Source organism: Vipera ursinii, assembly GCF_947247035.1.
Source record: "Vipera ursinii genome assembly, chromosome: W".
NCBI classification, from domain to species: Eukaryota; Metazoa; Chordata; class Lepidosauria; order Squamata; family Viperidae; genus Vipera; species Vipera ursinii.
Window position 1 is genome coordinate 4,721,562 of NC_139522.1, and position 144,179 is coordinate 4,865,740.

Below are 144,179 nucleotides of genomic sequence, written 5' to 3' on the forward strand. Positions count from 1 at the left end.
CCAGACTAGACCAAGCTGATCGCTTTCCACGCCCGACAATCCAGAGTTCAGTCTCTAAGGCTCCAAAGCTCAGACTTTGACTTGTTGTAGCTTTTCTCCAGCTAGAATACAGTCATATAGTCTTCGGCTTTCTTTCCCTTGCTGTTTTTGCCAAACGCCTCCCTCAAGACTTCTATCGCCGCTTATTCCCTCTCCGTGAGGCTCCCACTTCGAACCAGTACCTCTTTCACAAGCGCTTCCTATTTAATATTCGGATACACTCTCCGTCAGCTCCGCTCTACCGTTGTCCCGCTGCTTACGTGCTAGCTCCGTCCCTCTGTCAGATCTTCATGTCGGCCATTACTGGCCTCCTTCTCCCCGGTTCGCTCGCATCAGACTTTCTCCGGATCTTCAACACGAACTGCCGCTCATGAAGGTTCTCCGGGCTGCCTGCAACTTCGGATGTCCCTACAGGACCTCCTGAAGCTCCGAAAAGCCCCCGCGAACACTGGGTGAGTGGTTGTGCGAGGAGAGAGCTCCGTTCACACAGCCGCCCGCTCTGACAGTTGGCTCCGCCCCCCCAGCACCAGTTCTTTTTAGGGAGAAGAAAGACGGGGGGCTGCGTCTTTGTGTGGACTACCGGGGGGTCAACGCAGTGTGTGTTGAACATTTGTATCCACTGCCCTTGATGAAAGACATGTTGTCCCACCTGGCTAAGGGGAGGGTGTTTACCCGCTTGGACTTACGTGAAGCCTATTATCGGGTGCGTATCAAGAGAGGAGACGAGTGGAAAACGGCGTTTAACTGCCCATTGGGCAGCTACCAATTCCGTGTAATGCCATTCGGACTCCAGGGGGCCCCCGCAGTGTTCATGCAACTAATAAATCAAGTTTTGCATGAACATTTATATAGGGGGGTGCTCGTGTATCTTGACGACATCCTTATATATACGGAGGCAATGGACCAGCATGTTGCCCTTGTACGCCAAGTTCTGCGGAAACTCCTAGAGGCACGGTTGTATGTGAAATTATCAAAATGTGAATTTCACGCGTCTCGACTGGACTACTTGGGCTATCGGGTCTCGGTGGCCGGGATTGCAATGGATCCAAAGAAAGTGGAGGCTATATTGCAGTGGCAAGCTCTGGGGACCAGACGACAGCTACAGAGCTTCCTGGGGTTTGCCAATTTTTACCGCCAATTCATACCATCTTTTGCTGCAGTAGCTCTTCCATTAACAGACTTGCTAAAAACCAAGAAGTTAGCGGTGAAACCACGGCCAGGGTTGCGTGTAACGTGGACCATAGAATGCCAACGGGCCTTCGAGACCTTGAAAGGTTTGTTCACCCAAGAGCCCATACTTTTGCATCCCGACCCAGCAGCGCCATACGTTGTGCAAGCAGATGCTAGCGACGTGGCAGTCGGAGTTGTTCTATTGCAACACAACAGTAAAGGCGCATTGCAACCTTGTGCTTATACGTCCAAAAAGCTATCGACCACCGAACGCGCCTGGGCTATCTGGGAAAAGGAGGCCTACGCCATTCGGTGGGCATTGGAGACGTGGCGGCATCTCCTAGAGGGGGCAGAAAAGCCCTTCGAAGTATGGACGGACCACAGGAACTTAGAAGCCCTACAAACCCCACGTAAGTTGGCCCCTAAGCATGTGCGGTGGGCCCTGTATTTCAGGCGGTTCAGGTTTACCCTGAAATACATTCCAAGGGGGAAGAATTTCCTGGCGGACGCCCTCTCGCAGCTTCCGCAGTATGACAACCAGCGGGAGGAGGTGGTGCAAGCTCTTATCCCTCCTCTCGGCCCAGAGATGGTGCGGGCTGTACAGAACAAGGGTGTGGATGACCTTGTACAGCGGCTGAAAAAAGCTCTGGTAGGAGATGGCTGGCTACAGCAGCACCCGCGGCTCCTAACCCAACAGGATGACCTGGCCTGGTATGGGAGTAAGATGTATGTGCTGCAAACCCTGCGAGAGACTGTGCTTTATAGGTGTCATGATGCCAAGCAGGCCGGGCACCTCGGGTTCCTGAAAACCCTGCACCTAGCTAGACGTCAGTTCTGGTGGCCCGGGATGAGGCGGCAGATCAAAGAATATGTTCAGCGTTGCCGCACGTGTGCTATGGCCAAACCCCAGCCCGGGAAGCCAGCGGGGCTTTTACAGACAGTGGCGGACCCTAACCGGCCATGGCAGGACATCGGGATGGATTTCATCGTGGACCTACCAGAGAGCCGGGGGTACACTGTTATCTGGACCGTGGTTGACCTATTTTCTAAACAGGCCCATTTTGTCCCATTGAGGGGCTTGCCCTCGGCCCGGCGTCTGGCCTGGCTATTCATTACCCACGTGTACCGCTTACACGGGGCGCCTAGACGCATTATCTCGGACCGAGGAGTGCAGTTTACCGCCAGGTTTTGGCGTGAATTCCTCCAGTTCATCGGGTCATCCCAGGGGTTAAGTTCGGGGTACCATCCCTGCACGAACGGTGCTGCTGAATGGGCCAACGCGGCAGTGGAGCAATACCTACACAGTTATGTCTCGTACCAGCAGGCAGATTGGGCTGACCTACTGGCGTTTGCAGAAATCGCCCACAACAACGCGGTGCACAGTAGCACTGGTCTCCCACCGTACACAGTGGTGTCTGGCTACGACTTCCCTCCTATTCCCAAGTGTGACCAGGGATCGGCTTCCCCTTGTCAACCCCAGGAGTGGATGCTACAAATCAGAAAGGCATGGGCAGCAACCAAGGAGGCCCTGAACAAGCAAGCCAGTATCGTAAAGGCCCAAGCAGACAAGAAGCGCCAACCGTTCTACACCCCAGGGGTTGGGGACTGGGTGTACTTATCTACAAAATACTTGAGGTTACAAATACCTAGCAAGAAGCTGGGCCCTAAGTATATAGGCCCCTTCCAGGTCACCCACATCATCAACCCGGTCACAGTGCGCCTTCGGCTGCCCAAATTCCTGGGCAAAGTGCATCCCGTGTTCCACAGCAGCTTGCTAAAACCAGCCCCCGTTCCTGTCCGGGGGGAGCCAGTAGGGCCGGGGCCCGTGGGTGATGGACAATATGAGGTACAAGAGGTTCTAGATTCCAGGATGCGGAGAGGGCGACTGCAATACCTGGTGCTTTGGAAAGGATACCCGATTACTGAGGCATCCTGGGTGGCGGAATCAAACGTTCAGGCCCCTAGATTGGTTAAGGCGTTCCACCAAAAGCACCCTGGTAAACCCTCGGGAGGGGGTCGAGGGGAAACTGCTGCTCTTCTTAGTGCTTGTATGACTTCTATGTCTTGCCTTCCAGGAGGAGCCTTGGTAGGAGGGGCCGACTGTCGAGCTCTTCGGGCTCGACATACTTACCGGGAGAGGGATTCAGCCGCAGCCCGCAGCCCTCAGCAACAGCCGCAGCCGCGCCCGACAGCTGATCAGCGGGCCCGTATCTCTTCGATCAGCTGCTCGGCGGCCGTCAAAGACTTCGGGCATCCCGCAGACCCCAGCTGACCGGCGGGCGAGCGGCCACGCAACGCCGAGAGCCCAGCCGCGCCCACACTCACCAGCTGTCCGGCGGGCGAGCGCCGGACCCGCGGCTGTGCTGCGAGCTAAGAGGCGGCTGAGGGCGGTCGTGAGCGGCTGCAGGGAGGCTACGCCAGGGCAGCCAGCCGGGAGGCGGTCCGCGCCGGCACAGTCAGCTGACAGGCGGGCGGAAACTGTTACCGGGGCCCGTATCATTCAAGCAGCTGAGAGTCAGCCAGGGATGCCCGCTGATGGTCGCGCAGCTCGGTCAGCTGAGCGACGGCCCAGAACAGCTACGGACGCCCGCGGAAGCCGCACAACACTTTCTGGAGCTGATGACGGCCTGGCGGTTGTGGCTATGGGCGATGGTCTTACGGACCCGGTGGCTGTTACTGCGGGCACGCCGGCAGCGACGTGGAGTGCTGAACAGCTGTGCCCGGACCTTGGGGGCTGCCAGGGGGTCATGGGTGTGGCGCGGGGAGATGCAGTGGTGGCGGGGAGCACGCTCAGGATGTTAGGAGGGGGGTGGGCTTGTACTTACCTTCACGCTGGGAAGCACGGTGGCGGTGGAGGGAGCTGGGCGTGGGTTGAAGGAGTAGGGGGGTGGAGTATTTACGCAGGCCAGGCGGATGCTGGTCTGCACGGGGGAGGGGTGGGGCCTAGGGGTGGGGCTGCTACCTAGTTACAGGTATGGCATAAAAGGTGCGTTGGGGGCGTGTGGCTCTCAACGCTGACTTTGTTATTGCTTGGAGATCCTGCTATTAAAGGTACTCTCGCAGTCATCCGTACTTCGTCGTGGTTTTTCCTGTGTGCTTGTTTTTCCCGGCGAAGACGAGGATTTGACAATTATATAATTGGTATATAAAGGTAGAACATATGTTAAATATACATCAAATGATAATATGCTTCCCTACAAAGTCAATTCTTGCTCAATGACAGACCAAGGAGTTAACTCGGAAAGGCAAGAGGAAAATCTAGAAGAGGTGTGTGCAGCTCTTCAACATCTTCATCAACGATTTAGATGAGGGGATAGATGGGGAACTCATCAAATTTGCAGACGACACCAAGCTGGCAGGAATAGCCAATACTCCAGAAGATAGGCTTAAGATACAGGAGGATCTGGACAGACCCAAACACTGGGCACTATCTAACAAAATGAAATTCAATTGTGAAAAAAGTAAGGTTCTACACTTAGGCAGGAAAAATCAAATCCACAGGTATAGTATAGGTGGTACCTTGCTCAATAGTAGTAACTGTGAGAGAGATCTCAGAGTCCTAGTGGACAATCACTTAAATATGAGCCAGCAGTGTGCTGCAGCTGCCAAAAAAGCCAACACAGTGCTAGGCTGCATTAACAGAGGGATAGAATCAAGATCACGTGAAGTACTAATACCACCTTACAATGCCTTGGTAAGGCCACACCTGGAATATTGCATCCAGTTTTGGTCACCACGATGTAAAAAAGATGTCGAGACTCTAGAAAGAGTACAGAGAAGAGCAACAAAGATGATCAGGGGACTGGAGGATAAAACATATAGGGAACGGTTCCTGGAATTGGGTATGTGTAGTTTAATGAAGAGAATGAAGTGACATGATAGCAGTGTTCCAATATCTCAGGGGCTGCCACAAAGAAGAAGGAGTCAAGCTATTCTCCAAAACACCTGAAAGCAGGACAAGAAGCAACGGATGGAAACTAGTCAAGGAGAGAAGCAACCTAGAACTAAGGAGAAATTTCCTGACAGTTAGAACAACTAACCAGTGGAACAACCTGCCTCCAGAAGTGGTGAATGCTCCAACACTGGAAGTTTTTAAGAAGAGACTGGCCAGCCATTTATCTGAAATGGTATAGGTTTCCTGCCTGAGCAGGGGGTTGGACTAGATGACCTCCAAGGTCCCTTCCAACTACTACTTCTTCTTCTTCTTCTTCTTCTTCTTCTTCTTCTTCTTCTTCTTCTTCTTCTTCTTCTTCTTCTTATTATTATTATTATTATTATTATTATTATTATTATTATTATTATTATTATTATCTACAGTGTTGGAGCTTGTGGTCATGGTAAGCCATGGAGGCACTAGGCAACATGACTTTCAGGGCAGTGGTGGTGATTTTATTACTTTTAAAAAAAAAGTCTGTGCTCTGTCCAAGGGTGCTTGGTAGGCTGCATGTACAGGCCTGGTCTAGAATTTATTTTGGAGCATTCAACTATCTAGAGCAGGCATGTCAAACTCATTTTGTTTGAGGCAACTTTTTATAAAAGAATTGCCATTAATTTGTTTTAATAAAATAATTTAAATCAATTTTTCACTTGATTTCAAATTAAATGAATGAGATTTTATTTTTAGTACAATTGCCAAATGCAATAAACTGGTTTTAGGTATATGTTACTGGAAGGAAAAAGCAATCCCTGTTGCATTACTGATCCCAGAGAAACATTTGCATGTATGCAGGTATCCTTAGGGTGCCATAGTTATGGATGAGAATTATTGGTTGCAAAGTTGGCATTTCTGGATGTAATACAGATATTTTGGACTTATTTTTGTTTCTTTGCATGTTTGATATTTTTAAAAAGGCATATGCTACTGACTACGCTTATGCACATATGTAACATGATCACTGCTTGTCCAAAATTTTACTATACAGATAATACCTCCAGAAATTATTTTAGCCTTTTTAATAAATGTTGTTATTGATGTTAAGCTCACCAGGGAAAACATCATATATTGTTATGTATATACTAGGTTAATTATTTAAAGACTGAAGTGCAACATAACTAGATTCTAAATAATCTATTTTTCAAAACACACAACAGTCCAAACAGTAAAAGTAAAGTCCAAATTAAGAATATTTCATTCTTAAGAATTGTTTAGATTCAAAATAGTTTTCAAGAGTGTACAAAAGGTACTATTTTTTTCTAGAATCAGCTAAATTAGACATATTACATTGAGAAAAATGTTTCTCATTTCTTTCCTGTTACCTTTGATTTCATTGCAGAGATGTTAACATAAGAAATAGATTATTTTGTTATCTAATTTTACCTTCCAAAAGACAGAAGCAGATGAAAAATGTGAGGTTCTTTCCTGTTGGCTTTTCTGAATTAGCTGTTTTAGATTCTACAAGTTTAGTTCCTAAAGAAGTAATCCTGTAAATAATTTTAATGTCCTCCTCTAGTGCAGGCTCTTCTATGACTCAAGGACTTCAACTCCCAGAATTCCTGATCCAGCATGGCTCAGCTTGGAAACCTCTCTCTTTCCCCTCAGTGTGGCTGGCTCAGGATTTCTGGGAGTTGAAGTCCACGAGTCATAAAAAAGAGCCAAGATTGCTAGCCCTGCAATAGGCTTAGGAAAACCAATAAGGGAGCTGAGTTGGTTGTTTTTTTTGTGTGTGCAAAAAAAAGGTTCTGGAATGCCATTCTGAGCGTTCTATGAGAAAAAAAAGCCATGTTAATAGCAATATATGCACCAAACAGTAAACAAGAAGTCTTTTATGAACAATTACACAAGAAAATTTTAGAAATGGAATATGATAATATTTGTATTGTGGGAGAATTCAATGCAATTGTTGATGAAAAATTGGACTATAAATGTAGTAAAATAAATCAAAAAGTTAGGAGAACTTTACCAAAGACCTTTTTTAAAATGGTGGAACAAATAGGAATACAAGATGTACGGAGAGAATTAAAACCGGAGAAAAAACAGTATACCTTCTACTCTAATAGGCACAAATCATGGTCAAGAATCGACATGATATGCATATCATTGGAGCTACAAGAAAATATACAGGAAATAGAACTGGAGCCAAATACCTGGGCAGACCATAACCCAATAAAAGTTAAATGGAAAGGACAAATAAGAAAACTAAGATGGACATTAAAGCAGTCAATATTAAAAGACAAGGAGTTTATACAAAGAATGGAGAAAGAAATGGATTTCTTTTTTAAAAGACAATAAGAATGGGACAAATGTATGGGACACTGCCAAAGCGTATTTTATTTAGAGGATTAGCCATCTCTTATATAGGAAGGAAAAACAAGGAGTAAAATAAAAAACAAAAGGGGTTGGGAGAAGAAAATAAAAGTTTAGAACTAGAACTACAGAGAGAACTACAAAAACCAAATCTTAAAAATCAAATGGAATTAGTAAAACATAAATTAAATATATTAGACAAAGAGGAATTGGCACAAAATATCAAAGCAGCAAAACAGAATTTTTTTGAAAACGCAAATAAGCCAGGAAGATGGCTGGCATACAGACTTTAAAAAGAGAAAGAAAAGAAGTTGATACAAAGATTGAGAGATGAGACTGGTACTATTCAATACCAAAATGAAGCTAAGAAAAAAATAATAAAGGAATTCTATGAAAAATTATATAGCCAAGAGAAAATATCAGAAGATAAAATAAAACAATTCCTGGAAAAAGCTAAATTGCCAAAAGTGTCTGATAGAAGTAAATGAAAGGTCTTCAAATTTTAATATTGAAAGAGAAATTTAAAACTGAATATGCTGCAGTGGAAATTTACTAGGTGAATGGAGAAAATGAGAACCATGAAAGGAGAGCACAAAGAAAGGATGTAAGTGAAACACGTAGGCAAAAATTAGCTGGGTCTTAGAGGGGGAAAGGAAGAAGACAAGCTATAAAAACATCTGTAAGAGAAGATAATTAGCAAAACAGGAAAGAACCTATTTTTTTCTAAGAGGTCACAAATAGGGGGCTAGAACTGAGACAACTGAGCATGTGCAATTAGTTGATTAATATTAACTGACACACCTTGCATAAATTATCTCTTAATTTTAATGTACATGGGATGTATAATTTAGTATGTAGCAGGAAATATGTAGGAGGCAGTCGGAAAGAGTGTAACCTCATAGTACCTCAGCCAATGGGGAAAGAGGAGGGATGTGCGGCCGGGGCCAGGGATGTGTAAAAATGGGACGATTTTGGGATGAAACTTTGGAGAGAACCATGTTTTGATAGCTTCTCTCCCCGCTTATTGCAATAAACGAAACAAAAGGCCTTCACTGTGTCTTGGGTGGCTATTGGTCAGGCGAGCTTGTCTCTGGTCACGAAGGAAAGTAGCCAGGAGCTCATAACATGTCTGAAGAAGTGAAGACCATGCTGAATGAAAGAATAACAATGATGGAGCTAACCGGGGCTTTTTTTCTCATAGAACGCTCAGAACGGAGTTCCGGCACCTTTTTTGGATGGAACCTTGTAGGGTAGGCAAGGCGGGTTGTATGACATGTGTGAGTTCCGGCACCTTTTTCTTTTACAAAAAAAGCACTGGAGCTAACAGAAGCAATGTTCTGTCCCCTCCCAATGAGTAGCCGTAAAGAGGCTCAAAAGCCCAGCAGAAGCCAAACGCAGGCTGAACACACAGAAGCTGGTCCCCTCACAGCCAACTCTTTCCCAGTGTTTATCACACAGCACCTCTGTAATTACCGGGCAATGCTCCAGGGTCTTGGCAGTCGGCCAGCAGCTCCAAAGCCCAGATGCAGGCAGACACGTTACAAATCCCAAAACACCAACGAATTGTTCACCACGCCTTTCCTGCGTAGCCACACCCCTTTTATACTCTGTAGGGTGTGGCCCTACGTCTCCTGGCCACGCCTCTTGGGGCGTTGCAATAGTTGCTGCTGCTGTTGACAACGTATCCTACATCTTTCTCTTGAATCCAATAGGGGCTCCTCCTCGCTGCTGCTGGCCTCTGCTTGCTGTTCTGTTTCCTCCTCTGTTTGGCTGGGGTCCATAGGCACGTCAGCCACAGTCAGTTCTTGCTGACTCACCAGGGGAGTCGGCCCCTCCGGCACATTGCTCGTGTCAGCTTCCTCCTCCTCCATATCATCCTCCGAATCAGCATGTGAAGATAAAGCACCCTCCGGGGCCGGGGTCACAACACTATCCCCCACCGCAGGGCCCTTCCCCCAGGTCTGACGGATGTGGTCGGGATGGAAACTGGTCATGGAAGGCCCGTATGAAGTCCGGGGCATGTACGGAAGAGGCTGTCAAAAAATGTTGGAAATGTGATTCTGCCAGGGGCACTTTCTACCATCAATGGTGGACTTGTCCAAAGGTTAGGCATTACTGGACCAATATAAAAAATTGGTTATTTCAAATAACAGGATATGATCTTCAATTGGACCCAGCTATTTTCCTCTTGCGGATGAAGCCACAAGAAGTACCAAAAATGTTTGGTATCTAGTAATACATATTACAACAGCGGCGCGTATGATTTATGCGCAATATTGGAAGACGATGGAAATCCCAACGGACTATCAAGTAATAGAGAAAGTATTACTATGCGCAGAGTCAGATCGAATGACATATATTCTCAAAGGGAAAAGTGAATCACTTTTCAATAAAAGTTGGGACTCCTGGTATTCATGGTTACAAAATAGAATATTTAACCTCAACGGGGGAAAATACCAGATGATTGTGTATTATTATTTGAGGTATAGAACCTGGAGATATATACAATTATAGATTTCTAATATTTGGTAATTAAAGGTTACCAAAAAATGTTTGGTATCTAGTAATACATATTACAACAGCGGCGCGTATGATTTATGCGCAATATTGGAAGACGATGGAAATCCCAACGGACTATCAAGTAATAGAGAAAGTATTACTATGCGCAGAGTCAGATCGAATGACATATATTCTCAAAGGGAAAAGTGAATCACTTTTCAATAAAAGTTGGGACTCCTGGTATTCATGGTTACAAAATAGAATATTTAATCTCAACGGGGGAAAATATCAGATGATTGTGTATTATTATTTGAGGTATAGAATCTGGAGATATATACAATTATAGATTTCTAATATTTGGTAATTAAAGGTTACTTAGCCTGGGATGCACGAGAAAAAGAAATTAGGGGTAGTATTACACTCCCCGGTCCTGTCTAATGTTGTTGTTTTTGTTTTTTTGGTGTCTAGGATGTTTTGGTGTTTTTCTATTTGATGCACTTTTCAGTACTTTGTAATAATGTTCTTGTTTTTTTATTTAAAATTTGTTTGGGCTAATGCCTCCTTAAGTAACACCAGCTGCCTGCAATTAGTGCAGGTTCGAGTCCCACCAGGCTCAAGGTTGACTCAGCCTTCCATCCTTCCGAGGTAGGTAAAATGAGGACCCAGATTGTTGGGGGCAATTAAGCTGACTTTGTAATAATGCCGCTTGGGGTGTGTGTGAAAGCCCTAATAAGCAGGCATATACATAGAATGAAGGCTACTGCTAAGCTTGTAAGCCGCCCTGAGTCTTCGGAGAAGGGCGGGATATAAATGGAATTAAAATAAAATAAATAAAAAATAAATTTATAAAAAATAATTTTAAAAAAAGGAAGAGGCTGTCAAAGGAGTAAATAAAAAAACTCCTTATCAGAGGTCGATGAACCATGGTTCATTTGACGCATGGTGCATTCCAGGTAAAAGAAAGAAAACCCAAAACATATTCTACTGTAAAAACTTTAATCAGAAAAAGCAAAGAAAGACTCTTAACTGACTAAATGCTCTGTCTCACCAGACAGCACAGAGAGAAAGAAAGAAGAAGAAAAAAAAGTTTGTTTGGACATGTGCACACAATAGTAGAACCAGACATGAAACCAAAACATGGTTGAACATGTGACACTCACCATGGTTACAATGATAAGATAATAGCACAGCTGCAGAGCAGACTGCAACATGCTTGCTGACAAACACAACAACAACAACAACTTTATTGATTAGCCCTTGGGCCATATCAAAGTGCAAAGTTCCAGCAACAAACCATCACCAAAACTTGATAAAAGGAATCCAAAATGGAATTTGATAAAATACAATTTAAAATGGAATTTGATAAAATACAATTTAAAATGGAATTAAAATAAAATACAATTTAAGATGAAATAGTAATAAAATACAATCTAAAATGAAATTGTAATAATGTACAATAATTTAAGATATAGATAAAATATGATAACATTATATTTCGGAGTCGCCCTTGCAATCTACCCCAATCAGTCCCACATATGCAGATCTTAACCGGATCATTTTGTTTAAATACTGTGCTACGTTAAATGTTATTTTCAAGTTCTGACCGGACATAAGGTAAGTTATTTTGATATGGGGATCCCAATGGGTCATTCGTTTGGTATATAGACCAAGATACCTGTCTCTCACCCGCTTATACAGACAACAGTCAAAAAGGATGTGAGCCAGGTCCTCTACCTCTGCTGCTCCACAAATGCAGTAGAGTATAGCATGAAATCTCCCATATCTGACCATTGTGTCAAGCTGTTCGAATCTCACTCTCGTAAATATCTCCCTAAGATGTTTTGAGAGTTATAACTTCAAATAACTGTCCACTTGAAACATACATTTGTATTTACTCAGCCATTTCAAGTTACCCACCTTACTAAGGATAGCTATATCACTTTGTGCTTCTATATCCTTAATTCTTTGGGCAACTCTTTTTTTAGATTGTTCTCCTGTTACGCAAGAGACAGGAAGGCCACGGCTTCTTACAAAATTTGTTAGTTTGGTGATCCAGGAGATTTGTGATTGTAGTTTTATTTGCTCTAGTAGGCATAATTTGGGGAGTCTATCAGTCTCCATTTCATTAACTTTGCACCAGTAGTTATAAGCTCTAATTTTATATAATGCCTGAATTGTATAAATTCCCAATTCAGCTCTAACTGCTGCAGCAGATGTTCTTGGATCTACACCCAAAATACATCTCAAATGCTGGGACTGTGTTTGTTCTAAAACTGTGGTTGAGTAAAGACCCCAAATTTCTGCTCCATACAAGAGCATTGTGGTAACCTTAGCCTTATAAACCTTGAGTAATGGAGCTAGGGACCCTGGGTAACTATGATTCTTTAGTTTGAGCAATAAATTCAAACGGGCTTTTGCTCTAAATGTACTCCGTTGATGGTGGCAGGCCCAAGATCCAGTCTTGGAAAAAGTTACTCCCAAATATACAAAGGTATTAACCTGCTCAATTGGTTCACCATCTAATTGCCACTTATGTCTCTGATGGTTTCTTCCAAACACCATTATTTTTTATTTAGATTTGCTAATGATTAGGGAGTTATCCTGGCAATAAGAGCTGAATCTTCTTAATAACCTATGTAATCCTACTTGTGAGTATGATAGTAAAATCATATCATCAGCATAAAGCAAGCTGTTACAGTAAGTATTTAGGTTCATCGGCATGTGTACCATGGTATCTTTCATTAACCCTGGCAAGTCATTGATGTATAAATTAAATAATAATGGGGCCAGGATACACCCTTGCCTTATCCCTTTATTTGTGTGAATCCTGTTAGTCAAGGCCCCATTAACCCCATACCGCACCCTCAAACAGGTACTTGTGTAAAGGGCTTTAATCAAAGCCAGGAGTCTGGGTTCTATTTTAAGAGATGTCAATTTACTCCATAGTACGTCTCTATTTACCATATCAAATGCTGCTGTAAGGTCTATGAAAGCAGCAAACAGGGGTCTCCTCTTATAGGCATATTTGGCAATTAGATGGTTCAAGACAAAGCAGTTATCAATAGTAGATCTGTTCTGTCTAAAACCTGCTTGTTTTTCTGTGAGGATGTTGTTTTCCTCTACCCAGATTTCAATTCTGTTCAAAAGGTACCTAGCATATATTTTTGCTACAATGTCAATCAGGCTGATGGGCCTATAATTACTAAGATCCTTTTTATTCCCTTTTTTATATATGGGGACAACTATTGCCATCTTCCACCCATCTGGTATATGGCAGGTGTTATTTATGTGTGTAAAAAGACCTGCTAATACAGGGCCCCACCAGTTGGGAAATTTCTTAAATAATTCTGTTGGTAAAAAATCCTCACCTGGGGCTTTATTGCTCTTTAAGCTTTTAATGATGGACTGTATCTCCTTTTCTGAGACTGGTGGCCAAGGGGGGAGAGTTCTAGGATTTACCAAATCACTGTTTAAAAATAATTTCTTTACCGGTTCGGTGGGTGCAAACAAGCACTGATAATAATTCTCCCAGTCCGCAGCAGAGATTGGTATGTCAAATGCAAATCTCCGTTCCTTCAGGATACCTGCTACAGAGTGCCAAAATAATACTGAATTATGACTTCTGGCAGCCAACTCAAGTTCTGACCAGATTGAAATGGCAAAACGTTTTTTCTTTAATGTTATAGTTTTTTTATATTCCCTTCTTGTGTGCAGCATCTTAGCTTGTATATGGGCAGTAGGATTCCTCTGGGCAAGCCTCATGGCTGCCTTCAATTTCTTTTTCTGTCGCTGGCAATCAGGATCAAACCAGCGAGGTCTACCCACTTGGGCTATTTTTCTAGTAGGTTTAGCTGTTAGGTGTTTCTTCAGTATGTTACAAAGATTGGAGAATGCATTGAAGGCTGACATCCAGTCAGTAGTAGATGACTGTATTGTTCTAGCCCACTTAGTAGCATTCTCTGTTTTAAGGCATTCTAATATTGCCTTAGTATCAACTTTGGCCCAAATTAACCTTTTATTTTGGGTCACCTCTACCTTTTTGGTGAGCCATCTGTCAGCCATGTTATATGGTCTTAAATCTGAGCGGCCTCGCAATGTCACACTTGCAGGCTGATGGTCGCTATTGTCGCTAAGGTGTACTGTGACCTCTGAGAAGAGGTCAGCCTTATCTCTAGACACACAAAAGAGATCCAGTACACTACTTGAATTGGCTGAGTGGTATGTATAAGGGTATGTATAATTCTTGTCCTTACCTCCCAAAATTTGGAGATTACCCTTAAAAATTAAGGAGACTAGGAGCAGGACAGTGGCATTACTTTTACAGTCTCTCGAGAGCCACTGAGGATGGTTATCAAAGAACTCCCCTGGGATTCCCTTCTTCTGGGCAAGCTCATACAGAGAGGGACCCAGTCTAGCGTTCAGATCTCCTAATAATACCACTATGGACTGAGGGTACAGTATAGATATATCTTCTAAGATAACTTCCAAGCCCATCCAATATTCAGAATTATAGTGCTGGGATGTGCTTGGAGGAATGTACACATTTACCAATATTAACTCAAACTGGCCATATTCAAATTTGACAGCTAGAAAGTACAGATACTTATCTTTGTTATATAATTTCTCTCCCTGCCATTGCAACTCTTGCTTTATTTATTTATTTATTTATTTATTTAATTTATATACCGCCCTATTCCCGAAGGACTCAGGGCGGTTCACAGGGCAAGTTAAAAACAATACAAAAAGAGAGAATTAAATTAAATTAAATTAATACAAGCCCACAAAATTAAGATAACATTGAAATTGAAATTTAATTTAATAATTTAATTTAATTTAATTTAATTTAATTTAATTTAATTTAATTTAATTTAATTTAATTTAATTTAATTTAATTTAATTTAATTTAATTTAATTTAATTTAATTTAATTTAATTAATTTAATTTCCCTCAGTCCAGGCCAGACAATTCAAACAACCAGGTTTTTAAGACCTTCGAAACAAGCGAAGGTCAGGGGCAGTCCAAAGTTCCATCGGCAGTTCGTTCCAAAGGGCGGGCGTACCCACAGAGAACGCCCTCCCCCTGGGAATCACCTGCCGGCATCTCTAACCCGCTGGAACCCTAAGGAGGCCCTCCCTGTGGGTGCGCACAGGATGATGGGAAGCTGATGCTGGCAGCAGGTGCTCCCTAAGGTAATCTGGACCCATGCCATAAGAATGCATATATAAAAATGCATAGCCCACCAGAGGGTCTCCCTTTGTTCTTTGTTTTTAGGGCTGGGGAGGCCCATCCCTGAAAGCCTGGCAATTGTACTGGTTCGTCCACTTCGGTTAGCCAGGTTTCTTGAAAGGCTATTACGTCAAATCTAGAGAGAAAGCTCATTAGTCCACTATCAACCATCCTTTTCCAGCCAGCTATGTTCCAGGTCATCAACTGTATGGAGTTCTCAGAGGCAAGGTGGTCTGGCTTGGTTGATTGGCTAAATGGTAAAAATGCCAGATGTTAACTTGACATTGGAGCTGGGTCAATATCATCTAAGCTTCCCATATAAACACAGTTGTTGTGAGGTTCGATATTTGTCCTCATGGGTTGCAGAACTTGTTGTTGCTCCTCTATATCTCGGTTGCCAGTGTGCCTCTGCTCTTGCTCCAAGAATGATTTTTTTTCCAATGGGCAGGTACTCTGGCTTAAGTCTATAAATGTAGATTTATGTCCATTTTTGGAGGGGCATAGCTGAGGGTTCATCTTGTGGAAAGATGTTGTGGGAACTTCTAAATCAAATGAGGATGGAAGCTGGATTATATCCTTAGTGTTTGTCAGCTTAGGGGGCACTGTGTGATGAAGCCCTTTGTCTTTCAGTTGTTTCTCAGAGGCTGGGTCAGTCAGTGCAGTTACCCCACTCTCAGCCTGTGTGACAGCACCTTTTTTTACTGTTGAGGTAAAGGCAGATTGTTGATTAAATATCTTGTCACAAGGTTGCGTGGTTAGTGGAGCCAAATTAAATAGAGGCTTTGCTGTAGATTGAGTTGTTGTCAGTGCCTCTTTTAGGTCATCCAATCTTTGAATGATGTTAACTTGCTCAGGTTCTGGCAATGCACTGAATAGGTCAATCAACATTTTCTCTGGGACATCCTCAGCAGTTCCTGCAGCTGTGGGTAACACAGTTCGTATATTGCTTCTTTGCTTTCTCAGGGTCAGTTCAGTTGCAGCAGCCTCAGGCTTAGTAGTGTGAGGGCTGTTGCAGCCTAGATTTAAAGCGACAGTTCTCTCTTGGTGACGCTGTTTCAGGAGTGGGCACACTTTTTCTGAGCAAAAGACCCTTATTGGAAATATTGAGCAGATGCTCAGAAAGGGCTTCATTCTGAAGAGCATGGAGGGAATTGTGGGCTGCTTGAACGATAGGAGAATTCTCATACATTGTGTTCTTGCTGGCAGCCACTCTGCATGTAGTAGATCTATCAGAGTGAATTCACAGCGGAGCAGCTGACTCAGGGACAGCCTAATAGCTTCTCTATTGCTCCAACGCCCTCTATTTACTCTCTTGTCATATATTTGCAAAAGTAACCTGGTTAGTTTGCAGAATGTAGTTATATTGGTCATCTCTTAGGCCTTTGCCTGATTGAGTGTTTTCTCTGTGGGTGTTCAAATTTTGGGAGGAAAACAAGGTCCTTCTTTAGTTTCATTTTCTGAGTTAGCCATCCCATGTCTGTCCATGGTTATCCTCCCAAGTCCTTCTACAGTATTTGGGTGGCTCCTAACAAACTTTGCAAAAGATTCTTTCAGGCAGTCGACCTTATTTATGACAATTGACAAAAGATCATATATTGAATTTACAGTTTGAGCTGTAAGCAAACATTGTCTAGAGAGGAAGTCTGTCACATTTCCCCCCTTCAAATTTGCTACATCTCCCTCCTGTGCAAAAAAAGCTGTTGCCGGGTTCCAAGGAGGGGAGCCATTCTCCGAGAGGGAGGAGGACAGCTCCACATGCTGTCTGCTCTCCAGTTTGGTTTGTATGTCCCATTCCAATGAGTCACATAAATTAAATCTATCTGATAAGGTGCCTGCGAATGAGTTACTTACTGGAGCAGACTGTCTGTTTGCAATATAATCCTCCATTTTCTGCTGCTTCGAAGGCTTGGATATACTTTCTGCTGCAGAATGCTGTCTCTTCCTTCTTTTCCCCATTCAAGTTTGTTAAAACAGGTTTAAAAATAAATTTAAAACTATGGTTTAAAAGGTTAAAATGGGTTAAAAATGGGTTTAAAAAGTTAAAAAGGGGTAGGTTAAAATACAATATTAAAAGAGGTTAAAAAGTTAAAATAAAAATAAAGTAAAATAAAATAAAACTTTTACTTTTGGAGGAGCTCTTTACAGCCTTTGCTGCCTCTCCACCATCTTGGCTACGCCCCTTCGTAATGACAAACACATAAAAACGCAGTGACAACCCCTTCTTTGTCAGTAAAGCATAACTCAGATAAGACACATTTTCTTACGCAGATACTCGTGCTGGGCTGCAGGAAGTGGCTTGTTAAGCATATCAGCAATCTGATCATGTGTAGGCACATACTGCAATTTCACAAAACCCTGTTTAACTACTTGTCTTATATTTTGATAACGGATGTCAATGTGTCTAGACCTTAAACCTGTAAATCGTGTTTCAGATATACAAACCACAGATTCGTTATCTTCCATCACAGTCATCGGTCGAATCGGATGTGTCCAGATATCTGCGACTAAAGCATCAAACCACGTTATAGAATTACATGCATCTGAAACACAAGCATATTCAACTTCAGTAGATGAACAAGAAACAAAATTCTGTTCCAAGTCCATTTCAAACTAGTTGGTATAGCAATATTTCTTCAAATAATCCTTGAATTTTTTCCAATCTTCTTCCACCGACTCTTCTCCCTGGTCACAGATTTTCCCTGTCAGTTCAGCGAGTTCCATATGGTCCATCATTTTCATCTGCCATTCTTCCACCGTTGGTATTTCTTGTGTCTTCCAATTATTAGATATCAAAATTCTCACCGCTGTTGTGGCATACAGAAAGAAAGTAACATCTTTTTTGGGAATTTCTTTTCCGACTATACCCAATAAGAAGGCTTCTGGTTTCTTAATAAATGTATTTTTCAAAACTTTCTTTAATTCATTATAAATCTTTTCCCAGAAGTCTTTTACTATGGGGCAAGTCCACCACATGTGGTAAAAGGTTCCTTCTACAGCTTTACATTTCCAGCATTTATTATCATATGTATGATAAATTTTAGCAAGTTTAACCGGTGTTAAATACCACCTATACATCATCTTCATCATATTTTCTTTCAAAACATTACATGCTGTAAACTTAATACCCTTTTTCCACATCCTCTCCCAGTCCTCCATCATAATGTTATGCCCCACATCATTAGCCCAATCAATCATCACTGATTTCACTTGTTCATCTTCTGTATGCCACTCCAGCAATAAATTATACATCTTGGAAAGATTCTTTAATTTTGTATCTATCAGTAACATTTCCAATTTGGATTTCTCTATTTGAAAACCTCTTTTTTATCCATTTTATACACTTCATTCATTTGGTAATATTGAAACCAATCATCAACATTATCTTTCAACTGCTCATATGTTTTTATCTTAAATTGGTCTCCTTCTTGTACCAATATATCCTTATATTTCAGCCACTTGGTTTCCATATTTGACCTTTGCTGAGTCTTAGCCTCTAGTGGCAAAATCCACCTGGGTGTTTTACTTTCTAACAGGTCTTTATATCTCATCCACACATTAATCAATGACTTTCTAATTATATGATTTTTAAAGCCTTTGTGGACCTTTATCTTATCGTACCATAAATATGCATGCCATCCAAATACATTGTCAAGACCTGCCAGATAAATTTCGATAGTACCTTTTGCCATTCTTTAAAACAATTCAACTTTTCAATAATTGGAAGTACTTGAAATAGAAACAACATTTTTGGCAATACATTCATCTTAACAACTGAGATTCGGCCCATCAAAGACAATTTCAAATTTGTCCAGATATCTAGATCTCTCTTAATTTCATTCCACATTTTGTCATAATTATCTTTATACAAATTCAAATTTTTTGCCGTCATATTTACACCCAGATACTTCACCTTTTTTACAAACATCAAACCAGTGGCTTCCTGTAACTTTTTTTTCCCTAATGACAGGTTTTTCCCTAAAACTTTGGTTTTACTCTTATTCAATTTAAAACCTGCAACATGTCCGAACTCTTGTATTATTTCCAGTGCTTTAATTGCACTGGTCTCTGGATCTTGTAATGTTAACACCAAATCATCAGCAAAGGCTTTTAGCTTATATTGTTTCGAACCCACTACAATCCCTTTCACACCTTCCTCTTTCCTTATCATATTCAGCAAGACTTCCAGAACCGTAATAAACAACAGAGGGGAGAGTGGGCACCCTTGCCTGGTACCCTTTTCAATTCTAATTTCCTCTGACACCACATTATTAACTATAATTTTTGCTTTTTGCTCAGAATAGATTGCATTTAAACCATTCATAAAACTCTGCCCAACCTCCATATTTTGAAAATTCTTCTTCATAAAACTCCAAGAAATGTTGTCAAAGGCCTTCTCCGCATCAATAAACATTAATATAGCCTTACAGTTCTTTTTGGCCTCTAACCTTTCCAAAATATCTACTATATTCCTAATGTTATCCTTCATATGTCTACCAGGTAAAAAACCTGCTTGATCATGATGAATAAGATCTTGAAGGACCTTCTTCAATCTTGTAGCCAAGATATTTGCAAAAATTTTGTAATCCACATTTAACAAGGAGATTGGGCGGTAATTCTTTACTTGAGCTCTGTCTGTATCTGGTTTGGGTATCAGCGTAATAAATGCTTCTCTCCAGGTCTCAGGTACCTTAGCCCTCTCTAGTAATTCATTGCATACTTCCATCAGTGGCTGAATCAGCCAGTCTTTCAATGTCTTATAATATTTTGCTGTCAATCCGTCAGGTCCTGGTGCCTTGCCAATTTGCATTTGATTAATTGCTGATTCCAATTCTTGTCTTGTAATCCGGTAATTGAGTAGGGTCCTTTTCTCTTCAGGAATTTTCTGCCATCCATATTTGTCCAATAACTGTTCTGTTTTAATAATAATAATAATAATTTTATTTGTATACTGCCCTTCTCCCAAAGGACTCAGGACGGTGAACAGGGCAATAAATACTAATACAAGAATACAAAAATTAAGAAAAAATTAAACAAAGTGCCCAATACCTTAAAACAATAAGTTAAAATACATTAAAAACAGTAATAAAACCCCAAAACCCATCAGGCCAGGCCGGCTTGTTCAAACAAGTAAGTCTTAAGATCCCGTCGGAAGGAGCGAAGGTCGGGCACTGTCCGGAGCTCAACCGGTAAACGGTTCCACAAATCCGGTGCACCCACAGAGAAGGACCTCGCCCTGGGGGCCACCAGATGGCATTCTCTGACCGGTGGCACCCTGAGGAGGCCCTCTCTGTGGGAGCGCACTGGGCGGAGGGAAGTTGATGCCGGCCGCAGGTGCTCCCTAAGGTACTCCAGACCCATGCCATGTAGGGCTTTAAAGGTCATTACCAGCACCTTGAATCTCACCCAGAAGACAACTGGAAGCCAATGCAGCTCACGGAGCAAAGGTGTAACATGGGAGTATCGGGAGACTCCCAACACGACTCTCGCGGCTGCATTCTGCACCAGTTGGAGCCTCCGAGTGGTCCTCAAGGGCAGCCCCATGTAGAGAGCGTTGCAGTAGTCCAATCGAGAGGTCACGAGTGCATGAGTGACCGTACGCAAGGCATCCCGGTCTAGATAGGGCCGCAACTGGCGCACCAGGCGAACCTGGGCGAAGACCCCCCCCTAGTCACAGTTAATATATGATCTTCTAAAGAAAGCTGTGAATCTAGGAGGACTCCCAAGTTGCGAGCTCTATCTACGGGGGGTAATAACTCACCCCCCATAGAAAGAGATGGAATATTCTGAATTTCCCAGGATGCCGGAACGCACAGCCACTCAGTCTTGTCAGGGTTGAGTCGAAGCCTGTTCCTCCCCATCTAGACCCGAACCGCTTCCAGGCCACGGGACATCACATCGAGGGCATCACTGGGGTGGTTTGGGGTCGAAATAAAAAGCTGGGTATCATCAGCATATTGATGATACCTAACTCCAAAACCACGAATGATCTCACCCAGCGGCCTCATATAGATGTTGAACAGGAGAGGCGAGAGGATCGACCCCTGAGGAACTCCACAAACGAGAGACCTCGAGGTCGACCTCTGCCCCCCTGCCAACACCGACTGTGAGCATCCCAGGAGATAGGAGGAGAACCACTGAAGAACCGTGCCTCCCACTCCCAGTCCCCTGAGACGCCGCAGCAGGATACCATGGTTGATGGTATCGAAAGCCGCTGAGCGGTCTAATAGGACTAGGACAGAGGAATATCCCCTGTCCCGAGCCCTCCAGAGATCATTCACCAGAGCGACCAATGCCGTCTCAGTGCTGTACCCGGGCCTGAAACCCGATTGGTACGGGTCTAGATAATCCGCTTCATCCAGAACCAGAGGGAGCTGATGCGCCACCACGCTCTCAACAACCTTCGTAAGAAAGCGAAGGTTGGAGACAGGACAAAAGTTGTTTAACACAGCTGGGTCCAAGGCAGGCTTCTTGAGGAGAGGTCTCACCAACGCCTCCTTCAGGACGGCGGGGAAACTACCCTCACTCAAAGATGCAGATATAACCGCCTGGAACCAGCCTCGTGTCCTCTCCCGAGCTGCATAGACCAGCCAGGAAGGGCACGGGTCCAATAAACACGTGGTGGAGCTCAGCCTCCCCATAATCCTGTCCACTTCCTCAGGGGTCACAGAATCAAACTCCTCCCAGATAACATCGACAAGACCACCCGTGTCCTGATCGTCAGACTCTGCCCAGTCGGAGTCCAAACCGGTCTGAATCCGAGCGATTTTGTCCGACAGATGTTGGCTAAACTCCTCGGCACGACCCTGCAAGGGTTCCTCCCTCACCTCCTGATTAAGGAGGGAGCGGGTCACCCTAAACAGGGTGGCCGGGCGGTTATCTGCAGACGCGATTAATTTTTCAACTGCCAAGCTAGTAACTTGCCACATTTATTTGCCGATTCAAAAGACCTTTGCTTCATCATTTTTATTTTCCATTCAATTTCTTGATTAATTATCTGAGAGAATTGTGATTGAAGGGCTTTTATTTCTTTTTGAACCTGTTGATTCTTTGGATTACTCCTCAATTTTTTATAGGTTGTAGTGTTTATAGGTTGTAGTTTTGGAATTTAATGTTTAGTATTAAGGATAATATGAAATAATGATTGTTAAATGATAAGAAATTAAATATAGGTAGATATTAAATATGATTTAAAATTATGAAATAGAAATTGCTAATGAGGATTAACGAAGAAACGCAGATAGAGGGGATTCGAGGAAGTCACCTGAAAATGATTAGAAAGATTAGGAATAATGGAAGTTAAGTATTCTTTTTGTATTTTTGTTGTTGATTGTATTGTTTATGTCATGTCTTGTTTTTTATATGTATTTTTTTGTTTAAATATATGTTTATATAAAAGCAATAAAAAATAAAAAAGAAAGAAACAAAATTCTGTTTACGCACATGCCAGTACATAGGACATCCATTTAAAAATATCATATAACCTGAAGTACTTTTACGTGATTTCTTATCGCTCGCCCAATCAGAATCTGCATAACAACATAACTCTGCATAGTCAGTATGTGTCGGTTCTAATAATAACTTCAGGTTTTTAGTGTGCTTTAAGTATCTCAATAATTTCTTAACACATGTCCAATAAAACCGTTTTGCCTTGCCTACATGTCGTGATAGGAGATTAACACTAAGTGCAATGTCGGGTCTAGTCCAACTACTAATATACAGCAGTGACCCAATGACTGAGCGATAATGTGTTTGATCTTCGAACTCAGGACTTGGTTCATGTGCCAAGTTGTGAAAATTGGTTTGCATGGGTATACTCACTGGTTTAGCATCCTTCATGTTGCAGTGATGCAATAGTTGTTCAATCTTATCTTCTTGTGTGAGGCTAAACCCCTTCTGGTTTTAACAACTTGAACACCCAAATAAGTGTTAATATATCCTAAAGACTTCAATGTGAAAAACGTTTGTAAAGCTTTAGCAAAAAACTCACTCATCTGCTTATTTGGACCAATATAAACAATATCATCAACATAAACGAGAATTATCTCATACCTATTATCAGATCTTTTAGTAAACACGCATTCATCTGTTTTGGACTTAATAAAGCCCATTGAATTTAGTTTGTCAGAAAGACATAAGTACCACATTAAACCAGACTGTTTCAGACCATAAAGACTTTTGTGTAGAAACCAAGTATCCCCTTCCTGTTGTCGGAAACCTGGAGGACCTCTGACATAAATTTCTTCATCTAGATCAGCGTGTAGATAAGCCGTTTCAACATCAAACTGGAAAACCTCTAAACCAAGGATAGTTGCAGTGGCTAAGGCGATTTTCACACTCTCAGTCTGCACTGTGGGTGAATAAGTATTTGTATAGTCCTCAGTATAACGTTGAGAGAAACCCTGGGCTACAAATCTGGCCTTATACTGTACAACGACTCACCATTTGGCTTCTTCTTAATTGCTCGAGCTCCGTGAGGGGCTCCGGCTTTTTGGCGACCCTGGAAGTTACAGAGAGAGACCTTTGCCTTCTTTTGTGGGGGAGATGGAATGAGAGAACTGCAGAGGACAGGAGAGAACTGAAATGAACTGGAGAATGATTCTCCATACCTAAAATTGCCTCCGTGAGATCGTCGTTCGCCTCGGAGGACCCGGAAGAGCCGCGGTTTGGGTTGGCTCCCATCAGCTGGTTTTCGGCGGATAATAACCTGACCAGCTGATTTTTGGAGCCGATGGAGCCGCTGCTTAGAACAACGAGGAGGAGAGTTTCACCGAAACAGCGTGCGAAGGGAGCGTTTTGGAATGTTGAACTGAGGAGCAGCGGAGCAGCGGAGGTTCCTGAGGACCCGGAGGTTCGTCCCTGCAAGTTGCGGTGACCCTCGGAGGGGCCTTGGCTGGGCCCGGAAGATCCCGGAAGAGCCATGGCTTTAGCGGTTCCAACCCGCTGGTTTTGGGCCCGTAATGGCTCCGACCGGTGGTTTTTCAGAGCCGTTGGAGCTGTGGCTCGGAGTGACACGCGGAAGAAGGGTGTGTGTGATTTGGTTCAGCAGAGTGACAACGGGACCTGCAGCTGTTTCCCTGAGCTCCGACGACCTTCAGAGGACCCTGGTTGGGCCCGGAAGATCCCGGAAGAGCTGTGACTTGTAACGGCTCCGACCAGCTGGTTTTGTCAAGTTAGGACTGTTGCTAGCTGTTTCTCGGAGCCGGTAGAGCTGCGGCTTGGTACGGTCAACGCGACTTGCGGAATGGTGGCATGGTGAGGAACAGCAATATTATCTATCATGACTGGCAGAGGGGGCTTTATAGCTCCTCCACTCCATCAACCAGTGCTGTACCCACCTTTGCCCAATTTCTTTAGGTATGGATTAAAATCCTTATATCGGGGACGCCTGCTTATTCTACCATCTAGCAGGCTTTTATATCTACCCCAGTGACTGTCTCTTTGGTTCTCCCTCCCTTTTGAAGACTCAGAAGGCTCCAGGTGTTGTGCCACTGTGAGAGAGTGGCCCGGAACTACCATCTACTACCCCCCTTGAGGTGTGAGCTCTATGGGGGGTAGGCCTTATCCTGGATGTTTTTTCTATTCCGCTTCCTGGTCCTGGCCAGCGAACCGTCGTGAGAGGATGGGGCCTGGCCTGCTCAGCGGTTATCCAACTCTAGTGGCAGTAGAGTTGGTGTGGCGGTCTGGACATTTATTTTCCTCTGTTCCAAGACTTCTTATTAACTATGGGTCTGCCCTGCTGGACTCTCATAGACAATTATGGCTCGACTACGCTACTCCAGCAAGGATTTGTTTGCTCTCAGGGGTGCCCCCCCTTCCTGGGAGCGACCCGCCTGTCTTCTGATTTCTCCTCTTGATGACGGGCCCAATTGTTGGGACCCCGAGAGATGGCTGGGCAGGAGCCTCTCTTCCAAATTTAACAAGCGGCCCCTGGTGTATTTTTTAGCCAAATGTTTTGAGGGGTTAGGGAGGGGGGTGGGTTTACTGGTTCGGTTGGAAACTAGGGGGGTTCCACCAACCGTTTCTCAGACCAGGTCAGGGACTGATCGCGCCGTGGTGGGGGCTGGGCTGGGGGCCTACGGGGCCCCGGGGCGGGGTGTGGGATTATCTATTCCCACGGCGGTTGGGAATGGCCGCAGGTGTAGGAACAGAGGGCCACATCAATAACCGGGGGTGCGTCCCCGCTGTCTTCAAGCGGTGATGTGCTCCGACCCTCTGATTTCAGCATGTGGTACCGGGAGCGAGGATGAGCAGCCACCTGAGCTCAGGTTCGTGTATTTTAATGCCAGGTCCATAATGAATAAAGCACCTCTCATTCGTGATCTGATTGAGGAGGAGCATGCGGACCTGGCTTGCATTACAGAGACCTGGTTGGGCCCAGAGGCCGGGGTCCCCCTGGTTGATCTTTGCCCATCAGGCTTCCGGGTGCTGCACCAGCCTCGGGCTCAGGGTAGGGGCGGTGGAGTGGCAGTAGTTGTGAGGGAGACCTTATGTCCGCGGGAGGCCACCATAGTCCAGATAGTCGGGTGTGAGTCCCTCCTCCTGAGATGTGGTCCCAGAGCTCAGTTGGGCTTGCTGCTGGTGTACGTTTCACCTAGTCGCGTAGCAGCAGCCCTGCCTGAGCTTCTCGATATCCTCTCAGAGTTGGTGGTTGAGTTCCCCAAACTTATAGTTTTGGGTGACTTCAACCTACCATCCCTGGGGGGATCATCTGAGTTAGCTCGGGAGTTCATGGCTTCCATGACGGCCATGGACCTGAAGCAGGTTATTCTGGGCCCAACTCACGGGGGGGGGTCACATGCTCGATCTGGTTTTTCTATCCGGACGGTGGTTAGATGATCTTGGGGGGGGTTCCCCAATTAATTCACCCCTGTCATGGACCGATCATCATCTCCTGCAGATGGTCTTCCGTTTTGCCACTCCCTGTCATGGGGTTGCTGAGCCAACAAGATGGTTCCGCCCTAGACGCCTTATGGACCCTGAGCGGTTCCAAACGGCACTTGGGCCCCCACCTGCCTCCTTTGCTCACAGCTCGGTCGATGCCCTAGTGGAAGCCTGGGAAAGGGCAGCCACAGAGGCACTCGACCAAGTTGTACCCATGCGGCCCTTGACCCGACGCAGATCCCAACGGGCCCCATGGTTCTCCATGGAGCTCCGGGAGATGAAGCGTCGGAGACGGGGCCTAGAGAGCTGTTGGAGGTCCAGCCGATCCGAATCCGACCGGTTATGACTAAGGTCGTTCACGAGAACTTATCTCGCAGCGTTGAGGGTGGCTAAGTCTAACCACTTTGCCACCCTCATCGCGTCCGCAGATAATCGCCCGGCCGTCCTGTTTAGGGTAACTCGCTTTCTTCTTAATCAGGAGGTGAGGGAGGAACCCTTGCAGGGTCGAGCTGAGGAGTTTAGTCGATTTCTGTCGGACAAAATCGCTCGGATCCGGACCGGTTTGGACTCCGACTGGGCAGAGTCTGACGAAGAGGATACGGGCGGCCTTGTCGATTTAATCTGGGAAGAGTTCGATCCTATGACTCCTGAAGAAGTGGACAAGATCATGGGGAAGCTGAGCTCCACCACGTGTTTGTTGGACCCGTGCCCCTCCTGGCTGACTTATGCAGCCCGGGATGGGACACGAGGCTGGCTCCAGTCAGTGATTACTGCCTCTTTGAGTCAGGGTAGTTTTCCCGCCGCCTTGAAGGAGGCGGTGGTGAGACCCCTCCTCAAGAAGCCTGCCTTGGACCCAGCAATTTTAAACAACTATCGTCCGGTCTCCAACCTTCGCTTTTTGGCGAAGGTTGTTGAGAGCGTGGTGGCGCAGCAGCTCCCTTTGTTCTTGGATGAAGCTGACTACCTAGACCCATACCAATCGGGTTTCAGGCCCGGGTACAGCACGGAGACAGCATTGGTCACGCTGGTGAATGATCTCTGGCGGGCTCGGGACAGAGGTTGCTCCTCTGTCCTAGTCCTTTTAGACCTCTCAGCGGCTTTTGATACCATCGACCAAAGTATCCTGCTGTGACTCTCAGAGGGTTAGGAGTGGGAGGCACAGTTCTCCAGTGGTTCTCCTCTTACCTTCTGGGACGTTTGCAGTCGGTGTTGGCAGTACGGATGAAGGTTATTCAACACAGCTAGGTCCAAGGCAGGCTTCTTGAGGAGAGGTCTCACCACCGCCTCCTTCAAGACGGCGGGGAAGTTACCCTCACTCAAAGAAGCAGATATAACTGCCTGGAACCAGCCTCGTGTCCTCTCCCGAGCTGCATAGACCAGCCAAGAAGGGCACGGGTCCAATAAACATGTGGTGGAGCTCAACCTCCCCATAATCCTGTCCACTTCCTCAGGGGTCACAGAATCAAACTCCTCCCAGATAACATCGACAAGACCACCCGTGTCCTGATCGTCGGACTCTGCCCAGTTGGAGTCCAGACCGGTCCGAATCCGAGCGATTTTATCCAACAGATGTTGACCAAACTCCTCGGCACGGCCCTGCAAGGGTTCCTCCCTCACCTCCTGATTAAGGAGGGAGCGGGTCACCCTAAACAGGGCGGCCGGTCGATTATCTGCGGAATCAATGAGGGCAGAGAAGTAATTACACCTCGCCGCCCTCATCGCTGCGAGATAAGACCTAATAAAGGTTCTTAGTCGCAACCGGTCGGATTCGGATCGGCTGGACCTCCAACAGCTCTCTAGGCCCCGTTTCCGACGCTTCATCTCCCGGAGCTCCGTAGAGAACCATGGAGCTCGTTGGGATCTGCACCGGGTCAGGGGCCGCAAGGGTATAACTCGGTCAAGTGCCTCAGTGGCCGCCCTTTCCCAGGCTTCCACTAGGGCATCCGCCGAGTTGTGAGCGAAGGAGGCAGGTGGGGACCCCAGCGCTGCCTGGAACCTGTCAGGATCCATTAAGCGCCTGGGGCGGTACCATCTGGTTGGTTCCGTACCCCCACAGCGGGGGGTGGCAAAACGGAAGACCAGCCGCAGGAGGTAATGATCGGTCCATGACAGGGGCATAATAAATGGAGAGCCCCCACCAAGATCATCAAACCAGATAAGAAAACCAGGTCAAGGGTGTGGCCTCCCTCATGAGTTGGTTCAGAAATTACTTCCATCAGTTCCATGGCCGTTATGGAAGCCATGAACTCCCGAGCTAACTCAGATCAACCTCCTAGGGATGGTAGATTGAAGTCACCCAAAACTATGAGTTTGGGGAACTCAATCACCAACCCAGAGAGGACATCGAGTAGCTCAGGCAGGGCTGCCGCTGCGCGACTAGGCGAAAAGTACACCAGCAGCAAGCCCAACTGCGCCCCCGGACCAAATCTCAAAAAGAGAGACTCACACCCGACTATCTGAGGTGCGGTGGTCTCCCGCGGACATAAGGTCTCCCTGATAGCTACCGCCACTCCCCCGCCCCTACCTTGAGCCCGGGGCCGGTGTAGCACCCGGAAACCTGGTGGGCAGAGATCAACCAAAGGGACCCCACCCTCTGTGCCCAACCAAGTCTCCGTGATGCAAGCCAGGTCCGCATGCTCACCCTCATCTAAATCCCGAACAAGGGGAGCTTTATTAACCACAGACCTGGCATTCAGGTACACCAGCCGGAGCTCAGGAGGCTGCGCATCGTCGCTCCCGGGACCTCAGGGAAAAAACAGAGGGTCGGAGCGCCTCACCGCTTGTAAGTAGCAAGGACGACCCCCCCTGTAACGATACGGCCCTCTGTTTATGCACCTGCTGCCATTCCCCAACGTCGTGGGAATCGGTAGTCCCACGACCCGCTCCCGAGCCCCGGAGGCAACCACACCCCGCTCTCCCCCCGCGCGATCAGACCCAGGCCTGGCCTGAGCCACGGTTGATTGACCACCCCCCATAGCCAAACAACCACCACCCACTCCCGCCCCTCTCCCTAACCCCATAAAAATTTTTAGTAAAAAGTTTACCAGGGGCCTCCTATTAAATTTATATTGAAGGCCCCTGCCCCTTCCCGGCCATCTCTCAGGGTCCCATTAATCGGGCCCTTCATCGAGATTGGAGGTGTTAAAAAAGGCGGGTCGCACCCAGGAGAGGGGGGCACCCCTGAGGGCGAACAATTCCGTGCTAGTGTATTGATACATATAAGTCCAGGAGAGTCCAGGAAAGGCGGTCCCATAGTTGGTAAGTTCGATAGGAGGATCGAGACAGAGGAAGTGAGTATCTGTACCCTCACCCAACTTCACTGCCACTCAGTTGGGTGCCCCCAGAAACAGGCCACCCCCCGTCCTCTCATGACGGGTTGCAACTCTGTTCCCGGGGGTGGTCCAGGATATGCACCCTGGGTAGGGCATACCCCATAGAGCTCCCACCTCTATGGGGCTGCAGATGTAAACCCAAGCCACTTTCCCACCGTGGCTTGTACCCAGGTCCGTCCAAGTCCAAAGGGGAAAGGGAGGCAGGCAGAAAGTTGGTAAGCGGGTAGATATATAACCAGGGCAGGGGGCTGGCCAGGCCAAGGTGGTAAAGCGGCCCGAAGACGTCGTCGCCGCCGCCGAAAGCGGCCCGAAAACGGTGCAGGAAACACACGCCGCCGTCGCTGCCGCCGAGATGACCCGCGGTCGTCCTCTCCGCCGCCGAAACGGCCCGAAGACGACGACGACGCCGAAAGCGGCCCAAGGCGGCCGGAAGCAACATGAAAACGCCGCCGGCGGCGAAACGGGCCAAAAGGCCCGGAAAACGCCACCGCCGACCGCCGACCACCGCAAACGGCCCAAGCAAGGCCCGAGGACGCCGACGCCGCTGAAAGCAGCCCGAAAACAGGTTAGATGCCGCCGCTGGCGAAACGGGCCAAAAGGCCCAGAGAACACCACCGCCGACAGCTGAAAACGGCCCAAACACGGCCCGAGGACGACGACGCTGCCGCCGCCGCCACTGAATGCGGCCCGAAAGACCGCCGTCACCGATGCTGAAGCCGCTGCCGCCGCTGCCACCACCGCCACCAAGATGAACCCGCGGGCGTCCCCTCCGCCGACCGAAAACGGCTTGAGGCCGCCGCCGCCGAAAGCGGCCCGAAATCGGCACGAAACGGCCCAGAACAGCAAAAAACGCCGGCGCCGGCTGCAAACGGCCCGGGAAAGGCAAGAAGCGAGCGGACAGAAGACAGCAGAGCCAGCAGACGGGCAGACCAGTAGGTAAGAGCCTCACTGCTTACCTCGTCGCCTGCCTCGTTGCCTGTCAACACTATCCCCAACACAGAGGGCCCAAAGGCCCCCTGAGGGGCTCCTGAAGGACGCCTAACAGCTGGAGCTCGCGGAGCTCAGCCGAGCACGTCCGCCATCTTGGGCATGCGTAGGTATCGTAGGTATTGTGTGGTTCTTTTTGATGCATGATAAACAAAGAAAACTGGAAGCATATATTCTACTATTTAACCTTTTAATTACAAAGAAACTTGTAAAAACACAGAAAGACTCATGGTTACATGTCTATTTCCCCAAAGAGCACAAAGAAGAGGAAAAAGAAAGTAAGCTTTGTTTTAGGCATGCGCACACAGTAGTAAACTGGCTGAACATGTGACACTCACCATGGTTACAATGATAAGATAACAAGACAGCTTGCAAAGTACAAACTATAAGGAGCTTACTGACAAACCTAAAAAATGCAGTGACACCACCTCACCGAACCGATCTCGGAGGATGTCCATAGTCTGCCTTCCGGGTGCTGTGGAATAGCTCCACTCCTCCTCCTCCTTCTTCGTGAGATGCCTCTCCCTCCACTCCATCAGAGGTCCCCCGGCACCCAGTGTATGTGCCCGGCCAGGGTCCGGGCGGGTGAGTGCAGGGCTAAACCACCATTCACCCGAACGCGCTGGGTTCCCTGCCTCCTGGAATTCACTCACCGTGGCTGCAAGCCATGGGTTCCGCACCTTGGGTCTCACCGGTGGCTGGGGATCCCCTGGCTCTGCAGCAGGTGTTGGTACTGCAGCTCCGGCTGGCTCTCCTTTCTCAGCCACTGGGGCAGCCCCTTGTGTTCCCTCTGCCATTCCCTAAACAGCACAATGAAACTGGAAAAGGTGAACAAGAAAGGTGAGCGCTGATTTACTGTCACAACATCCTCGGGTTGAAAGCAATGACTAGCAGACAGGTACGAGTAACAGATGGTTTATTCCTTGCAAGAAAAAAATCAGCGCTGGGAGTGAACTGCTCCCAGCTCTCTACATAGCCATCCTGATTCATGGCCCCACCTCCAGTCTGAAAGCCAGCATCCGGCGAGAAGGCCACATAAGCGGCAGTTGAGGTCCTTGCCTCTTTCCCTCGCAACAGGCACGCAGGACTGGGAGCAAGGTCCTGTGCGGCGTCGGGCTGCCTCTCAGTGATCTGTGCCATGGACTGCAGGGATTCCCCACCCCACAGCCCTGGCAGGGATTCCCCTCTCCGCGGTTGCTATGCCAGGTCGTCCCTCGCCACCTCCACAGTTTCTGTGCTGGGTTGTCCCTTGCCACATGCCCTCCTTCCTCCGCTGGCCTCCCAGCCACGCCAACGTTGGACCTGTGCTGAACCACCCGTCATTGTGCCAGCGACCCTGAGGTCCGGCGCCCATCAGCTGGCAGTCTTCCGTAGCTGGCCCCAACCTCCGCTGATGGAGCTTCAATCTGCAGAGAGCTCCTGTCGAGCTGCCTGGCTTCCTGGCAGTGGCCCTGGCTGGCGAGGAGGTCAGGAGGGAGGCGGCGGTCTGGCATTGGGATGGAGAACTCCCGTTGTACCACCTGGTTTCCTGGCGGTGGCCCCGGCCAGTGAGGAGGTCGGGAGGGTGGTGGCGGTCCGGCGGTGGGGCGGTGGGGCAGAGAACTCCCATCAAACTGCCTGGCTTCCTGGCGGTGGCCCTGGCTGGCGAGGAGGTCAGGAGGGAGGCGGCGGTCTGGCATTGGGATGGAGAACTCCCGTTGTACTACCTGGTTTCCTGGCGGTGGCCCCGGCCAGTGAGGAGGTCGGGAGGGTGGTGGCGGTCCGGCGGTGGGGCGGTGGGGCAGAGAACTCCCATCAAACTGCCTGGCTTCCTGGCGGTGGCCCTGGCCGGTGAGGAGGTCGGGAGGGTGGCGGCGGTCCGGCACTGGGTTCCTGAAGGGAAAAGAAATTCAGACGAAGGGAAAGGAATTCAGTTAAATTAAACCAATCACTAACTCCAATCTCTTAACCCTCTCTTTCTTCCACTTATATGCCGAATACTTAATTGCTATCCCTCGAATCACTGCTTTCGCAGTGTCCCATATAATTTGAATTGGTGTATCTTCCCTTCTGTTCTCCTCAAAAAAGTATCCCATTTCCTGGTTCAACAAGTTTTTGAATTGTTCTTCTTTTAAAAGAGCTGCTCTCATTGTCCATCTATACCTCTTCTTTTCTACTTTCCAAACCAAAACTAACGGGCTGTGATCTGCCCAGTCATTAGTCGTAATCTCTATTTCCCTAACCATCTCTTTCAATTCATGGGATGCCCATATCATATCAATTCGGGTCCATGTATCATGCCTGGGAGAGAAATAAGTATATTGCCTCTCTTCCCTGTGAAAATCTCGCCATATATCACATATACCTAATTCCTCCCTCACTTGATCCCACACCTTAGGCAATGTTCTTTTTACCCCTTTAAGTAAACGTTGCCCCGGGGTATAGTCTTTATCAACGTCTACTATTGCATTGAAGTCTCCTACGATGCATATATGCTCGTATTCTAACCCTGCTATTACTTTATATAAACCTTGAAAAAAGGCACACTGATTACAATTTGGTGCATACACATTTACCAATAAGATCTTCTTCTGAGCCAATCGAAGTTCTACCATCACTACTCTACCTTCTGTATCTGAATACACCCAGTGGGCCTCAATATTTCGCCGGACGTAAATCACTACTCCCCTTTTCTTTTGTTCTGCCAGGGACACAAAAACTTCCCCCAATTTTGGACACGCTAGTACATTCTGTTGACTTTTAATGATATGGACTTCCAGGATACAAATTATATCATATTTTAATTTACAAAGTTTGGACCAAGTTTTTTTCCTCTTAGTAGGAGCATTAAGACCGTTAATATTGACAGAAAAAAGGCGAACCTCTTCCTGAATGTCACTGCTTCGCTGTATTCTTTATTTTTTTTGCTAACCGTGTCTCCATTTGAGGGCCCGAGCCTCCCAATTCACCAGCATCTTCCTTATCTATACTCTTCTTTTCTTTTAATCCTCCACTTCTCCCCTTGGAATCCAATTGAACTTCTTCCTGGCTTTTGCCTCCTCACTCTCCTGATTGAACTGAGATTCAAAAAATACATGGGCATCCTGTAAGTTATCAATACGATATCTCTTGTCCTGCCACATAAAAGCCAATCCTTCTGGAATCAGCCATCGGTAGCGAATGTCAAATTTCCTAAACTGACTTGTTAGGAAATCATATTTTTTCCTCTGATCTCTCACTCTTCTTGGTAGCTGCTTAAGAATAATTACTGATCTTCCTTTAAAGGATATAGTCTTCTCTCTTGCTTTCCTTAGGACCTGCTCCCGCACGGATGTTTTATTCAGTCGGACATGTATCTCTCTCGGGAGTTTGTTTCAACGTGCATAACTAGTGTAAACCCGAAATACGTCATTTATATCCCTCAACATCTCTTGTGGGTTCACCTCAAGCACTCCAGCCAAAATCTCTGTCACAATGGTTTCCAACTGCTCCTCTTGGTCCTCTTCAATGTTTTGTAAACGTAGGAAGAAGGCAGATTTATCTAATTCAAGGGCAATTATTTCATCCTCCAGGCGTTTATTAGCTATCACCAGCCGGTGTTCCATACTTTCCACTTTTACATCTGTCTTATCCATTCTCGTTTCTACCACCTGGATCCGTTCCTCTTGACTCACTACCATTGTCTGCATTTCCTGGAGCTTCGTATGTATACTCCTTATTTCTCCCTTTAAACCTTCCATCTGGTTACCCATCTCAGCCTTCATTTCCCTCTTTAACTCCTCAAATCCTATAGCTGTAGTCTCCTGATTTTTCAACATTAAGTCTTGAAGTGACTTAAACATATCCTGAACTCCCTGTATAGATAAAGTGTCTTTATTCCCTGTCACTGTCTCATCCGGAAATTTGCGAGCTGTCAGGGGTGTAGTTGACGGGGATTGTGTGGGCACAGGCACTATGGTCTTCTTCTTGGCAAAAGTTGTTATGGTCACCATTTCTATTATTCTTTGGCGCTCTTCCAAAATAGCCTACACTTACTCAATCTCCAAGACTCCTCCCCAAGCACCTCGTACTCTCAATATTATCCTAATCACCCAATTTCTTCTCTGAGTTTATTAAAGTAGGGGTTAAATATGTTGTTATTATATAAGGCATAAAAAGGAAAATATAGAGAGAATATAGTAAATAGGTCCTATCAATGGCAAAAAAGAAAGGAAATAAGTAATAATATGAATAAGCCAATATTCAAAAAAGGGGGATGTAACCCAGTTCAGTATATTTAAATTCCTTATTCTTCAAGGGAGCGTGGCAGTCCAATTCAGTTCAGTTCAGTTCCTCTTCTCTTCTCTGCTGACAAATGTTATGATGTTAAACCTCCAAGAAAGAAGCAAAAAGAAAAAACCCCGATGCCAGATCAAATAGAAAAGGGGGTCTCTAGGCTGTTATGCATGAACGAATTAACAAGTCACCATCCAGATCCCAGATATTTCAAAAGGAGAAAAAAAAACACTTATCAAAATTTAAAGAAAGAGTCTGTCCATCGAAGAAGAACACCAAAGAAGTAACTGGAATCCTCAAATCAGCCTATGAGTCTCTCTAAGGCGGCTATTGTTAAAAGCCTGTATTGTTGTCTGCCGCTTTAATCAATTAAGGCTGGATAATACTTCACGCTGCTCACCTCTCAAACGATCAACAAATGAAGGGGGGGATTCTCATTCTCTTTTGATATTCACTCTTAACTCTGCCTGGAACATCAGTAGCTTCCTTCTAAATTGCTGAGTCACAGCTCCAGGGCAGCCATTCTTCAGGTGCCTTCTCTCAATACCGGCACCACGGGAGGATTTCTCACTGCTAAGCAGGGATTTTGCAAGTTCCCTGCAATTGCCGAGCATCCTCTCTTCTTCGCCTGCTGATCCCCAGCTGGCGATGGCTATGTAGAGCCGCACAGTATCGGGAAAACAAGCTGCGATCTGAAGAGATATTCCAGGACCCGCTTGTCTGCTGTGACCTCAGCCCCGGAAGTCACCATTTTTCACACTTACAACTGTTGCAGCATCCCTAGGGTCATGTGATTTACATTCGGATGCTTGGCAACTGATTCATACTTATAACATTCAGTGTCCCAGGGTCATGAGATAAATGGCCAGCTCATCACTCAGGTTGCGGGGTGCCTGTGGGGGGGATCTGGGGGTCTCTGGTGGAGGGGAGTGGGACTGTGATGGGTGCCTTCCCTCTCTCCCATTGTCCCTTCCTTCCTTCTTTCTTTCCTTTCCTTCTCTCCCTCTTTGTCCCTTCCTTCCTTCCCTCCCTCCATCCCTCCCATTGTCCTGTGCTATGCTGCCCAGATCCCAGCCTGGTTTTGGCAGGCAGTGGTGCATTCTCATCCACATGGAGTGGCCGGGAGAAGTAAAACCACCAACATCACGGCCCTGCCTGTGCACGCACAGAGGCAGAGGAGAGTGCATGCGCCTCAGCCTCTGCGCACACACAGGCAGGGTGGGGATGTCGCCGGTTCACCTCCTGTTTTCAGGCATGTACATTACTAACCGGCTACTTCTCCCAGTCATTTTTCCCCTACCAGAGCCCAGCGTTTGAGCCAGGTTCCTCAATCCTCTCCATGTATATTGTTCTTCCCATAGCTCTCACCAGCACTGTCAAGAAGTACCCATTTCTGGCCGCATTGCTAACGTTCTTAAGTTACATTTGCACCCACCTGATAGAAGTAAATGAAAGGTCTCCAAATTTTAATATTGAAAGAGAAATTTAAAACTGAATATGCTGCAGTGGAAATGTACTAGTTGGATGGAGAAGATGAGAACCAGGAAAGGAGAGCACAAAGAAAGGATGTTAAGTGAAACACGTAGGCAAAAATTAGCTGGGTCTTAAGAGTGTGAAAGGAAGAAGACAAGCTATAAAAACATCTGTAAGAGAAGATAACTAGCAAAACAGAAAAAACCTATCTTTTTCTAAGAGGTCACAAAAAGTGGGCTAGAACTCAAGCAACTGCATGTGCAATTAGATGATTAATATTAACTGACACACCTTGCATAAATTATCTTTTAATTTTAATGTACATGGGATGTATGATTTAGTATGTAGCAGGAAATATGTCCCCTTCATGGATTACTGCCTTGTCGTGGCGAAGGGGCTTGTGTAATTCAATGAAGCTATGAGCTATGGCGTGCAGGGCCACCCAGGACAGACAGGTCATAGGAGAGAGTTCTGACAAAATGTGATCCACTGGAGAAGGAAATGGCAACCCACTCCAGTATCTTTGCCATGAAAACCCCATGGACAGTACCAAAAGGAAAAAAGATATGACGCTAGAAGATGAGCCCCCCAGGTCAGAAGGTGTCCAATATGCTACTGGGGAAGAGCAGAGGGCTAGTACTAGTAGCGCCAGAAAGAATGAAGCGACTGGGCCAAAGCCGAAAGGACGCTCAGCTGTGGATGTGTCTGGTGGTGAAAGGAAAGTCTGATACTGTAAAGATTTTTTCTCCATAGGAACCTGGAATGTAAGATCCATGAATCAAGGAAAGCTGGACGTGGTCAAACAAGAGATGACAAGACTGAACATCCACATCTTAGGAATCAGCGAACTAAAATGGACAGGAATGGGTGAATTTAATTCAGATGACCATCAGGTACTGTATACTACTGCGGGCAAGAATCCCTCAGAAGAAATGGAGTAGCCTTCATAGTCAATAAAAGAGTAGAAAAAGCAATACTGGGATATAATCCCCAAAATGACAGAATGATCTCAGTTCGAATCCAAAGCAAACCATTCAATATCACAGTAGTCCAAGTCTATACCCCAACCACTGGTGCTGAAGAGGATGAAATTGACCGGTTCTATGAAGCCCTACAGCACCTCATAGAATTAACACCAAAAAATGATGTCCTTATCATCAAGGGGGATTGGAATGCTAAAGTAGGAAGCCAAAAGATAACTGGAATAACAGGCAAGTTTGGCCTTGGAGTACAAAATGAAGCAGGGCACAGGCTGATAGAATTTTGTTAAGAGAATACGATGGTCATAGCAAACACTCTTTTCCAACAACCCAAGAGACGGCTCTACACATGGACATCACCAGACAGTCAACACAGAAATCAGATTGACTATGTGCTCTGCAGCCAAAGATGGAGAAGCTCTATACAGTCAGTAAAAACAACTCCAGGAGCTTACTGTGGCTCAGACCATGAGCTTCTCGTTGCAAAATTTAGGCTTAAACTGAAGAAAGTAGGGAAAAGCACTAGGCCACTCAGGTATGAATTAAATCATATCCCTGACGAATATACAGTAGAGGTGACAAATAGATTTAAGGAATTAGATCTGATAGACAGAGTGCCTGAAGAACTATAGACGGAGATTCACAACATTGTACAAGAAGAAGCAACTAAAACCATCCCAAAGAAAAAGAAATGCAGGAAAGCAAAATGGCTGTCTGAAGAAGCTTTGGAAATAGCTGAGGACAGGAGGGAAGCGAAAGTCAAGGGAGAAAAAGAAAGATACACCCAATTGAATGCAAAATTCCAGAGAATAGCTAGAAGAGATAAGAATGCCTTCTTAAATGAACAGTGCAAAGAAATAGAAGAAAACAATAGAATAGGGAGTACTAGAGATCTCTTCAAGAAAATTGGAGAGATGAAGGGAATGATTCATGCAAAAATGGGCATGATTAAGGACCAAAATAACAGGGACCTAACAGAGGCAGAAGAGATTAAGAAGAGGTGGCAAAACTACACAGAAGAACTATACAAGAACAAGCTTAACGTCCCTGATAACCACGATGAGGTGGTCACTGACCTCGAGCCAGACATCCTAGAATGTGAAGTGAAGTGGGCCTTAGGAAAGCTGAGCAACAACAAAGCTAGTGGAGGTGACAGTATTCCAGCTGAGCTATTCAAAATCTTAAAAGACGATGCAGTAAAAGTGCTACACTCAATTTGCCAGCAAATTTGGAAAACTCAACAGTGGCCACAGGATTGGAAAAGATCAGTTTACATTCCAATTCCAAAGAAAGGCACTGCCAAAGAATGTTCAAACTATCACACCATTGCACTCATTTCACATGCTAGTAAAGTTATGCTTAAAATCCTACAAGCTAGACTCCAGCAGTATGTGGATCGAGAACTACCAGATGTACAGGCAGGATTTCGAAGAGGCAGAGGAACTAGAGATCAAATTGCCAACATATGCTGGATCATGGAGAAAGCTAGGGAGTTCCAGAAAAACATCAATTTCTGCTTCATTGACTATGCTAAAGCATTTGATTGTGTGGATCACAACAAACTGTGGCAAGTTCTTAAAGAGATGGGAGTACCAGGCCATCTTATTTGTCTCTTGAGAAACCTATATGCGGGTCAAGAAGCAACAGTGAGAACTGTACACGGAACCACTGATTGGTTCAAAATTGGGAAAGGAGTTCAGCAAGCCTGTATACTGTCGCCCTGCCTGTTTAACTTATATGCAGAACACATCATGAGAAAGGCAGGGCTAGATGAATCAAAAGTTGGAATTAAGATTGCCGGAAGAAATATCAACAACCTAAGATATGCAGATGATACAATATAAGATTTATTACCGGTAAGACAGGCTCAGAAAGTATATGCAAAGAGAGAAGAGGAGAGAGATAAGCATAAGATAAGATAAAAATGATGGCTCAATTGGTGCAAACAGGCCAGCAAAGAGGATGGGGAGGAATAATCAGGAAATTAGTAAGGGGTCTCGGGAGAGCTCCAGGCTGGGGGTGAGGACAGCCATTTGGCACCAGGGAATATAAACCCCTAGGGGGGAAAAATTCCCCAGTCCATAAAAATAAATAAATAAATGTGCCTTTTGAAGGAAGAAGGACACTGGGAAAATGAGTGCCTTAAGAGGAAGGAGGCGGAAGAACTAACAAATTTGGTGAATTTTGAGGATTAGGGGTGACAGATCCAGCTGTTATCTGGTCCAGCGTTTTAAGAACTTCTGATAAACCTTAAAGGTTGGACCCCTGGAGGAGGAAAGGGTACTCGGTGGATTCCAGAGCCACCAGATTTACCCTGAACTATATACCTCCAGGAATGCAAATTGGGAAAGGAACGATTAAGGATCAGGGAATTAGGGACATGTAGTAGAAGCTACAATATTTAAATCTGTGATGGTCCAGACAGTAGCAAAAGGACCTGAACTATGGTGCAACTTTGTATTGGTAAGAAAAGAGCTGCAATTTGGCCAGGAGGTACTTAATTGGTAAATTGGGGGTTGTTATTATGGGGAATGAAAGAGAAATAATTGTAAATATTATGGCCTTGAGAAAGGAAGCTCAAGAGGGCAATAGAAGAGTGGTACACATGGATCCTTTAAAGGTGACTTTAAAGAACCCTGGTGAAGTAATTCACCAGAATCAGTATATAACATTACATTGGAAGGAAGAATGGGCTTAAAGCCTATGGTGGAAGGGCTATAGAAGGGCGGGTGAAATTTTTGAGCAATCCTTTTAAACAAGTTTAGTTTGTTACTTATTTTAAACCAAGAATATCTGCCTTGGAAAAGTAAGAGATGCAGAAAAATGAAAGAAAATAAAAGCGGGGGAGGCAGTTTCTGTCTGCATGTTTGGTTTTTTTGTTTGTTTTAAAGAACAGAAATTGGGTAAAATTTCCTGACTGTAAGAATAATTAATCAGTGGGATAATTGTCTGCAGAAACTCTGGATGCTTCATTATTGGAGGTTTTGGGGAGGAGGTTTGAAATTGATAGGGTCTGGATAGAGTTTCTTGTTTCAGTAAGGGGTTGGACTTGAGGACCTCTAATGTCCCATTCAACTCTGATATTCTGTTTTTGTATTTGTGGCATGCTTCAGTGATTTTCCTTTGCATTTTAGTTTGGATTTATCCTAAATAATGCATTTGAGGGTATTCTTGTCAAAAAGGAACAATCATATGATGTTTTATTTAACATCTGATAAATATGTGTCTTTGGGACTCCTTGCTACTGCAAAAGAGATGATTAATGGCTGCATATTGTGTGTGTTCAATTTGTTTTCCTTTTCCTTGGAGCCAAGGAGGGGAAGGGAAATCTTTATAGAAAACCAGTTTGGTTTCAGGGTTATAGCCACAGGCTGCAAGGCTGGATTTGAGTTCAAATCCTGATTTGGCCATGAAGGATGGCTGAGTGTTTTGGGGCTGGTTTATTTTTGTTCAGTCCTGGGAGGGAGGTTTTTGCAAGCCACTTCTGTAAATGTGGCAATTTTCCTCCTGAGGGCTGTTTCAGGTTCTCTGAAAGCAAAATTTTTGTGTAAATTTTTACTCTGTCTGGTTTAGTGAATGGGGGAAGGGGGAGACAATCTTTTGTCTTCTTAGATATCCTGTTGTTCTTTGATGTGCTGCCACAAGAGTGATTTGAATATTATCTGCCTGAGACAAAAGGCATTCCAGAAATGTTGGCCCAATACTGATTGGTGCTTTACCTTTTAAAATCCTGAATGTGTTATTTACAATAAGTTTATTGCGTTATATTTTTTGTAACATGGTATCTAATGAGGGTGAAAGGGGGAGGAGAAAGAAAAATGTGACAATTTTTGATAGAGCTTCCATGGAGAAGTATAGTCTATCTGACACAGGACAAATGGTTTTTCCTTTTTTTTCTTTCCTCCACTTTTAAACTGTGGAAGCAAATACATTCTTATGTAGCTTCCCAGTCTTGTAAGATCTTATTCTGGGAATTATCAAGAAATGGGAAAACAACTTTTTGGCAGAAAAAAGGATTGAGGGTGTTTAGCAAATAAAGCCCAAATGGTATGAAAGGAGGTAAAATATCTAGGATATATTATAGTTGAAGGGGAAAGGAAAATAGATAGTAAAAGGATTGAGGCTATAGTAGATTTATAATTATCAAACAATAAAAATGGTCTTAAGGGAATTCTGTGATTATCACAGTACTGCAAGTATGGTGATCCAAAAACTATATGAGGGGAGTCATTGGGGAATTAAAGCATACGTAGAAATGTATTTGAAATTCTATGCTACCCTTGGAATTTATGGGATAGCCCAAAGGGCTACAGAAGGATTTTTGATATGTAAAAGAGTTAAGGCTCCCAAAGGAGGGAGACCAATAGCTATATGTAGAACAAGTACTGGGGTCTCTGTTTTCTCTTTGACAGGAAGGCTTGGTGGCACAAAGAGCTCCTTTGGAATTTCCAGTCCATACGATCCAGCTGGGACAGTAAATGGAAGGAGGAACTTCTACAACCAAAGAGGGGAAGTTCCTTATATTGAATCTGCTGTCCGGAGGGCTGAGAAGGGTTGGACTCACTACACAAGAGCAAAGGTGGTGACTGGACCTGAAAGAAGTTGGACAGTCATTCCAGGACAAGGACTGAAAGCCACACTTAAAAGGACTTGAATGGGTAGTGGACCAGAACCCCTACCTATTTTAAATTTCTCTATTAAAATATCAGGTGACCCCAGACGAAGAACAAAGAAGTTGGTGGTGACTCATGAGAGAAGTAAAAGTGTTTTGTTACAAATAAAACCAATAACTGAGACAGAAGTCACACCATTAGAAACTGAAAATGTAGAATTGTAAATTGTAAGAATTAGGTGGTAAATGTATATTTTTTGTTATTGTCAGTGTAACTGATGTTGCTGTTATTGCTGTTGTGATTGTGGATCAATTTGTGGGTTTGAAATACTGTGAAATAATCATGAGAGGGTGGATTCTAATTCTAATATTACTGAAGACAACACACCAGAGCAGCCTGGGAAATAAAGGTAAAACTTTGTTTGTGGGATTTAAAGGTAGATGACAATCATGAAGCAGTAATGGATATTGCAAAAGGAATTAGGAAAGTGGCTAAAGCTCCTGAACAAAAGTATGAAAATATGTGGTGATTGGAGTTGGTTAACTAATTGGCTTCTCAATTTTGGATGGCTAAAACAAATATGTGTAGGACTTATGTGTTGTGCATGTCTGCAATGTATTCCTTTATGTGCATCTACTTTAACCACGTGGTGGCTCAGTGGGTTAGGACGCTGAGCTTGTTGATTAGAAGACTGGCAGTTTGGCGGGTCGAATCCCAAGTGCTGCGTAGCAGAGTGAGCACCTGTTACTCATCCCAGCTTCTGCCAACCTAGCAGTTAGAAAGCATGTAAAAAATGCAAGTAGAAAAATAGGGACCACTACTGTGGGAAGGTAACAGCGTTCTGTGCGCCTTTGGTGTCTAGTCATGCCAGTCACATGACCACAGAGACATCCTCGGACAAGTGCTGGGTCTTTGGCTTTGAAACGGAGATGAGCACTGGCCCCTAGAGTTGGAAACAACTAGCACACATGTGCAGGGGAACCTTTACCTTTACCTTTAATTTAACCAAAGCTCTAGCAAAAGCTTTAGGAAAGCCTTAGGAAGAGAAGAAATTATACAGTTAATGGTTTTAAGATTTTCTAAACATGATAATGAAGACCTTTCAGTGTAATAAAAATTAAAAGGGGGGATTTGCTAGAAGTAAATGAAAGGTCTCCAAATTTTAATATTGAAAGAGAAATGTAAAACTGAATATGCTGCAGTGGAAATTTACTAGGTGGATGGAGAAGATGAGAACCAGGAGAGCACAAAGAAAGGATGTAAGTGAAACACGTAGGCAAAAATTAGCTGGGTCTTAAGAGTGGGAAAGGAAGAAGACAATGGGCTCCAGTCCACAGAGATCTCCCAGTGGGTTGATGGCTTCCTGGCAGCAGCCCCAGCTGGTGAGGAGGCTGGGAGGGAAGTGGCAGCCTGGCGCTGGGGCTGCCAGGGCTCAACCACCAGAATCTTCGCCGCTTTGCAGCTGATTGGCACTTCTTCGGGGCTGCCAGGGCTGGAGCTCGGCACTGATCCTGGTGCTTCTGCTGAGCCCCGAATAAGCCCCAATCACCTGGAAAGCAGCACTGATCCTGGTGCGTCTGCTGAGCCCCAAAGAATCATTTATCACCTGGAAAGCAGCATTGATCCCTGCTCACACACACACACACAAACACGTGCGAGAAGTTACAGCTGAAGGCATTTCAGCCTTCAACTTTGGCTCCCAGTGCTTGCCCTCGGCCGCTCCCCTCCTCTGCACCTCCAAACCGATCCCCAGGGCAGCATGTCTGACTGAGGAATTCTGGGAGTTGAAGTCTAGAAGCTGCTTGTAATTGGGTGATGGTGTTGAACTCTTGTGCTGAGCGAGAGTGCGTGCTGCCGTGGCTTTTGCTCTCTGATAGGCTGCAGGGGCCACCGTGGAGGGGTGGTTATGGCGGGAGAGACGAAAACGCTTCCAAGTGGCCTCATCATGGCTGCCGCCTCCCGTTACGGGTTGTGGTTGTTTTGATCCTGGCATGCAGCTCCAGTAAGTGGGCAGTTGAGCACGAGATAGTTTGGGGCATCCCCAGCTGCCCCTTTTCCTCTTGAGCCTCTTTCCGGTAACAGAGGCCTTCTTCGCAAGCAAGTGAGCTGGGCAGGAGCCCAGGTGACACCGGCACTTGCAGCAGCGCAGACCCGAGGGCTGCTTCATTCCCGCTTGGCCCCTCGGAAAAGAGGAAGGGAAGGAAGGAAGAAAAGAAGAAAAGAAGAAAGGTAGGAACAATGGGAAGGAAGGAAGGGACTAAGAGGGAAGGAAGGAAGGAAGGAAGGAAGGAAGGAAGGAAGGAAGGAAGGAAGGAAGGAAGGAAGGAAGGAAGGAAGGAAGGAAGGAAAGGGAAGGAAAGCTCGGCAGATTGTGGGCACTGGCAGTGGCCCTGACGCAGAGGGCGAACGCACACGCAAGCGGGACAGATGCGCACAGCAGAGGCACTGCTCGGGGGCAGAGGGTGATCACACGCTCTAGCGCCCCTCCACACCAGCACTGCCACCAGTGCCTGCAATCTGCCTGGCCTCCTCTCCGGCCTGGGCAGCACCTCTGCCGTGTGTGGCTGTCCTGCTTGCGTGTGCAATCGCCCTCCTACCACGGGCAGCGCCTCTGCCGTGCATATTCCCAGCAGCCAGTCAGGAGGATTCCTGGCCAGAGAGAGTGGGCAGAGGAGACAGCCACCACTGTGCCCAGTAAGAGGACCTTGAGTTGGCTTGGCCGCCTCTCCAGCATCTCCCAAAGTCATCTCCAGCATCTTTCCTTCCAAAGTTGAAGAGCAGCTGCACTCTATCCCAACTTGAAAGGCAGGCGGGGAACGCAGCAGCCAGAGCAGCCCCTTAGCTCTAAGGACGCATTTGACTCGGGAACTGGGCAGGTGGGCAGGCTGGCTCGAAAACCTGGAGCCTCGAAAACCATTTGGTCTGCGCAGGGAAAGTGGGACCAATTGGAGGAGAAGCTGCAGCCAGAGGCAGAGTCCGTGATTTTTTACAGGCTGAGGTCTGGGCGTCTTTCTTTCTAAAGTTGAAGAGCAGCTGCAGTCTATCCCAACTTGAAAGGCAGGCGGGGAACGCAGCAGCCAGAGCAGCCCCTTAGCTTAGCCCTAAGGACGCATCTGATTCAGGAACTGGGCGGGCTGGCTGGAAAACCTGGAGTGGATCTCCCATTTGGTCTGCGCAGGGAAAGCGGGACCAATTGGAGGAGAAGCTGCAGCCGGAGGCAGAGTATTCTGGATCGAAAGCACATTGTGATCGTGATTTAATTCCTTGTTAAGACACTTGCTCTGGTCTGTTTAAGTGAATTTAGTCACATTTAACGGCCCTTTCCAGATAGTGAACTCATAAAGTACCTGGTTCATCTGAAATACCTTTATTTTGCATGTAGAAGAATATTACAGCAGAGAAGGTGTGGTCAGGTGAAGTCTGGACGGTACTTTAAGGTCAAAAGACAGTAACAGGATTACTGTCCGCATGGCTTGTGTTCAGATGTTACAATGGAGGATGGAACACAAGGGAACAAGGAGAAGGAGGAAGTCCAACCCAGAAGGGGTGGATCCTAGTACAGCATCATGAGCAGGATAGGAAATACATCACAAAGGGGGAAGGTACTGGTAGACCCAATTAGCATATTATAATTTCCCAAAACAGCCACGTGGTGGCAGCACACTCCCTGTCTGGTATTTCATAATACCACCATATAAAATCCCATAACGGTAGTTATGCAAATGCAAATACACGTTTGTGGTTTGTTGTTGTCATAAAACACCTAAGAAATATGAGTAATAAACCTGAGGAATAGACATAAAACTCAGAGAGATATAAAAATTAAACATGCATGCATATAAACGTAAACCTGAGAGATACAAGAAGTAAACATGCATCCATATAGGACATAAAACCTGAGATATATAAAATAAACATGCATACATAGTGCAATAATAAGAACTGCCATTTCAGGCTGAGGTTTTGCTTGTCGCTTTCAAGACCTGAAAGATATAAAAAACATGCATATATATTGCAACAATAACAATTGCCTTTTCAGGCTTCAATAGTCTGGATCAGGTTGAAGGCACTTTTCTTCTTGAAGGCAGGATTCAACAAGGAAAACAAGTTCAGTCTTCAAGAGGTAGAAGCAGAACGAGTTCTGTAATGGGTCTAATGAAGGTTTTTGGTGCCCTTTGATTCTTGAGGTCGTTGGTCCTTAAACAGAACAAGGTCTCTAACTTGAGGATAGGGTACGTTTTATTTACGTTTTATTTAATTTATATACCGCCCTTCTCCCTAGGGACTCAGGGCGGTTCACAGGGCATATAAATAACAATACAATACAATACAAAAGTTAAAAAAAAGATTAAATCAGTGCCCAGTTAAAAACAATGATACTATTCTAAAACAACAATTTAAAACCCAACTCCCCCGTCAGGCCAGACCAGCTAATTCAAATAAATGGGTCTTCAGGCCACGACGGAAAGTTCGGAGGTCTGATGCCATCCGGAGCTCCACCGGCAGTTGGTTCCACAAAGCCGGGGCACCCACAGAGAAGGCTCTCCCCCTGGGGGGTAAAGATGAGACGTTTGTGAGTGGAGCAGGACTTTGTTGCTCCCCGCCATGCTGCTCCCCGCCATAATTAGAAGCAGGGTTGGATACAGGTGGTTGCTGTGTATTGCCTGGAAGTGGATCAGGATGCGTAGCTGTATTGTGTTTGTCACTATCGGATTCTGTGCAATTGACAAAGGCTTCACAACTTTTAGCAAAATGGCCATATGAAGCACAGCACCTGTAGCATATTCATCCCCACCACCTGAATCACTCCATTTAGGAGGAGATGGTACAGGATGTGAGTTGCCACCACCTGAATCACTCCATAGAGGAGGAGATGGTACAGGAGGTGAGATGTCCGTCTTTCTTGTAGACACAGTTCCACGTGAGTTTCTGTGTTGAGCTGCTGTGTTACCATACCTTGGTGATGGTGATGGAGCAGGCACACTGGGTTCATCGAAGTCGAAGCTGGGGTCATTGTTTGTCCAGGTGTGATGACTTATAAACCTGCAAAAATAGGTTTAGGGGAAAGGAAAAGAGTAGGTCGAGTTCCTCTCTGGTGGTAAAGTTGAGATCACCAACATCAGCTTTGAAGGTTGCTCTCCAGGATCTGTAGTTCTCTGGATGGTCATTAAACTTTGAGAGGCTATTGACAGTGAGCTCTCAACGATTGGCGTGTTTGGCGTACTCAGGAAGGTCTGGTCTCTCACTCTTTGATGCCAAAGAAACTTGTGGGACCCCTTGGGTGTGAGAGTTCTCTGGTGAAAAAGGATGAGGTCCATCAGGATAGAATGATGTTGCAGAAGCATTTAGCTGTGGTGTAGTCTCTAAAGTTTGTGTTGGTTGTCGATTCAACCGTTGATCATTGCTGGAAGTTACGTTGTCGCTGACAAGAGGTGATGCAATTTGAGGTGTTGGTGCACCTGTTTCTGGGCATTGAAGAAGTGCAGGCCTCTGCAGGCTTGGGGTTTCTGTGCTGTCTGTAGGAAGCACAGTTGATGCACCTGTGCTGTGTTGAAGAAGAGGTGTAGGCCCTGGCAGGCGTGGGACTTCTGTGCTGTTTGTGGGAAGCACGGTTGATGCACCTGTGTTGCTTTGAAGAAGAGGTGTAGGCCCTGGCAGGCGCAGGACTTCTGTGCTCTTTGTGGGAAGCAAAGCTGACGCGCCTGTGTTTTGGCGTTGAAGAGGTGTAGGTCCTTGCAGTTCTGGGGTGACTGTGATGTTTGTAGGCAGTGTGGAAGATGGCTCTGCATCGTTGAAAACATTATGCTTTAACATGTATTGACTTGTGCGTTACATCGGATCCTTCACTTCTGTTGGGATGGAGCACTCCACATCGGTGTTTTTCTTTGCTGTTGGTTTGTAGACCTTCAGCTTTGCTAAAGCAGCCGCTCGTTCCTTTTCTATTTGCAGAATTTTCATTTGGGCCTCTTCCTCTGCTTGGCGGATTTTTCTCTGGGCTTCCATCTCTGCTTCCTGTTTGGCAAAGGAAGCTTGTACTTTCTTTGCTTCTAGGTGTGCACGTGCCTCTAGTAGCTTGTGATATATCGTTGAAGCCCTGGAGTGAGAGGATCTAACGGAGTGTGCTGTGCGCCTACTTGATGTAGACTTATGAGATCTGGTGTCTTGTAGGTCAGCAATACGGATTTTTGCCTTATTCTTTGCCTCTTGCACTAGGAGATCTATTTGCTGGTTCAGATCCTCAATTTTGATTAATTCTGCTGAGGAATCATTTACATTAGTGTCCTTCAGAAAGCCTGTGTATTTTTAGACAGTCGCTGGTAATTTCCATAAGCTGCAGATAGGCGATCTATAGAGTCTCTTAATACAGCAGGATTACTATCAAGACTGAGCAAAATTGTCATGACGTGTGCGGCTCTGTCCCATAGCTCTGACAGATTTACTGGAAAATTCACCCTTAATTGTCTCATAATTTTCTCTGAGTATCTGGGTTAGTTTTATTATACGCTTGGGTCTTACAACTTCTTGGTGCAAATCAGGATTGTCAGGTTGAACCAGGTCTTCTGGATCAATGGGACACTCTGCCATGGCTAGGATAGATGCAGAAAACTTCCTAGATATTTTTGACTAAATTCGTTGAACTTCGCTCTTTGACCACCAGGGGGCGCCTTCTGTGTGGTCAGAGACTTTGGGGAAGTTTGCCTGTTGGCCACTAGGGGCACCATCTGTGTGGTTAGGAACTTCAGGAAAGTTCACCCTTTGACCACTAGGGGGCACTCTACATGCGCCTGAGGACAAACCTTTTACTTGCTGAGCAGCCACTGGGATGCTACTTGACCACTAGAGGTCGCTGTTTGGATGCAAGTCTGTTATTGTCTCTAGCTTGAATTTGGACGCAAAGTGAGGCAAATGTTCCTTCTTATGACCACTAGTCGTGAGCCAGTCTGGAACTCTCGAGGGACTTCCTGTCCGTATTAAGAGGACCAACCGTAGGCTATAAACTGTGTCTGACAAAGGTTAATTTGCTCTTTGTTCCTAGTTTATAGCTAGAGCACGATAAATCACTTGCTTATCCATATAAAATGCTTGCATAGCTTCACATGCGTTTCAAATTTGCAGACATTTTAAGCTTTTCAGTTTGGCCACCAGGGGTCGCTGCCTGCCTTAGTGTAAAACCAAGCTGAATCCTTTGTCTGGCACATTCCAAGGATTGGGGCCCTTTTGACTGAGCAGCAACCAAGAGTTTGGTTACTAGGCAACTAATTGTTTTATTGCTTCTTTTATTGTTGTTTCTCAGCAATCTTTATTGCAAAAAAATTGCTAACTGGCAAACTTTTTTGTTTGAGCAAAACTCTAAAAACAATGACTAATAGCAGCGGATGAAATCTCTGTAAAAATGCTTGTATGGCTACTCATAGATTTCATTTGTAACTGGCAAAATTTTTGTTTGAGCAAAATTCAACTCCAAAAAAAAAAACAAAAAAAAACCAATGGCTATCATTCAATGCCTCTCTCTCTGTATAATAACACCCAAGCTTACAAGGTGTTGCATAGCTTGCATTCCAAAGGTGGGTTCTCTTTCACTGAAGAGCCAGTTACCAGGGCAACAAATTACTTTATTGTTCCTTCATTGCCACTTAATAGCTTAGCCAGAGAGGAAGAGTTTGTTTTCAAAGGTAAATCTCTAAGCCTTCTAGTGAAATTCGAGAGAAAGACAATTTTGGAAGACAGGCAGCAAAATTCTAAACTTTCTTTTGGTTTCACAAGACTTGAAGATTACAAACAAACAGTCTATTTGCAATTAAAACATGGAACATTGAAGGTACATTACAGCCATTCTAAATTGCAGGCAAGAGCTAGCAGAGAGGCAATAAAATGTATATTAGCCTTTTGAAACAAAGGTTCACAGAATGTTATTGGAGGCATGCATCTTCCGAAGCCTTTTTTACCTCTGCCTTGTTCGTAAACAACATGCACATGTAGGATGCAGAGAGAAGGAATTCAGATTGCATTTCCTGACTGTTTTAAACTGGATTGTAGAAACATTACAGACTTTAAATTGCAGATTTTAGGAATTAAAACACATTTTCTAACTGAACTTTAAACTTGATTGCAGTAAACACACGCAGCCAGTAAGAATTAATTGCTATCTTTGACTTCTTACTTGCAGACAACACACACAATGCAGCCAGTAAAATTAATGCTGTTATTTAACTTATGCTTGTTGCAGATAACATGAATACACAATGGACTGCAGGCAGTAAAAATTAATTATTGTCTTTTGACTATTCTGGATCGAAAGCACGTTGTGATCGTGATTTAATTCCTTGTTAAAACACTTGCGCTGGTCTGTTTAAGCGAATTTAGTCACATTTAACGGCCCTTTCCAGATAGTGAACTCGTAAAGTACCTGGTTCATCTGAAATACCTTTATTTTGCATGTAGAAGAATATTACAGCAGAGAAGGTGTGGTCAGGTGAAGTCTGGATGGTACTTTAAGGTCAAAAGACAGTAACAGGATTACTGTCCGCATGGCTTGTGTTCAGATGTTACAATGGAGGATGGAACACAAGGGAACAAGGAGAAGGGGGAAGTCCAACCCAGAAGGGGTGGATCCTAGTACAGCATCATGAGCAGGATAGGAAATACATCACAAAGGGGGAAGGTACTGGTAGACCCAATTAGCATATTATAATTTCCCAAAACAGCCACGTGGTGGTAGCACACAGAATCCGTGATTTTTTACAGGCTGGGGTCTGGGCGGCGTAGCGCTGGACAATGGAAGGGAGGGAGGGAAGAGACAAAGAAGAAAGAAAGAAAGAAAGAAAGAAAGAAAGAAAGAAAGAAAGAAAGAAAGAAAGAAAGAAAGAAAGAAAGAGAAAGAAAAGAAATCATCACAATTATGACAAATCACGGCTTGAACTATCTTGCTTTGCATGTAATGAGTCTATCTCATATATTAGTTTCCCCTTTTAAGTTGCATTACTGAAATAAATGAACTTTTGCACGATATTCTAATTTTTCCAGTTTCACCTGTATAACCTTTTGCTTTGTATAACCTTTTGCTTTATTACCTCTGTATCTGCTGACCTACAATGAGAGTTAGAGACTGATGTTATTTCCCTTTTCCCAGGATGAACTTAACAAGACAAAAGGGTAGCCAGGGGGAGTCTTGAAATGAATTTAAATTAGGGGGAGTGGTGATGTATTCTGGTTAGGCATCTCAGACAAGATTGTGCCCTCTGAGGTCCTTTCAAATGGGACCAAAGGGGAGGTGAGGGGGGCGTCTCAATAGGAGTGTATATAATGCTATGAATTTGAACATTTGGGTGTAATCTCTGTTTTAGAACTTCCTGTTGAAGCTTCAGAGATTCACCGCACTTTTGCAAACTGCTTTTTCTATTTTCTGCAGAATAAACTCTTTTCTTACCAATCCAATTTTGTTAGTGTTTTAATCACATTTCTAACATCCAGGACCCTCTGAAGCTGCCAAGCAACCACCTTTTCTACCACCTTCGCTAAAAAGGGAAGGTGGGAAACTGGGCAGGAGGGACACAGATCTAATTGGCAGGTTTCACTGACAGCATTGAGGACCCTGTTCACTTCATCAGGTCTAACAAGGTCAAACTGTTCCCAGTTAACCGGGAAAGACCTTTCCCCAGGCATCTCACATGGACCTGCACCATGCATCGGTTCCAACTGGGAACAAATCCAAGTGACTTTGTGCGACAGCTGTTGAACAAAATGATGTTGTTTCACCATGAGGTAGGCCTTAATAGCAGCTGTAAGTCATTTCCAGTTGGAGTCATCCTTCATTTTCCTCCAGTGGCACTCTAAACAACTCTTAACCCTTAAACCCACAAGTTCTCTGTGAACCACGCAGAGTGTTGGGAGCAATGGGTCAAGAGAGAACGCACAGGTGCAATCTTGTCCAAAGCCCCAACTGCCATATACAATGTGGAGGTACCACATTTTTTAATCTGTCAAGATGTGTTTTGAAACACAGGAAAAAACTACCTCTTTATATTAATCAACTGATTAAAAGTTTTTGTTGTATTTTAAATCAGGCAGTTAATTAAATCAATGCAATTGCAGTGGCTTGTTAAGCCAACCTCAATATATAGATCTAAATGCCTTCTGTAGTTCAAAGAGGAAGGTGGAAGCTCATTGTAAGAGGTAATTTGATGGTCAGTCTCAGGCCCAAGATTTGAATACTATTATGTGTGGCCAAGCACAAGTCTGTTCTGGTCCACAAAGAGGACAATCCGTTGGAAAATGTTTCTGCACTCAACTGTTTGCATTTTTCAGTAGATGTGCAAGAGCACCATAATTTATCACTACATGCTTGTAATCTGACAAGCCAAGAAAGAAAAAAGGGAAGAAGGGTTTCAAATGCATGGTTCCAGCTACCATCTTGACTTTTTTGACAGCCTTCATGTGTGTAGTTAGCTACCCAGCATAGCATCTGCAAGATGGGTGGCCATAAATACATAAATATTCCTGCTGGCAACATTTACATTCTAGGGGAAGGGTGGAAAAACCTTCTCAGTCAAGAAAGTTCAGTTACCTGAGCCAAATCCAATTAGGACACCTACGTTAGACACCTAACTCCTAAGTAAGAACTAAATTATTATGTGACCTAAGTAAACCAGGACTCCCTTGAATAAAAGTTTGTGTAGTACCTCATTAATTAGTTGCATAAACACAGCAGGAGCCCCTTGTAACCTGAATGAAAGTACTCTGAATTGGAAGCAACCTAACGGGCAATTGAAAACAGTCTTCCACTCGTCACCCTCTTTGATCTGCACCCAGTAATATGCTTCCCTTAGGTCCAGTTTGGTGAAGATTTTACCCTTGGCTAGATGAGCTAGCATGTCCTTCATCAAAGGTAGGGGTACACATTCTCCACACATATGCCATTCAACCCTCAGTAATCCACACACAATCTTAGAGAGCCATCCTTCTCTCGAAATAGCATGGGCGGCACCATACTGTATGTGATTTTGCAGGCTGGATGAAACCCTTGGCTAAGTTTTTATTGATAAATTTCCTGAAAACATCTAGTTCCCTTGGCATCATCAAATACAGCTTAGGCTTGGGTAACTTCACCCCAGGCAAAATCTCTATGATGCAGTCCATGGGGCAATGAGGGGGAAGTACCTCCGATTCCTGTTTTCTGAAGACTTCTTTTTACCCCCAGTATTCCTTTGAGATATGGGTGTCCTCTTTATCTTTTCCACATGGTGACTGAGCTCCAATCCCTTCCTTTTCCTTAATGGGGAGTGTGAATTTCATGGCTCTACTTTCACTATAGCCTTTTCACTTGGGCATCTCAGAATTTTAAAGTCTTTTTGTCCAATTTACTGCAGAATTCCACTTTTTCAGCCAAGCAAAACCCAGAATCATTGGTTGGTCTGTGCTAGGGGCCACAACAAATCAAATAGTTTCTACATGGGTTGTAATTCTCATTACTACACATTCAGTTACAAACACGTGGGACCCCCTCCCCCCCTCCTACTTAAGTAAAGGCTATAGGTACTTTTAGTTTGTGGAGATGTATCCCAAGCCTCTCTACCAGGTTGAGGCTGAGGAGGCATCGGGTATACCCTGAATCTAACAGGGCTATTAATGTGCCTTTCCATTTCAAGGAGGCCAGTATTAACTCTACTTTCACTGACATGGTCTTCAAAGTTCCACTTACCATTGGGTTGTTCATCTTCACTGCTATCACTTGCACTGGTTGGCTTCAGTTCCTTGGTCAGAGCTCCCTCCCCCTTTCTGGATGGGGGAGTGAGTTCTGCACCCTTGATTCCTCTATGTGCGGCAGCTTTGGGTTAAGTTGCCAACCTCCCTCATTTTCATGGGACATCCTGGGTCTTTGGCACCAGCCGTGAGTCTGGGCAGTCACTTGCACAGTGCCCCTCTCTGCCATATTGGAAGCAGCCCATTGGGTGTCGTCTCAGGGTGGTATCCCTCTTGCTCATCTTTGGTGGGTCCCTCCTCTCCGGGGTTCTAAATTGCTGTGGTTCCCTTGCTCGGTAGTCCTGGAAAATGGCGAGGACAATCTTCACTTCATCAGCCAGGACATACCACCGTCATAGGGTTCTGGGCGACCCTGAGATAAGTAGATGTACAGAACTTCCTGATTTAAGCCCTGTTGGAAATATTCCAGTAGCATTTCTTGGAACCAGCCCAGGAGTTTGCTGGCTAGCCCCCAGAACTGCTGAATGTAGGCTATGATGGATTGCCTGCCTTGCTTGATGGTTCTGATCCTTTGTTTCACTCTTTGATCTGCTAGTGGGTCCTCGAACTGTTGTCTCATGGCAATCATTAATTCATTGAAATTGTGGAGTTCTTCAGCATCCTCATCATGTAGCACCATGACCCAGTCAGTTGCCTCACCCTCCAGGGCCCTTGTAACCTAGCACACCCTGGTTTCATTGTCTGAGAGGCCCAGCCCATATTCCATCACGAAATCCCACACTTGGATGAGGAAAAATCCCAATTGCTTTGCCTCCCCATTGAACTTCACCTTGAACTATGGTGGCTGGCAGTTACGTTTACGTTTACGTTTTATTTAATTTATATACCGCCCTTCTCCCTGGGGACTCAGGGCGGTTCACAGGGCATATAAATAAAAATACAGTACTATACAAAAGTTAAAACAAAGATTAAATCAGTGCCCAAATTAAAAAACAATAATGCAATCTAAAATGACAATTTAAAACCCAGCTCCCCCATCAGGCCAGACCAGCCAATTCAAACAAATGGGTCTTCAGGCCACGACGGAAAGTTCGGAGGTCCGATGCCGTCCGGAGCTCCACCGGCAGTTGGTTCCACAAAGCCGGGGCACCCACAGAGAAGGCTCTCCCCCTGGGGGCCGCCAGTCGGCATTCCCTGACCGGAGGCACCCTGAGGAGGCCCTCTCTGTGGGAACGCACAGGGCGGAGGGGAGTTGAAGCCGGCAGCAGGTGGTCCCCGAGGTAACCCGGACCCATGCCATGTAGGGACTTAAAGATCATAACCAAGACCTTGAACCTCACCCGGAAGACAACTGGCAACCAATGCAGCTCGCGGAGCAAAGGTGTAACATGGGAGTACCGGGAAACTCCCAAGACAACTCTCGCGGCCGCATTCTGTACCAGTTGGAGCCTCCGAGTGGTCTTCAAGGGAAGCCCCATGTAGAGAGCATTACAGTAGTCAAGGCGAGAGGTCACGAGCGCATGAGTGACCGTGCACAGGGCATCCCGGTCCAGATAGGGCCGCAACTGGCGCACCAGGCGAACCTGGGCAAAAGCCCCCCTAGTCACGGCCACTACATGATCTTCTAGGGTAAGCCGTGAATCTAGGAGGACTCCCAAGTTGCGAGCCCTATCCACGGGGGGTAAGAGCTCACCCCCCATAGAAAGAGATGGAACATTTTGAATGTCCTGGGATGCCGGAATGCACAGCCACTCAGTCTTGTCAGGGTTGAGCTGAAGTCTGTTCCTCCCCATCCAGACCCGAACCGCCTCCAGGCAACGGGACATCACAGCGAGGGCATCACTGGGGTGGTTTGGGGTCGAAAAGAAAAGTTGGGTATCATCGGCATATTGATGATACCCAACTCCAAAACCACGAATGATCTCACCCAGCGGTTTCATGTAGATGTTGAACAGGAGAGGCGAGAGAACCGACCCCTGAGGAACTCCACAAACGAGAGACCTAGGGGCCGATCTCTGCCCCCCTGCCAACACCGACTGCGAACGTCCCAGGAGATAGGAGGAGAACCACCGAAGAACTGTGCCTCCCACTCCCAATCCCCTGAGACGCCACAGCAAGATACCATGGTCGATGGTATCGAAAGCCGCCGAGAGGTCTAATAGGACTAGGACAGAGGAATATCCCCTGTCCCGAGCCCTCCAGAGATCATTCACCAGAGCGACCAATGCCGTCTCCGTGCTGTACCCGGGCCTGAAACCCGATTGGTAGGGGTCCAGATAATCCGCTTCATCCAGGACCAGAGGGAGCTGATGCGCCACCACACTCTCAACAACCTTCGCAAGAAAGCGAAGGTTGGAGACTGGACGAAAGTTGTTCAATACAGCTGGGTCCAAGGCAGGCTTCTTGAGGAGAGGTCTCACCACCGCCTCCTTCAAGACGGTGGGGAAATAACCCTCACTCAAAGAAGCAGATATAACCGCCTGGAGCCAGCCTCGTGTCCTCTCCCTAGCTGCATAAACCAGCCAGGAAGGGCACGGATCCAACAAACATGTGGAGGAGCTCAACCTCCCCATAATCCTGTCCACTTCATCAGGGGTCACAGAATCAAACTCTTCCCAGATAACATTGACAAGACCGCCCGTGTCCTGATCGCCTGACTCTGCCCAGCTGGAGTCCAAACCGGTCCGAATCCTGTGCTGCCAGGGTGGCTGACCCAAGAGGCACTGCAGGGACCAGTGGTGCTCCGGTCCATGATCAGCCGCCTGATTGGGCTGTTCTGGGAGGTCATGAAGTAGCAGTTCCATGAATCTCTCCCTAAAAAGGTTGACCACTCACTCAATTACTGCCACCCAGAATTCCTTCTCAGCCCATGCCAACTCATGGCATGCCTCTGGGCAATGTGCTTTAGGTCTAGATCCTCAGGTGAGGGTCACTCCTGCCAGGGGTTCCTCCAATTTCCCGACACCCAGGGGCCATCAGGGTCAGTCCCTCATCAGAGAGAGCCCTCTCAGGGTTTTGGAAAGAAGAATTATTCAAATACTATATAATACTTCTCAACCTATACTTATCCTAAATAAACTCCATTCATTTTGTCCATTCCATGATATGGCGTTCTTACAAATAATCTTTCAAATTGACCAAAATCTTCGCCACCTCAACCCTCTCAGGGTTTTGGGAGACCTAGGTGGATGTGTTGGTCTCCACGTCAATGTTTTCAGCCGTGCGCCAGGGTCAGCTTGAGCCCGCTGCTTCTTCTCCTGGATAGGTTGGGTCTCAGGCCCCTCTGCTGGGTCGGAGTCCTCGCAGCTACCCTCTGGTCTTGCTGCAGCTTCTATCTCCACCTGTTTCCCGTCAGTGACAGGCATGGTCGCACAATCCCCTGGGAGGTTTGTTCTCTGGGTGGATTGAAAATGCAGTTCTGGCTTAATGTCAGCCTTGCCTCACCTTGAACTGCTAAGTAAGAATGATCCTTGGCTCCATTTGTTGCGAAAGGTATACTTTTATTAGAAGTCAAGTGAAAGAGAGTAAAGCAAGCCAGAACTGAATTCCATGCGCCAAAATCCCAAGTATATCTTTCCCTCTTTAGGCACTTCCCATCTCTGGTTCTCCCCCCCCCCCCATCATCCAATCAACTTCAAAGAAGATGTTTTTGAAATGGTCCCTCTGACTGTAGGCTGGTTTGCAGCTGCATTCTTCTCACAGCGGAGTGACCTTGAAACGCCATCTCAGAGAGGCACCTTCACTTTCATTACTTTCATTTTCCCTCATATCCCTCCCCCGTCCCTCTCACTCTCCCCATCCCCAAGGGTTCATGGCAGACTGGTGCCAAATGGTCACAGAGTGCAGGCATGAGGTAGCAGTTCTGACACAGAACCAAGTTGGAAAAGTTTGTAGATGGGCGAAGTGCTGTATGAAACTAGGCTGAGGTCCACAATCCTTAGGGTTCAATCCTAAACATGCTGCCCATCAGAAAGCTGAGCAATCAGAAGCAACGTAAGTTTTCTCTCCTCCTTCTGACCTTCTCAATCACCTTGTGCAAATGGCCAAACCTCAAGGAACATATAAAAAATCATAGAACTTGGGTGGGAAATTTGTACCTTCCTATACATGCCCCAATATCTGTCAACATTGCCCAAATTAGCTGCAGCTGCTGGGAGTTATAGTTATTCAGTATGCATATATGTACAGTATGTATTTTGTAATTGGTGGTAATAGTAGCAGCAATAATGTCCCACCTTTCTCCCTGAAGGACACACAAGGCAACTTAGTTTACAGTATCAGCCATAATGCAGGGCGATTCAAGTCCATGTGGACAAAACATCAAATTTTCAAGTTACTTTTAAAACTTGGGAAATCTGCCAAAAAAGGTGCCAGAACTCCATTCCAGTGAGTTCTGCGACAAAAAAAGCACTGGTCTTATCAGACCATAACACATTTTCCCACATGCTTTTGTCACACTTGATGTAGGTTTTGGAAAATATAGCTGGGCTTGGATGGTTTTCTTTGTAATATCCACTGTATCCCTCCTGGTCAGAAGGGAAACATGTCAGAGTGGCTGCCATCACTGAAAGCATGTGTGAATGGAGGGGAGAGCTTCACATGGTGATAAAATAATATCTATAAAGGCTACTCTGTTTGATGATTGCAGAGGTAAAAACAGGGACTTCTTTGCAGTTCGCAATCATGTGACTAATTGCATTTCTGCTGAAAAAGCAAGCCACTTTTCAGAAAGTATAGCAATTAAGCGATTGCACGGGGGACAAGAAACTTTAGTTTTGTATGGTATTTTAGTAGCATAGTGGGAGTGCGCTGGGTCACATGGTTAGGACACTGGGTTGACGATCAGCAAGACTGCATTTGAGACCCAAGTGATGCTGCATGGTGGGGTGAACCCCCATCATTCACTCCAGCTCCTGCCAACCTAGCAGTTCAAAAGCGAGCAATCACAAGTAGTTAGGTGCCACTTTAGTGGGCACTGTTATGTATGCAGGCATCTGCATAGCAACAGCCATCAGGGGGCGTTGGCCTGGACAGTTTCGGCGGGAAACCTAGGGCCAACCCCATTGGCTGTTAGCTTACCTGGCCAGGTATATAAGGAGGCCAGGTAGCCCTCATTCCTCAGTTCACTTCCCCTTCCAATAAAGAGCTGAACTCACACACCGGCTGGCGTCTCTCTTGCGTCGGACCCACTACACAATAGTGGCGACGAAGGTGGGATTGCTGCCGACCAAGAGCTGAAGTCACTGGGGAAATGCTCCGCGAGCTGAAGGGAAAGGCATTTTTCCTTTTTCCCCCCACGACCGCCAGCTGAACCGGCAACGCCAAGCGCCACATCCACGACCAACTGCCGCCATGGCTAGAGCCGGACAACCCCGCGAATTCGAGACCCGCCACCCCGAAACCTGGACCCGTTACCTGGCTCACGTTGAACTGTACATGCGGTTCAATCAGATATCGGAGGACGGTGCAAAGGCGGCCGCCCTGCTCTGCCTTGGGGGACCAGCGCTGCTGGAAGTCGCCGCGAACCTGTTTCCCCAGGAGGCCATCAACACCGTCGCGTACCGAGACCTCGTGGCCAGGCTCAACGCACATTTCAGGCCCCGGCGCTCCAAGGTGGCCGCACGGTCACAATTCGAGAAAAGGGACCAGCGCCCCGACGAGACCGGCGCCGACTTCCTCGCCACCCTACGGGAAGCTGCCGTCGCTTGCAGGTTCACAAATTTGGAGGAGCGACTACGGGACCGGCTGATTTGCGGCCTACGCGACAGGCGGTTGCAGGAGCGCCTGTTTGAAAGAGAGGAGATCTCTCTCCAGGAAGCCGAGGACGCCATCCTAGCCCACGAAGCGGTCTGCGGGGCCGTCCAAGCCTGCCAGGGAACCCGGCCCGGCAACCAGGCAACCAGCGTCCACCGGCAAGGGGCCACAGAGGAGGACGACCTGAGCATCGACCTCCTCCAGCGGAAGTCGACCCCCGACCAGCGAACCAGACGCCCAGACAGGCCCAGGCCTCCCAGCAACACTGCCGTTCCCCAGAGGTGCGCAGGGTGTGGTGGGAACCACATGCGCAGCCTCTGCAAGTTCCGGTCCGCCACGTGCCGGGCCTGCAAGAAAACAGGCCACATAGCCACCGTCTGCTGTAGCCGCCGCCCCCGAGAGGAGATCCACGAGCTGCAGCCGGAGGAACCGCCGTTCGAAGGTACTGGGGCCCCCACCAAAACAAAAATTGGCTATGTCGAGAGCCGGCTGGCCATTAACCACACGGGTAGCCGCCGGCTGCTCAAACCCAAAATTAGATTAACAATCCGTTTGCAAGGTGTCCCTTGCAGCATGGAGCTTGACTCCGGATCAGCGGTCTTGATTATTTCGGATGAGACCCTTAACCACATAATTAGCCGGAGCAAGCAACGGATTAAATTACGGCCTACTAAATTAACCCTGACCGATTTTCAGAATTCGCCGGTCAAGGTGAAGGGGGAGGCCACCATTTCAGTGGGGTTTAACGGTCGCGAAGGGCACCTGGAGGTTGTAGTGGTAGAGGGGCGCAGAGCCAGCCTGGTCGGGCTGGACTGGTTTGAGGCCCTGGGAATCTCAGTATCCGGGATCCATCGGATCCAGGGGGACTCCGTTGAGGCCGTTTGGCCGGGAGTTCGCCGACGTCTTCGACGGGTCATTAGGCAAGTACACCAGGGCCCCCATATCGTTCAAGCTTAACTCGAACGTCTCCCCCGTTAGGGTCCGGCCGCGGCGAGTCCCGTTTGCGCTCAAACACAAAATCGAGCGCGAACTAGACAAGTTGGTGGCCCAGGGAATCTTAGAGCCTGTAGATGGAGGGGAGTGGGAAACCCCCATTGTGACCCCCCTCAAATCCAACGGGGAAATAAGGATCTGTGCCGACTATAAGTGCTCGGTGAACCGCGCCCTAAACCCGCACGCTTACCCGGTTCCCGCGGTCAGCCACGTTCTCGCTTCCCTCCAAGGCGGCGCCATTTTTGCAAGGCTCGATCTTGCACAGGTGTACCAGCAACTCACGGTCACTAGGGAAACAGCTGACATCCAAACCATAGTAACCCATAGGGGGGCGTTCCGGGTGAACAGGCTGCAGTTTGGAGTCAGCGTTGCTCCCGGCATTTTCCAGGAGGTTATGGAAAAGACACTCAAGGGCATTCCAGGAGTCTGACCCTATTTTGATGACATCCTGATCGCAGGAGCATCAGCAGAGGAACTGGCAGGGAGGCTTAGGGAAGTGCTGGCAAGGCTGCGCACAGCTGGCCTCAAACTCAAAAAGGAAAAATGCAGCATAGGCGTTCCTTCCACAGAATTTTTGGGGTTCAGAGTAGACGCCAGGGGAATCCACCCCACAGAATCCAAGGTGAGGGCCATCAAACTAGCACCCACACCCAAGAACAAAGCAGAGCTTCAGGCATTCCTGGGTCTGCTGAATTTCTACCATACATTCCTCCCACACAAGGCAGCCATCGCTGAACCGCTCCACAGGCTGCTAGACAAACAGGCAACATGGGCCTGGACGGCCACCCATGATCAGAGCTTCAAGGCCCTGAAGGCATTGCTGTCGGACAAGTCCACAGTAACCCATTTCATCGAGTCCAAGCCCATTTGTATCGCCTGCGATGCATCCCCTTATGGTGTGGGCGCTGTCCTAAGCCACCTTGAGCCCAACGGGGCACAAGTCCCCATAGCATACTATTCTAGGACACTGTCTGGAGCAGAAAGAAACTACGCCCAAATAGACAAAGAAGCCCTGGCAATCGTGGCAGGAATCAAGAAATTCCACGATTACTTATATGGCAGGGAGTTCACTGTCTTCACGGACCACAAACCACTCCTGGGCTTGTTCACCACAGACAGGCAAACCCCCCAGATTCTGTCCCCCAGGATGCTCCGGTGGTCCATCTTCCTTGCAGCATACAATTGCAAGCTGGTACACAAGCCAGGGAAGGAGATGGGCCATGCAGACGGTCTAAGTAGGCTCCCCCTAGACACACACGACCCAGACCCAGCACCAGCCACACAGATCCTAGCCCTGCAGGAACTACCCGAGTGCCCAGTTCTTGCCAAGGACATTGCCAGCCACACAGCCACAGACAACATCATGGGCAGGGTGCACTCATGGGTTTGCACAGGGTGGCAGGACAAATCCCCGGGACCAGAGTTTCAGGCCTATTTCATTAGACGCGATGAAATCTCCACACACAAAGGGTGCCTCCTTTGGGGTAGCAGGGTCATCATTCCACCCGCACTACGCGCCAGGGTATTGGACTCCTTACACGAAGGGCACCCGGGGGTGGTCAGGATGAAGGCACTGGCTAGGAGCTACCTCTGGTGGCCCGGGTTGGACAAGGAGGTTGAGGATCGGGTCAAGGCCTGTTATACGTGCCAGAGATCCAGGCCAGAAGTGCCACATGCACCAGTACACCGGTGGGAGGCCACACACACGCCATGGTCCCGCATTCACATTGACTATGCGGGGCCATTCCAGGGTCAACTATTTTTAGTAGTGGTGGACAGTCACTCCAAGTGGTTAGAGGTAGTCCCTGTCCCCAACATGACCTCGGGGAGGACAATCCAGGTGCTCAGAGCTCTCTTTGCCACACACGGCCTCCCCGACGTAATTGTGTCTGATAATGGGCCTCAGTTTACTGCTGCTGATTTCCAGGCGTTCTTGAAGGCGAACTGGATTAGGCACGCCACCTCTGCGCCTTTCCATCCATCTACCAACGGGCAGGCCGAACGGATGGTAAGGACGACCAAAGACGCACTCCGGCGCATCATCAGCGGGGACTGGCACCACAGACTGGCCAAATTTTTACTAGCCCAACACACAACACCATGCGTGGCTACCGGCAAGAGCCCAGCAGAACTGCGATGGGGACGGCGCCTCATCACCAAGCTGGACCGCCTACACCCAGACCGGGTAGCAGCCGAAACCGGTAGGGCAACATCACCATCATCACCATCATCACCATCACCACCAGCATCACTACCATCACCATTGCCATCATCACCCACACACAGGGTCCTCAACCTGGGGGACCTGGTCTGGGCAAGGAACTATGGGGCTGGACATCCTTGGGTTCCGGGGACAGTGGTCGGGAAAACAGGACCCCTTTCGTACATTGTAGGGGTGGAGGGGGACAGACGCATAAGGCGACACATCGATCAGCTCAGAGGAAGAGTCCCTGAGCACGTCACACACGCCCCTGAGCGCGTCACACACGTCCCTGAACTCAACGCACACGATCAACAGGAGGACCACACTCCAGGAGGGGTCAACCCAGCTGAGGACGTCACAGGGCAGGGACCAGAGGAGGAGGACTTCCTGATGCCGGCTCCTTGCAGCCCTGCACAAAGGCCTCAGGAACCCATGGTCCAAGCCCAGGGGCCAAGCACACCAAGACGATCCACCCGTCCACACAGGACACCAGCCTACCTGTCGGACTATGTGTGCAAGTGACCCTCACACAAGGACACCACTGTTTTTTTTATATATATACTCATAGTTATAGTAGTTGCATGTTGTTGTTGTTATGTGGGTCTTCTCTAAGGGGGGAGGGGTGTTATGTATGCAGGCATCTGCATAGCAACAGCCATCAGGGGGCGTTGGCCTGGACAGTTTCGGCGGGAAACCTAGGGCCAACCCCATTGGCTGTTAGCTTACCTGGCCAGGTATATAAGGAGGCCAGGTAGCCCTCATTCCTCAGTTCACTTCCCCTTCCAATAAAGAGCTGAACTCACACACCGGCTGGCGTCTCTCTTGCGTCGGACCCACTACACAATAGGCACATTAACAGGGACATGAAAAGAGCCCCCAAAAGGGCATCCCCCAGGCAATGGTGATGTCACTGGCTATTCCTTTCATGAACATGAGCACAAGTAGCATAGTGGTCATGAGACAGAACTACAGTATGAACCAACCACATGACTAGTTTGTTCTGGAGTTCTGTCACTTCAGACATTTTCTCACTAATGAGTTAAAGTGCTATATATTCATATGTGGGTCTGCATAAAACAATGTAAGCATAAAGACAATATCCTCATTGCTGATCCTTATCCTGCCTCTGTTCCACATGTTCCAAATTGCTACCAAGTGATAGTGTCCTGATTTGTGAGTGTACCTGTCACTGTAGGCAAGGTGATTGTTTCCCTCCTTTGACTATGCAGCTCTCACCTTTCAATAGGTCACCACCCAGTGGGGAAAAGAAACATGAAAGGGTCACTGCTGCACCAATGGGTTGGGTCTGACTTCATGACTCTGGTTGGGCTTCCCGAAGCTGATTGGTCAGCTCATCCTATACCCTGTTTGTGCATCTCCCAGGATATAATAATAGTGTGTGAAAAAAGGAAGTACATGGGAAAATAGCAGAGCAGAAATTGTGCTAGAGAGGAGGGTGGCAGTTATCCTTTATTGCCAGCAATCACCTTTTTTACTTCATGGGGAGAGAGAGAAAACAGTAGAGAACTTGAACTTACAGCAAGGTACTTACTGTATAGCACCATGGAAGGAACAACCTTATTCAAATTATGAGGTTGCCCTCCTTTTTTCCTGTTTTTAAGCATCCTATGTCTAAGCTACTGAAAGAAATAAAGGTTATTCTTTTATAAATTGTACAAAATGTAACACCAAGATGTGAGGCTATCTGTATCCTGCCCATAAAAGTGACTCACAAATGGTAATCAGTAAAAACTGTTAGATGTTTTGTGCCAGCCATGGCAGTTCCCCAAAAAGGTCATCTGATGGGTCAGGGGTCCCCGGCCCCTGCAGCCCCATTGGCGAGAGAGTTTTATGGTTAGGGAGGGACTGAGACCCCCCATAAATACCTCTGCTCAATGGGCTGCTCTTCGTTCTTGTTCCGTTTCTAGTCTAGTCTAGTCCAGCTATGCTATGCTTGCTTGCTCTCTCTTTGTTCTTCTGCTAGCTTACAATCCTAGCATGGAGGGCTCCATGCCAGGAAACTCTTTCTATTTACTTTATCGTTAAATAAAGCTTTGAATGATCGCATTCTTGCGTGATGCCTTTCACTTGGAAGCACCTTAACGATCCATCGACCTCGTGAGACCATTTTACAAGTTGGAAGCAAGAGGATGGTTTAAGGCAACGCTTCCAAGCCAGCGGCTATTGCAAGATGAGCAAGAACCCATTTAAAATGGATGGCAGGAAGTCTCCGATTGTGACAAGGAGTCTTCAATCAAAGACGGCAGCCCTGCCTCCAGCCCCTGAAGCAAGCTCCGCTCCAGGTGAGAGCACAGATGACCTCCATTCCCCCAGAGCATCCAGCGCAGCGCCAGGGACCCCTCTGCATGCCACAGAGGGAAGCATGGAAGGCTTGCAGTCCACCCAAGACTGCCCAGACGCAGCGGAAATGGCCCGGGCCCAAGACAGACGCCGCGTGGACCAGATGACTGACCAGGAACGCAAGGAGCTGCTACTAACGCTTCTTGCAGCACAAAGGACGCCACAAACCTCTCCACGGGGGATGCCAGCGCAGGAAGCCTCTGGACACCGGGTGAGTCCTTCCCCAGCGCCCACGAGGCCCCCTAACATGGCGCCGGCCACCCTGAGTGACCCCGGGACCCCAGAGGTTTTGGCACGAAATTTCCTGCCAAACTGTGACCTACAGCTTCCTGGGGCAACCGGAAGCAAGATGGTGGCCCCCAGGGCACCCACATGGCCTGATACCGGAAACAAGATGGCGGCCCCCCCAGGGCACCCACATGGTCTGATAAAGATAGGCCTCGACCAAGCCTGGAGGCCCAGCAATCGGGAGCATCCAGCCAAAGCAGCATGGTCCTGGTCCTGGTCCTCCCCACCAGAAAGCCTTAAGGCCTATGAGGGCAATGAAGCCTGCCTAGCCGCGCCTACTGCAGCAGAGATTGGAGCAACTATCCGGACCCTGGTTGCAGCTCTGGAGGCTAAAACGACTTCAGCCTCAACATCGGGGGTAGCCAGCCTCCCTCGCCACCCAAGGCCTCCAATTCTCTCCCCGGGGCCTAACTGCCGGGAGGCGTCCAGCCTCGAGCCTCCCAACTACGTCCTGCAACCCCAGAGGGCCCCCAGTGAACCCCCGGGGCCCCCAGCCTACTTTTTGCCGCTGCCCAGTCGCCCTGCTTGCCAGATGGTCTTCGGGGGAGCTCCGGAAGAGGCCCCCCCTCCAAATCCGTCTTCAGCCACCCCCAGGTTCTTCAGGACCAGCGATGGGCTTCTCAAGGCAATCCGGGCAATCCATGTGCCATCCAGCCTCCATCTTGCAATCCTCACCCCCCGGTGAGTATTCCAGTGCCGGGGGGGCTTCAGGAGGAATCTTCGGAGCTTTTGCGGCCCCCCCAAATTCAGGCCTACAGATCCAGGGCTGAGCCTAGTATAGAAGCAGGAAGCGCTCCCTCTGCTTCATGGACACAAATGAACCCCGCCCCCAACTCCGAGCATGCTCAGTCGGAGCTATCCAAAAATCAGAGAAAAATACCACCACCTGCCAGCAGAGGGATCCCTCTTCCATTCACATCAATGGAAAGTTCACAGATCTATAACAATACATATAGATCTATGAAAGATTCCCCTCTATATGCCCCTGCTTTCTCAAATAATTTTGAAAAACTGCAACTTGGAGGGGGAAATTTCAGCAGATGGAATAAAGAAGTGCAGGTATATCTATTAGAGCAAGGGACTCTAGAGATGGTTCTGGACCCCCCACCTCAGAACTAGAGAGAGAGCAGCCTCTTGAGCAGAGGTATTTATGGGGGGTCTCAGCCCCTCCCTAACAATAAAACTCTCTCGCCAATGGGGCTGCAGGGGCCGGGGACCCCTGACCCATCAGTGTATAGCAAGGAGCCAATCACAGATCTGTAAAGCGTGTTATCTGTGAACTCAGGACCGTCCTTGTGAGTGTGATTGTAATAGTCACTTTGCATCGGGCTATGCGTTGGGTTAGATTCTGCCATTTTGCATTTGGCCAATAACTCCTCTATCTTTTATTTTTGAGATAGAGCGAACCCCCCCTTAGTGGCCAAGATGTGCACACAGCTGGTGAACTTTGGCGGTTATTATACAATTTATTCAACACAACTGAGTTTTACACAACCAGACTCAGATTTGGTGCTAGCATGCCTGAACACCTAGGAAAATTGAAGACACTCAGGGCAGAACTGGTGTCCAGAGACCACCCTGTAACTGATGCGAACATGGTCGCTGTCATTCTGGCTTCCCTGGACAGAAGTTGGAGCAGCTTCATTGTTTCACTGGAGGGGACAGCGAAGGAAGCCATGACTCTATCCTACCTCACAGGCAGACTCATTGAGGAAGATAAGAGGTGAAGAGATGCAGGAGAATACACCAGAGTCACCACTCAGCAAGCCAGAAGGGGGCGCCACAACTCAGAGCAGGTTAATGCTCTACTTAAGTGTTTCATCTGTGGCTCTGAGGGACATCTGAAGAAAGACTGCCCCCATCACCAACAGGGCCCCAAGCGCGGTCCCAATCAAGGAAGGGGCAAGGGGCAAGGAAGGGGGTGTGGCGGGGGCAGAGGTAGTGCCAAGGGCAATTTTATGCATACTTGTTCTCTCACCCCCACCACAAAAGCTGATAGCCCCACTGACTTATGGTTACTGGACTCTGGAGCTTCATCTCACATTACCAATATGAAATAAGGGTTTAAAAGGTTAAAGAAAATTAACTCATCTGTCAAGGTGGCCAATGGTGATAACGCTTTAGTTGTTGGGGAGGGCACTGTTTCTGTAACCCGGCTGGGAAAGGTTGAAGGGGTATTGCATGCTCCCTCCATTGCCAACAACCTATTAAGCATTATCAAATTATGTGACGATGACAAGGTGGAAGTTTTATTTTGCAAAGGGGGAGGTCATGTCACCCGGAACCAGAGGGTCATTGGAAGTATTGCCATCATAAATGGTTTGCCATACCTCTCCCCTGAGAACCCACCCACCTCAGAAGGGGCCTGCGTGCGGAATGATAGAAAGCCTCCATAGCCTGCCCCAAGGCTTTCCAAGGGCAGTGTGGACAAGAAACCCGAACCTCAGCAGTCACCTAGAGCACCGCTCAAGGCAAACAGAGCCAAGAGGGTGCCAGTGGGGAAGCCGCTCCACGATAAGTGTGCCCATCTCTTACACCGAAGATTAGGTCATGCAAGCTTCCCTGTAGTTAAAAAGATGGGAGAATTTGCTGAGGGAGTCCAGCTCAAGGATTGTGAGGTGTTCCTGGACTGTGCCATTTGCAAGAAGACAAAGAGGAAGGCTGCCCCCATCCCTAAAGTGTCACTGCGTAAGGCCCAATACCCGTACCAACTAGTACATGTTGATTTGGTTGGGCCTTTCACACCATCTCTAGGGAAAAGTCAGTATTTTCTCACTGCCGTTGACGATTTTTCACGGTACGGCCACGTGTATACCCTCACAGAAAAATCCGAAGCCTTTGACGCCATAAAGTCAATGTACAACTTTGTAGAGACCCAGTATAAGACCAAGATCGCACAACTGCAGAGCGACCGCGGGGCTGAGTTCATGTCCCGAAAATTCCAGGACTGGGTAAGGCGTAAGGGCATCTGCCATTTTCTTACTGCGCCATTCACCCCTGCTCAAAATGGCGTAGCAGAGAAAAGAAATGGAATCCTGCAAACTATGGTGCGTAGTCTGATTGCGGACGCTGGGGTCGCAGAATCATACTGGGCAGAGGCGGTGAAATACGCCAATTACACCTTAAACCGCACCTGGAGCAGTGTTGTGAACCAGACCCCATATTTCCTAGTCCACGGTAGGAAACCAAGTCTGGGACATTTGCGTGTGTTTGGTTCCTACGCGTGGGTGCACATCCCCAAGCAGCTGCAGAAGAAGGGGAGATCTGTCTCCCAGAGACTGAGGTTCTTGGGCTATGCTCCTGGCTCCAAGGCCTACCGCTTCCTGGGAGAAGGGGTCAGGATTGTGACTTCCCAATCTGCCTCCTTCGAAGAGGACTCCAATTGGACTCAGATCCACTCAAATGATCTGAGCCCATATATCAAACGACCCAGCAAGGACACACCGACCACAACATCATCTGAGACGACCACCTACCCTGCCACCGACGAAAGTGAGGAACAAGATGAAGATGTCATCCTACCTGGATCAGATGGGGAGGATGAGCCGTCCAGTCCCAAGGGGGAAGACACGCTGTCTTCACCCCCAGCGACGCCTCAGAGACCCGCAGAAGAAAAGGGCGGTGAGTGGCAGAAGGTAAGGAGGTCAAAGCAGTCCAACAAAGGGATCCTGCCAAAGAGAATCGACATTGGGCACATCGCGTCTGTCAACAGTGTTGTGGTCTCCCCAAAATCCTTCTCTGACATCCAGGAGCTGCCCATCGAAGAACAGGAGAAATGGCAGCTCGCGATGGAGAAGGAAATGGACAGCCTAAGAAGAATCAAGGTCTTCACCCCCGAGCAACCACCAAAGGAGAGGAAAGTCATTGGCACAAGGTGGGTTTACAAGGCCAAACCACTCGCCAATGGCCTCTACCTGTATAAGGCCCGTTTGGTAGCTCAGGGGTTCGCTCAGCACTACATGGAGGACTACGGGGAGACCTACTCTCCAACCGTCCGGGCAGAGAGCGTCAAGGCCGCCCTCGTAACTGCAGCCGCTCTGGGGGAGGAAGTCTTCCAATTCGACATCCAGACGGCTTACCTCTACACCAACATGGACCGGCAAATCTATGTGAGGGCCCCTCCTGGCTACCAGCAGGAAAGGGGAAATACATGGTTGCTCCACAAAGGGTTATATGGCCTCAAGCAGTCGGGGAAACTATGGTATGAATGCCTTAGAAAAAGTTTAGAACGAGTTGGTTTCACTGCATCCCATGCAGATGAATGTGTTTTCACACGCAACTCCAAAGGTACCACAGAACGGGTGTTAGTTTATGTGGACGACCTACTATATGTAGGGCCTGACAAGGAAGGGTGTGATGAATTTGCCAAGGCTCTGGAAGAAAAGTTTACTCTGAAGTCTTTGGGGCGGGTTGACAAGTACTTGGGTGTGCACATCTTGCCCACTAAGGGGGGGTTCGCTCTATCTCAAAAAGAAAAGATAGAGGAGTTATTGGCCAAATGCAAAATGGCAGAATCTAACCCAACGCATAGCCCGATGCAAAGTGACTATTACAATCACACTCACAAGGACGGTCCTGACTTCACAGATAACACACTTTACAGATCTGTGATTGGCTCCTTGCTATACATCAGCAATTGGAGCAGGCCTGACATAGCTTTAGCTGTGAATCTATTGTCCAGGCATGTGGAACACCCAAAGGAATTCCACTGGACTGCTGTTAAAAGGGTACTTAGGTACCTCAGGGGCACGACCGATGCTCTCCTTGTGCTGGAACCAGAGAAGGGGAAGACGGCCCAGCTCTCCGCTTACTCAGACGCAGACTGGGCTGGCGACACCAAGAGTAGACAGAGCACCTCTGGTTTCCTCATATTGCTAAATGGCTGTCCTATCCATTGGCATGTTAGGCAGCAAAAATTTGTTTCTTGCTCCACGGCCGAGGCTGAATATGCCAGCCTGTCAGACACGGCCAATGATTTGATTTGGTTCAATGCTCTGATAACGAGTATCTGGGCATCTCCTCCTCTGCCCATCCAAATTCAAGAGGATAATACAGCCGCAATTGCAATCTCGGGGGCATATGCTGTGGGCTCTAGGTCCCGCCACATAGACATACGCTATAAAAATGTCAGGCAGCTTGCCAAAGAGGGTTTTATACATGTTGAGCATTGTAACACAACTGACCAGATAGCTGATCTGTTCACCAAACCTGTTCCCATTGACCGGCACAACCTTCTGTGTAAGCGTTTGTGTTTGGTCTTCTGAACGTGTTTGTGCATGTCTATGACACCTGCTCGCCCCCTCACACACATTCACTGGTCTCTGTCATTGGCTGGCAAGAAGGGGAATTGTTAGATGTTTTGTGCCAGCCATGGCAGTTCCCCAAAAAGATCATCAGATGGGAGCAAAGAGGCTTCTTTGCTCCCACTGATGGGTCAGGGGTCCCTGGCCCCTGCAGCCCCATTGGCGAGAGAGTTTTATGGTTAGGGAGGGACTGAGACCCCCCATAAATACCTCTGCTCAAGGGGCTGCTCTTCGTTCTTGTTCCGTTTCTAGTCTATTCTAGTCCAGCTATGCTATGCTTGCTTGCTCTCTCTTTGTTCTTCTGCTAGCTTACAATCCTGGCATGGAGGGCTCCATGCCAGGAAACTCTTTCTATTTACTTTATCGTTAAATAAAGCTTTGAATGATCGCATTCTTGCGTGATGCCTTTCACTTGGAAGCACCTTAACGATCCATCGACCTCGTGAGACCATTTTACACAAACAATGTATTATGACTTGCTAAAAGCTCCCCAGGAGACAAGAACTTACTATCAGTAAGTAAGGAACATCACCCAAGGTGAAAACTACAAGTAAACAAGATAAAATAGTGATGGATGTATGAAATTGTCAGGATGACTCTTTAGAAATGTGAAACAACTTCAAAGAAGACCTTTTAGAGATGTGAAGCAACTTCAAAGAACGACCTAAGCTTCTTAGGGGTGGCATGTATTGTGAAAGGGTATAAAATGTATAGCTTGAAAACTGCTCTTTGTGCTCTTAGAACTCAATCCATTTGGGAAGGGTCTAAGAGGCCACACTTACAACCACTTTTTTCAATTTTCTTTTCAATAAATCGTTTTTGTTAATCAGACTTGTCTTCGAGTTGTGAGTATCAAATTTGGGTTTTTAAATCTCACAATCTTGGTGCCGAACATGGGGCTTGAAATAGCCTCTAGGGGGCGCTGTTCTCAGTAAAATCCAGGGGCGCACCTGTTGATTTCAACTGCCTGGAGTTATCTGAGATCTAGCTTCCCATTGCAGGCTCCGAGCCAAACTAAATTGACAAGTCTGGTCTACAAAATCAAAGAATAGGAAAAAGGAAGAGAGTCAACAGCTGAGGCCCAGGACCAGGTAACCCAGTGCACTGGCCCAGGTGAGAAACTTTTGCCCTGAAGGAGGGAAACACGTAATTGCACCTGGGTGGTCAGGAGAGCAATTATGGGAGGTTTCTGCGATAACGGTTGTATGTGTGTTGGACTGTGTTCTGGGAACACTGGTGAGTCTAGAGCGAGTAGGGATCTGAAAGGTTGTGTTTCCTTAACTCCTGTGAGAGGAAAGGCCAGCCCGAAGGGAAGCAAATGGGTGTTGGGAATTTTGAGTGGCTGTTAAATCGAGAACCTCAGGGAACCATAATCAGGGAAACTCTCAAGAAGATGGGCAATTGTTGTAGTTGTTGTAAACCTAAAGAAAAGAAAATTCAAAGAAATAAAAGCAAGTTTTTCTTCTCTCTTTTTCTTTTAATCTGGCTCTTTGGACTATTCAATTCCCCTTTTTCAAAGGTGAGGAGAGGAGGCTGCTACTTTTCCCCTTCACACCTGCAAAAGACCCCAGGTTCAGTATTCCTTTTAGTCTTTCCCCACTGTCTTTTGAAGTTGGTGAAATAAATTGGAAATAACCATAAATGTTCCCCTCCTTTTAATTAAAAGGGGAGGCCTGTTTTGGCCTCAAACCCCAAATTTATATGTGTGTTTTGTTTTGTTATATATATATTTGGACATTTGGAACATTAAGCTTGGACTTGGAATGGTGAGAAAAATAGGAGATGGTTAAAGGGCCCTATAGAAACCATGTTTGGTTGGAATCACCTCATGATTTTTCTCGCTTCTTGCAGGACAAGCCATATGTCTAAATAAATGTTTTAATAGTATCTGTGTATATATGTCTGTCTGTGTTGTTCTGTGTTATTTCCAAGACTTGGAAGAGGGTCAAAATCCTCTCTGATAACACCAAACAAAAAGGCCTTATTTAAAAAGGTATGCTTTGCCTGGAGAAAGTATGAAATGATTTTTTTGTATGTGAAATTGTTTATGCAAGCAGTTAGAATGGAGGTGAATGAGTTAATTTGATGATATGTAAATATGTGTGTGTTAGTCCTCGAACCCCAACCACCCCCACCCCATCCCAGGCTGTGAAAGGAACAGTAAATTGCAGATTTTATTGTTGTAAAAGTAAATGGAAAAGCAATAGCAAGTGTTTGCATGAGACGAGTTCCATGGAGGATGTGTGAGAGAATTTATGGAAAATGCATGTGAACGAGAGAAAAAAAAAGTGGTGAGATTTTTGTAAAATTTCTTCTGTCACTTTCTCTCTCTCTCCCCCCCATGTTACTTTAAGAGAGAGAGAGAGAGAGAGAGAGACAGACAGACAGACAGACAGACAGACAGACAGACAGAAAGGGGGGTCATTTTAACTGTTTTTTTTTCTCTGCTTAGAATTCTGGTTTGAGGAAGGGGGGTGGATGTGAAATTTAATACCCACTCTTGCAGTTTCAGCTTGAATTTTTTTCCTGGAAAGAGGAGACAGTAATTGTTGGACAATATTTTTTTAAAATCTTTGAGTTACACCTATATATATCATCACCCAACAAAAATTACTCTGAATTGTTTTGCTGCCACGCCGAATGGTGGCGTTTCTGAAGCTGCCCGATCTTGGGAAGCATTAAAGCGCCCAGAGGCAGCGAAAACCAGCTGTCCCGTGCCGCTGAAGAGGGAGAGGCGAGCCTGTTTGGGTAGAGGTAGAGCTCCTCTGTGATTCCCCCAACACCTGGGGGCTAACGGAGTGAGTTCCCTTGGAGCCCAGGCTTTCTCCGCTCCCAGGACGCTTTCACTCCACAAAGGAGTGAAACAAGACGCGACAACTACATCTGCTGCTTAGATGGGATTGTGAGTATTTTTTTTCTTTGAGAAGCAGGCAGAGCAAAGCAGGAGGATTTGAATTTTCAAGTTGGATTTTAATTTTAACTCAGATTCATTATCTTCTTCAAGTTTTAAGCTGACTGAAATGGAGTAAAAATGGCGCTGGAACATTTCATTCTTGTGTGAATTGACTGTTTTGGAAAATTGTTATATTTTGCAATATAGCCAGAGATACAATTTGCAACTGATTCCATCCAGTACCGGACTTTGTGTATTTGAAAGTTTGTTCCTTTTTTTTATTGAATGATAAGGAACTTTGGGAGAAAAACTTATTTTTTCTCCCTTCTCGTTTCATTTTTTTTCTTTTTGAACTTTGATTCTGCTGGGTGAAAGAGGAAATCGAAACTTAAGAGATGGCTGCGAGGCGTGGGGGAGGCCCTACAATTTCTAAAAGTGTTATTTCTTCACCTTTACCACAAGCTGCAGGGCAGACTTCGACGAAACCTACAGTACAACCACCTTCCCCCCCACCTCCTGCATTCACACTGGCAGACATTTTTATTTTTTATTTTAATTCCATTTATATCCCGCCCTTCTCCGAAGACTCAGGGCGGCTTACAAGCTTAGCAGTAGCCTTCATTCTATGTATATGCCTGCTTATTAGGGCTTTCATACACCCCCCAAGCGGCATTATTACAAAGTCAGCTTAATTGCCCCCAACAATCTGGGTCCTCATTCAGCAAGTTGTGATGCAGTCAACACAAGCAATAACACAAGTATTACAGCAAGAAATAAAGGAAACAAAGGAAGAATTTGTTAATCAAAACAATCAAATGAGGGAGGATATAGTGCTTGCACTCCAGGGCTTGGCTGCACATATCGAACGCCTGGATGTTCGTGTGGATTCAGTTATGGAGTATGTGGAGAATCTGGAAAATAAAATTATCAGTACTGAACAGAAAATAGACAGAGTAGAGGTTAAAGTTGATAGAACAGAAGATGAACTTACCATATCACAATATAAAAATATGGAGTTTGCATTGCGCATCAGAGGCCTTAAAGGACCCAGATTGTTGGGGGCAATTAAGCTGACTTTGTAATAATGCCGCTTGGGGTGTGTGTGAAAGCCCTAATAAGCAGGCATATACATAGAATGAAGGCTACTGCTAAGCTTGTAAGCCGCCCTGAGTCTTCGGAGAAGGGCGGGATATAAATGGAATTTTAAAAAATAAATAAATAAAGAGAATCCTAAAGAAGATTTGGAATGGGAAGTGGCGCAAGCAGTGGCTCCTGTCTTGAAATGTGAACCTGAAGAATTACTTAAAGAAATGGATAAGACATTTAGGGTTAATTCCTGGATTGCTAGGCAGAAAAAATTACCTAGAGATGTAGTGATTTACTTTTCCAGGAGATCAACTAGAAATTCTATTATCCAGGCTTTCTATCGGGAAAGATTTCAAATCGCAGGCCAAGATATTATAATTTTAAAGGAGATACCTCCAAAAATTCTTAGAAAAAGGAAAGATTTCGCGTTTCTGTCCGATGAGCTTAAGAAGCGACAAATTCAGTTTAGATGGGAAATACCCAATGGAATTGTGGTGAATTATGCAGGGATGAGGTACAGGTTGGATACAATTTTAAAAGCAAAGGATTTTTATACTAAGGTCCTTAAAGCAGGCTCACCACCGTCTCTTCGAGTTAAAAGAACAGAAGCAAGACAAGAAGATTGTTTATCTTTTTTGTGGAGCTGGGTTTTTTATGTTTTTCTGTCTGTGTGCAGAACACATTGATGGAGAGTGATATCTGGGAGAATTGGGGGAATTGTGGTTCGGTCCTTGTTTGGAATAGGGAAGGAGTTGAGAAAATTTTTAGGATTGTGAATGGCTATGTTGTTTTGACTAACGATTTGTATGCAAAACTGTTAGGAAAAGAGGCAGCCAGTGGCATTTTTGTCTAAAGTTGACATTTGAGAACTCTTGTTGTTAAGTGTGGGTCATTTTAAATCAGAAAGCTGAAAGGAAGTAAACACTTGTTCATAGATTACTTTATGCCTTACTGCAAACTCTGAGGTTGTTAATAAGTGAGAAAGGGGAACATATACACTGACTCCAAATATGCTTATGGAGTTTTCAATACTTTTGGAGAAGAGAAATAAAGAGGATTGATTACTAGCAAAGGGAAAGAGTTGGCTCATGTAAAGTTGATAGAAGATGAAGAAAAGACAGATGTTAGGCCAGAGTGGCAGAAGGGAAGGGAAGGAATGGATAATAGAAGGAAGAAACAGGAAAGTTGCTTTTAAGTTGGTTTGCACAGACTTGTGAACTACATGCATTAAAATCATTGGAAACAGGGCGATTGCCACTAACAGGGTCAGCCCAAACGTGTGAATTGTATGCCTTAACACAAGCCTTAGAATGTTGAAGGAACAAAAATGTACTATAGAAATATGGAAAGAGAGAAACATGGGAAGTAGAAGAAAGTGAGAGGTGGATGTTGCAGGATGGGAGACAGATGTTGAAAAGACAGAAAGAAAGAAAAGAAAGGGGAAAAAAGAAAGAAAAGCAATAGCTAGAACACAGAAGCAGCACTAAAAGGGGGTCGCAAGGGATACGTCCTGATGATACTACACAATGAACACAACACCTCATAGGATGTGTAATAAATGAAAGACTGGTTTGCTTTATCACAAACTTCTGGGATTTTTGCCATGAAGAATGTGAATTTCAAAGTGTGTTAAAAAGGAGAAATATCTGTATCATATTTGTCATTCCATTCTTCATTCACAGTTTCTCTCATTCCTACAATAGAAACTGTGGCACAACTAAAAAAAAGAAGTACGGTTGTATTTATATTTTAGTTAAACAAATCTGTGATAAATACAAGTAAATAAAAAGCTTTACAAAATTTGGCGGTGAGGGCATTTCAGTATAGGCCTTCGATTGAAAAGCTGTCTTTGTCCCTTTCAAATGATGTATGAGAGGCTTTTGTTACATGAAGCTTCAAGAATGTCAATGAGGAAGAGTAGAAAATTACTCAATATTTAATTTGGTGCAGGTTTTGTCTTCTATCTCAGTACAGGCCCAGGCTGCCCTACCACCTGTCTCTGGCCATTGTTGTTCCTGGAGAGTGGGTTCAGGTGAAAAGAACTGTCACCTAGAAATACAGGTGAAACTAAAAAAATTAGAATATCGTGCAAAAGTTCATTTATTTCAGTAATGCAACTTAAAAGGGGAAACTAATATATGAGATAGACTCATTACATGCAAAGCAAGATAGTGCAAGCCGTGATTTGTCATAATTGTGATGATAAATGGCGTAAAGCTCATGAAAACCCCAAATCCACAATCTCAGAAAATTAGAATATTGTGAAAAGGTGCAATATTCTAGGCTCAAAGTGTCCCACTCTAATCAGCGAATTAAGCCATAACACCTGCAAAGGGTTCCTGAGCCTTTAAATGGTCTCTCAGTCTGGTTCAGTAGGAATCACAATCATGGGGAAGACTGCTGACCTGACAGTTGTGCAGAAAACCATCATTGACACCCTCCATAAGGAGGGAAAGCCTCAAAAGGTAATTGCAAAAGACGTTGGATATTCCCAAAGTGCTGTATCAAAGCACATTAATAGAAAGTTATGTGGAAGGGAAAAGTGTGGAAGAAAAAGGTGCACAAGCAGCAGGGATGACCGCAGCCTGGAGAGGATTGTCAGGAAAAGGCCATTCAAAAGTGTTGGGGACTTTCACAAGGAGTGGACTGAGGCTGGAGTCAGTGCATGAAGAGCCACCACACAGACGGATCCTGGACATGGGCTTCAAATGTCGTATTCCTCTTGTCAAGCCGCTCCTGAACAACAAACAATGTCAGAAGCGTCTTACCTGGGCTAAAGAAAAACAGACCTGGTCTGTTGCTCAGTGGTCCAAAGTCCTCTTTTCTGATGAGAGCAACTTTTGCATCTCATTTGGAAACCAAGAACCCAGAGTCTGGAGGAAGAATGGAGAGGCACACACTGTAAGATGCTTGAAGTCCAGTGTGAAGTTTCCACAGTCTGTGTTGATTTGGGGAGCCATGTCATCTGCTGGTGTTGGTCCACTGTGCTTCATTAAGTCCAGGGTCAACACAGCCGTCTACCAGGAGATTTTGGAGCACTTCATGCTTCCTTCCACAGATGAGCTTTATGGGGATGCTGACTTCATTTTCCATCAGGACATGGCACCTCCCCACACTGCCAAAAGCACCAAAACCTGGTTCAATGACTGTGGGATTACTGTGCTTGATTGGCCAGCAAACTCGCCTGACCTGAACCCCATAGAGAATCTATGGGGCATTGCCAAGAGAAAGGTGAGAGACATGAGACCGAACAATGCAGAAGAGCTGAAGGCCGCTATTGAAGCATCCTGGTCTTCCATAACACCTCAGCAGTGCCACAGGCTGATAGCTTCCATGCCACACCGCATTGAGGCAGTAATTGCTGCAAAAGGGGCCCAAACCATGCATACTTATACTTTTCAGAGGTCTGATATTGTTCTATGTACACTCCTTGTTTTATTGATTGCATGTAATATTCTAATTTTCTGAGATTGTGGATTTGGGGTTTTCATGAGCTGTACGCCATAATCATCACAATTATGACAAATCACGGCTTGAACTATCTTGCTTTGCATGTAATGAGTCTATCTCATATATTAGTTTCCCCTTTTAAGTTGCATTTTTTTTATCCCATTTATATCCCGCCTTTCTCCAAAGGCTCAGGACGACTTACAATCTAAAGCACAAATCAATGTGCTTAGCAATAGCCTTCATTCTATGTATATGCCTGCTTATTAGGGCTTTTGCCCCACCCCAAGTGGCATTATTACAAAGTCAGCTTATTGCCCCCAACAATCTGGGTCCTCATTTTACCTACCTCGGAAGGATGGAAGGCTGAGTCAACCTTCAGCCTGGTGGGACTCGAACCTGCACTAATTGCAGGCAGCTGGTGTTACTTAAGGAGGCATTAGCCCACTGCTCCACCAAGGCTCATTTACTGAAATAAATGAACTTTTGCACGATATTCTAATTTTTCGAGTTTCACCTGTACCAATCCTAAGTGGTCTCAACCATGCCAAGTCCTCCTGATTTAAGGAATCAAGGCGTGAGTCCATGGAAAGTCCCATCATTCCCTCTCCAGTGACAAGCTCCGCAGCTGGACGGCCTGCAAATGAAATTTCAACCTGCCTCACCTGTTGAACTCTTTCCATCTAAGTATGAGAAAAACCTCACTGAATTGGACTACTCTGGAAATCGTGTTCCTGAACCCTGGACTGTGTATTGCAATATTTTTCTTCTGCTACTGTTGTTTCCCTTGTACCTTCTTTGGTAGAAGGAAGGACCATGGGTAAAAGGGAGTTGTGTTTATAACAAGACTACGTATTCCACTTGCAAAGGGGCAACAGGGTCACTTGTTATGCTCCTGTCAATACAGTGCAGCTTTACCAACAACTTTAAATCTGGACATATGGAGGAACATACAGACATTACCTTTTTGGGAAGAATAATACCAGACTTATGGACAAGTGCCAGAAATGTTTTTTTGATGCATGTAAATCTATTGACTAATAATCAAGCTAAATGGACTAAGTGTGGAGACAGGCCTACTCATTAAATGCCAAATATGTTTGCACATCCTACCCAGCCTGGAATAATCAAAGGATTCCTTCAACCCGGTGTGCTTCAAGATAACCAGACCAGACTTCCCGGATGTCACGGCAGAGCGGAGCAGGCTAGGGACTTTCTCCTGAAGCTGACAGCTCCGTTTGCCACGTTTGATGGCAAATCAAAGCCATCCTCGAGCGGGAAAAGCTTGGGGAAAGTGAGGGGAGCATTCCAGCTCCGAAGCAGAGTGCAACTGTGAAGGGAAGCTGAAGAACTCCCCGGGATCGGATGCGTCAAGAAGATAATAATAATTTAATAATAATAATAATAATTTTATTTATATACCGCCCTTCTCCCGAAGGACTCAGGGCGGTGAACAGGGCAAGCATAAAAAATACAGAGATACAAAAGTTAAAAAGGATTAAATATATGCCCACTAAAAACAGTAAATACAAATATTAAAATAACAATAAAAAACCCCGCCCATCCCCCATCAGGCCAGGCCGGCTTGTTCAAATAAGAATGTCTTTAGATCGCGACGGAAGGAGCGAAGATCGGGCGCCGTCCGGAGCTCAACCGGTAACTGATTCCATAAGAATTTCTTTTCCAAAAGAAATTCCCTCCCCCCTCCCTAACCTTCAAAAAAAATTAGATAAAAAATTAACCAGGGGCCTCTTATTAGATTTATATCGGAGGCCCCTACCTGTGCCCAGCCATCTCTCAGAGTCCCAACAAGCGGGCCCTTCATCGAGATTATAAGTGGCTAGAAAGGCGGGTCGCACCCAGGAAGGGGGGGCACCCCTGAGGGCGAACAAGTCCGTGAAAGTATAACGAAAACAAGGCATAAGATGACTGTAATGGCATCCCGGAGCCGTGACTTGCTGTAAGCCGGAAGCCAGAACATCCCGGTAATCTCATCTGTTCTAAACCGCGATCTATTTTAACTTTGAACAAAGTGAGTAAAGTGAACTGGAAGCTTGTTCTTAAGAGTTTGGATGGTGGTGATGCACGAAGGTAAAAGACATTGTCTGGCTACTGTGACTCAGGCACATGATTTTTACAGCAATGTGTTAAAAGCAACCCCCCTATCACTTTTGGAAGCCGCAAAGGGATATGGCGAGGGAAAGCCTCAAGACGCTGAAGGTAGACAGACAGAGGAGAATGGTGCTGGAGGGGATCAAGTTACAGTTTCATCGGCTGCTGCTGGAGAGCAGAGGATGACGCGTGCCGCCTTAAGACGAGCAAGACAAGAGCAAGAGCAAGACCAGCAGAAAGTTATGGAACCTCCAAAGCGTACTTATAGTGAAGCTGTGGGAGGGGCACGGCCCAAAGAAGTCACAGGGGTCATTGCAGACGTGCTCCAAAAGCTTTGGGACGCCAAGAATGGCGACTAAATTTCTAACTTGGAATGTTAATGGATTAAACTCACCACAGAAGAGAAAGAAAGTTTTTCAATATTTAAAACAATTTAAGATTGATGTTATTTGTTTGCAAGAAACGCATATTAGGGTTATGGACCAAAAGTACTTATCGAACTCAAGGTTGGGTACGCAATTTGTTGCTTCTGCGATGAATAAGAAAAATGGAGTGGTTGTCTACGTTAAAAGTACCCTAACAGCGGAACTAATTGAAGTAGATAAGCAAGGAAGATATGTTATGATAGATTTGCTGCTAGAAGGTAAAAAAACGCTTTTAGTTGGATTGTATGCTCCTAATCAACAACAAGCTAACTTTTTTAACTTACTACACACAAAGGTTACCCAATTGGATTATAAATCTTTTATTTTTATGAGAGATTGGAATGGTGTCCTAGACGTACAGATGGACAAAGCTGGTTTTTTTAAGCGTGTCCCGAGTCATGCTAGATTGCCTAAATCTTTTTTTGAAATGAAGGATGATTTGGAATTGCGAGACATTTGGCGCGATACACATCTACATGAAAAGGATTATACTTTTTTTTCTGATAGACATCAATCTTTTTCCAGGATTGACTTTATTTTACTGACTAATGACTTTTTTTCTAGGATTAAGAAGGTAAAGATCTGTGCAAGAACTATCTCTGACCAAAGTCCAGTTTGGTTAGAGATCAACAAGGATAATAGGGATAGACGCTCTTGGCGCGTAAATGAGAATTTGTTTAGAAATCAGAGAAATGTGGAAGAATGTAAACAGCAGATGAAGGATTTCTTTGAAATTAATATGAATAAGGATACCTCTATGGACATGGTTTGGGATGCTAGCAAGGCCTACATGAGAGGGGTGTTGATATATATGAACAATAAATACAGACGTACTTTGGAAGTTAGAAGGAAAGAACTGGAGAATGAAATTAGGGAAAAAGAAAAGGCCCTAATTTTGAACCCATTGGATGTGAAGATAAAGGAGGTCATTAACCAATTAAGAGGACAATTTGATAAGTTGATGGCTGACCAAGTGGCAACTAATTTACGGTTTGCTAGGCACAATACTTTTTGCAATGCTAATAAGCCAGGTAGATGGCTAGCCTACAGGTTAAGTAAAAAGCAAAGGGCTTCTAATATAGATAAAATTGAATATAAGGGAAAGGTTGTGTTTCAACAGGATCTTATTAAGGAAGCCTTTGTGGATTTTTATTCTAAACTATATGCTAAGGAGAAGATTAATGAAACAGACATTGATGTATATTTGAAGAATGCTAGCATCCCGGTTCTTACGCAAGAACAAAAGGAGGAGATTAATCAATTGATAACAGAAGAAGAAATTCTTATGGCAATTAAGGAACTGAAGGTGGATAAAGCGCCAGGTACGGATGGTCTGACTGCGGCTTATTACAAAAATCTACAATTGGAGCTGATAAAGCCGTTAAAGGAATTGTTTCAGACAATTCAGAGGGGGGGAAAGGTGCCTCCGTCTTGGAGAACTGCTTTTATTTCTTTGATTCCGAAGGAAGATCAAGATGCTACTCAAGTTAAAAACTATAGACCGATATCACTTTTAAATACAGACTACAAGATATTTGCCAAGGTGTTAGCTAATAGACTGATGAGGGTTCTGCAACAGGTGATTCATGGGGATCAAACAGGGTTTATTAGTGGTAGACAAATGAAAAATAATGTGAGGCATATAGTTGATGTGGTGGAGTTTTTGGAAAGGAACAACCAGATCCCTGCGGCGCTAATTTTTCTAGATGCTGAAAAAGCTTTTGATCAATTGAACTGGCAATTCTTGATGAAAGTTTTAGATAAAATGAATTTTGGGGATAAATTTTTGCAACCAATTAGGGCATTATATCAAAAACAAACTGCCCGAATAATAGTTAACAATAGTTTGACTGAAGTATGCAATATTGAGAAGGGCACAAGACAAGGGTGTCCGTTATCACCTTTATTATTTGTTTTAACATTGGAGATATTATTGGTAAAAATACGGAATTCGGAAAAAATTAAGGGTATTCAAATTAGATATCAGGATTATAGACTGAGGGCGTTCGCAGACGATCTGGTTGTTACGGTGACTCAGCCAGAAAACTCTGTTGTGGACCTGATGGAGATAATAATGCAATATGGGAACGTTTCTGGATTTAAGGTTAATGTACAAAAAACTAAAATTTTGGCCAAAAATATGACAGTATCGCAAAAGGCCCTTTTAGAAGGATTAACTGGATTTGAGATTGTTAAAAGGGTCAAATATTTGGGGGTGTATTTGTCACCCTCTAATACAAAGTTATATAAAAATAACTATGAAACGTTATGGGGAAAAATACAAAAAGAATTGGAGAGCTGGGAAAAACTGCAATTGTCTTTGTTGGGAAGGATTGCAGCAGTGAAAATGAACGTCCTGCCTAAATTTTTATTTTTATTTCAAATGATACCAGTTCTTAAAAAAGATTCTAATTTGGAAGAATGGCAACGGGGTATCAATAAATTTGTCTGGGCAGGGAAAAGGCCACGAGTTAAACTTAAGATTATGCAGGATACTCGTGAAAGAGGTGGTCTTAAAATGCCTAATCTTAAATTATATTATGAAGCTGCTGCATTATCAGGAATAAGTGATTGGATTAATTTGACACAAGAGAGATTATTAAATCTTGAGGGCCATGACTTGTTATTTGGCTGGCATGCATATGATATGATAAGAAGGTAGATAATGTGTTTAAAGTGCATATTTTAAGACAGGCATTGTTGAGAGTTTGGAAGAAGTATAGACATAAGTTAGATTGCAAGATGCCGTTGTGGGCAATCCCAAAACACGCAATAGAAAACATAAATGTTGGCTTCAAACATGATGTGACTACGTATAAGGAGATTTTAAGCTTGGAAAGAAATGTCTGGTGTTTGAAGCCGTACAATCTCTTGCGAGACGAGAAGATCGTTCAAACTTGGTTTCAATATACTCAGTTACGGGCCAGGTGGAAAGAAGATCAGAAAATTGGTTTTGCAATGACCGATGAAAATCTGATAAAGCAAATTAGAAACCAGGGTCCAGCACATATCAAACGGATATATCTTGCATTGATAGAAATTGACTCAGAAACAGAACTTGTTAAAGACTGTATGATAAAATGGGCTCAGAATATTCAAGAAGTTATTACAATGGACACGTGGGAAAAGATCTGGGTGAGGAATGTAAAATTCACGCAAGCCCAAAACCTAAGAGAGAACTTTTATAAAATGTTTTATAGATGGCATCTAGACCCTAAAAAGCTTGCAAGTATGTATCCGAATTATCAGCCTAAATGTTGGAGGTGTGGAGGCAAAGATGCAACGTATTTTCATATATGGTGGACCTGCAAAAAGGTTAAGGCTTTTTGGATAAAAATTTGGTGGAATATGCAGAAGATCTTTAAGCAAAGGATAAAGTTTTGTCCGCAACTGTTTTTGTTGGGCATAATTACAGAAGCTACTGTGGTGGACGTTAAGTTGATGCTAAACTTAATCACAGCAGCAAGACTTCTAATAGGTCAATATTGGAAAAAGGAGGAGCTGCCGACTATAGAAGAATGGACTCTAAAAGTTTCTGACCTGGCGGAAATGGCAAAGATCTCGGCTTACCTGAAAGATCACTCGCAAGAACGTTATATTATGGAGTGGAAAAAGTGGATTGATTATATTCAGAAGAAATATGGGACTAAGAAATTTCATTTAGCATTTGAGTAAGTTTCCTTTTCTGTTTTCTTTTCTTTTTATATGTAATATTAATATTGCTTGTAATCATTTTATATGAGCTAGAGGGTGATAGAATTAATAGTTTATTGTTGTTAGCATATGGATGCTTATGATTGTTCTTTGTTCTTATACCCTGTATTTAGCTCTGGGAAGTCGGGGGGGAGGGGGGAATGGGTGGGAGGGATAGGGAGGGTTAGGTAGGGGTGGGGGGAGGGGGGATGGTTAAAGTTAAAATGTACTGTAAAACTTTTCAATAAAAAAAAAGAGTTTGGATTTAGCTGACGTGAACCAGCACGAGTGGAGAAAGTGGCAAGGAAAATGAAAGGCGAACTGTTACAAAGTGTTTGACAGCCGATTGGAGAGGTCTATGAAAGGAATACTAGAATCTATCTTTTGGAAATAATATTCTCTTTGCTGCTGCTTTCAAGACAAGATTATTTTGACCTGTGTTGGGAAAGGATGCTGGCGGATTTAAATTTTATGCTTTTCTTTTCCTTTTCCCCGGAACAGAGACCAGACGCCATTTGCATGAACTGTCAAATTTGATCTGCTTGCTGTTTTCTAAACAAAGTTGTGACCCCTACTCCCATCTACTTTACTTTACTTTACTTTTATTAAATTTGTATACCGCCCTTCTCCCGAACGACTCAGGGCGGTGAACAGGGCATATAAAAACAGCAAATACAAAAATTAAAAGGGAATTAAACAAGTGCCCAGATAAAAAAACAATAACAATATAAGAAACCCATTAAAAAACCCTAACGTCTCCAATCAGGCCAGACCAGCTTGTTCAAATAAATGGGTCTTCAGACCGCGCAGGAAGGAGCGAAGGTCCGATGCCATCCGGAGCTCAACCGGCAGTTGGTTCCATAGAGCCGGAGTGCCCACAGAGAAGGCCCTCCCCCTGGGGGCCACCAGTCGACATTCTCTGACCGGAGGCACCCTGAGGAGGCCCTCTCTGTGGGAACGCACAGGGCGGAGGGAAGTTGACGCCGGCAGCAGGTGGTCCCCGAGGTACCCCGGACCCATGCCATGTAAGGACTTGAAGATCATAACCAAAACCTTGAATCTCACCCAGAAGACAACTGGTAACCAATGTAGCTCACGGAGCAAAGGTGTAACATGGGAGTACCGGGAAACTCCCAAGACAACTCTCGCGGCCGCATTCTGTACCAGTTGGAGCCTCCGAGTGGTCTTCAAGGGAAGCCCCATGTAAAGAGCATTGCAGTAGTCCAGGCGAGAGGTCACGAGCGCATGAGTGACCATACACAGGGCATCCCGGTCCAGATAGGGCCGCAACTGGCGCACCAGGCGAACCTGGGCGAAAGCCCCCCTAGTCACGGCTACTATATGGTCTTCCAGGGTAAGCCGTGAATCTAGGAGGACTCCCAAGTTGCGAGCCCTATCCACGGGGGGTAAAGACTCACCCCCCATAGAGAGAGGTGGAATATTTTGAATGTCTCGGGATGCCGGAATGCACAGCCACTCAGTCTTGTCAGGGTTGAGCTGAAGTCTGTTCCTCCCCATCCAGGCCCGAACCGCCTCCAGGCAACGGGACATCACATCGAGGGCATCACTGGGGTGGTTTGGGGTCGAAATGAAAAGCTGGGTATCATCAGCGTACTGATGATACCCAACTCCAAAACCACGAATGATCTCACCCAGCGGTTTCATGTAGATGTTGAACAGGAGAGGTGAGAGGACTGACCCCTGAGGAACTCCACAAACGAGAGTCCTTGGGGTCGACCTCTGCCCCCCTGCCAACACCGACTGCGAGCGTCCCAGGAGATAGGAGGAGAACCACTGAAGAACTGTGCCTCCCACTCCCAATCCCCTGAGACGCCGCAGCAGGATACCATGGTCGATGGTATAGAAAGCCGCCGAGAGGTCTAATAGGACAAGGACAGAGGAATGTCCTCTGTCCCGGGCCCTCCAGAGATCATTCACCAGAGCGACCAATGCCGTCTCCGTGCTGTACCCAGGCCTGAAACCCGATTGGAACGGGTCTAGATAATCCGCTTCTTCCAGAACCAGGGGGAGCTGATGCACCACCACACTCTCAACAACCTTCGCAAGAAAGCGAAGGTTGGAGACCGGACGAAAGTTATTCAACACAGCTGGGTCCAGGGCAGGCTTCTTGAGGAGAGGTCTCACCACCGCCTCCTTCAAGACGGCAGGGAAATTACCCTCACTCAAAGAAGCAGATATAACTGCCTGGAACCAGCCTCGTGTCCTCTCCCGAGCTGCATAGACCAGCCAAGAAGGGCACGGGTCCAATAAACATGTGGTGGAGCTCAACCTCCCCATAATCCTGTCCACTTCCTCAGGGGTCACAGAGTCAAACTCCTCCCAGATAACATCGACAAGACTGCCCGTGTCCTGATCGTCGGACTCTGCCCAGTTGGAGTCCAGACCGGTCCGAATCCGAGCGATTTTATCCAGTGACTAAACGACTAAATGAACTCATTCTACAATTTAACTTTAATTAACTATAGTTCCTTTTTTTAGGAATTATTTACTAGAATTAGTTTGGTCATTGGTTATTAACTTTTATTTATAGTTAAATATTAATCCAGCTGTTTAATCAAACCTATATTGACTAAGTTTACTATCATTAATAGTGTGTAAGATTGTTATTATTAGTTATTATTACTATTCTTAGTGCTATTATTAATTATATTAAGCCACAAAAGTAAGTACTATTAATACTAGAAGCTGAAAATACCTTATTTAAAATATATTGAAATTAATAATAGGTTAATTATTATGATTTAACTCAATCTATTTATGTATCCTTTTTGACTTTAGAATTATATTAGAATATTAAGATAGTGGAATTTGAGATTAGGAAGGTAAAGGAAATATATTATTACTGTGAAACTGAATGATATAGACCAGAGAACGTGGTGGTGTACAATTGGTTGGAGGGATATTTTAGAATTCCCAAAGATGGCAACAACTACCACCACCACATCCCTTAAAAAGAAGACACTTACAGCTTCCTCCTCCCCCGTGACAACGATTCCACAGATGCTGAAGAAATCTCCAGAAGATATCCCAGCTGCAAGCCAATCCTTAACTATACCCCAAGAATGGCAAGACATGCTTAAATCAATACAGGATATGGTTCTTAAGAACCAAGATACCTTGGTCAATAATCAAGAATCTACATTTAAGGTACTGGAGGAACTAAAATCGAATGTGGCAATATTGACAGACGAGACTAGACAATTTCATACAAGATTCGAGGAAATACAAAATATTTTAACTAAACATGAAGATCAGCTGCAAACTATAGAAACGAAAATTGCCAAAACAGATGAGAAAGTGGGGAGGATGGATGCCCATTTTGCCAGAGTCAACAAACGATTGGAAAATGAGATGGTGATGCTGGAAATGGATAAATCTGGGAACTTCCTACGTTTCCAGAATATAATGGAAGAAAAAGAGGAATGCCTTCATGAAGTGATGGGAGAAGTTATGGCTGGGATTTTGGGAAGAGATCAAACTGAGATATTACGAGATGTGGACGAAGTTTATCGCATTTATACTAGTTATGCCAGACGTAATAATCTACCCAAAGAAGTGCATGTCCGTCTTACTAAAAAGTCAATTCGAGATGAGATACTCCAGAAAACCAGGCTCCAAGCATTTACATACAAGGGAAAACGTATAGCAGTACTGCCACAAATACCAAAGAGAGTACGAGATATGAGAAGACAGTTTGAATTTCTTACAACTTTTTTAAGGAAATACAAGATTCGGTACCGTTGGTTACTACCAGAAGGAATATCATTCACGTGGCAAACTCAAAGGCTTAAACTGGAGTCACTTCAGGATGCACAGGACTTTTATGAAACACAAGTTACCTTATTTGATCGAGAAAGTGAAGGAGAAACAGAGAGCAAGAGTATGGAAGAAACTTCACAAGAACCCAGTATAGAGCAGCTGTTCTGTACCAGCCTGCTACCGGCCTTGCAGAAAAGGCAACCCCTTTACAGACGGCAAGAGGCTGGAATACATCTGCCAAATTTATTACAAAAACAAACAAGACACGAACCAAGATTTGAAACACTATCTGAGTGGTTGCTTTCAGCAAACCAGCCCTCCCCACACAAGTCCTTTATAAAGAGTTCAGGGCGTGGCTTCTCTCTCCCTCCTTCCGAGAAGCCCCATTGCCTTCCTCTGTTTACTCCTAATTGACTGCCTCCTGCGTCGGGCATTCTTGAACAGGGCCAGCTGTGGGTCATCTTCATCCACACTGTCAGGCTCACACAGCTGGGTCTCCATGGTGACCAAGTGGGAGGGGCCTGCCTGAGGGCTATCATCAGCAAGGTCTTCAACACCCCCCTCCTCCTCTGAGTCGTCCGACCCAACTGCCGAACCCACAGGCTGACCCTGAATCACAACACTATCCCGCACCGCAGGGCCCTTCCCCCGGGTCTGCCGATCCGGATGCGGTCGGGAAGGAAATTGTTCATGAAAAGCGGTCACCAACGCAGGGGCATGAACGGCGGTCGCGTCTTCCCAGGTGAAGTCCTCTGGTCCGTAACCTTTCCATTCAATCAGGTACTGGAAACGACCTTTCAGCCAACGGGAATCCCTGATGCTGGCGACCTCATACTCGGGGGTGCTGCCTCCATCGCGAGGTCCTGATGGGGGAGGTTCCGCTCAGCAGAGTGGACAGGCTGGTTGCTCGGGGACCAACAGAGACCGATGAAAGACTGGGTGCACGCGCAGGGAACGTGGCAGAGTTAAGCGATAGGCGAACGGATTGATGACAGCCTCGACTGGGAACGGTCCTAAATATCGGTGATCTAACTTTCTCACCAGCCGTGTTGACGGTAGGTTCCTGGTGGACAACCAGACCCGATCTCCCACCGATAGTGGAGGCGTATCCCGTCTTGACCGATCAGCAAACCTTTTGTAATCGGCCTTGGCCTTCTCTAACTGACGTCGCACCAATCGATGGATCGCCTGTAACTCTGCCATGAAGTTGTTCGCTGCCGGCTCCGGTGAGTCCACGGGAGAAAGGGGGAAAAACCGGGGGTGATATCCCACATTGGCCAAGAACGGTGTCATCTGTGTGGAGGTGTGCTGCGAATTGTTAAATGCAAACTCAGCTATGGCCAGATAGTCCACCCAATTGTTTTGCTGCAGATTGACGTAGCAGCGCAGATATTGTTCCAGGATACCAATGACCTTCTCGGTTCCCCTGTCAGTTTGAGGATGATGCGCGGACGAGAGGCAAATCTTGATATCCAATGCATGCATCAACTCCTGCCAGAAGCGGGCTGTAAACTGGGCCCCCCTATCAGAGACGACTCTATCAGGGAGGCCGTGCAGCCGAAACACCTGCTGAATGAACATACGACTAGTGGCGCGGGCTGACGGTAAGCCGCGACAGGGGATGAAGTGTGCCATCTTGGTCAGCATGCCCACCACCACATACACTGTTGTAAAACCAGAAGATGGGGGTAAATCCGTCAGAAAGTCCATGGACACAGCCCCCCAGGGTCTTTTGGGTGTTGGCAAAGGCTGCAGTAATCCAGGCGGGGCCCCTGTCGCTGACTTGGCCTGCCTGCATGGGATGCAGGAGGTAACATAGGACTGGACGTCGTGTCGGACTCGGGGCCACCAGAAGGTACGGGAGACCAGGTTCAGGGTCTTGAACAGGCCAAAATGCCCCGCCGCTGGGTTATCGTGACACTGGCTGAGGATGAGTCCCCTGAGTGGCCCTCCCGGAACGTAGAGACGGTCACGATAATACAAGAGTCCATCCGTGACCGTCCAAGGAGAATCTGGCCCCACCTCCTCCTTCCGCTGAGCCACCCACACCTCCTGCTGCTGTGCCTCCCGGATCCGAGCCCGTATATCAACCGGCTCCCGCACCACAGCAAAAGACTCGACGGGGATCACTGTCCTGGGCAGAAGCTTGTCTTCCACTCGGGAATATTCGGGCTTCCTGGACAGAGCATCCGCTCTTTGATTGTGCCCGCTAGGTATGTACTGAACCCGGAAGTCAAACCTCGCAAAGAAAAGAGACCACCGTATCTGGCGTTGGTTCAAATTCCGAGCGGTCTGCAGGCTTTCCAAATTCTTATGGTCCGTCCGGACCTCGATTTGATGCGCTCCCTCCAGATGATGCCTCCAGGCCTCGAACGCCGCTTTGATGGCCAGCAGCTCCTTCTCCCAGATTGTATAATTGCGCTCCGAAGGGTTCAGTTTTCGTGAATGGTACGCGCAAGGGAAGAGGGTACCACTGGGCGTCGTTGCCTGGAGTAACACTGCCCCAATGGCAATGTCGGAGGCGTCCGCCTCCACAACAAACAGCCGTTGCGGGTCAGGATGCTTCAAGATGGGCTCCTTCATGAAGGCTTCCTTCAAAGTCTGGAAAGCCTGTTGTTCTGGAGCGTTCCACTGGAACCGAGTCTTCTTCTGCAGGAGCCGGGTGAGGGGGGCTGTCAAGGCAGCAAACCCAGGGATGAAAGTTCGGTAATAGTTGGCGAACCCAAGAAGTCGCTGAACATCCTTCACGCGACGCGGGGGTTGCCAACTCTGCAAAGACTCAACCTTACTCGGCTCCATGGCGATGCCCTCAGGAGAAATGCGGTGACCCAGGAAATCGATGGTCACCTGGTAGAACTGGCACTTCTCCAACTTGGCAAACAGCCGATGTTCTCGGAGTCGCTGCAGGACCTGATGGAGATGCTGATGGTGCATCTCACGCGACGGGGAGTAGATCAGGATGTCATCCAAGTAGATCACGACAAACTGATCCAACAAATCCCGGAAAATGTCATTCATGAAATGCTGAAACACAGCGGGGGCGTTGGTCAGGTCAAACGGCATCACCGTGTACTCAAAATGTCCATAGCGAGTACCAAACGCCGTCTTCCACTCATCACCCGGCCGAACCCTGACGAGGTTGTAAGCTCCACACAGGTCCAATTTCGTGAAGATCTTAGCCTCCCGGAGTCGGTCCAAGAGTTCGGGGATGAGGGGCAGCGGGTAACGATTGTGCATCGTGATGGCGTTAAGTTTCCTATAATCGCAGCAAAGCCGTAATTCGCCCGACTTCTTTTTGACGAAGAGCACGGGTGCAGACACTGGCGAGGATGAGGGCCGGATGAAACCGCGAGCCAAATTCTTCTCCAGAAAGTCCCGCAATGCAGCCAACTCGGGGTCCGACATGGAGTACAAACGCCCCACTGGGAGAGGCGCATCAGGGACTAAATCAATGGGGCAGTCATAGGACCTGTGCGGGGGTAATTGATCCACCTCTGTCTCACTGAACACATCAGCAAAGTCGGACAGTTCGGGAGGCAAGGAAACCCCTGGGAAACCCTCCACCTGGCCGGCACAGATATGGCGGGAGTGGTCCACGCACTGCAAGCTTGGGAAGGTGACCAAGTTCTGTGACCAATAGATCTGTGGGTCATGCGCCCGGAGCCACGCCAGTCCCAAGACCACGGGGAAGTGCAGGTCTGAGGTGATATAGAACTGGATGGCCTCCACATGGGAACTGATGGCCATACATAATGGTTGCGTGGCAGCCGTAATTGGCCCAGACAGGAGCACTCGACCATCGATAGTCTCCACTAACATGGGCGGATCCACCGGGCACTGGGGAACAGCCCATTTGGCCACAAATGCTGAGTCCATAAAATTTGTGGTGGCCCCAGAGTCAATTAAGGCATGGACTGGAATCCCCTCTGGCTTGCCAGGAAGGATCAGTTGTGCCTCCAATATCAGATGCCGTGGAGGTCCACAGGCAGCATCGGAAAGATGTCACTCAGTGTTGTTGTGGGACGCCCGATCTATCACACCGTCTAGATCGGGCTCGGGGCGTTTCCCGACAGAAAAGTAGGGGACTTTCTCGGGGCAGACTCGATCACTGATGCCTGCTGTCGCTTCTTTGGGCAAAAAGCAGCCAAATGTCCAGGGTCCCCACAGTAAAAACACAACCCCCCCGATCGTCGTCTGTTCATTTCAGTCACCGATAGACGAGACCCGGCGGCACCCAGTTCCATTGGCTCCTCCCTTTGAACTGGGGGCTCACGCACAACAGGGGCTGCAGGGGTCTGTGGGGTGGCACGGCGACTCCTTCGCTGCTGCAACCGAGCATCGATCCGCAGGCAGAGATGGATCAGCCCATTCAGGTCTGAGGGAATATCCACACGGGCCAGCTCATCCAACATCTCCTCCGACAATCCATCCTGGGAGGCATCCACGAGTGCAGCCTCATTCCAGGCGGAATCCTGGCTAAGCAGCCGGAAATCGCTGATATAGCCCTGTAGGGTGCGTTGACCCTGCCTCAGAGCTTTCAGACGTTGAGTAGCAGTCTGCGTCTTAATAGGGTCCTCATACATCAGACGCATATGATCACAAAACCCCACAAAGTTGTCCAACAATGGGCTAGGTTGAGCCAGCAGAGGCGTGCCCCAACGAGCTGCATCACCCGAAAGAAGGCTTAACACAAACCCCACCTTATCCCGGTCAGTGGGGAAATCAGCTGCTCTCACGCTGATAAAGAGCTGGCATTGTCCCAGGAAAGCAGGAAACAGTTCTGGAGTGCCTGTAAATTTATCCGGCATTGCAACTTGGCATTTTCTCCTGGGTGGGGGTGATGGTGGGGGTGCAGCATGAACCTGAGCTTGCAGTTGAGCCACCTGAGCTGCCAGCAAAGTGAGTTGCTGGGTGAGCTGGGCATTCTCAGCACGTAGCTGCTCCATAATATTAGTAAGGGGTGGGAGGCTGAAAGCAAACTGTTCTGTACCAGCCTGCTACCGGCCTTGCAGAAAAGGCAACCCCTTTACAGACGGCAAGAGGCTGGAATACGTCTGCCAAATTTATTACAAAAACAAACAAGACACGAACCAAGATACCGGAGCTTTGAAACACTATCTGAGCGGTTGCTTTCAGCAAACCAGCCCTCCCCACACAAGTCCTTTATAAAGAGTTCAGGGCGTGGCTTCTCTCTCCCTCCTTCCGAGAAGCCCCATTGCCTTCCTCTGTTTACTCCTACTTGACTGCCTCCTGCGTCGGGCGTCCTTGAACAGGGCCAGCTGTGGGTCATCTTCATCCACACTGTCAGGCTCACACAGCTGGGTCTCCATGGTGACCAAGTGGGAGGGGCCTGCCTGAGGGCTATCATCAGCAAGGTCTTCAACACCCCCCCTCCTCCTCTGAGTCATCCGACCCAACTGCCGAACCCACAGGCTGACCCTGAATCACAACAGCAGCAGGATGACCAAGGAAAGAGGATGAACGGCAACAATAGGACTGAAGATGCAACAGGGCTACAAGTTGAAACTAGATCACAGAGACAAAAGGCCGCAGGTAAGTAAGAGTATGGAAGAAGAATTATATTTGTTTTCCGTTAATATTAACGGATTAAATGCCCCTGCTAAAAGGAAAAGAATTTGGCTTAACTTACAAAAACAAAATTGTGATTTGATTTGTATACAGGAAACTCATATATGCAAAAACCATCAAAAAGTATTAGAGTGCCCCCAATTGGGGAAATTATATGTATCCTTGGCCAGTCAGAAGAAACGAGGTATTGCTGTGTACGACCGCAAAGGATTAGTGACACAACAAGTGTACTCTGATGAAGAGGGAAGAATACTAGCGCTGGAAACTAAAATAGGTTTAAAACTGGTATTATTAGTAGTTATATATGCGCCCAATACGGATCAGAAAACATTTTTTAAAAAGTTATATAAGAAACTAACTGATCTTGATTATGAAAATATATGTATTTTGGGGGACTTTAATGTTAATGTTAAAGATGTTAATAAAGACTACGAACCAGGGGCAGGCCCCCCCAAGGTACATAAAAAGACAAAGGAAAATTTTGCCTAAAATATGGGATAAGCTAGCAACCCAAATTGGACTTTCAGACGTATGGAGAGATTTACATCCTACTCAAAAACAATTCACCTATTTCTCCCCTAGGCACCATTCATGGTCTCGAATAGGTATGTTTTGGTCGACATCTGAGATTAAAGAGACCATTATAGAGGTAGAGATAAATACCAATGTATGGGCAGACCACCACCCCTTAATAGTCAAATGGGCAGGACCCCCCAAAAAAAGGGCGAGGTGGTCTATGAGACTAGATTTAATGAGAGATGAGGAATTTCTCAAAAGTACAAAAAAGGAGTTAGATTTTTTTTATAGAAAACAAAAGAGAGGACACCTCTCTGCAAACTATTTGGGACACAGCTAAGGCAGTAGTGAGAGGGCTCGCTATAAAACATTCGGCCTATAGTTGGAAACAAGAAAGATTAAAAAGAGTTGAGTTATTTTCAAAATTATCAAAAATAGAGGAGGCGCTGCAATTAGATCCCCAAAATTCCCAGCATAAAGAAAAAAAAGATTTGATCAAACATGAGATTCTTTTGATTGATCAAAAAGAGCTGGCAGATAAAATTAAGAGGAGTAGGCAGAGGTACTTTGAACACGCTAATAAACCGGGGAAATGGTTAAGTTACAGATTAAGAAAGGAACAAAAAGCAAAAAGGATAGACTATCTACAAGATCAGGATGGTAACCTGGTGATTAATAAGGAACAAAAACTAAAAATTGCACAAGAATTTTATAGACTACTTTACAGTGAGGAAGAATGTCCACAAAGTAAGTTAGAACAATATTTTCAGAATTATCGCCCCCCAACCGATTTCGGATTCTTTTAGACAACTTCTGAATAAGGAAATAACTATGGATGAAGTTGAGGAAGCTATTAAAAAACAAACAGGGGGGAAAACTCCAGGCCCGGATGGCCTGCCTTGTGAACTTTATAAGGAATTCATTGACCTGCTAGGTCCTCAATTAAGGGATATATTTAATAACATTTTAACTGATGCAAAAATGCCCGAATCTTGGAGAGAGGCTCATATCTCCTTAATTCCTAAACCTGATTCGGATTTGACATTGATCCAAAATTACAGACCAATTTCATTATTGAATGTAGACTACAAAATTTTTACGACCATATTGGCAGGAAGACTTAAAATATTTCTTTCCCACTTTATTCACCAGGACCAAAATGGTTTTTTACCCTATAGACATCTTAATGATAATGTGTGAATAATTTTAAATGTATTGGAGTACTACCAGAAACTTTCAGACAGGCCCATGGCGATGATATTTGTAGACGCACAAAAAGCTTTTGACAGAGTTAATTGGAAATTTATTATGCATCAATTAAAAGTAATGGAATTTGGCCCTAAATTTATGAATGCAATTCAAACAATATATTCTGAACAGTCGGCTAGGCTGCTTTTTAATGGAGCGATGTCTGGAGAATTTGGAATTTTCAAGGGCACCAGACAAGATTGCCCTCTTTCCCCATTATTGTTTGTTTTGGCTCTGGAACCACTTCTTGATACAGTTAGACAAGATGAGACTATTAGGGGCCTCAAAATTAGAGGAGAAGAATATAAACTTCAGGCTTTCGCCGACGATTTAGTGTTTGTGTTAGAGGACCCCCTAGTCTCTGGGCCAAATTTAGTAAAAAGGATTGAACAATATGGTGAGATGGCAGGACTGAAAATAAATAGAGAAAAAAACAAAATGTTGTCCAAAAACTTAACTGATGTAAAGAAAAAAGAAATAGAAGGAATTATGGGGTTAAAATTTGCTAAAAAAGTAAAGTACTTGGGAATCGAATTAACCAATAAATGTTCCAATATTAAAGAACTTAATTATAATAAATTATTTGCCAATACACTACAAGACCTTGACAGGTGGAAAAATATTCAATTATCTTTTTTGGGCAGAATTGCCGCAATCAAGGCACATATCCTCCCACGTTGGATTTTTTTATTTCAAACGGCCCCCGTAAATTTAGACAACAAATTTTTTAGGAAATTGGATCAAGCAATAGGGAAATTTGTTTGGCGGGGTAAAAAACCACGAATAAAGGGAAAAATGCTCCAGGAGCACAAAACAAGGGGGGGCTTGGGACTTCCAAACTGGGAGTTATACTATCAAGCCTCTGCACTCCTTTGGATTAAAGATTGGGTATCCCTGTCGAGGAAACGTATATTAACTATTGAAGGCTTTGACCTTAACCAAGGATGGCACTCAACTTTATGGTCATATCAAAAAACTCCATCCAAGTACTTTACTATCCACTACATCAGGAGAATTTTGATCAGAATTTGGCAAAAAGTTAAAAAACGAATGTATACTAAGATTCCCAAATGGGTGGTCCCATTGGAGATAACAACTCAGCCGACTGTTCACAACTTGAAAAGAAACTGGTCCTACAAGATTCTGGTGGATGAAGAAGGGAATCTGAAATCTAGAGAACAATTACAGATACAAGGTATAGATATAGACTGGTGGTCATACATTCAAATCCAAACCAGGTTTTCTAAGGATAAACAGGAATATGGCATCTCCCAAACTAGTCAACCCTTCGATAAAAGTTTGGAAGGCCCCGGACTAAAATTTATTTCTGGAATGTACAATCTCCTCCTAGCTAGATATATAGATGACGAGATCGTGAAAGATACAATGATAGCCTGGGGGAGAAACATAGGGAGGTCGATCCAACTAGAGGAATGGCAGACAATATGGGCCAGAACGATGAAAATAACATTATCTTCGGCATTCAAAGAGAACTATTTTAAAATGATTTATAGATGGTATTTGCCGCCAGCTAGAATAGCCAAAATGTTTCAGACGCCTCTGATAAATGCTGGAAATGTAGACTGGCCAAGGGTACTTTTTTCCACCAGTGGTGGACTTGCCCTCAGAGTAAGAAATATTGGGAGAAGGTCCAAAACTGGTTAAAACAAATAACTGGTGTCATCTTCCCTCTGCTTCCAGACTCTTACCTACTTGGTATAAAGCCAAAACTAATTAATAGACAAGATTGGTATCTCTTTGTACATGTTACAACAGCAGCGAGAATAACCTTCGCTCAACAGTGGAAGGATATAAATATTCCAATGGACCAAATGTTAATTAATAAGATTCTGAATTGTGCTGAAATGGATAAACTAACTCATATGTTAAAACAGAAACAAGAATCTATGTATTACACCAACTGGGAACGATGGTATGATTGGTTAAAAAATAGAACAAACCTAGAATAGTTAATATGACACTTCATAGTAATCTTTATGATAATATCTAATAGTCGAAATAGACAACGTTAAATAAGATTTAAGATTTACCGGGATGTAATTATGTATAACTGCACAGGGGATTTCAATCCCCAGTTAGTTTATATGCATGTTTGTTAAGTGTTTGTTTGTCCTTTTCCTTTTCTTTCTTAATTTGAAATGTATATACTTAGTGTGTATGTGTCTGTAAATATTTAAAATAAATATAAATAATAATAATAAAAAAAAGATAACCAGACCAATGGATTTTTCAGCATCATTTGAACTTGCTATCAATTGAACCAGATACAAATATGGCTTCAAGTTGATCTTCGTGAACTGGAAACCACATTTGAGATTCCCTCAGTATCAAAGTCATTTTTTTATTGATCTGGCCCAAAAGAATTGTTTCATTTTTAAATGTGAATCTTGAGAGAACATCACTTCTTATTTTCATTTGACTTGGAAAGAAAAGGACCGTCCAACCAAATGGGTTCTCTATTTTGTCATTGTGGCCCTAAACTGTGTATTATTAGACCCCAGTCCAACATTACATATAAGGAATATGTCAAAGAAGTCACTGACAGAATGTGAAAGTTTGTAATCATGTATATGTATCTTTGTTTATGTGCAAGCAGCTTTGTAGGTGCTTTATATTGGGAAATTAGTTATATAAAAGCAAATGTTTCATGCATTAGGTACAGGTGATTGCTTACGTGGACCCACTGGATGCAATGAAAGATTATAACTGGGACAGGCATACTACTTTGGTGACATCTGGTGGTCTTCTGGATTTTTGCAGTCCAAATATGGAGTGTTTACTTCTGTTGGGCCTTTTCAATCACACAGCTGTATTTTTCATTTTCATTTTTATTTTTTTAGTGCCTTCAAATCAGTACAGGATTGACTCCTGGCAACTACCCGCAATTTTCTTGGCAAGATTTCAGAAGTGGTTTGCCATTGTCTGCTTCCTAGAGTTGAGAGAGATTTACTGGCCCAAGGTCACACAGTTGGCTTTGTGTCTAAGGAAGGACTAAAAGTCATGGTCACCTGGTTTCTAGCCTGATACCTTAACCACTACCACAAACTGGTTCTCATATTCATACTACTCTACTAGTGATATATTAGTATTAACTTTAGAATTAGTGTTTTACTTATTCATGATGGCATTCGATCCGATCAGTTTAGGAAAAGCCCTTCAGAAACCAGCAGGAGAAAGGCTAGCTTAACTTCAAAGTCTAGCCCAATCTAAAAGCAGCCAAAGCCCAAAAGAAGTACTTTAAGCTTTAGAGACACAGTTGAGTTGGTATTTGTAATCCAGAAAGGTCAATTTTTTTCTAAGGTTTATAATTCTCACTTTGTAGATAGCCCAAAAGGTTTTCTTTCTTTTTTTTGTCACAGCTATTCTGTGTTATTAAGGCATTGAAGGTCACCAAAAACAAGTTATCTTTTCCTGGGCTATGCCAGTTCCTGTAATAGAGCAACTACTGTTGTATATTTTCATCCACCACTAGATGTCAGTACCAGTTCATTTTTCAGTAATAGAAAATTGTTTTCTTCTACTTTCATGATTTAAAAGGAATATCTTAACAGATTCCATCGATTTCAAACGTATCCAAATTAAGTCTTATATTCATTTCATTTCAGTATATATCTGTTCCCCTCTAAAAAGTTTAATTTGCCGCTTCCATCTGTAGGAGGGTGGGGCAAAGATTGCCGCTTCCATCTGAAGGGGGGGCCCTTCTCACTTTTGGAGACTTTTTGCTTCTTGGGGTTTTTCTTTTTTCTTTTTTCCAGGAAATAAATTTTCAGATAGAAGAGAGAAAATCACTGTTCTTACCCAATTCCAAACATGTTGTTTACAGTCAGCTTACTCTGTCCCATCTCCTCAGCCCCCTTGATTTTCTTGCCCTTGGCCCACAGGTGGAGTTAATTCCCCTCACACACCTCGGTATCTACTATGGCTGCCAACCACTCATGCAGGTCCATTAGGTCATAGGCCAGAGCTCCAGGCCCGCCTAGCACGAAGGAGGCAAAGCCCCCGTGTAGATGTGGTAGAGCACGCCCAGGGCCAGCAGGCAAAAGGCCACCCCGAGCAGGGAAAACCAGATCCCCATTGGCGTCATGGCTGCCCAGGCCCAGCAGAGATGGGGGGAAGGCATGCAATCCTAGCTGGGAATGGGAGGCCATGGCGCTGATAAGGATCCAGCTTTCCCTGTTCAAGGTGGCCTTTGGCTTGCTGGGTGTGGGCATGCTCTACCACCTCTACTCAAGCTTGCTAGCTGGCCGCTTTGCCTCCTTTGTGCTGGCCATGGCCACTGCAGCAGGCCTAATGGACCTGTGTGAGCTGCTGGCAGCGGCAGCCTGCGGCGGGGCCAAGCTGCATCAGGTGCGTTAGGGGAACAGGCTCCATGTGCAGGCCAAGGGCAAGATCTGCAAGTGGGCTGAGATGACCAGCAGCAACCTGCTGTCCAAATGCAAGCAAAAACAGATGGAACAGAGTAGGCGCATCCAGCAGTCTGCATCATGTCCTCCCCCTCCCCTACTCTGCCTGCTGCTGGAAGGCTGACCCAGTATTGGCAGCGGGCTATGGAGCCTCAGAGTACACCAGTTGAGGGGCCGGCAGGCTGTGGCTGCTGACACCATCAGCCCCCATGTGCTTGCTGGCCTCTGTCTGCAGGGGCTGATGGTGTCAGGCAGCGGCCAGCCTGGCCGCTGCCTCACCTTGCCTTGCCCCATGGCAATGGAACCCCAACCCTGCCGCCTGCCTCACCCTGCAGGATGAGCTTCCTGCCCACTGCCCCACCTGCCAGAGACCTGCTGGATCTCCCCCACCCTTCTCGGCCCCCACAGGGATCCCCCCATGAGCAACATCAAGGTGGCCATGACCACCACAGCCAGACCCACCTAGTCTGCCATGACCACTGCAGCCACACCCACCCAGTGGGCCATGCCCCCCACTCCCCTGAGGGCACCACAATGCTGATGTGGCCCTGGCACTTTGTGGTAAATAAGTGGGTTTTGGGTTGTGGTTTGGGCACTCAGTCTCTAAAAGGTTTACCATCACTGGGCTAGACTCTGCAGTTAAGCTAGCCTTTCTCCTGCTGGTTTCTGGAGGGCTTTTCCCAAACCGATTGGATCGACCGCCGTCTCTCCACAATTGGCGGGACTTCCTTCCTTCTTATTGAAAAGTTTTAACATACAATTTTTCCCTTAAAAATCCCCCCTCCCCCTCCCTTCTCCCTCCCCCCCTACCTCTCCCCCCTCCCCCCCTCCCCCCCCGACTTCCCAGAGCTAAATACAAGGTATATATAAAAAAACAATCACAAACAACCATATACTAACAACCATAAACTCTAAAATCCATCACTCTCTAGCTTATATAGGATAAAACAAACCTTAGTGATATTAAATATATATAGAAAAACTAAAATAGAAAAAGAAAAGAAAGAAGACTTATTCAAATGCTACGTAAAACTTCTTAACCCTATACTTGTTCTGGATAAACTCAATCCATTTTCTCCATTCCATAATATAGCGTTCTTGCGAGTGATCTTTCAAATAGGCCGAAATCTTCGCCATCTCAGCCAGGTCAGAAACCTTTAAAGTCCACTCTTCTATGGTCGGCAGTTCCTCTTTTTTCCAGTACTGACCTATCAAAAGTCTTGCTGCCGTAATTAAATTCAACATCAACTTAGTGTCCACAACTGTAGCATCTGCAATTATTCCCAACAAAAAAAGTTGCGGACAAAACTTTATCCTCTGTTTAAAAATCTTCTGCATGTTCCACCAGACTTTTATCCAAAAGGCCTTAACCTTTTTACAAGTCCACCATATGTGAAAATATGTTGTGTCTTCATCACCGCACCTCCAACATTTAGGCTGATAATTCGGATACATACTTGCAAGCTTTTTAGGATCTAAATGCCATCTATAAAACATTTTGTAAATATTCTCTCTTAGATTTTGAGCTTGTGTAAATTTTACATTCCTCACCCAAATCTTTTCCCACGTGTCCATTGTAATAACTTCCTGGATATTTTGGGCCCATTTTATCATACAATCCTTAACAAGTTCTGTTTCTGAATCAATCTCTATCAACGCAAGATATATTCGTTTAATATGTGCTGGTCCCTGATTTCTGATTTGCTTTATCAAATTTTCATCAGTCATTGTAAAACCATTTTTCTGGTCTTCTTTCCACCTGGCCCGTAACTGAGTATATTGAAACCAATTTTGAACAACCTTCTCTTCTCGCAAGAGGCTATATGATTTCAAACACCAAACATTTCTTTCCAAGCTTAGGATCTCCTTGTACGTAGTCACATCATGTTTGAAACCAGCATGTATATTTTCTATTGCGTGTTTTGGAATTGCCCACAGTGGTATCTTGCAATCTAGCTTATGTCTATACTTCTTCCAAACTCTCAACAATGCCTGTCTTAAAATATGCACTCTAAACACATTGTCTACCTTCTTGTCATACAGCAAATATGCATGCCAGCCAAACAACAAATCGTGGCCCTCAAGATTTAATAATCTCTCTTGTGTCAAATTAATCCAATCACTTATTCCTACTAATGCAGCAGCTTCATAATATAGTTTAAGATTAGGCATTTTAAGACCACCTCTCTCACGAGTATCCTGTATAATCTTAAGTTTAACTCGTGGCCTTTTCCCTGCCCAAACAAATTTATTGATACCTCGCTGCCATTCCTCCAAATTAGAATCTTTCTTAAGAATCGGTATCATTTGAAATAAGAATAAAAATTTAGGCAGGACATTCATTTTCACTGCTGCGATCCGTCCCAACAAAGACAATTGCAATTTTTCCCAACTCTCCAATTCTTTTTGAATTTTCCCCCATAATTTTTCATAATTATTTTTATATAACTTTGTATTAGAGGGCGACAAAAGCACCCCCAAATATTTAACCCTTTTAACAATCTCAAATCCAATTAATCCTTCTAAGAGAGCCTTTTGCGAAACTGTCATATTTTTGGCCAGAATTTTGGTTTTCTGTATATTAACTTTAAATCCAGAAACCTTCCCGTATTGTGTTATTATCTCCATCAGGTCCACAACAGAGTTCTCTGGCTGGGTCACTGTAACAACCAGATCATCTGCGAATGCTCTCAATCTATAATCCTGATCTCTAATTTGTATACCCTTAATTTTTTCCGAGTTCCGTATTTTAACCAATAATATCTCTAATGTTAACACAAATAACAAGGGCGATAACGGACACCCTTGCCTTGTGCCCTTCTCAATATTACATGCTTCTGTCAGGCTATTATTAACTATAATTCGGGCAGTTTGTTTTTGATATAATGCCCTAATCGGTTGTAAAAAATTTTCCCCAAAGTCCATTTTATCTAAAACTTTCATCAAAAATTGCCAATTCAATTGATCAAAAGCTTTTTCAGCATCTAGAAAGATTAGCGCCGCAGGGATCTGGTTGTTCCTTTCCAAAAACTCTAACACATCAACTATATGCCTCACATTATTATCTTTGTTGCTTCTACAGGGCAACTTCAGGCCCATTTAGGGTCCCCTAGCAGGCAGAAATCGGCCATAGGATGCGGAGTCCCACGATCCCTTGGCTGTTGTGCTACTGCACAAAATGGGAGATTGTTGATTAGGTGCCAGGTTTTTGGTTTTATTGTCTTTAGTTTTTATTATTGTTGTGAGCTACCCAGAGCTCTGTTTCGTGACTATATAAGTCAAATAAATAAATAAGCATTTACATGATAGTTTATAAACATTTGAAATAGTATTTAGAATGCAAGGAGCTCTTTTAGAAATTAGTAAATGCAAGGTGTTGGAAGAAAACAGCAGGTCCAGTTCCAAGCCAGGAGAAAGATGCTGAAATAAAATGGTGGCAGGCTGTAGGAAAGAAGATCTCTGTTTCTTTTAAAGAGGAAATGTACTAAAATAATAGTGAAACAAATGTATTCTTGTCCTTAGAACAGACGCTGATCAAGGAAGCCATAATCCTGTTAGCGTAACTACACCTATTCCCCGGCGACTGTCTTAAAGAGGAATGTACTAAAGTCCTTGCTTAAGCAAACAGTCTTGTCCTTAATGCAGATGTTGATTGGGATAACCATATCCTGTCTGTGAAACTACACGTACTGCAAGTAATTTTCTTCCACATAAGTAACAATGTATAACAATGTATAACAATGTATAACTAAGAATTAGAGGTGTATAAATATGTCTGTTCATGAGCCCTTTGGGGTTCAGAACTTTTGCTTTGTTTAAGCCTTCTGAACCTGCGCATTAAACCTTTCCTTTCTTGAAAAGCTGGCGTGAGTCTCTTCTTTCTACAACAGTTCAATGACGACCACGAAGGGACTTCATTGCGAGGCGATGTTTCGCTGAAGGCAGCCCGACCCTTTGGACCTGACGAGATGCCACTTCTGAAACATTCTCCAGGCGCCACCGGGGAAAGCACCTCCGGGAGACAGCAGTGACACCTCTGCGGTGCTGACGTTGCTGACGGCTAGTCCAAGATCCCTTAAGGGAAGGAAAGGAGGTCTGAATGCTAATCCTGGCCAGGATGGGGAAAGGACGAAGTGTGAAGACACCTCAGGCGAGTATGTGTTAAAAGGAAAAAGTACCTATCTCATTTGAAGATAGAAGAGGGGGACTGATCACCCTCCTGAACTTGGGACTAGTCCGTGTGTTAGGTTGTGTATATATTAAAGTTGTGAAGTACCTATCACACCTGAAGAAAGCAGAGGGGGACTGATCACTCTCCTGGACTCGGGACGGCGATCCTAAAGTAGTCCATGTTACGTTGTGTGTGTGGGGGGGAGGTTAAGCCATTGCAGTTCCTATTGGTGACCATTGGAACGTCCGGCACCGTAGGTCAGTGGCAGTGTTCTTAGAATGGGGGGGAGAAGCAGTGTTCCCAGCATACCTCTGGAATGCATGTTGAAAGGTTTTGATTATTATTTTAATCATACGCAGTATAAAATCCCCTATCCTAGGGTGATGAAAGAGAGACTGAGGTTTCTATGTGAAAAGCAGTGGTCACATATGGGGGTTGGGTGGCCGCCAGAGGGTACATTCAAAAATAAGCTCATCAATGACCTTCGGGCCATGATAGCAGCAAATGAGGAGAAGTACCCCAATCAATATCAATATATAGATCAATGGTGGAATGCAGTAGAAGAAAAGGCAGATGACTTATTGCAATGTCAGGCTGAAATGGTTCGCCTTTGTATTGCTAGATCTAAGGGAAAGAAGCTGGGGGTTGTGTCAGAGAAATTTAAGGACCTGAACAAATCCGAAACAAATGTGTCTGATATCAAGAAAAAGGTGCTATTTGAGGAAGAGGAAATTACTTTTAGACCCCCTCCTTATGTGCCGCGTCCACTCCCACTGCCTCAACCTTTAGTGGCAGCAGCTGCTGCAGCGCCAAGTGGAGTGCAGCCAGCAGTCAGAAAGAAGCAAAGGAGAAAGGAGCCCACGGCTCCTAAGGATGAGAAGGATTCTTCTGTGGCTGGGAGTGGCGAAATAGGTGAGGGTGATGATGATGAAGAGGAGGAAGGATTAGCCTTGGTGGAGCAGTGGGCTAATGCCTCCTTAAGTAACACCAGCTGCCTGCAATTAGTGCAGGTTCGAGTCCCGCCAGGCTCAAGGTTGACTCAGCCTTCCATCCTTCCGAGGTAGGTAAAATGAGGACCCAGATTGTTGGGGGCAATAAGCTGACTTTGTAATAATGCCACTTGGGGGCCCCCAAAAGCCCTAATAAGCAGGCATATACATAGAATTAAGGCTATTGCTAAGCACATTGATTTGTGCTTTAGATTGTAAGCCGCCCTGAGTCTTCGGAGAAGGGCGGGATATAAATGGGATTAAAAAAAAAGCTGCTGGGGTAGATGTATCGGTAGGAGTAATGACAAGGTCAGCTACAGCTAAAGCAGCAGCTGCTAAATGTGGATTCTTAGCTCCCTTAAGGGGGACAGATCAGCAAGTTATAAATCAACAGGGTCAGGTGGAGTTCCACCCTGTTTCAATATGTCCCGTTCACCACAACGGATCTCTTGAACTGGAAGCAGCATTATGGTCCTATGACCACTAAACCAACAGAGATAGCAGACCTGTTTCAGACTATCATGCAAACCCATAACCCCACATGGCAGGATGTACAGCAGTTTTTGAATACACTATTAACTCCGGAGGAAAAGGAGAAGTGGAGAGCCGCGGTTAGGAAATATGTTATAGACAGGTACCCTAACACACAGAATATACAGGTAGAGATACAGACAAGGGCACCGGAGCAGGATCCAGATTGGAATGTTAGGGATGCAGCGCAAAGGACATTGTTGTGGGAATATCAGAATTTAATGGTAGAGCCGCTTCGGAAGGCAGGAAAACCCCCTGTGAATATGTCTAAGCCGTCTTTGGTAATGCAAGGAGCAGATGAAAGCCTGGAGAGTTTTTTGCAACAGCTGATAGAGGCTTATGAGCTGTATATGCAGATAGATCCGAGACATGCAGACAATGTATGAATGTTGAATGAGAGATTCATAGCACAAACTTATGGTGATATAAGGAAGAAGTTACAGAGGTTGGAAGAAGCTCTGGGAAAGAATACCAGTGAATTGTTGGAGGTAGCAAGGAAAGTGTATGTTAATAGGGATAAAGTAGAGAAGAAAGAGAGGGAAGCACGAATGCAGAGGAAAACGGAATTGCTGGCGGTAGCTTTACAAGGGAAAACACCGCTGAGGCTAAATCAATGTGCATATTGTAAGGAAGAAAGTCATTGGCAGAGGGAATGTCAGAAACTAGGGACGAGAGGATGAGGCTGGAGAGGAAGGACAGATTTTGGAAGAGGAAGGTCTATAGGAATGGCACAGACTGGATTTTCTTTAAGAGGAAGAGGGAACCGAGGAGGTAGAGGAAGAATGGAGAGTGAACGTGAGATAGAAGGGATTGGATTGGCAGGGACAAGTTGGACGGATTGACGGGGACAGGGCTTAGATGAGGCCCCCCTGAGCCTGTGGTAACTATGAATATAGGGGGTAATAAGACGACGTTTTTGGTAGATACGGGAGCAGGAAGATCAGTCATAAATAGCCCAGTTTCAGCACCTGGACCCCATCAAATACAGGTTCAAGGAGTGTCAGGACAGATATTGGGATGGCAGGTCCTAAAAGCAGTCACATGTATTTTTAATGGATCGGAAATTCAGCAAGAGCTCTTATACATCCCTGAATGCCCAATACCCTTATTAGGCAGAGATTTGCTCAGCAAACTAGGTACCACAATCTCTTTTGACGAAGGCCAGCAGAAACTTAGAATAAAACACCAGCCTGAAGCAATGTGGAGACTCATGGTAACTAGATCAGCTATTGAGCTAAATAATAAGGAGAAATGGAGGGAATTTGAGGTTCCAGGTATATGGGCAGAGGATAACCCTCCTGGATTTGCAGCTCATCATCCTCCGATAATAGTGGAGGTGAAGCCCCTGGCTACGCGAGTTCATATTCCTCAGCGCCCGTGCTCTAATGAGGCCATAGCTGCGATATATGAAAGTATTAAAAAATACCTTAAAGCAGGGATTTTGGTGCCCATTCAGTCGCCTTGGAACACTTCCATTTTGCCAATCAAAAAGCCAGATGGAAATTTTCACCCCCTGCAAGATTTAAGGATTATAAATTCAATAACGGAAACCATACATCCTGTTGTGTCAAACCCGTATACGCTCCTTAGTTTGATTGCACCGACTGCTAGGTGGTTCTCGGTAATAGATTTAAAGGATGCCTTTTTCACAATCCCAATCCACAAGATTAGTCAGCCATTATTTGCATTTGAGTGGGAGAGCCCGGGGACAGGTCAGAAGAGGCGATACACATGGACTCGACTTCCCCAGGGGTTTAAGAACTCACCCACCTTGTTTGGTACTGCTCTAGGAAAAGACTTGCAGCATTATGTACCCCGACAACCTGGAGATATAGTTTTACAGTATGTAGATGATGTCTTGGTCACAGGCAAAACAGAGGAATTGTGTTGGGATAATACAAGAACTCTTTTGCTTTTGTTATTAAAATGTGGTTATCGGGTGTCCAAAAAGAAAGCACAATTGGTACAGCAGAAAGAAAGATACTTAGGATATGATATTATGCTTGGTCAGAGAGACCTAGGACAAGAAAGGAAGCAGGCAACTCTAGCCATTGCGGAACCAGTAAACAGAAGGCAGCTGTGAGTTTTTTGGGGGCTAGCTACTTTTTGCAGAATTTGGATACCTAATTTTGCACTGATGGCAGCTCTGCTTTATACAACTACAAAACGGGGTGACTGTGAACCTTTTCAGTGGGGAGAACAAAGAAGGGCTTTTAAGGACATTAAGCTTGCTCGTACAGCAGCACCAGCTTTGGTTATACCCAATTTCAAGAAGGCTTTCAATCTATATGTACATACCAAAAAGAATGTTGCATTGGGAGTGTTGACACAGCAGCTGGGGCAGTGGCAGCAACCAGTGGCTTATCTGTCCAAACAGCTGGATGGTGTGGCACAAGGGTGGCCATGGACCTGACGCAAGTAATTTCGGGACCGACTCATGAGGGAGGCCACACCCTTGACCTAGTTTTCTTATCTGGACGGTGGTTAGATGATCTTGGTGGGGGCTCCCCAATTGTTATGCCCCTGTCATGGACCGATCATCATCTCCTGCGGCTGGTCTTCCGTTTTGCTACCCCCCGCCGTGGGTGTGTGGAACCAATTAGATGGTACCCGCCCCAGACGCTTAATGGATCCCGAGAGGTTCCAGGCAGTGCTGGGGTCCCCACCTGCCTCCCTCACTCACAGCTCGGCAGATGCCTTAGTGGAAGCCTGGGAAAGGGCAGCCACTGAGGCTCTTGACCGAGTTGTACCCTTGCGGCCCCTGACCCGGTGCAGATCCCGTCGAGCTCCATGGTTCTCCGCGGAGCTCCGGGAGATGAAGCGTCGGAGACGGGGCCTAGAGAGCGGTTGGAGATCCAGCCGATCCGAATCCGACCGATTGCGACTAAGAACCTATATTAGGTCTTATCTCGCTGCGATAAGGGTGGCGAGGTCTAATCACTTTGCTACCCTTATCGCGTCCGCAAATAATCGCCCGGCCGCCCTGTTTAGGGTGACTCGCTCCCTCCTTAATCAAGAGGTGAGGTAGGAACCCATGCAGGGTCGTGCCAAGGAGTTTAACCAAGATCTGTCGGACAAAATCGCTCGGATTCGGACCGGTCTGGACTCTGACTGGGCAGAGTCTGACGATCAGGACACGGGTGGTCTTGTCGATATTACCTGGGAGGAGTTTGATTCTGTGACTCCGGAGGAAGTGGACAGGATTATGGGGAGGCTGAGCTCCACCACATGTTTATTGGACCCGTGCCCTTCCTGGCTGGTTTATGCAGCCCGGGAGAGGACAAGCAGCTGGTTCCAGGCAGTTATATCAGCTTCTTTGAGTGAGGGTAGCTTCCCTGCCGTCTTGAAAGAGGCGGTGGTGAGGCCTCTCCTCAAGAAGCCTGCCTTGGACCCAGCTGTATTGAACAACTTTCGTCCGGTCTCCAACCTTCGCTTCCTTGCGAAGGTTGTTGAGAGTGTGGTGGCGCATCAGCTCCCTCTGGTCCTGGATGAAGCGGATTATCTAGACCCGTACCAATCGGGTTTCAGGCCCGGGTACAGCACGGAGACGGCATTGGTCGCGCTGGTGAATGATGTCTGGAGGGCTCGGGACAGGGGACATTCCTCTGTTCTAGTCCTATTAGACCTCTCAGCGGCTTTCGATACCATCGACCATGGTATCCTGCTGCGGCGTCTCAGGGGATTGGGAGTGGGAGGCACGGTCTTACAGTGGTTCTCCTCCTATCTCCAGGGACGTTCGCAGTCGGTGTTGACAGGAGGGCAGAGGTCGACCGCGAGGTCTCTCGTTTGTGGAGTTCCTCAGGGGTCGATCCTCTCGACTCTCCTGTTCAACATCTATATGAAACCGCTGGGTGAGATCATTCGTGGCTTTGGAGTTGGGTATCATCAGTACGCTGATGATACCCAGCTTTTTCTTTCGACCCCAAACCACCCCAGTGATGCCCTCAACGTGATGTCCCATTGCCTGGAGGCGGTTCGGGTCTGGATGGGGAGGAACAGACTTCAACTCAACCCCGACAAGACTGAGTGGCTTTGCATACCTTCATCCCGGGTCTATTCGGATATTCCATCTCTTTCTATGGGGGGGTGAATTATTACCCCCCGTAGATAGGGCTCGCAACTTGGGAGTCCTCCTAGATTCACGGCTCACCTTGGAAGATCACATAGTGGCTGTGACTAGGGGGGCTTTCGCCCAGGTTCGCCTGGTGCGCCAGTTGCGGCCCTATCTAAGCCGGGATGATTTATGCACGGTCACTCACGCGCTCGTGACCTCTCGTCTAGACTACTGCAACGCTCTCTACATGGGGCTTCCCTTGAGGACCACCCGGAGGCTCCCACTGGTACAGAATGCAGCCGCGAGAGTTGTGTTGGGAGTCTCCCGATACTCCCATGTCACACCTCTGCTCCGTGAGCTGCATTGGTTACCAGTTGTCTTCCGGGTGAGATTCAAGGTACTAGTAATGGTGTTTAAAGCCCTACATGGCAGGGGTCCGGAGTACCTTAGGGAACACCTGCTGCCGGCATCAACTTCCCTCCGCCCTGTGCGTTCCCACAGAGAGGGCCTCCTCAGGGTGCCACCGGTCAGAGAATGTAGATTGGTGGCCCCCAGGGCGAGATCTTTCTCTGTGGGCGCCCCAGAACTATGGAACCAGTTACCAGTTGAGCTCCGGACGGCGCCCGATCTTCGCTCCTTTCGCCGCGATCTAAAAACATACTTGTTCGAACAAGCCGGCCTGGCCTGAGGGGGGATTGGTGGGGTTTTTACTGTCATTTTATTGGGGTTTTTATTATGTATTAACTGTTTTTTAATGGGCATGTATTTAATTACTATTTAACTTTTGTAATTCTGTGTTTTATTCTTGCCCTGTACACCGCCCTGAGTCCTTCGGGAGAAGGGCGGTATAGAAATATTAATAAATTAAATTAAATTAAATTAAAGATCTTAGCAGCTACAGGTGAAACTGGAAAAATTAGAATATCGTGCAAAAGTTCATTTATTTCAGTATTGCAACTTAAAAGGGGAAACTAATATATGAGATAGACTCATTACATGCAAACCAAGATAGTTCAAGCTGTGATTTGTCATAATTGTGATGATTATGGTGTACAGCTCATGAAAATCCCAAATCCACAATCTCAGAAAATTAGAATATTGTGAAAAGGTGCAATATTCTAGGCTCAAAGTGTCCCACTCTAATCAGCTAATTAAGCCATAACACCTGAAAAGGGTTCCTGAGCCTTTAAATGGTCTCTCAGTCTGGTTCAGTAGGAATCACAATTATGGGGAAGATTGTTGACCTGACAGTTGTGCAGAAAACCATCACTGACACCCTCTATAAGGAGGGAAAGCCTCAAAAGTTAATTGCAAAAGAAGTTGGATGTTCCCAAAGTGCTGTATCAAAGCACATTAATAGAAAGTTATGTGGAAGGGAAAAGTGTGGAAGAAAAAGGTGCACAAGCATCAGGGATGACCGCAGCCTGGAGAGGATTGTCAGGAAAAGGCCATTCAAAAGTGTCGGGGACTTTCACAAGGAGTGGACTGAGGCTGGAGTCAGTGCATCAAGAGCCACCACACACAGACGGATCCTGGACATGGGCTTCAAATGTCGTATTCCTTTTGTCAAGCCGCTCCTGAACAACAAACAACGTCAGAAGCGTCTTACCTGGGCTAAAGAAAAACAGACCTGGTCTGTTGCTCAGTGGTCCAAAGTCCTCTTTTCTGATGAGAGCAACTTTTGCATCTCATTTGGAAACCAAGGACCCAGAGTCTGGAGGAAGAATGGAGAGGCACACACTGCAAGATGCTTGAAGTCCAGTGTGAATTTTCCACAGTCTGTGTTGATTTGGGGAGCCATGTCATCTGCTGGTGTTGGTCCACTGTGCTTCATTAAGTCCAGGGTCGACGCAGCCGTCTACCAGGAGATTTTGGAGCACTTCATGCTTCCTTCCGCAGACGAGCTTTATGGGGATGCTGACTTCATTTTCCAGCAGGACTTGGCACCTGCCCACACTGCCAAAAGCACCAAAACCTGGTTCAATGACCGTAGGATTACTGTGCTTAATTGGCCAGCAAACTCGCCTGACTTGAACCCCATAGAGAATCTATGGGGCATTGCCAAGAGAAAGATGAGAGACATGAAACCCAACAAAGCAGAAGAGCTGAAGGCCGCTATTGAAGCATCCTGGTCTTCCATAACACCTCAGCAGTGCCACAGGCTGATAGCTTCCATGCCACACCGCATTGAGGCTGTAATTGCTGCAAAAGGGGCCCAAACCAAGTACTGAGTACATATGCATGCTTATACCGTATTTTCCAGCGTATAAGACGACTTTTTAACCCATGAAAATCTTCTCAAAAGTTGGGTGGTTGTCTTATACGTCTTTCAGTGGTTCTCCTCCTATCTCCTGGGACGTTCGCAGTCTCGCTTGTGGAGTCCTTCAGGGGCCGGTCCTCTCGCCTCTCCTGTTCAACATCTATATGAAACCGCTGGGTGAGATCATTCGTGGTTTTGGAGTTGGGTATCATCAGTACGCTGATGATACCCAGCTTTTTATTTCGACCCCAAACCACCCCAGTGATGCCCTCGACGTGATGTCCCATTGCCTGGAAGCGGTTTGGGTCTGGATGGGGAGGAACAGACTTCAATTCAACCCCGACAAGACTGAGTGGCTGTGCATCCCGGCATCCCGGGATATTCAGAATATCCCATCTCTTTCTATGGGGGGTGAGCTATTAACCCCCGTAGATAGGGCTCGCAACTTGGGAGTCCTCCTAGATTCACGGCTTACTTTGGAAGATCACATAGTGGCCGTGACTAGGGGGGCCTTCGCCCAGGTTCGCCTGGTGCGCCAGTTGCGGCCCTATCTAGACCGGGATGCCCTGAGTACGATCACTCACACACTCGTGACCTCTCGTTTAGACTACTGCAACGCTCTCTACATGGGGCTGCCCTTGAAGACCACTCGGAGGCTCCAACTGGTACAGAATGCAGCCGCGAGAGTTGTGTTGGGAGTCTCCCGATACTCCCATGTTACACCTCTGCTCCGCGAGCTGCATTGGCTCCCAGTTGTCTTCCGGGTGAGGTTCAAGGTGCTGGTATTGACCTACAAAGCCCTACATAGCATGGGTCCGGAATACCTTGGGGAGCACCTGCGGCCGGCATCAACTTCCCTCCGCCCAATACGCTCCCACAGAGAGGGTCTCCTCAGGGTGCCACCGGACAAAGAATGCCGACTGGTGGCCCCCAGGGGGAGGGCGTTCTCTGTGGGCGCACCGGATTTATGGAACCATCTTCCGGTTGAGCTCCGGATGGCGCCCGACCTTCGCTCCTTCCGATGCGATCTAAAAACGTATCTTTTTGAACAAGCTGGCCTGGCCTGATGGGAGGGGGTTGGGTTTTTATTACTTTTAAATGCGTTTTAATCTATCTAAGAGTTCTGGGCACTTGTTTAATCTTTTTTTAATTTTTGTATTCTGTTTTTTTAACATGTATTGCCCTCTTCACCGCCCTGAGTCCTTCGGGAGAAGGGCGGTATACAAATAAAATTAATTAATTAATTAATTGATTAATTAATTATACGCCGGGTCGTCTTATTCACCGGAAAAAAAACATAAATCAGTCGAGCGTCCCCATTCTTGCAAAGCCAGGCCGCCCCGCGCAACCGAGCTATCTCCGGCGTGGCTCCGGGACACGGCTGGGCGGGAGCGTTGGGCGGCTCTCCCCACGCGAAGGCGGTGCTGCCCGTCGGCTCTTGGCCTGAGGGGAGGGCCTCGCGCCCGCCGGACTCACCTGTCACCAGCACCGCTCTCCCCCCCGTGGGGATGCGCTTCCGCCGGGCGGTGCTGGCCGAGATGAGCCAGCAGGCAACCGCCATGAGCGCGGCGCTGAGGGGCAGTGGCAGGATGGCCTGGCCCAGCGCCTGCAGGACAGCCAGCAGCCCCACGCGCAGCAGCAGCCGCCGGCTCAGCAACAGGTCTGAGCGCAGGAGCCGCACCGCCAGGCTGCCCAGGAAAAGCAGCCACACCGAGAGGCTGCACGCCCAGTCCAGCTCCATGAGGGGCAGGGCGGGAAGCCGGCCGGGAAGAGGGACCGGGAGCCCGGGCCAAGCGCACCTCAGCCGACAGTGAGAGGGAAGCGGCACATGAGTTGTAAAAAAGAGGCGGCGGGCGGAGCTGCCCCGCCCTGCGCCCAATGGGAGAAGTTCAAGGCCTGGGGGGGAAGCAGGAGGGGCGCCAGCCGTGGCGGGGTGGCGGCTGCCCTCCGGCGCTGCCTGCCGCCCAGGAAACGCTGCGCCTCGGGGGCCGGCAGAAGCACGGGAGCAGCGGGTGGGCCGGCGGGGCCAGTGGGGTGGAGCTGGACCCCAGGCGCTGGTGGGGTGGTTGCACACCCCCCCGCGCAGGACGCCTCCCCTGCATCCCCCCTGGGGAGGGAGCGCCCGCCCGCCGCCAGGCCGTTCTAAGTTCCAGGAACTTCCGGGGACTTCTGGCGGGCCTGGCGCCTCTCTCACCCGCAGACCACGCAGCGGCCCTTGCCAGCCGGCCTCGGCATGGCCGCCCCAAGCCCACCTCTCCAGTGCGTCTTCTGAGCCCACCTGGCTGACTGCCTCCTGGGCGGGGCTTGGCTCCAGACGCGCGGCTGCTCCGTCTGCAAATGTGCTCTCAAATGGGTGGGTGGAAGGAAAAGCCCCTTTGGGCTTCAAAAGGGAGGCTTTACACCATCTGCATCAGACGGGGCTGAATCGGGCTTGTGTCGGACACTTGGCAACTGGCATGTAAGTATTTTCCGGCGTATAAGACGAAAAACCTTGAAAATCTTCTTAAAAGTCGGGGGTCGTCTTATACGCCGGGTCGTCTTATACGCCGGAAAATACGGTACTTTTCAGCGGTCCGATATTGTCCTATGTACACTCCTTGTTTTATTGATTGCATGTAATATTCTAATTTTCTGAGATTGTGGATTTGGGGGTTTTATGAGCTGTACGCCATAATCATCACAATTATGACAAATCACGGCTTGAACTATCTTGCTTTGCATGTAATGAGTCTATCTCATATATTAGTTTCCCCTTTTAAGTTGCATTACTGAAATAAATGAACTTTTGCACGATACTCTAATTTTTCGAGTTTCACCTGTATAAACCAATGTAGTCCTTTTTCTAGTGGAGAATCACTTCTTATTTTAGTTTGTAAGTCTATAATATCTATGCAGAAATGTTCTATTTCTACATTTGAATCTTTTTTCCCTTCTAAAAATTGTGCAGGATTCAAATTTGAATCTGTAGTTAAAACTAGGTCTGATTGTTCCAGCAATATTGCTTCATATTTTAAGATTCTAGAATCAGTGAGTCATCTTCCAGCTCTTTGTTTTAAGATTGCTTTTACCTGATGAGGTGTGCTGACAATCAAGGGACCTCCAAAAGTCAATTTCTTACTTCCTTGCACTAAAATAGCAGTGGCCGCTATGGCTTGGATACAAACTGGCCATCCTCTAATTATAGGGTCCATTAGTTTAGATAGGAAGGCTACTGGTTGTTGTTGTCCCCATTTTCTTTGAGTTAATACACCCAGTGCTGTACCTTCATCTACATTTACATATAAATGAAAGGGTTTGTTCAATTCTGGCACAGCCAGAACTGGCGATTTAGCCAAATTTTCTTTTAGTCTCTGAAAAATTTGTTCTTCTTCTGATGTCCAGACTATTTTCCATGGTTGTTCCTCTAATAATTTACTATACAAAGACTTAGTTTGTTGTGCATAATTATCTTTCCACAGCCTACAATATCCTATGAGACCTAAGAATTTCCTTAGTTCCCTTTTGGTTTGGGGCAAAGGAGTGGTTATGATTCCTTCAATTCTTTCTGGAGTGATTCTCTTTTTACCTTTACTTATTAAATGTCCTAAATATTTCACCTCTTGTTCTACATATTGTAATTTATTTTTAGATACTCTTAATCCATTGTCACCCAAAAATTATAGTAAGTTATCAATGGCCTCATCTTTCTTTTCTCCTGACACCAAAAGGTCATCCACATATTATATTAAAGTGGTTCCTGGAATTACCTTAAAGGTTTCTAATAGTTGTTCCAATATTTGTCCAAATAAATTTGGAGATTCAGTGTATCCCTGAGGTAGAACAGTCCACTGATATTGTTGTTTCCTCCCACTATATGGATTTTCCCATTCAAATGCAAATAATTTTCTAGAATCTTCATGAAGAGGACAAGTCCAGAAAGCATCTTTTAAGTCCACTACACTAAACCAAGAGTGATTTGGGGAAATTCTTCCCAATAAAGTATATGGATTGGGCACCACAGGATGTCTTGCTACTACAACATTATTAAGGAGCCTCAAATCACAGACCATTCTCCAACTGCCATCTGGTTTCTTTACAGGGAGAATTGGTGTATTAAAGGGTGACATGGTTGGTTCCAATAATCCATCCTTTAATAAAGTGTCAATAACTGGTTGTAAGCCCTTCCTCCCTTCTAAGGAGATATCATATTGTTTCTGTCTCACCGGCTCACACCCTTCTTTTAATTCTATTTTGAGGGGGGGGGGTATTTGTAATCCTCCTCTATTTCCTTCATTGACCCATACAACAGGATTTATATCTTGAATATCTTCATCAGTTAAGATGAAGATTTCTGAGTGTTCTCTAAATCTAATTGTCATCCCCATTTTACTCAGGACATCCCTCCCCATTAAATTTATTCCTGGCTCTGGAACATATAAAAGTTCCATTGACACTTCTTTTCCCCATGGTCCTCTAATATTTGTTTTATTAGTTTTCCGGACCTCAAAGTCTTCCCCTTTTACCCCTGAAATTCTAACTATTTCATTCTTTAATTTTAAACCTTTTGGTAGTTCACTAATGGATGTTTTAGATGCTCCAGTGTCCACTAAAAACATCATTTCAATTTGATATGGTCCTACGAATAAATTTATCCAAGGCTCTTTGTAGGACCCTTCAATTAAGTGCCTCGGACACCCCTAATCATCTTCTTCCATCAATCAAAATAGTTTTTTCTCTTCCCTTGTCTTTGGACAGTCTTTTTTAAAATGTCCAACCTGACCACACCCGAAACATTTTAGGAGTGTTGTACAGGTTAGAATTCTCTGGGGTCTCTTATTGAATGGTGGGCATCCAGGTGGTCTTGTTCCTTTCTGCCACTGTCCCTGATCCAAAGATTTTTCCTGTCTAACAACTTCCCTCATGCTTGATACCAGAATCTTACCTTGCCTTGCATCTCTCTCTATGTCCCTTCGGACATAAATTTTCTGCGCCTCTTTTAAAAGATCATTCATGGGCTTATCCACCCATCTACTTTCTGTAATTTCCTGCTGATGTCCGGCCAACTTTTAGTAACAAACTTTAACTTCAATAGGGCTTGTGTGGTCAGAGTATCAGAGTCTAAACCTGAATATTTTCTCATGGTATCTTTTAATCTGTCTAAATAGTCTGAGGGTGTCTCTTCTTTCTTTTGACTGACCTCAAATACCTTAGAGGCATTCTGAGATCTACGTACTGCTTCTCTAATTCCTTTTATAATTATGTTCCTCAAATTTTCCATGTCTGTTCTATCTGCCGCTACATTATTGTTCCAATCTTGTCTTATCATAGGGAATTTTTGGTCCCCTATTGCATTGTTGGGATTGTCTCTGTTATAGACTTTAACAGCTGCAGCTCTAATTAAGTCTCTCTCTTCTGGGTTGAATAATGTGGTCATGATAGAGTTTATTTCATCCCAGGTGTAAATATTTGGTCCCAACAAGTGATCTAGTTGTTCTGATACCCCTATGGGATCTTCTATTAATTTCTTGAGTTCCTTTTTAAATGTTCTTACTTCACTACTCCTTAGGGGGTCTTGTACATATCCCACTATGGGAACATTGCCTGCCCCCAAGCCACTTGCTACCTCTCTTAGAGGGAATAATTTATCTTCTTCTTTTTCCTGTTCTATTTCTTTTAGATTTTCTCTTCGTTGTTGCCTGTGATCTCGTTCAGTTTCTATTTCACCATCTCTCAGAGGCAAATTAACTAGATCTTGTCTACATTGTTCAAGTTCTCTCCTCAATCTCCCATATTGATTAACAGGGGGTTGATTCATTTGAGGATTATAGAGAGGTGGTAGATTATATTTATTTTTCTCTCTTTCCCTCTCCTCCTCCTCAATAAATGGAATTTTATTTTCTGTTTGGTTTTCGTCAAAACTAAGGAATGATTGATTTTTCTCTGGAGGCCATTTATCTGGTGTCCAGATCACAACATATTCCATTTCTCTAGGCCTTTTTCCTTTTTGGCAAATACATATTCATATAAGGATTGGCACATAAAATAATTAAAACTACCTAACGGTGGCCACTGAGTTCTCTCATCTATTTGTTCTTGTCCCCAAATAAAATAACAGTATTGAATCATCAGGTCTTTATCTAAATCTTTTACCATTCTACTATAAGGAGGATGATTCCATCCAGCCAGGATCTTTCCCAGGGGACTGTTAGGAGGGATGAAAACATTCTCTCCCTTTCCCTCATCTTGAGAGTCCCCTCTTTGATCCTTTTGTGGCTTCTTGGAAAATCTATTACCCATCAGTGGTTACTGTCTGGTTCTCTTATACTTACCAACCTAATGAGACCGCCTTATGCTTCACCAAGATACTTTCTCTTTTTCCCCATCAATCTCCTCATAGAGGTATGGAAATCAGGTACTCAAGAGTCCGCACTCACTTCAGCTTGCCAGCCCTTATGGCTCTCGGGGCGCCTCAGTCACACTCTCACAGGTCTCAGATTCACACCAGCCTACCCACCCAGCCGCCCAGGTAATGCCCTGATTTTCTTACCTGGGTCTGTGCACAGAGTTTCCCGGCAGTTGGTACTTCACCCACCTCCTTGCCTTGCCAGTCCTACTTCCAGAAAAAATCAGTTGGCTTCTGCTTCACCCTTTAGACTCATTAGAAATTTCTGAATAATACTTTTATTCCTTTCAAAGGCCTTTGGCATCCTCCATCTTAGTATTGCTTTCTTCAGCTTCTGTTTTTTGTTGAATTGTAGGTTTTATAGTTGAAATTGAAGTTTGGGCATCAAGGCTCTCAGTAGATTGTACTTGTTCTTTAGAGTCCCCTATTTTGTTGTTGATTTCCTCCTCTTCTGTTACTTTTTGGATTGTCAATTCATCAGTTGAAGTCAGAGTCTCATTTGGTGAGTTTATACTGTCAGATTTGTCTTTCACTCTGGCTTTAATTTGTTCAGTCATTGCCAGGATAGTTTCAAGTATAAGTTTATAATCAAGTGGTGGAAAATATTCCTCCATTTCTTTGAAGTTTACAGATAGGTCTTTAGTGGAGGCTATTTTGATAAGAGTCAGTACATGTCCACCTCCACTATTCCTAAAGGTTGTTTTCGGTGCCAGGTGTTCTCAATTCTTATCTTAAAAGATAATGTCAAGGACAAATCTGAGTTACAGCCAGATCTCACAATAAAGAAAAGGTTTACTTGCTATACCAGGTTTCACCACAAGATGTCCTCAATAGCATGTAAAATCTTTTTCCAGACTAATATAAGGCTTTTATCTAATTAATCCATTTTTTTCTTTTCCCCTTCTTTCACAGCTTAAGCACTAAATAGTAGGTCCCTGCAGAAATAAGAACTTTTTAGTGGCCCCAAAATTCCAGAAGTACAAATAAGGTTGCTTAATTATTTAGCTTAGTTATTTGATTTTTTTTGAGGCTTTAAAATTTTGGTTCCCCAAGTAGGCAGTTGCCGATCTTTCAAGGGAGGGGGAGGAGATTTTCAGAAGAGTCCCACAGGAAATTAATTAGGGAAATAAGTGTTGTGATTCAGGGTCAGCCTGTGGGTTCAGCAGTTGGGTCGGACGATTCAGAGGAGGAGGGGGGGGGTTGGAGAGGTTGCTGATGGTGTTGGAGAGCTTGCTGATGAGAGCCCTCAGCCAGGCCCCTCCCACCTGGTTACGACGCAGACCCAGCTGTGTGAGCCTGACAGCATGGATGAAGATGACCCACAGCTGGCCCTGTTCAAGGATGCCCGACGCAGGAGGCAGTCAATCAGGAGTAAACAGAGGAAGGCAATGGGGCACCTCGGAAGGAGGCAGAGAGAAGCCATGCCCTGAACTGTTTAAAAGGGGAATGCGTGGGAGGGCTGGTTTGCTGAAGGCAACCGTTTGAATAGCTCCTGTTTCATGGTTCGTGTTTGCTCTCTTTGCTCTGTTTTATGTTGATAAATTTGGCAGACTTAGTTCCAGCCTCTTGCCTTCTTGTAAAGGGGTTGTCCCTGCCTTTTCTGCAGGGCCGGTAGCAGGCTGGTACAGAACAGTTTGCCTTCAGCCTCCCACCCCTTACTATTATTATGGAGCAGCTACTTGCTGAGAATGCCCAGCTCGCCCAGCAACTCACTTTGTTGGCAGCTCAGGTGGCTCAATTGCAAGCTCAGGTCCATGCTGCACCCCCACCATCACCCCCACCCAGGAGAAAATGCCAAGTTGCGATGCCAGATAAATTTACTGGCAATCTAGAACTGTTTCCTGCTTTCCTGGGACAATGCCAGCTCTTTATCAGCGTGAGAGCAGCTGATTTCCCCACTGACCGGGATAAGGTTTGTGTTAAGCCTTCTTTCGGGTGATGCAGCTCGTTGGGGCACGCCTCTGCTGGCTCAACCTAGCCCATTGTTGGACAACTTTGTGGGGTTTTGTGATCATATGCGTCTGATGTATGAGGACCCTATTAAGACGCAGACTGCTACTCGACGTCTGAAAGCTCTGAGGCAGGGTCAACGCCCCCTACAGGGCTATATCAGCGATTTTCAGCTGCTTAGCCAGGATTCCGCCTGGAATGAGGCTGCGCTTGTGGATGCCTTCCAGGATGGATTGTCGGAGGAGATGTTGGATGAGCTGGCCCGTGTGGATATTCCCTCAGACCTGAATGGGCTGATCCATCTCTGCCTGCGGATCGATGCTCGGTTGCAGCAGCGAAGGAGTCGCCGTGCCACCCCACAGACCCCTGCAGCCCCTGTTGTGCATGAGCCCCCAGTTCAAAGGGAGGAGCCAATGGAGCTGGGTGCCACCAGGTCTCGTCTATCAGTGACTGAAATGAACAGACGACGATCGGGGGGGTTGTGTTTTTAATGCGGGGACCCTGGGCATTTCGCTGCTTTTTGCCCAAAGAAGCGACAGCGGGCATCAGTGACCGAGTCTGCCCCGAGAAAGTCCCCTACTTATCTGTCGGGAAACACCCCGAGCCCGATCTAGACGGTGTGATAGATCGGGCGTCCCACAACAACACTGAGCGACGTCTTTCCGATGCTGCCTGTGGACCTCCACGGCATCTGTATCGTTCCAATTTTAGTATATGTGCTGCCGAAGCGAGCACCACGGCTGCCGAAGCGAGCAACACTGAGCGACGTCTTTCCGATGCTGCCTGTGGACCTCCACGGCATCTGATATTGGAGGCACGTCTGATCCTTCCTGGCAAGCCAGAGGGGATTCCAGTCCATGCCTTAATTGATTCTGGGGCCACCACAAATTTTATGGACTCAGCATTTGTGGCAAAATGGGCTGTTCCCCAGTGCCCGGTGGATCCGTCCATGTTAGTGGAGACTATCGATGGTCGAGCCAATTACGGCCGCCACGCAACCATTATGTCGGGCTCGGCATGCCGGGGAAGGGCGCAGCCGGCAAGACAGCCCAGCAGCCGCCCGCCCAACGCCTGGTGAGGCCGCAGAATGACTTACCGGCCCCCAGGAACAGCCGCCGGCACCCGCATTCGCCCGACGAGCCAGGGAGGAGCGCAGGCGCTGAGACGGCTCGGCAGCCACCCGCCTGACATTCGGAGAGGCCGCGAAGCAACCCACTGGCCCACGTGAGCGGCCGACAGCGCCAACGTTCTCCTGACGAGCCGGGGAGGAGCGCGGCCGCCGAATCGGCTCAACGGCCACCCGCCCCGCACCTGGAGAGACCGCAGGGCGTCTTACCGGGCCTCGGAAACAGCCGCTGGCACCCGCGTCCCACTGACAAGCCGGAGGAGAGCCCAGCAGCCCCGGGGCCGTCCGGAAGGCCGGGGAGCAGCCGTGAGGAGGCGCGGCCGGCAGTTGCCCAGCGGCCGAGCAACAGATGGAGGAAGGGCGCCGGGGCGGTCCAGGAGGCGGCAGGGCTGCAGACGACGCGTTCCGTTGTTTTGCCGGCCTCCTTGCGTGCTAAGGGACTGTGTGATAGGCTCCAGCGGCGGATGGTCCGAGCGGCGCAACTCACGGCGGTTTCGGGACCTGAGGGGGGAGGCGAGGTCGTGCGGGGCTCAGGGGAAAAGGAGGGCGGTCTGGGCTAGGGGGTGGCTTACCGGCTGCAGTGGTGGTGGGACGGGGACGGGGAGGATACGTACCTGGGGGCGGGTGCCGAAAGGCAGGAGCCAAGGGGGACGGTAGTTAAGTAGGGTGAGGGCGTGGGTAGGCAATTAAGGGTGTGGTGGTGGGTGTCGGTTCTGCCGGCTACTTAACAGCGTTGATTGTGCTGTGAAATCAACGCTGACTTCAATCGTCTTCGAGTGTCTGTTTGTGAAGTTAATAAATGTGGCTCAGGAGAACCAGCTCTCGTTCCGGACTCATTCTTCCTGGTGATTCGTCGGACGGGGGCTGAAACATTATGTATGGCCATCAGTTCCCATGTGGAGTCCATCCAGTTCTATATCATCTCAGATTTGCATTTCCCTGTGGTCTTGGGACTGGCATGGCTCCGGGCGCATGACCCATAGATCTATTGGTCACAGAACCTGGTCACCTTCCCAAGCTTGCAGTGCATGGACCACTCCCGCCATATCTGTGCCAGCCAAGTGGAGGATTCCCCAGGGGTTTCCTTGCCTCCCGAACTGTCCGACTTTGCTGATGTGTTCAGTGAGACAGAGGTGGATCAATTACCCCCGCACAGGCCCTATGACTGCCCCATTGATTTAGTCCCTGATGGGGCGTTTGTACTCCATGTCGGACCCCGAGTTGGCTGCATTGCGGGACTTTCTGGAGAAGAATTTGGCTCACGGTTTCATCCGGCCCTCGTCCTCGCCAGTGTCTGCACCCGTGCTCTTCGTCAAAAAGAAGTCGGGTGAATTGCGGCTTTGCTGCGATTATAGGAAACTCAACGCCATCACGGTGCGCAATCGTTACCCGCTGCCCCTCATCCCCGAACTCTTGGACCGACTCCGGGAGGCTAAGATCTTCACGAAACTGGACCTGCGTGGAGCTTACAACCTCGTCAGGGTTCGTCCGGGTGATGAGTGGAAGAAGGCGTTTGGTACTCGTTATGGACATTTTGAGTACACGGTGATGCCGTTTGGCCTGACCAACGCCCCCGCCGTGTTTCAGCATTTCATGAACGACATTTTCTGGGATTTGTTGGATCAGTTTGTCGTGATCTACTTGGACGACATCCTGATCTACTCCCCGTCGCGTGAGGTGCACTATCAGCATCTCCATCAGGTCCTGCAGCGACTCCGAGAACATCGGCTGTTTGCCAAGTTGGAGAAGTGCCAGTTCTACCGGGTGACCATCGATTTCCTGGGTCACCGCATTTCTCCTGAGGGCATCGCCATGGAGCTGGGTAAGGTTGAGTCTTTGCAGAGTTGGCAACCCCCATGTCATTTGAAGGATGTTCAGCGACTTCTTGGGTTCGCCAACTATTACCGAGCTTTCATCCCTGGGTTTGCTGCTTTGACATCCCCCCTCACCTGGCTCCTGCAGAAGAAGACTCGGTTTCAGTGGAACGCTCCAGAACAACGAGCTTTCTAGACTTTGAAGGAAGCCTTCATGAAGGAGCCCATCTTGAAGCATCCTGACCCGCAACGGCCGTTTGTCGTGGAGGCGGACGCCTCCGACATTGCCATTGGGGCAGTGTTACTCCAGGCAACGATGCCCAGCGGTACCCTCTTCCCTTGCGCATACCATTCACGAAAACTGAACCCTTCGGAGCGCAATTATACAATCTGGGAAAAGGAGCTGCTGGCCATCAAAGTGGCGTTCGAGGCCTGGAGGCATCATCTAGAGGCAGCACGGCATCAAATGGAGGTCCAGACGGACCATAAGAATTTGGAAAGCCTGCAGACCGCTCGGAATTTAAACCAACGCCAGATCCAGTGGTCTCTTTTCTTTGCGAAGGTTTGACTTCCAAGTTCGGTACATACCTAGCGGGCACAATCAAAGAGCGGATGCTCTGTCCAGGAAGCCCGAATATTCCCGAGTGGAAGACAAGCTTCTGCCCAGGACAGTGATCCCCGTCGAGTCTTTTGCTGCGGTGCGGGAGCCGGTTGATATACGGGCTCGGATCCGGGAGGCACAGCAGCAGGAGGTGTGGGTGGCTCAGCGGAAGGAGGAGGTGGGGCCAGATTCTCCTTGGATGGTCACGGATGGACTCTTGTATTATCGTGACCGTCTCTACGTTCCGGGAGGGCCACTCAGGGGACTCATCCTCAGCCAGTGTCACGATAACCCGGCAGCGGGGCATTTTGGGCTGTTCAAGACCCTGAACCTGGTCTCCCATACTGTCTGGTGGTCCCGAGTCTGACACGATGTCCAGTCCTATGTCACCTCCTGCATCCCATGCAGGCAGGCCAAGTCAGCGACAGGGGCCCCGCCTTGATTACTGCAGCCTTTGCCGACACCCAAAAGACCCTGGGGGGCTGTGTCCATGGACCTCTTGACGGATTTACCCCCATCCTCTGGTTTTACGACAGTGTATGTGGTGGTGGACATGCTGACCAAGATGGTGCACTTCATCCCCTGTCGCGGCTTACCGTCAGCCCGGGCCACTAGTCGTATGTTCATTCAGGTGTTTCGGCTGCACAGCCTCCCTGATAGGGTTGTCTCTGATAGGGGGGCCCAGTTTACAGCCCGCTTCTGGCAGGAGTTGATGCATGCGTTGGATATCAAGATTTGCCTCTCGTCCGCGCATCAACCTCAAACTGACGGGGGAACCGAGAAGGTCATCGGTATCCTGGAACAATATCTGCACTGCTACATCAATCTGCAGCAAAACAATTGGGTGGACTATCTGGCCATAGCTGAGTTTGCATTTAACAATTCGCAGCACACCTCCACACAGATGACACCCTTCTTGGCCAATGTGGGATATCACCCCCGGTTTTTCCCCCTTTCTCCCGTGGACTCACCGGAGCCAGCAGCGAACGACTTCATGGCAGAGTTACAGGCGATCCATCGATTGGTGCGACGTCAGTTAGAGAAGGCCAAGGCCGATTACAAAAGGTTTGCTGACCGGTCAAGGTGGGATACGCCTCCACTATCGGTGGGAGATCGGGTCTGGTTGTCCACAAGAAACCTACCATCAACACAGCCGATGAGAAAGTTAGATCACCGATATTTAGGACCATTCCCAGTCGAGGCTGTCATCAATCCGTTCGCCTATCGCTTAACTCTGCCACGTTCCCTGCGCGTGCACCCAGTTTTTCATCGGTCTCTGTTGGTCCCCGAGCAACCGGCCTGTCCACTCTGCCGAGCGGACAGGCTACGGACCAGAGGAGTTCACCTGGGAAGACGCGACCGTCGTTCATGTTGTGACTCAGGGCCAGCCTGTGGGTCCGACAGCCGGCTCCGATGTATCGGATGACTCAGATGTGGGGGAGGAGGGAAACGAACCGGCTGATGATGATTTGGAGGCTTTGCAGAGCCCTCAGCCGGGGACCTCTTCTCAGCTGCGTGAGCCCGAGAGTGCGGAGGAAGATGACCCACAGCTGGCCCTGTTCAAGGACGCCCGACGCAGGAGGCAGTCGAGCAGGAACAAACAAAGAAAGGCTGTGAGACTCCTCGGGAGGAGGCACAGGGAGACCACGCCCTGAGCTCTCTATAAAAGGAGTGTTTGGGGAGGGGCTGGTTGCTGAAAGCAACTTTTCCGCTTGAGAAGACAAGCTCTTGTGTTTTTGTTAACTGCGTAATTAAATCTTGGCAGATGCCTTTTAGCCTTGGAAGCTCTCCAGTCTCTTCTTCCTAATTAGGGGTTTGCCTTTACAAGGCCAGAAGAGGGCTGGTTCAGAACAGTTCATGCCCCTGCTTTGGTGACCGCTTTTCATGAACAAGTTCCATCCCAACCGCATCCGGATCGGCAGACCCGGGGGAAGGGCCCTGCGGTGCGGGATAGTGTTGTGATTCAGGGTCAGCCTGTGGGTTTGGCAGTTGGGTCGGACGATTCAGAGGAGGAGGAGAGGGGTGTTGGAGAGGTTGGTGAGGGTGTTGGAGAGCTTGCTGATGAGAGCCCTCAGCCAGGCCCCTCCCACCTGTTTACGACACAGACCCAGCTGTGTGAGCCTGAAAGCGTGGATGAAGATGACCCACAGCTGGCCCTGTTGAAGGACGCCCGACGCAGGAGGCAGTCAATCAGGAGTAAACAGAGGAAGGCAATGGGGCACCTCGGAAGGAGGCAGAGAGAAACCACGCCCTGAACTGTTTAAAAGGGGAATGCGTGGGAGGGCTGGTTTGCTGAAGGCAACCGTTTGAATAGTTCCCGTTTCATGGTTCGTGTCTTGTTTTGCTCTATTTGCTTTTGTGTCCATAAATTTGGCAGGCTTAGTTCCAGCCTCTTGCCTTCTTGTAAAGGGGTTGTCCCTGCCTTATCTGCAGGGCCGGTAGTAGGCTGGTACAGAACACTCCCCTCCCTGAAGTGGCAAGCCCACAGGGCTTGACAAGCGGCCCCCTCTATCAGGGCTCCACCTGGAAAGCCAGGAGAAACATGTGATCAATCACCCGCTGTGGCGGGCGGTTCAGCTGAACCCCCTCCTGGCTTTCTGGGAAACTTAGTGGAACCTCCTCACCAATCGGAGGGTGTGGACGTCCGCTTTCCCCACCCATGAGGCCTCTGTGACAGGGTATCCCTTCCACCGCACTAAGTACTGCAACCGGCCAGTCCAGTATCTCCTGCACCTCGTAATGGGCTCCTGTAACAGGCCCCAGTGCCCTTGGCATGGGCCTCAAGGAGGTCCCCTCTACCGGCTTAAGCAGGCTACAATGGAAGACCAGATGTATCTTCCCCAGGAACTGGGGTAGCTTTAATCATACGGCTACCAGATTGATGAACTGTGTGATTTGGAACGGCCCTAGATATTTTGGTTCCATCTTTTTGCAAGGCACCTTCAAGCGGAGGTACTTGGTCGATAAATATACCATGTCCCCCACCCAGAAAGGCTTTTGAGGAGTCCTTTTCTTGTCTGCCTGCGCCTTTGCAGCCTCCTCCGCTCTTACTAAGGCCCTCTTCACATTCCCACAACCCCCCTTGCAATGTGGGCTATCCCGTCATGGGGTTGACAGGGAGAGGGATCCCGCTGAGAACACTCAGAGATTGGGACAAAGTCCAGACCGTGTACCACCTGGAAAAGGGTGAAATTGGTGCTGCTGTGCACTGCATTATATGCCACTTCTGCGGATGGTAGCATGTCAGCCCAGTCGTTCTGTTGATAGGAGACGTACCACCGTAGCTATCGCTCCACCATCGTGTTGGCCCGTTCTGCTGCCCCGTTGTTACTGGGGTGATACGCCGAGCTGAGTCCTTGTGACAACCCGATGGAACGGATGAACTCACGCCAAAAGCGGGCCGTAAACTGCATCCCCCGATCCGAGATGATCTGCCTGCATGAGGAACATTTTGGTGAGCTTCTGCTCAGACAGCAGCCCCTTACATGGAACAAAATGGGCCTGTTTGGAAAAAAGGTCGACTAACGTCCAGATCACCGTGTAACCATGGCTCTCCAGCAGCTCCACGACAAAGTCTATCGCTATATCCTCCCATGGCTGGGTCGGATCCGTCACTTTCTGCAGCAACCCTGGTGGCTTTCCGGTACGAGGCTTTGCAATGGCACACACAGGGCAGCCTTGTTCATAGGCTTCAATGTCCTCCTTCATCTGGGGCCACCAGAATTGGCATCTCGATAGGTGCAGGGTTTTTAGGAACCCGAAGTGCCCTGCCTGCTTTACATCATGGCACCATTATAACGCCCTTAGCCTCACTGCCTGTGGAACATATAGCTTGTCGCCCTTCCAAGCCAGTCCATCCCTCTTCGTTAGCAGGGCTTGGTGGTCCCACAGCCAGGGATTGTCCTGGGTTGCTTTCTGCAGTTCCTGGACCAGGTCACTAGCCAGGTGGCATGCAACCACTTGCACCACCACTTGCCTGAAGGGAGACATAATGGCTTCTACCACCTCCTCCCACTTGCTCTTATATTGGGGCATGCGTGACAGTGCGTCTGCCAAAAAGGTCTTACCCCCTGGTACATACAGCAACCCAAAGCGAAAGTGCTGAAAGTATTGCGCCCACTGTATATGTTTTGGGGACAGTGCGTCTGCCAAAAAGGTCTTACCCCCTGGTACATACAGCAACCCAAAGCGAAAGTGCTGAAAGTATTGCGCCCACTGTATATGTTTTGGGGACAGGCGCCACAGCGTCTGCAAAGCCTCCAGATTCTTATGGTCCATCCACACCTTGAATGGTTCCTTCGCGCCCTCCAGGAAGTGTCGCCACGTTGCCAATGCCCATCATACGGTGAACGTCTCCTTCTTCCATATTGCCCATGCTTGTTCTGTCTCCGTTAGCTTACGGGAGGTTGTAAGCACAGGGCTGTAACGTCCCTTGGCTGTTCCTCTGGCATTGTGACATCCTCGTGACGTCGCTGGCGTCGGCTTGAACGACGAATGGCAAGTCGGGGTTCGGATGCAGTAGAATTGGCTCTTTAGCAAAGAGGGCCTTCAGGTCCTCAAAGGCCTTTTGGCAGGCCAACGACCACGCCAGAGGTTGACCAGGGTGTGGCTTGGCAGCTGTCTGTCAGGTGCAGAGCAGGTTTGTTAGGGGTAAGGCCACCGTAGCAAACAAGGGGATAAACTGCTGGTAAAAATTGGCAAACCCCAGGAAACTTTGCAGCTGACGGCAGGTTTGTGGAGCCTGCCACTCCAGCACGGCCCTGACTTTTCCTGGGTCCATCTCCACCCCTTCCCCCGATATTTGGTACCCCAAATAGTCCAACCGGGTTCGGTGGAACTCACACTTGGACAGCTTCACATACAGGTGTGCCCGTAGTAGCTTTTCTAGCACCTGTCGTATCAGTCGGACGTGGTTTGAATTGAATTGAATTGAATCGAATTTATTAAGTTTATATGCCACCCTTCTCCCTAAGGACTCAGGGCGGCTCACAACAATAAAAAGTTAAAAACATAAAATACAAAATTTAAAAAAAGAATTAAACAATGAAGTAAATACATAACAATAGACCCAGTAAAACCAAATTTAAAACTACAGTCAGTCCAGGCCCGATTGTTGGAACATCCATGTCTTCAGGTCACGGCAGAAGGACTGAAGGTCAGGGGCCATCCTCAGCTCTGGGGGCAGTTCATTCCAGAGGGTCAGTGCACCCACAGAGAAGGCTCTCCCCCTGGGGGTCACCAGCCGGCATTGCTTAGCTGATGGCACCCTGAGGAGGCCGACTCTGGGAGCGAACCGGGCGATGGGAGGTTGATAATGGCAGCAGGTGGTCTCGCAAGTACCCCGGGCCTAAGCCATGTAGGGCTTTAAAAGTGATTACCAGCACCTTGAATCGCACTCAGAGGACAACCGGAAGCCAGTGCAGCTTGCGCAGGAGTGGTGTAACATGGGAGTATCGAGAAACTCCCATAAGCACCTGCGTGGCTTCATTTTGCACCAGCTGAAGCCACCGGGTGCACTTCAAGGGCAGCCCAATGTAGAGACCGTTGCAGTAATCCAGGCGAGAAGTGACAAGGGCGTGGGTGACCGTGCATAGGGCATCTTGGTCCAAAAAGGGGCGCAACTGGCGCACCAGGCGAACCTGTGCGAAGGCCCCCCTGGTCACAGCAGTTAGATGATCCTCCAAGTTAAGCCGTGAATCCAGGAGGACACCCAAGTTGCGAGCCCTTTTAGAGGGGGGCAATACCTTCCCCCCATCAAAAGAGGTGGAACATGTTGGACAATACGAGATGCCGGTATCCACAGCCACTCGGTCTTGGAGGGGTTCAGCCTGAGTCTGTTCCTTCCCATCCAGACCTACACCGCCTCCAGGCACCAGGACATCACGTCAAGAGCATCGCTGGGTTGGTTTGGGGTGGAGATGAACAACTGGGTATCATCTGCATATTGGTGATACCTCACCCCAAAACCATGGATGATCTCACCCAGCGGCTTCATATAAATGTTAAACAGGAGGGGGGAGAGAACCGACCCCTGAGGCACCCCACAAGTGAGGGGCCTGGGGTAGATCTCTGCCCCCCTGCAAATACAAACTGCGAGCGGCCCAAGTTGTAGGAGGAGAACCACCGTAAAACAGTGCCTCCCACTCCCAACCCCTCAAGCCGCCACAGCAGGATACCATGGTCGATGGTATCAAAAGCCGCTGAGAGGTCAAGTAGGACCAGGACAGAGGAACAACCCTTGTCCCGGGCCCGCCAGAGATCATCTACCAGTGCGACCAATGCCGTTTCCATGCTGTAACCGAGCCTGAAACCGGACTGGTACGGGTCCAGATAGTCCGCTTCATCCAGGAATTGCGGAAGCTGACGCGCCACCACACTCTCAACAACCTTCGCTACAAAGCGAAGGTTAGAGACAGGACGATAGTTATTCAAGGAGGCCGGGTCCAGAGCAGGCTTCTTGAGAAGGGGCCTCACCACCGCCTCTTTTAAGGCGGAGGAGAAGACACCCTCCATCAGTGAAGCATTGACAACTGCCTGGAGCCAGCCCCCTGTCACCTCCCCAGCGGCCAAAACCAGCCAGGAGGGACATGGGTCCAATAGACAAGTTGTAGCGCTCAGTCTATGCATAATCCTGTCCACATCATCCAAAGAAACAGGGTCAAACTCACCCCAAATAGTATAACCAAGACCTGCCCTCTCCACTCCGCTGGATTCCACCCAGTTGGAGTCCAAACCAGTCCGGATCTGAGCGATTTTGTCCTGAAGATACTGTACAAATTCCTCAGCCCTACCCTGCAAGGGATCATCCCTCGGTCGCTGATTTAACAGTGAGCGGGTCACTCTAAACAGGGCAGCTGGGCGGTTATCTGCGGACGCAATGAGAGCGGAAAAGTAAACACACTTTGCCACTTCCATCGCCACTAGATAAGACTTAAGACAAGTTCTTAGCTGTGTTCGATCAGATTCGTATCTGCTGGACCTCCAACAGCTCTCTAGGCGTCTTTCCCGGCGCTTCATCTCCCGGAGCTCCTCGGTAAACCAGGGGGCCACCTGGGATCTGCGCTGGGTCAGAGGCCGCAAAGGCACAACTCGATCCAAGGCCCCAGCAGCAGCCCTATCCCAGGCTACCACTAGGGCCTCAGCAGTCGTGGGCAAGGGAAGCAGGAAATGTCCCAAGCTCCGTCTGGAACCTCTTGGGGTCCATCAGGCACCTGGGGCGGAAGCACCTGGTCGGTTCCACCTCCCAGCGGTGAGGGGTGGCGTATTGGAAGTCTAGCCGGAGAAGATGATTGGACCATGACGGGTTGGATGGTTAAATCTTCCCTACCCAGATCATTAATCCACTGTCCAGAGATAAAAACCAGGTCGAGTGTGTGCCCTCCATTATGAGTCGGGTCTTGAATTACTTGAGTCAGGTCTATGGCCGTCATGGAAACCATGAACTCCCGAGCCAACTCAGACGCCTCACCCGCGGAAGGCAGATTGAAATCCCCCAGAACTATAAGCCTAGGGATCTCAATCGCCAACCCAGGCAGGACGTTGAGGAGCTTGGGCAGGGCCAATGACACGCAGCTGGGAGACAGGTACGTAATCAATAGGCCCAACTGAACTCCAAGACCCCACTTCAAAAGGAGAGACTCACACCCGCCTATCTGAGGGACAGTGGCCACTCACGGACAAAGACTCTCCCTAATAATAACCACCCCACCACCACCCCTGCCCTGGGCCCGTGGCTGGTGAAGCACCCGGAAGCCCGGTGGGCATAGTTCTGAGAGGGGGACATCCCCCTCTTGGCCCAACCAGGTCCGCGTTCTCCTCCTCAATAAGATCATGTATGAGGGGAGCCTTGTTCACCATGGACCTGGCATTGAAATAAACCAACCTGAGCCCAGGGTCCTGCAATCCTATGCCCCCAGGGGAGCAAGAAGAGCCACGAGGGCAGGAACAGGCAACCGCTTGAAGACAGCGGTGGCCCGTTCCCTGATAGCAATAAAGCCCTCTGCTCCCACACTCTCTGCCCCTCCCAATCACCGTCAAAATGGGAAGACCCTCCTCACTTGGAGCTGAGTCCACCCCCAAACCCCTACTCCCCCCCGCGACCGTCCGATGGTTTGGACTGCTGTCCGGATTGAACTCCCCCAAGTTCATTCCGGATCCCTTGGGCCACCCCCCTCCTCGATCCCCTTAAATTTTTGTATAGAAATCTAGATAAAAATCCCCTCAGACTCTTCTTTGAGGCATGCCATCTCTCGGGGTCCCACAACCCGTCATCAAGAGAGATCTTATGTAAGATACATGGACGCTCCTGCGAGAGGGGGGAATCTTGCAGCGAGTAGAGTTTTCCAAAAGTATAAGGTGGCATACAGAGGGAAGCGGTAGCATCAGACAATGGAGGGTGCCAGTAGATGGAGATAAGAGATCAGTCAGCCTGTGGCAGGTCCCAAAGCTACAATCATGGTAAAGTGGAGTAATCAACGGCAGCGACAGCAAAAGCCATAAGGTAGTGATGACAAAATGGTGTTGACAAGTGATGAAGTCTAAAAAAGGGGAGGCAGCCCGATGACAATGGTGATGGACCCAAAACAACAGGATTCAGGCACGGCAACAAGGGCAGCTGCAACCTCCGCAGCAGGAAGAAAGCAGCAGCAGCAGCAGATCCCATAGCCGCAACCACAACGCCCACAGGTCCACCACACTCACGGAGCCAAACTCAACAAGTGGCAGAGGGGTGGGGGAGAAACGACATCAAAGCCCCCTTTCCCTGCCACAACCCTGGTCTCAACAAAACAAGCAAACACAATCAGAGTCAAAATTCCGGCACAAGATCACTCAGCCCAGCTCTGCTCGGCTCAGACAAACAGAGAAACAGTTGAGTCGAGTCAGCCCCGCCCAGCCGCCAGCGTCCTCTCACCGGTGAGCTAAACAATCAACCTCTTTGGCTTCTCCTCCTCCATCCTCTGTCATTCCGAGCTGTATCCCAACAGGGGAGGGCACCAACACTCCACCGGTAGCTCCACCAACTGAACCGGGGCCAAACAATGGCAAAAAAGCCCCATGGCAACTCAGCAAAGCCAAAAACCGCTCCGCACTAGGAGTTCAGAAGCCAGCGAGCAGCCATCTTAGACTGTAGAGAAAAGAATTCAGATCCGGGTCGATAGAGATGCTCTGAACCAGCCAGGCAGCCTCGTCTCTCTAAAAAAAAACCCTGAGCAACTGCCCGCTGAACTTTTATTCACCTCCTTTTTCTGAATACCAAATACAACATTACATAAACCCCATCAATCTCAAAAAAATAGGATACATAGTGATAATTGGATACGTAGTGAGAACTTCTCAGGTGCCTATGAGATCATTACAAAAACAAGATACTAAAAGATATATGTGAAAGCTCTATCATAGCGTTTCCCAAACCTCCCACATGCCATCCTGTGCGATCCAGGAGAGTGTGCTCATCACTGTAATTCACGTAGAGGCCAATAAGAAACGTTTGGGAAAGCTGAAGGTTGGGAGGCCAAAAACTGGCCGTTCCCACATTTCCCCTTTTTTGTTTAATTACAGAAGCAGAATGTTCGAGATAAGCTTGCATAACGTGTAAATCTTTGGCGTTGAAGGCAGAGGTGTGGGATCGTCTAACAATAAGTGAGCAGCACAATGCTAGCAAAGAAGGAATACATTGGATACAGCAACACAAACTAATCAATATAATTATAGTTAAGATACCATAAACAAATAAATGTTTAAGCCAAGCTAAATCTGGTAGCCAAGATGTAAGCCACTTCCAAATACCCCATCGTTTGTCCTGACGAATTTGGTGAACAAGTGTTCGCAAAGCAGATATATGGTTACGAATGGCATTAGAATTATCAGTTATATTAAAGCAGCACATTTCTTCCACTGCTTCACACCCTTTATCATGTAAAAGCATAAGATAATCTATAGCAGCCCTATTTTCTAAAATTGCATGGCGTAACTCCTTCTGTTCATCATTTAATTGTGCAATCATAGATGAAGTATGGTTCAAAGCTTTAGCTACAAGACATGCAAGAGAATTAATATTTCTGCTATTTCTAGCAGCTAAAGCACGAGGAACAAACAAAGCCAATGCTAAAATTTCCTCCTTGTTGAAAAGGCGTGTGGAAGAATCACAGGTGAAGTCTAACTCATCGCCAATGTACACACACCTCTTATGATTGACAGAAGATGCTTGCCCGATGGTTTTACTGTCAGGCATGATGAGCGCTAGACGGCTCAAACAACATAAGGTTGGACTGGACAGATTGGCTGGAATATAATTAAATGTTCTCTGTCCACATGAAAAAAACCATCCATTGGGAAGAGGAATGTGACCCATAGCGTAGGATACATTAACAATCTTAACACAATTAGTCAAAGCTGAATCACCAAAATTATAACAGCTACGGGTACAATTAATGATTCTAGCACAAGTGATATTCTCATGATGAATGACATTTGGAGTAATCATAGAAAAAGCATTTTTTCTAAGTCTATAAGTTGGAGAGCCCCAATAATACATTGTATCATAGGTGGTAGATATATTAAAATTGGCAAAAAGAGTATAATTTGGAATAGTAGTAGCTGGAGCACAGACAGGAACAACGCAAGAGCTACTAACTTCATGAGCAGAGGCAAACATTTTTAAGCAAAAATTACTCTGACCAGAAATATTGGCCAGTTGTAGCCACAAAGTGAATTGTCCTCTATTTGCTAAATCTTCATGAATTCCTACAGCTGAAGGAATAAAAACCAAAAAACACAGCAACAGTCAAAGTGCTGAATTGGTGTTAAGTCACGCGATAATTGCCAACAGGAATAGTTCTGGGGTCGGCTCTAGCTGCGCAGTAGTAAGGTCATGAAGGGCATCTGCACTGAGTGTTTTTAACATTCCCCATGTCACTGGTGGCTGAGTTCCTGCTGGCCGCGAAGGTCTTTTACGCCTTCGTGGTGTTTCACCCATCGGGTTTGGGTTCAATGTCAGGGCTGGATTGAACTCTGGGAGCGGACTACTCAGCCTCTGGTGCCAGCTCATGTTTGGCTTGGAATGGCTTCACACATCTGGCAGGCACCCAAATAGGTCCTGTAGGAGTAAGAACAGATGCATAACCCCTTCCCCAAGTAATCAATTCAGCTGGTCCCTTCCAAGTTGGCTCGGGCAGCACCTTATATAGCACTTGTGGTCGTTCCAGGGGAAGCTCCTTCCTAAAATGTCTCTCTGCAGGAGTATAAGCTTGATTAGTGATCGTTAAATGATTCAAAGTAAATAACAATACTGGAATCAAAGTTTTAAGATCTTGTTGTGATTCAGGGTCAGCCTGTGGGTTCGGCATTTGGGTCGGACGATTCAGAGGAGGAGGAGGGGGGTGTTGGAGAGGTTGCTGAGGGGGTTGGAGAGCTTGCTGATGAGAGCCCTCAGCCAGGCCCCTCCCACCTGGTTATGACACAGACCCAGCTGTGTGAGCCTGACAGCGTGGATGAAGATGACCCACAGTTGGCCCTGTTCAAGGACGCCCGACGCAGGAGGCAGTCAATCAGGAGTAAACAGAGGAAGGCAATGGGGCACCTCGGAAAGAGGCAGAGAGAAGCCACGCCCTGAACTGTTTAAAAGGGGAATGCGTGGGAGGGCTGGTTTGCTGAAGGCAACCGTTTGAATAGTTCCTGTTTCATAGTGCGTGTCTTCTTTTGCACTATTTGCTTTTGTGTTCATAAATTTGGCAGGCTTAGTTCCAGCCTCTTGCCTTCTTGTAAAAGGGGTTGTCCCTGCCTTATCTGCAGGGCCGGTAGTAGGCTGGTACAGAACAGATCTGAAGGAGTATTTCCCCTTTCTTTTAAATGTTTAAACAACAAAGTTTTAAATGTACGATGTGCACGTTCCACTATAGCTTGGCCTGAACTATTGTATGGAATGCCATGTCGGAGAGAAATATCCCAAGTGCTGCAAAATTGAGAAAAAGCATTAGAAGTATACACAGGAGCGTTGTCTGTCTTTAAGACAAGTGGTCGTCCCATGACAGCCATGGCAGCGAGAAGGTGCTGAATAACATGAGAGGCAGTTCCGTCGCGAAGGGGGGTAACCCACACATAGCCAGAATAAGTATATATGCAAACGTGAAGATAAGAAGCTGGTGAAAATTGCGGAACGTGTGTAACATCCATCTGCCAGAGAGCATTGGCCTCAGTTCCTCTTGGATTAATAGCATCAAAGGAAAAAGAGAGGGGGGAGGAGGAGCAAGAAGGACAGGCTGAGATAATATCACGAGCCTGAGAAAGTGGAATATTAAAGGTAGCACGAAGAGATTTAGCATTCTGGTGAAAATAGGAATGGCTAGTCAAAGGGTCAGTAAAAAGTGAAGCCACCTTAAAAGAGTGGAGAGCAGCATCTGCTCTGTGGTTGCCATCAGAAATAGTATCAGAAAAACCTGTATGGGAGCGAATGTGAGCAACGAAAAATGGGGCAGTACGGTCACGCAGGAGAGTTTGAAAAGTAAGGAATAGAGAAAGCAAGTTACGGTCCAAAAGTGGGGATAGATAAGCAAATGCAATATGGTTAAAAAGATTGTAAACATATTGAGAATCCACAATAAGATTAAAAGGAGTTGTAGCATGTAATTGAAAGGCTAAAATCACTGCAGCAAGTTCAACACGCTGGGTGGATGTTTGAGAAGCTGTAAACTTAGTTTGCGATTTGCCATTAACTTGCCAAACAACCACCCCACGGGTACGAGACCCATCTGTGAATAATGTAATAGCATTAGGAAGAGGGGTAGAAACCTGTGCAGACTGAAAAACCAAAGGCAATTCCTGTAATAAAACCAAACGTTGGTCCTTGGGGGGGTTAAACAATACAGCTCCCACATAATCTACAAAGGCAATCGCATAAGCATTAGACATTTGCATAAAGAAATCATGCTGATCATTGGTGCAAGGCAAATGAATAACTAAAGGATCAAAGCCAGTTAACTGGAGCGCGCGATGCCGTACCTTCATTAAAAGATCAGAATATAACACATCAATGGGAGACACATTTTTAGCTGGTGTTTGTGGCAAATACAACCATTCTACAATGCATATAGATTTAAGCGTTTCAGGAAAGAATAAGATAGCAGTTAGCTGTAAAGGAGTGTGCAAAAGCGCTGCAGACAACGATCCTAAAAGAGGAGCTCTGTTAACCATAACTTTGCGAAGGGCAGAATTGATTTGATGAAGGCAATGTCGCATCGCCGTGGAGACTGGAATCCGTGTGTCAGGGATTAATTGTCCTTGCAAGGCAATAAAAAGTGGACGCAACAAAGCAGTAGTTCACCCTAAAAATGGTCTAGCCCAATTAAGATGACCTAAAAAACTTTGCAATTGTACCAGAGTAAAATGAGATGGAATGCGCAAAGCTGGAACAAAAGGAGAAGAAGTAGACTGAAGCATCCGATGACCTAAATATAGGAAGGGAGGTTTTATTTGAACCTGTCGTTCTATAGCTCTCTGCAATTTATTAACAAAAGACATATAGGACTCACCTGCTCCAAGGCGAATATTTGCAAATGACCCTAGAGGTGTCCCGCTGTCTGGGATATGATACCAGGTATCTTTGACTATCTGGCCAATTCGTTGAAAGGCGATGGCTGGCATTATGATCTGCTTTGCAGTGGTTGCATATTGTCCCTCCCCAAGCAGCATATCAGCATCGATTGCCAGCTGTTGCCCAAGATTTTCCATGGCCTTTATATTAGCCAGGTCACGCCATTCTTGCAAAAATAATACATACTGTGCAGGAGTCATCATAGCTTTTACCATAGATTGCCAATCACAGGGGCACATGTTGTTATTACCTCGCAAGCCATCCAAAAGCCCTCGGGTGAAATTGCTTTGCAACCCATTTTCTGTAACACTTCTTTTCAGCTCTTTGTAAACTGCAAATGGGACAGACTCATGGACTCGCTGATTTTGAGTGTTTCGGACCACAGGGCAGACAGCCATTAATGGCAATGCCTCCTGGACGTCCTCTGAATTTCCAGAGGCCAATGCAGACTGCAACTACTGCCATCATGTGGTGATCTATCTATCATCTGAGCATGCCCAAGATGGCGGACGTGCTCGGCTAAGCTCCGTGCGGAGCTCCGGCAATGTGGCGACCCTTGGGAGCCTCACAGGAATATTCTCTCTGTGAAGGACTTGGGATGGGGGACGAGGACGAGGTGAGCTTCTGTGGTTGTGGGCAACGCCCGTATTGTTATCTTTTGGCCCCGCGAGCCCTGGACTCTCCGAGGTCTCCGAGGTTTTCCATCTGAGCCCGGAAGAGTTTTTGGAGGCCCTAGAGGACGCGGAGGAGCTGAGCAGTGCCCTGTGCTGCGCGACCAGCTGTTTGTCGGACCGCAGGGGCTCGGCGGACTTGGCGAACTCTAACGGAGGCTGCTGGAGTGCCTGGAAGACCTAGATACATTCTGCGGAGCTCTGCTCTACGCGGCACCGACCAGCTGACTGTTGGTGCCGGGGGAGTTTTGAGAGCCTGATTAACAACTTGTTGGAGCCAGGCGGAGGATCTCGAAGGCCTGCGTTCCGCTGACCAGCTGACTGTCGGCCCCTGATGGAGTCTGCGGAGCCTGGTGGCGTTCCCGGAGCCTGCGGAGCCCGGGACAACTTTCTAGAGCTTGGCGGTGTTCCGGAGCGCCTTTCAGCTGCTTGGGGGAGCCGAGTGTTGACTGATTAACTATGAATCGCGGCTTGGAACAGCGTTGGCGTGGAAGTGTTGAAGTGGTGGAGATGTTGCATGGTTGGTGTCTGAGATGGCTGGCAGCGAAGAGAGTTGGAGTACCGCGGCCTCTCTGGTATGGTGACCTGGCCTGGTGGGGGAATGCGGACGCTGATGCCTTGGATGTTAATGAGGCACAATTTAACCCCTGCGCCGCCAGAAACTGACTAGACCATGTTTTGTGGTTCTGTTGAACTACCATGGTCTCGGTCTCCCTTCCTGGCTGACTATCATCTGGTCCTTCTACAACATGAAATTGAACTGTGTAACCGGAGCTCTCCTACCATTCTGTGTCTCTACAGGCTTATCAGCCCTGATGTATTTCGCTGACTCTTTTGCTCTAATTCCCTCCTCTCTCCTCCCCTCCCCTATAATTTTGGAAGGTCCGGGTTACAACCACTGTGGGAGAGTGGTTGAGATTTTACATCTGCTGCCTCCCAGAGGTGAGAGCTCTGGGCGGTATTGCTTCCTCCGGTTGTATGTACCAGGCTGCTCCCCGGCCCTGAACGCCGTGAGAGGGTGGGATTCGATCAGTTCCGGGGTTTCCCAGCTCTAGTGGCAGTGGAGCTGGGCTGGCACTCTGGTCATTCGCCTTCGATTTATTTTGAGATTTTCCCGTATCGATCTGGTCTGCCTTGCTGCCTTTTTTGTCGGACTTGTTTAATAATCATCATGCGTCTGACTTATCCTAGCACGGTTTTATTCGCCCTCAGGGGGGCCCCCCCATCCTGGGAGCGACCCGCCTTACTCTTTACACCTCCTCTTGATGAAGGGCCCGATTGTTGGGACCCTAAGAGATGGCTGGGCACGGGTAGGGGCCTACAATATAAATCAATTAAGAGGACCCTGGTTAGTTTTTTGGCTAATTTTGGGGGGGGGGGTTAGGGAGGGGGGTGGGAACTTCTTTTGGTTGTTTGGATATGGGGAGCAGTCCAACAACCGTTGTTCAGGCCAGGTCCGGGATTGATCGCGGGGGGGAGGAGCGGGGGTCGGTTGCCCCCGGGGCTCCAGGGCAAGTCGTGGGATTACCCATTCCCACAACGTTAGGGAATGGCAGCAGGTGAAGGAACAGAGGGCCGTATCGATCTCAGGGAAGGCTTCTCCGCTGCTTGCAAGCGGTGAGGCACTCTGACCCTCTGGCTCCGCCCCGAGGTCCCGGGAGTGAGGATGTGCAGCCTCCTGAGCTCCGGCTGCTGTACTTGAATGCCAGGTCTGTCGCTAACAAAGCTCCTCTCGTCCGTGACTTGGTTGAGGGTGAGCAGGCGGACCTGGCTTGCATCACGGAGACTTGGTTGGGCCCAGAGGGCGGTATTCCTCTGGTTGATCTTTGCCCACCAGGTTTCCGGGTGCTACACCGGCCTCGGGCTCAGGGTAGGGGTGGGGGAGTGGCTGTTGTTATGAGGGAGACCTTGTGCCCGCGGGAGGCCACCGTTCCTCAGATAGTCGGGTGTGAGTCTCTCTTTTTGAGATGCGGCCCTTGTGCGCAGTTGGGCTTGCTGCTGGTGTACCTTTCGCCTAGTCACGCAGCAGCAGCCCTGCCTGAGCTTCTCGATGTCCTCTCTGGGTTGGTGATTGAGTTCCCGAAACTTATAGTTTTGGGGGACTTCAATCTACCATCTCTGGGAGGATCATCTGAGTTGGCTCGGGAGTTCATGGCTTCCATGACGGCCATGGACCTGACGCAAGTAATTTCGGGACCGACTCATGAGGGAGGCCACACCCTTGACCTAGTTTTCTTATCTGGACGGTGGTTAGATGATCTTGGTGGGGGCTCCCCAATTGTTATGCCCCTGTCATGGACCGATCATCATCTCCTGCGGCTGGTCTTCCGTTTTGCTACCCCCCGCCGTGGGTGTGTGGAACCAATTAGATGGTACCGCCCCAGACGCTTAATGGATCCCAAGAGGTTCCAGGCAGCGCTGGGGTCCCCACCTGCCTCCCTCACTCACAGCTCGGCAGATGCCTTAGTGGAAGCCTGGGAAAGGGCAGCCACTGAGGCTCTTGACCGAGTTGTACCCTTGCGGCCCCTGACCCGGTGCAGATCCCGTCGAGCTCCATGGTTCTCCGCGGAGCTCCGGGAGATGAAGCGTCGGAGACGGGGCCTAGAGAGCGGTTGGAGATCCAGCCGATCCGAATCCGACCGATTGCGACTAAGAGCCTATATTAGGTCTTATCTCGCTGCGATAAGGGTGGCGAGGTCTAATCACTTCGCTACCCTTATCGCGTCCGCAGATAATCGCCCGGCCGCCCTGTTTAGGGTGACTCGCTCCCTCCTTAATCAAGAGGTGAGGGAGGAACCCTTGCAGGGTCGTGCCGAGGAGTTTAACCAACATCTGTCGGACAAAATCGCTCGGATTCGGACCGGTCTGGACTCTGACTGGGCAGAGTCTGACGATCAGGACATGGGCGGTCTTGTCGATATTACCTGGGAGGAGTTTGATTCTGTGACTCCGGAGGAAGTGGACAGGATTATGGGGAGGCTGAGCTCCACCACATGTTTATTGGACCCGTGCCCTTCCTGGCTGGTCTATGCAGCCCGGGAGAGGACACGCAGCTGGTTCCAGGCAGTTATATCGGCTTCTTTGAGTGAGGGTAGCTTCCCTGCCATCTTGAAAGAGGCGGTGGTGAGGCCTCTCCTCAAGAAGCCTGCCTTGGACCCAGCTGTATTGAACAACTTTCGTCCGGTCTCCAACCTTCGCTTCCTTGCGAAGGTTGTTGAGAGTGTGGTGGCGCATCAGCTCCCTCTGGTCCTGGATGAAGCGGATTATCTAGACCCGTACCAATCGGGTTTCAGGCCCGGGTACAGCACGGAGACGGCATTGGTCACGCTGGTGAATGATCTCTGGAGGGCTCGGGACAGGGGACATTCCTCTGTTCTAGTCCTATTAGACCTCTCAGCGGCTTTCGATACCATCGACCATGGTATCCTGCTGTGGCGTCTCAGGGGATTGGGAGTGGGAGGCACGGTTTTACAGTGGTTCTCCTCCTATCTCCAGGGACGTTCGCAGTCGGTGTTGACAGGAGGGCAGAGGTCGACCGCGAGATCTCTCGCTTGTGGAGTTCCTCAGGGGTCGGTCCTCTCGCCTCTCCTGTTCAACATCTATATGAAACCGCTGGGTGAGATCATTCGTGGCTTTGGAGTTGGGTATCATCAGTACGCTGATGATACCCAGCTTTTTCTTTCAACCCCAAATCACCCCAGTGATGCCCTCAACATGATGTCCCGTTGCCTGGAGGCGGTTCGGGTCTGGATGGGGAGGAACAGACTTCAACTCAACCCCGACAAGACTGAGTGGCTTTGCATACCTTCATCCCGGGTCTACTCGAATATTCCATCTCTTTCTATGGGGGGTGAACTATTACCTCCCGTAGATAGGGCTCGCAACTTGGGAGTCCTCCTAGATTCACGGCTCACCTTGGAAGATCACATAGTGGCTGTGACTAGGGGGGCTTTCGCCCAGGTTCGCCTGGTGCGCCAGTTGCGGCCCTATCTAAGCCGGGATGATTTATGCACGGTCACTCACGCGCTCGTGACCTCTCGTCTAGACTACTGCAACGCTCTCTACATGGGGCTTCCCTTGAGGACTACCCGGAGGCTCCAACTGGTACAGAATGCAGCCACGAGAGTTGTGTTGGGAGTCTCCCGATACTCCCATGTTACACCTCTGCTCCGTGAGCTGCATTGGTTACCAGTTGTCTTCCGGGTGAGATTCAAGGTACTAGTAATGGTGTTTAAAGGCCTACATGGCAGGGGTCCGGAGTACCTTAGGGAACACCTGATGCCGGCATCAACTTCCCTCCGCCCTGTGCGTTCCCACAGAGAGGGCCTCCTCAGGGTGCCACCGGTCAGAGAATGTAGATTGGTGGCCCCCAGGGGGAGATCCTTCTCTGTGGGCGCCCCGGAACTATGGAACCAGTTACCAGTTGAGCTCCGGATGGCGCCCGATCTTCGCTCCTTTCGCCGCGATCTAAAAACATACTTGTTCGAACAAGCCGCCCTGGCCTGATGGGGGATTGGTGGGGTTTTTACTGTTATTTTATTGGGGTTTTTACTATGTATTAATTGTTTTTTAGTGGGCATGTATTTAATTACTTTTTAACTTTTGTAATTCTGTGTTTTTATTCTTGCCCTGTACACCGCCCTGAGTCCTTTGGGAGAAGGGCGGTATAGAAATATTAATAAATTAAATTAAATTAACATTTGCTGAATAGCAGTCTGTGTTTGAGCCTGTTGAGGGTCCAAATTTTGCTGACTCTCAGAGCTCCACTGCTGTGAAGAATTATTATAAGACGGCGGTGGCTGATGGTCTGGGGGTGCAGGATTGGTGCCTCAGGAGTTATTAATTTTGGAGGGTACAAGAGAGGATTGGACAACTCAGTAATAGCTTTACAGCAGAGTTGCCAAGTGTGTAGTACTGATACTGGAGTGGTTGCAGCCCGATGCAAATTTTGCCCAATTTCTTGCCAATCATTGGGACTAAGAGACCCATCTGCAGGATACCAAGGGCATAACTTACCAATCATCTTAACCAGCTCTTCCACATCCTCTTTATAGACTTTAACTGTTTGCGTAGTCTTTGTCAACAAATAGCAAAGGTCAGATACCTGTTTTTTCTGTCCTGTTGAAAGAGAAGTCCCCATACTTACCTCGTTGATTCCTTACTACTGGAATGAATAGTCGAATGCGTTCGTTTAGCTCCTGCCGAGCGAAGGTAAGCCAGATGTTACAGTGTGCCTCACACAGGGCACCAGATGTAGGGAAAAGAATTCAGACCCGGGTCGATAGAGATGCTCTGAACCAGCCAGGCAGCCTCGTCTCTCTAAAAAAAAACCCTGAGCAACTGCCCGCTGAACTTTTATTCACCTCCTTTTTCTGAATACCAAATACAACATTACATAAACCCCATCAATCTCAAAAAAAAATAGGATACATAGTGATAATTGGATGTGTAGTGAGAACTTCTCAGGTGCCTATGAGATCATTACAAAAACAAGTTACTAAAAGATATATGTGAAAGCTCTATCATAGCGTTTCCCAAACCTCCCACATGCCATCCTGTGCGAACCAGGAGAGTGTGCTCATCACTGTAATTCACGTAGAGGCTGATAAGAAACGTTTGGGAAAGCTGAAGGTTGGGAGGCCAAAAACTGGCCGTTCCCACATTAGACATCTTTGCCATGTTGGAGGTGTAGATCAGGATGTCATCTAAATACACAAGCACCCCACAGTACAGGTACAAGCAATACCTCATTAATGAGCTGCATGAACACCGCAGGGGCTCCCTGCAAGCCGAATGGCATGACCTGAAACTGGTAGCTGCCAAGTGGACAGTTGAACGCCATCTTCCACTCATCTCCTTTTTTGATCCGGACCCTGTAATACGAAGCGTTGAGTTTTGTGAACACCTTCCCCTTTGCCAGATGGGCCAATAGGTCTTTCATCAGCAGTAGGGGGTACATGTTCTCAATGCAAACCCCGTTGATGCTATGAAAGTCTACACACAGGCACAGGGATCCATCTTTCTTCTCCTTAAAGTGCACCGGAGCTGCAGTCTGTGATCGTGCTGGTTAGATGAAACCCCTTGCCAAGTTCTTATCAATATATTGACGCAGCTCCTCCATCTCCTTGGGAGTCATGGCATACATCCGGGGCTTCGGCAGTTTGGCCCCCGGCAAGATGTCAATCGCACAGTTGGTTGGACGGTGGGGGGCTAGCGCATCACACGTTTGCTGAACACCTCAGCAAGGTCAGCATACACTGCTGGGAAGGGGGCCTCCCCCCTCATGCACTCCTGCCCTACTGGTGCTTCCCTGTCTCTCTCTCCACCCTTGTTTGCTTGTTCCAGAGCAGGCGGTCGAGGGCCAACACCAATCCATAGTTTACGGTAACCCCCTTCCCACCAAATCGTAGGACCCCACTTGTCTAGCCATGCTAGCACCAAAATAATGGCCTCAGTCATGGAGGGGACCACGATGAATTGGAGGACTTTCCAATGGGCCCCCATCTCTAGCCTCACCGGCTCTGTTATA